This window comes from Mobula birostris, chromosome 1 (genome assembly GCF_030028105.1).
Source record: "Mobula birostris isolate sMobBir1 chromosome 1, sMobBir1.hap1, whole genome shotgun sequence".
Taxonomy (NCBI): Eukaryota; Metazoa; Chordata; class Chondrichthyes; order Myliobatiformes; family Myliobatidae; genus Mobula; species Mobula birostris.
The window spans coordinates 125254198-125394154 of NC_092370.1; the positions used below are offsets into that span (position 1 = coordinate 125254198).

Below are 139957 nucleotides of genomic sequence, written 5' to 3' on the forward strand. Positions count from 1 at the left end.
TAAAGAACCAGCAGAGATGGAAAACACTTTGGAGTCCAGTATTGCTATTAGCTAATAATATTTATTAGTAACTATGCAATACAGTAATATAAATGCAGATAAATCTAACAGGTTAGCAATGATTATATATAAGTAACTGTGGAAAACATATGAAAATCAAGCTTCTTCAAGTCTCGGGGTAAATATATACAGTCTTATGATGATGAGTAAAGTTCAATTCAGTTCATGGTATTGAGTTGAATAGTGATTGGGGGGGGGAGGGGAGACAGAGAGAGAGAGAGGGGGAGAGGGAGAGGGAGAGGGAGGGGGAGAGGGAGGGGGAGGGGGAGGGGGAGGGGGAGGGGGAGGGGGAGGGGGAGGGGGAGGGGGAGGGGGAGAGGGAGAGGGAGAGGGAGAGGGAGAGGGAGAGGGAGAGATTGAGATTTGAGTCTTCAGGTGAGTTGACGCCGTCGATCTTCCCATTGTCCTCCGAAATCCTTTAAAAGTCATCGACGGTGACCACGACACAGGGGACCATTCTTCTGTGGTGGAATCATCAACCCAGGCAAGGGGTGGACACATGGACAACTCCCCACCAGTCATTCCCTTTTCTCACTGCAAAAGCCACTGATCAATCTGCCCGATCGATCCTCCAAAAAACCACTTTTTCTGTGGGCACAACAAAGCTCATTCAGTGTCCAAAAACATGTGTTGCAGGTCTATCATCTGACCTCCTATTTATCTCACCATACGGAGTACCAACTGTCATTCAAATAACTCCTCCCTTCTCTGTCTGTGTAAGAATGCACTAGCAGACCATGTCCTTGGGAAGTATAAACACACTCCAGAGAAACCATAACATCGATTATCCATCAAATAACGCCGCCCTCGGTCACTATAGAAACCTCCGAGCTGCTCAGTGCCCTCTCCCTCTGAACTCAGCAGAAATCCAAAAGTTAGTCTCAGTTCTTCCTCGTGCCTTAAAGTGACAGTCCACAGGAAATATGAACCTTAGGGGGTTCATAACACCATCTCAAAGCAGTCAATTAGTCTCTTTCTGTCTCTGTCTCATAGGGGTAATTTAGGACCCCATCACAAGCGTGAGGTGTTGCACTTTGGAAGAATAAGCCAAGAGAGACCTTGCACAATAAGCAGTAGGGCACCGAGGAGTATGTTTGAACAGAGGGATCTGGTGAGTGGTGGAGCAAGCTGACAGGGGAAGTTGTGGATTGGTTTTGATTTCAACGTTTGATAGAAATTTGGATAGGTATGTGGATAGGAGGGGTATGGAGGGCTATGTTACAGGTGCAGGTCCATGATGAGGCAGCATAATAGTTCAGGATGCACTAAATGGGCTGAAGGGCCTATTTCTGTGCTGTAATGGTCTGTGATTGTGAGACTCATGGAATTGGCGACCCCCAATACATTACTACTGTTGGAGGTCGTAGTATGACATAGTACAGAAACAGATCTTCCTGCCCACGGAATTTGCATAAACAATCAAGCACCAATTTACATCAATATAGTTTTTTTTTGTCCTGTATTCCTATCAACTCTTCTAGACTCAGCCACTCACCTTCTTCTGGGGCAATTTACTGTCATCAACTAACCATACTCCCAATCATACTCCCAATGTTACTTGATGTTTAGAATGGCATAAAAATATAACTGAATCTGACGTTCATAAAACTGTTTGTTGACAAAGAACCCTCAATGACAATAGAAAGTGGAAGGCACCAAGATTGTGGTGATTCTTCTCCAGCAGAGATTAAGCAAACTCCTCCTAAGCGAAGCTGGAATAAGCCATTTAACTTTTATCATTCAATAAAATTATTTCACCTCAGCATTACTGTCTTAAACTAGCCCTTTGATTTTCTATCTTTAAACCCCAGAACTGTAGTCATACCTTGATGACATCATGCAGTAAAGTTGCCCTACTGAAAAGAAAAGCTGTATCATTGTGCAGTTATTTCCTTCTGTCTCATTCCCCCACTTTACAGTACTTCCTATGACCCACCTTTTGGTCTTCTTTGCCTTGGCCCAGATTGTGTCCACACAGCCCACCACTGCAGTTGCACTATCTCGGTGTTCTTCCTCTTTGCTGCAGCCAATATGCGAGCTGGAGCGTTCTGCAAGTGCCGATTAACCCCAAGCACAGCAAGTTAAAATTAAGATTCCTGCCCACAAGTCCTCTGATATCTTATGATTTCATGGTCTTTTCCCGTTTCTAAAGGGTTCTGATGATGGAAGTTCTTCAGATACAGTTTTGAAACATTTATATCATTATGGAGTTGATTAAAATTTAAAAATTCAGTCAAGCAAAACTTAAAAAGCAAACCACTTTCTTTCACTCATATTTTAAATAACAGTCAGAAACCTCATTCTCATATATTTTGATTAATGGATCTTCATGGCTGGTGTATGGGGGGGGGGTTGCGGGGGGGTGGTGCATCCAGCCCCTTAATTTGGTGCCTCTGTCTTATAGCGCTTCCCCAGAAATCATTGCTTCTCCAAGTCAAGAGGTGTTCTGACTGATAGGTCATTTGCAATCTCCAGTGCATGTCATGCAGTCTGTAGGCACAGGAATTCAAAATCCACTGATGAAAACATTGCAGCTATGGACAACCGTTCTCTCTCCCCCCCCCCCCCCCCCCGGTAACTGTCAATGAATTCTTGTTTAATATCACTTTACGAGGTTGCTTTAATAACCCGCTCTGAAGTGTCGAGATACATTTTACCATGCTACAACTGCTGGCTATCATTAGCTTTGAATAGGAGCCTCTGTCGAGGGAAAATAAACATAAAAAGAATGCATGTGGTGTACAGTACACAGCATCTCTCACTACGTGAGAATGGGGCAAGATGCTTTGTGGCCAAGTAAGTAGCTTGTTTTCAAGGTGTAGTTGAAATTATAATTATCTAGTGATTTCATATCTATAAATTCCATGACGCAATACTATAGCAAGGATAATCTCCATGTGGAAGAGGAAAGTATTGCCAAATGGACATTCACGTTGCAGTTTATTTTTAAAGGAAGGGATTTTTGGAGCTAGCGGGGAACACACAATTTAAAACTGAGGAATTTCTAACTGAATACTGTATTGGGAAGAAGCAAAGGTCTGTAGAGCAAGCCGTTATGTTGTTCGAGGTGTTGGGAATTGGTGATGGAAAGAGATGATCAGGGAAGTGTTGAAATATACAGATAAAAAGCAAGAGATCTGGGTGAACACAAATATTTTCATCAATTCTCATGTTTTATTCATTAAAATACTCCTTATCACTGACCTACTTTGCCTAGCTACTTCATTATTAGTTTCTTTCATCATGATAAATATTTGTTTCTGAAAATCAGATTGTGCTTTATGTGTTTAAAAATAATCAGTTACTTTTAAAGTAAAGACTAAACAATGTAATGTGGTAGATGCACATTATTGGTACGTCAGTGTTTTACTTGTCATGTAATATTTCTGAATACTTGAGAAATTAATCCACGTCCTAGTAAATCATGCAAATGATAAATACTGTAAGATCTTCTTTCTATTACAAAACTAATATGCCAACTTCGTTTGACCTTCAAAAAATTTATAAATTTTTTGTGAGGTTTTGTGGAAATAATTTTCAACATCTCCCTTTCCTCGCATCCACATGCCCCTCCACACAACAAAGTATTGGCAATCTGTTATAAATCAGAAGCCTAATCCACAAGTCGAAAATAGGCTGAAGATTAAAGTGTGAAACAAAGATTTTAGTTAACTACATTAAAAATGGAAAAGAAAACTGAATCAAGAACATGTCCATTTCCATTTTAATGTTGGCAGAAACTTCCAGGTGATCAGGACATGATCCAATGAGGATATTGGCTCATATTTTTCCTTGACTTTATATCTCATGGAGTATCTGGGAGCCTGATAACACTGAAAGCTGCTGGAATGAATTGTTTCACCTATTTCTTTGAAAGCAAGATTGTCTTTCTCAACCAACAGAGTTAACTTGCAATGCATTGCACAGATCGGCACTGTATCCCTTCTCACAAAGACACAAGTAGTCATTCAAGAATCCTTCCAGTGTGATAATTACACGTAGTAGCTTTGGTATTTGCTGTACTCAGCCTCCACTCTCCTAAGTTATCAGAGGTGCTGAAAATCAGGGGTGCAGAGGTTGAAATTTGAAGATTGAAACTTTTGGGGAGAGATTGAAGAGGAGGTAAGTGGGGAGGAAAAAGTTGACAGAGTCTGGACCTTGCATCCTGAAAGAGAGTTAGAAGCAGAAAACTTCATTATATTTAAATAGGACTTGGATATGTACTCTATATAGATATATGCATACTTGCACTGGGCTATGGACTTGTGGCTGGAATTTTAGTTATTTCTCTGTCTTTGATGTTGAGTCATAGAAAATTTACAAACTGAATGTTGGAGGCAAAATGCAACCGTTGAGAGCAATGCAGTGACAATATGGCATTAACTTATAGCTCCAGCAACCTGAGTTCAATCCTGAACTCCAGTATGGTGGGGTACAGTTTCCCTGTGTCCAATACAAGTTCCCTCCTGGTGTTCCTGTTTCCTTTCATATCCCAAAGACATGGTAGGTTCGTACGGTAATGGTAACCTATAACAATGTTTTAGGTACAGCTCCTTCGAAGCATGAACACTACTGTTCCTCTATTGATCTATGTGGTTACTTAAAGTATTGAATATCGGCATCGCAGCCTGGCATGGAAACACCAATGCCTTTGACAGAAAATCCTACAAAAGGTAGTGGATTTGGCCCGGTACATCACAGGTATATCCCTCTCAGCCACTGAGTACACCTAAATGAAATACTGTTGTAGGAAGGCAGCATCCATCGTCAGGGAGCCCCACCACCCAGCCCATGCTCTTTCTTGCAACTGGCATCAGGTAGGAGGTACAAGAACCTCAGGATTAACAACACCAGGTTCAAAAATAGTTACTACCCTCCACCATCAGGCTCTTGAATAAAAGGGATAACTACACTCCCTTTTCCATCCATTGAGATTATCTCACTTTAAGGAATCTTTGTTTTGTTATTTCATGTTCTCATTTTTTATTGCTATTTATTTATATTTGCATTTGCAGAGTTTGTTGTCTTCTGCACTCTCGTTGATCTTTCATTGATCCTGTTATAGTCACAAATCCTTAAAAATTTGATGCCGTGCCTTCTTTTAAATTTCTGCAACCAGCCTGCTGAATATTCACAATTACCTTCGATTTTTAGTTTGCCGTGATAGATTTTTGCTTGTTGCTTGTTTCACGATCAGCGTACCATTAGTGGCATATTTTCACTCTGATGCTGATAAATCCAGTCTTTCAATATGGATTCGAGACCTTCATTTTTCATGTCATGGAGTGATTTACTATTTTTCATTAACTTCTGAGCATTACATATGTGAGGTCATTTCTCAGAACTGTCCATGGTGCGCAGACACCTACACATTGTCTAGAACCTTGTGGAAGTTTCCATTTGTGAAATCATGTCAGCGCTCAAAAAAAAAATTCAGATTTCGGAGGCTTTCGGGTTTTGGAATTTTGAATAAAGGGTGCCCAACCTGTACTAAGATCTAATCAACTTCAATAAAAACAGAAAATGCTTCAATCACTCAGCAGCCAGCAGCTTTGATGGTAACTGACTTCCATCACACTTCCAGCTTTTTCTGTTCATTCTGAAGGTTCTTTAATTTATAATTTACTGCCCTTTCTCTAACTCACCAAGAATGCTGTTTCTGCACTCTATCTTCAGGCCTTTGATAACATCTGGTTTATTGACACATTATTGCAATCAAGATAAAGTAAGCCTTCTAAAATTGCAGAATTTTAAATGATTTAAGACTGATACAGCAACCTAATGGTAGTATGCTAATGATTATTGTTGCAATAAAAATCATTCACAAATATATAATATTTTATAACCTTGCATTTCATCCTATTTTTTAAAACACTAAGCTGAAATACATTGGATTCTACTCAATTGGTCCTTTGGTTAATAGGGCAGCCACTTACTTGGAACAGCTCTTCTAGAACAATAACTAATCAAGAAAATAGCGGGGATTCCCTTTGTTTATTTAGGACACTACGCTGCCTAATTGGGACTGGAGACTGTTGACAAACAATATCTAACTAGCGTCACTTACATGCATGTCTCGTGGCCATTAAACACTGCACTGTACTTAGAATGAACAGTTTTTTAATAATGTCACCTGTGTGTGTTTCTGTTCAAAAGCAGTGATTTTTATCACTGACAGTTGGCGATAAAAAAGCAGCAAGATAATTTCGAATTGCTTTGCTCACTGCGGTTTCAAGCATTCAGGCTTGGATATGCCTGAAACGACCGGAAGTGAAAATAAAGTGATTTCACTACTTCAACAAGTTAGGAACTATGAAGGATCATCTTGCAATATAAATGAAGGTCAAAAGCATTGCATGAAGAAAGCCCATTACCGGCACTAGTTGTCTGTGCTAATGTTGTTCATGTACAGACAATCAAAAGAACACGGCAGCATGCTGGTTGTCCGTCGTATCCAACAATGACGGTGACACCTGTGCGCAAGAGTTTTTAAATTTGAAAAAGCAATTACACTGAGACAGTTTCACTCTCTCGACCCTTGGAGTACTGGGTCCAGTGGGACGAGTGGTCATCACAAACCGAGTCTTCCTTGGTTGCAGTAGGTAACCATAACTTCTGTGCCTTGTCATTCCCTTCACTCTCCACAAAGCATTGCAGAACTGCCTTCCGGGCTATTGGCTCTCACTGTTGAACTCACCCGCCCAGTGTGCGGGAGCCGACTTTGCAGGCTAGGACCGGCATGTCTCTATCACACTGGGGTATGAGGCCCGCTGGCTACCCTTACCTGGTTTAGCCGCCTGTCGAAGAGGTGTACAGTGCGTGGCCGCTGTTGCATGCAAACAGCCTCTTGAAGCTACGGGTGAGAGCTGAATGTCTGGTGGGGACCAAAGGTAAGTGAGCTGTCCCAGAATGGACACAACAAGCCCCTTCACCAGAGGTGCTATCCCTCCATGGATCCCATACATGGCACTGTATACTGGACGGATTCCTCTATCGGTAACTATTTGAAGCTATTACACAGTTTTATAGTACTGAAGTAGCATTGGTAGTGTTCTGATTTGTTCTGTATTTCATTTAAATACATAGTTACTCAGTTAAATGGTAATTTGTCTTCTTTATACCTTTTTAACTATTTCCATGAAACTTCGGCTAATTAGGCCAAAACGAACTGGTCTTAATGTGTCCCAATTAATCAGAATACACTGTGCTTTCCTGGATTTACAGAAAAGTGGGTCATTGGTCAAATGTAGGAAACATGGGAGTTAGAAAGTTGTGTTGCAGCTATATAGGAGGTCGATATTGTATATAATCTAGTCATCCTGTTATAGGGTGTCTTGGAAAGGGTGAAGGAGAGGTTTACCAAGATGCTGCCTGGTTAGAGCATATCTGCTGTAGCAAAAGGATGGGCAAACTTTTTTATCTCTGGAGCACTGAAGGCTGAGGGGAGACCTGTTAGAAGTTTATAAAGATTATGAGAAGTACGGACAGGATGGATGTTTGGCATCTTTCGCCCAGGGTAGAAATGTCAGGTACTAGAGTACATGTACTTAAGGTGAGTGGAGTCAGGTTTAAAGACATGAACAGCAAGTTTGTACATTGGAAGTGATAGGCATCTGGAACAGGCTGCCAGTGGAAATGGTGGAAGCAGATACAATAGACGCATTTGAGAGATTGTTGGAAAGACAAATGGCTGGGAATAGAATGATACATATGGGAATGAATATGCAGGGAATAGAAGGATGATGTACAGACAGAAGAGAACTAATTTAATTTGGCATTGTGGGCTGAAGAGTCTGTTTATGTGCTGCTGTGTTCTATAGCCACATTGTATACAGCAAGCACTGGCCAACAGCTATGTAGTAATGACCAACTGATCTATTTAGAAGTGTTGAACAGAGGTGAATATTGTCCTGAACCAGAGATGAGATGCCTGCTCTTCTCTCTCATGAACGTAGGTGTTGCTCAATAAGCTGCCGGTGCCCCAATTTACTGTTGCACCTGAATGAATAAAAAACAGGCAACACAGAAGCAGATGAGGCTATTCATCTCCACATACCTCCTCTGCTATTTAATAAGATTGCAGCTAATCCTTGAGCTCAAAACCACCTTCCTGCATTAACCACGTCCCTCAGTATCTAAATATCTGTTGATTACTGTCTTAGTGATATAGTCAATACTATATACCAATTAATGTTATTTTAAATGTTGATTTTTATATATAGTCAACATATAATTTAGACTTTATATTTTATAATGTAATTATATAATTATACTCAATGACTAAACTTTGTAGCCCGATAAGACAATAAATTCCAAAGATTCATCACCCACTGTTCTAAATGCCACCTTGCTTATTTTAAGAATGCAAACCTAGCATTTCCACATCAACATTGTCAATCCCCTTAAGAATTTTGTACCTATTAAATAAGATAACCTCTCATTCTTCTAAAGTCTTTCCTGCTTAACGTGTCCTCACACAGCAAATGCAATTTCCCAGAAATCACTCCAGTGAGAACACATTCAGGCCAGACCTGTACACGATCTTCCAAATGTGGCCTCAGGAGAACTATGTTTAACTGGAGCAAGTTGCCTCTATTTTTACATTCAAATCCTCTTGCAATAAGACTGTCTTACTATTTGTTGCCTTAATTGTTTGCTGAACCTGCATATTAACAATATGATTGATGGTCAAGCACTCTTTGGTTCCTCTTTTGGGAACTGTCCTATAGTGGGCCCAGCACATTGATGCAATTTGATAAGGAAAGCACACCCATGCCTTTACTTTCTAGGGAAGTTAGGCTTGTCGCTAAACACTGTAACAAACTTCCAAAGATGTACTGTTGAATATGGTCTTCAGCAGAAGAATACTACGTACTGTCTGATCATGCATGGTACAGCAATTTGAATGTTCAAAATTCAAAGTCAATTTATTTTCATAGTACGTACATGTCACCATATGCAACCCTAAGATTCATTTTCTTGCGGGCATACTATTATTATCCATAATGGGTAATAACCATAATAGAGTCAATGAAAGATCATATCAACTTGGGTGCAAAACCAGTGTGCAGAAGACAACAGACTTTACAAATGCAAGAGAGAAAAAAATGATAAGCAATAAATATCAAGAACATGAAATGAAGAGTCTTGAAAGTGAGTCCAGAGGATGTGGGAACAGTTCATTGATAGGGCAAGTGGTGTGAACTTATCCCCACTGGATCAAAAGCCTGATGGTTTAGGGGTAATAATTGTTCCTGAGCACGGTTGCACGTGTCCTGAGGCTCCTGTACCACCTTCCTGATTGCATCAGTGTGAAAAGGCAGGGTTCCCTAATGATATATGTCGCTTTCCTGCAACGGAGCTCCTTGGTGGAGAGGGCTTTACCCATGATGGACTGGGCTGAATTCACTAGTTTTTGTAGGATTTCCTATCAAGGGCATTGGTGTTTCCATACCAGGATGTGATGCAGCCAGTCAATATACTCTCCACCACACATCTATAGAAGATTGTCAAACTATTAATTATTATGCCAAATCCTAACAAGGAATAGAGATGCTAATGTGCTTTCTTTGTAATTGCCTTTGTGTGCTGGGCCCTGGATGAAACCTCTGAAATGATAACTCCAAGGAATTTAAAGTTGCTGACCTTCTCCACCTTTGATTCACCTGATGAGGACTGGCTCCTGGACCTCCAGTTTCCTCCTCCTGAAGTTAATAATAATTTCCTTGGTCTTGCTGACACTGAGTGAGAGGTTGTTGTTGTGACACCACTCAGCCAGATTTTCAGTCTCCCTCCTGTATGTTGATTTGTCACCACCTTTGATTTGGCCAGTGACGGTGGTGTCATCAGCAGACTTGAATAAGGCATTGGAGCTGTGCTTAGCCACACAGTCATAAGTGTAAAGTGAGTAGAGCAGGGGACTAAGCACACAGTTTTGTGGTATACCTGTGCTGATGGAGATCGTGGAGATGATGTTTTGCCAATGTGAACTGATTGTGTTCTGTAATAAGGAAATTGAGGATTTTATATAATTATAAAAACTTTTACAATCTATTTTTATATGTTCTGCTAGTTTATTTTCATAATCTACCTTCCCTTTCTTCATTGCTCGCTCGGTGGTACTTTGTTTCCTTTTAAAGTTTTCCTGGTCTTCCAGTTTCCCACTACTCTTGGCAACTTTGTATGCATGAGCTTTTAATTTGATGCCTTCTTTTATTTCCTTAGTTATCCAAGGCTGTGTCACCCCACCCTTACCGTTCCTGCTTTTAACTGGAATATACTTTTGTTGAGTACCATGAAAAATCTTTGAAAGTCTTCCACTGTTCCTCAACTGTCCCACCATATGGCCAGTGTTCCCAGTCTACCCTATCCAACTCCTCCCTCATCCCGTTGTAGTCTCCCTTGTTTAGGCATAATGAGCTGGCTCTAGATCAAACTACTGTGCCCTTCATTTGTATCAGAAACCCAGTTATACTGTGATCACTCTTTCCAAGAGGATCCCTAACTAGAAGATTGCTAATCTTACCTGTCTCATTGCACAGGACCGGATCCAAGATAGCACACTCCCTTGTAGGTTCAGTAATGTGCTGTTCAGGAAAGTTATCACGTGTGCATTCTATGAAATCCTCCTCAAGAATGCCTTGACCAACTTGATTCACCCGATCTATGTGCAGATTAAAGTCCCCCATGATAACTGCTGTTCCATTCTTACATGCCTCAGATATTTCTATGTTTATTGCCTGTGCCACTGTAATGTTACTACTGTATTCGGTGGCCGATAGACAACTCCCACCAGTGATCTTTTCCCCTTTACTATTCCTCATCTCTACCCAGATGGATTCAACATTCTGCTCCTTAGATCTTATATCATCTCTCACTACTGTTCTGATCTCATTTTTAATTAAGAGCGCTACCCCATCTGGTTACCCAGTCCTGGGTGTGACTCTAAACTGCAACCAGTGATGAGGCTCTGAATGGGGACTTTCAGTGCTTTGGGGAAAGTGGAGTTACCCCTTAGTCATTTATTGCTCCCAGGGCTGCACTGACCCAGAACGGTAGCACCTGCAAGGGTTCCTGCTCAGGATACGAGCGAAGGCCAATGGCAAATCCGGCAGCTTCAGTAACTGAATTTATGACGGAGAAGGCAGATGAGCTACGACCTCAAATGTCAATGTATAGGCGGATGAACATTTGGCAGAGAAATGGTGATTACTTTAGTTCGCCCAACGGTAGGCAATAGCAAACCCCCATTGCTATTTACTAAGAAAACCATGGTCAAACTCACAAAATGTATCACACAACAACAGCGTCAAGAGGATCTTCAAGTCAATTCTGAAGATGCTTCGCTCGGTAGGGTTGATTCTGGTCAGCAGGGGATCCCTGACCGTAATCAAGCTACTGCTCATAAAATTCAAGTAACACAAAAGAAAATTATTGCCACTTGGAATGTAAGAACCCTATATCAAGCAGGAAGATTAGACAATGTGATAAATGAAATGGAAAGACTAAAGATTAACATCATGGGAATTAGCGAAATTCGTTGGATAGGTGCTGGAACATATCAGATTAGAAATAAAACACTAGTTTATTCTTGTGGAACATCCCATACTAATGGAGTAGGAATTCTTACGGATGAAAACATGGCAAAAAGTGTTTTAGGACATTGGGCAATATCAAAAAGAGTGCTCCTTGTTAGATTCAGAGGACAACCATTTGATTTAGCGATTATACAGGTATATGCACCAGCAACAGATGGAACAAATGAGGATATAGATAAATTGTATGAAGAGCTTGAACAAGCAAAGAATGGATGCAAATCTCAAGATATTGTTATTGTCATGGGAGATCTAAATGCTAAAGTAGGACAAGGTGCTGATGGAAATACCACAGGAAAATTTGGACTAGGGGAAAGAAATGAAAGAGGTGAGAAATGGGTAGAATGGTGCAAGATGAATAATCAGGTCATTATGAATACCTACTTTAAAAACCATCCAAGATGCTTGTGGACCTGGAGAAGTCCAGGTGATAACACTAGAAATCAAATTGACTTTATTACTATAAACCAAAGATTTAGAAACTCAGTGACTCAATGCAAAACATATCCAGGTGCAGACTGTAATAGTGACCATTACCCAGTAGTATGTCATGTAAAAGTAAAACTTAAAAAATTAAAGAAGCAAAAACCTGAACAATCCCTTGACTACTTGCAATTAACTAAAGAAGAAAACTTAAGACAAAAATTTACAATTGAAGTAAGGAATAGATTTCAAAGTCTACAAATAGAACCTGTTGAAGATGATAGCAATCATGTAGAAATGAAATTTAACTCTCTAACAGATGCCTTGGTAGAATCAGCAAAGTCAGTGATCCCTAAAAAAAGAAAAAAGCACAAAGAATAAATGGATGACAGATGAAATCAAAAATCTAATGGAAGAAAGGAGACAGATGAAAGCAAATCCTATAGAATATAAGTCCTTGGATAAAAAAGTTAAAAGCTTATGTCAAAAAGCCAAAGAAGAATGGTTAAACCAGGAATGTGAGCAAATAGAAAGAATCCCTATAACTGATCCAAAAAGGTACATCAACAAACCAAGAATATCACTGGTAAAAAGCTCCTCTGTTCTTCAGGTGGATGTTTGAAAGCAAAGGACGGTACCAATATCATGGAAGAAGATGAGATTATGAACAGATGGACTGAGTACATTCAGGAATTGTATGAAGACGATCGAGGCGAAAAACCAGAAATTAAGAAAAACATTGAAGGTCCAAGTATTTTAAAATCTGAAGTTCGTAATGCAATAAATAAGATGAAGAAAGGAAAGCTAGCAGGTCCTGATGAATTAGTAACAGAACAAATTATGGCTCTTGAAGATTATGGAATTGAAAAACTTACTGATTTAATCAATGACATTTATGAGACTGGAATAATAACAGAAGAGATGAAAAAAATCAGTATTTATCACTCTTCCTAAGAAACCTGGAGCGATAGAATGTGAATTACATAGGACCGTAAGTTTAATGAGTCATATCACCAAGATACTTCTAAGAATTTTGACGACAAGAGATAAAAGTAAGATACAAGTTGAAATAGGCAAAGAACGATGTGGTTTTGTGAAAGACAAAGGTACAAGAAATGCAATATTGATGTTAAGGATACTATCAGAACGAGCTATTCAAGTGCAAAAAGATTTGTTTGTTTGTTTTATCGACTACACAAAAGCATTTGATAAAGTGAAGCACAATAAGTTATTTGAAATATTACGGAAAACTCTAGATCTAGATTCGAAAGACCTCCACATAATCAGAAATCTGTACTGGGAACAAACTGCCACTGTAAGAATAGATAGAGAAGTGATTCAGTTTACGAAAATCAAGAGAGGCGTTAGACAAGGGTGTGTTTTCTCCCCTGATTTATTTAATGTGTACAGTGAAACAATGTTACAAAAAATAAGAGACATCTTGGGGATCAAAGTTGGTGGTGAAAACATCAATAATTTCAGATATGCAGATGACACTGTGTTAATTGCAAATACGGAGGAAGAACTAGAAAACTTAATTGATATAATTGTTGAAGAAAGTGCAAAAATGGGTCTATCTGTCAATTGCAAAAAGACAATGTATGGTGATACCCCAAAAAGAAGGAGAATCCTATCTGTGGGCTGAGAATAAATGGGGAAGACATAAAACAAGTATAGAACTTTTGCTGCTTAGGAAGCTGGTGACATCAGATGGCAGGTGTGACTTGGACATCAAAAGAAGAATAGGGATGGCAAAAGACACCTTTATGAGAATAAAGAGTATACTGACCAATACTAAACTAGGCTTGACAACCCACCTCAGAGTACTGAAATGTTACGTTTATCCAGTTATGTTATATGGCTCAGAATGTTGGACAATATCTAGTAACATGAGGAAACGAATTGTAGCAGCAGAGATGTGGTTTTTGAGGAGGATGCAAAGAATATCATGGAGGAAATGAACATCTAACAAGAATGTCATGAACAGAGCAAACACAAAAGGGGAAATAATGTATGAGATCATGAAAAGGCAACGTAACTTCATTGGACATGTGATTAGGAAAGAGGAGTTAGAATGCACAGTGATTATGGGAAAGATTGAAGGGAAGAAAGCAAGTGGAAGACAAAGACAAATGATGATGGAGACAGCAGCCAGAGAACTGGAAATGAATACCAATGAATTGATCCACCTGACCTGAAACAGGAGTGTGCGGGCCATGGCAGTCAAAGCTCAAACTGGGCATGGCACCTGATGATGATGACCCCACCTTACCTTTCTGCTTATCTTTCCATATTACTGATATCCTTGGATATTTCATTTCCAATCCTCTCCACTCTACAACCATGTTTCTGTAATGGCCACTAAATCATTCCCTTTTAAACTGATTTGTGCCACAAATTCACTGACCTTGCTTTGAATACAACAATGAACAAATTTCAAATGGCTCTACACTAAAAATCTTTTTAAAAAATTGCAATTAAAGTTTTTTTTTAACATATGAAGTTAACTTCTTCTCTACATTATTATGCAAGAGATCTTGGTTATGAAATTACAGTGGATGAAGCACCAATCATAGCACGTGTTCAGTAATTCCTGCTGAGATTAAGCAAAACACAGAAGCTGAATTTATGTGCAAGAGACCTTACCTAAAAGAAGTCATTTCATTTTAATAAAAAGCTCAATTATATTTAATTTACACCTAGCAAATATGGTCATCTCAAAGAAGCCATTACATAAATATATACACAGCAATAGCAAACAAAGGAAATCCAAAGAACTAATTATGAAGCACGAACAGTAAATCAGAAAATGTGTTCTTATCAGCTTCTGATGTATTTCAGTTAATCATCTTTCCTTTTTCACTCTTTGCCCTTCTTTTCCCTCTTGTTCATCAATCTGTTTTTTTTTCTCCCACACTTCAAACTTTTTCTTCCAGATTGGCAATATTGGATGGTGTCAATGGTGAGACAGAAAAGGAGCCACCAAGACACATGGGTTGCCATTAGCAACAGGCTTTCTCTGAGAAAATACAAACTTCAGTGTCCTCCTTCATCAAATCATTTAGGATTCCTTAGTTCCTGTTTTAACTTTGCATTGTTCCATCACTACACCAACCACTATCCCTGTCTCTTATCAATTTAACCCTTATATTCATCTACCACCGGAGCTTTACAGCTGCTCATTTCTTCATCCACACTCCTGACTTCCACTTGCATCTCTCATCTATGTGGAAAAAGGCCATAAAACCATCCTTTCATTCCCATCCGTTTCATTCTCCTTCATATTTCTCCCTTCTCCTCCACTTCCTTCCCTCACCAAGTATTCAATCCATTTCCCCTGGCACTAATCAAATTTCAGTGAGAAACTTTGCTTAGTTAGTTCTCTGTGTATCTTGCTCTCTAATTCTCACAAGTGTAGATGACTGGCATTGTTTCTAACAGGTGGGGAAGATCAATTGCAATTAAAATGCAATTGGCACTTTAGTTAATAGAGTAACATTAAACAAAGAGTGTATCACTTTCTTTCCTTCTCTCCCCTCCCCCTCCCTCTTTCATTGTCCATTTCCTCCCTCTTTGTCACTCTATTTCCCTCCCAGTCTGTTTACCTTTCTCCCACAGGCTTTCTTTGTTAAAAACATAGAGTTAATTTGGACACATCAGAACCAGTGCATTTTGCCCCATTTAAGTGGCTGCTCCAATTAGCCAAAGTCTGATGGAAATAGTTAAAAGGGTATAAAAGAGAAAAACTACCATTTAACTGAGTAACAAGTTATGTATTTAAATGAATTACAGAACAAATTAGAACACTACCAGAACTTCAGGAGGAGGAAACCAGAGGTCCATGAGCTTGTCCTTATCAGGAGATCAGAGGTGGAGAGGGTCAGCAACTTTAAATTCCTTGGTGTTATCATTTCAGAGGATCAGTCCTGGGTCCAGCACGTAAATGCCATTACAAAGAAAGCACAGCAGCACCTCTACTTTCTTAGAAGCTTGCAAAGATTCAGCATGACATCTAAAATTTGACAAACTTCTATAAAGGTGTGGTGGAGACGAATGGTCAAGGAAGATATTTGCAAATTATTGATGCTTAGTAAGTAACTCTGGCACCATCTGTAAGGAGTTTGTATATTCTCCCCATGAACATACGAGTTTCCTCCTATAGTCTAAAGATGTACTGGTTGGCAGGTTAATTGGTCATTGTAAATTGTCCTCTCCTTCACCCTTTCCAAGACACCCTATAACGGGATGGCTAGATGAGTGGATTGCTGGGCAGTGTGGCTTTTTTTATTTTATCTCTAAAATAAAAAAAATAAATTGCATATCTAATGACCACATTGTTACCCTCATTGGGCTAATGATTACACACTCTGCCAATCTGGTATGCTCAGGACTTCAGTGGTGCTGGCCTGAAAGACTATTCTCAATAGAACTCTAACATAGGTTTAATTCATTTTTCTCAGACATCACTCATTAGTGAAACACGTTTTTCTAATTCAACCTAATAAGTTGAAAGTGAGCTGAGGAAATGGAGTGCTGATGAGATGAATGGGAGCAGAAACAGAAAAAGAAAACCTTCAGCATAATACAGGCCCTTTGGCTCACAAAGCTGTGCCGAACATGTCCTTTACCTGAGAAATTACCTAGGGTTACCCATAGCCCTCTATTTTTCTAAGCTCCATGTACCTGTCCAGGAGTCTCTTAAAAGACCCTATTGTATCTGCCTCCGCCACCATTGCCAGCAGCCCATTCCACGCACTCACCACTCTCTCCATAAAAAAAACTTAACCCCTGACATCTGCTCTGTACCTACTTCCAAGCTCTTTAAAACTGTGCCTTCTCACGCTAGCCAGCCCTGGGGAAAAAGCTTCTGACTATCCACACAATCAATGCCTCTCATCATCTTATACACCCCTATCAGGTCACTCTCATCCTCTGTCGCTCCAAGGAGAAAAGGCCGAGTTCACTCAACCTATTCTCATAAGGCATGCTCCCCAATCCAGGCAACATCCTTGTAAATCTCCTCTGAACCCTGTCTATGGTTTCCACATCCTTCCTATAGTGAGGCGACCAGAACTGAACACAGTACTCCAAGTGGGGTCTGACCAGAGTTCTATATAGCTGCAACATTACCTCTCAGCTCCTAAACTCATTCCCACGAATGATGAAGGCCAATGCACTGTATGCTTTCTTAACCCACAGAGTCAACCTACTGAGCATTGGAAACATCATAGCTGGATGCTATACCATCGGGATTTGAAAATAATTGGATAATGGGAGTTTTACTGTAGATAAAACTTGTTTCTGCAAAATGATGCAGATTAGCAGAGTATAAAAATTACCTTCAGGGTTTGCTGTAGTTAGGAACGTACAGCATCTACCTGCAGACAATAGTAGAGATGCAAAGTTCTTTCTCCCACTTAAAATGAGTGGAAAACATTTTGAGAAGCAATGAGATGAGGAAATATAAAACTAAATGGAACATTTTTGGCAGGCAGGGAGGGGTAAGAATAGATAGACGGCTTGGAGGTTCTTGTGCATATGGCAAGAAAGGCTGCGAATCATGTATTCCCAGAATACTTGTGATCCATTCTTCAGACACAAAGTACTGTACAAAGAAATACATTGTGCACTGGGCTTCAGATGTCCAATTTTGAACATATTGTTGAAGGTGCAAAGGTCTTGGACAGGGTATAGGAAAGAACTAGAATGGTGCCTGGAAGAACCTTATTCATGCTTAAGTTTTGTTATATAGAGTGTTTTGCTTAGGTAGAGGTCAAGATATTTAATAGAGGTTTGCAAAATATGGAGCATCTCAGGATAACTGGCAAAACTGGAAAAATATATCAAAGTCAGAAAGAAAAACAATAATAGAGGCAATATAAATCTTCAACGGGAGATTGGATAAATGCTTGCCACGAGGAGATTTAACAAGAGAGTGGGACTAATTGATCGCTTTTTCAAAGAGCTAACTCTAAGCTGTATTCGCAGTGGAGAAATTATACTATCTATTCTGCTGTAGCTAACTGGAATGGACAACACCAATGTAGGCATGTGGATGGGGGTAACAGATTCATTAGGAACTAAGCAAAAAAAACAAGTCACAACAAATACATATTAGAGGAAAACAATTTTTGAATAGTAGATCAAATCAAATATTTACCAGTTAAGGAGTAATGACAAGTTTTAAAAGAATAAATAAGCATTTTTTTTGGTTTATTGTCTGTTAGTTTTATTTAATTGCAACATTGTTATATTACAGGATTTAAATATATTGATTTAATTTGATGGAAAAACTGGAAATATTGAAACCATATCTGGAGAATGTAGTAATTAGTTTTGGATTGTCCAGCTACATACCTTAGCTGGTACTATATTTAAATGAATTGGTATGTAGTGCTAACTATTTGATGTTTAGATCTGGCAATTACAAAATACTTAACCAAGTATCTTTTGTGCTATATCCGATTTTGACGCAAGCTTGGGTTTTGAATCTCATGTACACATAAACAATCACTTGGAACTGGAATTGGTTTATTATTATCATAAGTACTGATATAAAGTGTAAAACTTCATTACACAGTGAACTGAGGTAGTGCAAGACAAAAGATTAAAAGAATGCAGAATGGTACAGCTACAGAGATAGTACAGTGCATATGGACTGATTTGGGATAGTCTGCATGAATTTGTGTGTGGTTGGTCGTGTCTAACTAGTTTTAGAGTTTTTCAAGGAAGTTACCAGGAAAGTTGATGAAGGCAAGAGAGTGGATGTTGTACACATTGACTTTAGCAAGACATTTGACAAGGTCCTGCATGAGAGGTTGGTCAAGCAAGTCCAGTTGTTTGGCATTCAAGATGAGGTAGTAAATTGGATTAGACATTGGCTTTGTGGGAGAAGCCAGAGAGTGGTAGTAGATGGTTGACTCTCCGACTGGAGGCCTGTGACTAGTGGAGTACCTCAGGGATCGGTGCTGGGTCCATTGTTGTTTGTCATCTATATCAATGATCTGGATGAATGTGTGGTTAACTGGATTAGAAATTTGCAGATGATACCAAGATTGGGGGTGCAGTGGATAGCGAGGAAATCTATCAGAGCTTGCAGCTGGATCTGGACTGGCTGGGAAATGGGCTGAAAAATGATAAATGGAATTTAACGCAGACCAGTGAGAGGTGTTGCACTTTGGGAGGACCAACCACAGTGCATCTTACACAGTGAACAGTAGGGCACTGAAGAGTGAAGTGCAACAAAGGGGCCTGTGAATACAGTCCATAATGCAGTGAAAGTGGCATCACAGGTAGACAGGGCCGTAAAGAAAGCTTTTGGCACATTGGCCTTCTTAAATCAAAGTATTAATTACAGTAGATGGGATGTTATGTTGAAGTATTAGACATTGGTGAGATCTAATTTTAAGTACTGTGTCACCTACTTACAGGTGAACAAGGTTGAAAGAATACAGAGAAAATTTACAAGGATGTTGCTGGGAATGGAGGACATAAATTATAAGAAAAGATTGGATAAGTTTATTCCGAGGAATGTAGAAGATTGAGGGGAGGCTTGATAGAGTTATATAAAATTATGAGCGATATAGATGGGGTAAATGCAAGCAGGCTTTTTTCCACTTGAGGTTGGGTGGGACTACAACTACAGGTCATGGTTAAAGTGAAAAGTTTAAGGAGAACTTGAGGAGAAACTTCTTCACTCAGAGGATTTTGTGAGTGTGGAACAAGCAGCCAGTTTAAGTGATACATGTGAGCTCTATTTCAGCATCTGGATAGGTAAATGTATGGCAGGGATATGGAGGGCTATCATCCATGTGCAGATCGATGGGACTAGGCAATTTAAATGGTTCAGCATGGATTGGATGGGCCAAAGGGCCTGTTTCTGTGCTGTACTTTTCTATGATTCTATGGACAATAAAGTGCAAGTTCACAATGAGGTCGATTAGCCTGTTCAACCTGAGGTGACTACAGTCCCGCAACAAGACATTGGAGCAACTCATCCAAGAGCTATTCTTCATCAACGATGCTGCCCTTGTTGCCCACATGGAGACAGCCCTGCAGCGTATAACATCCTGCTTCGCAGAGGCTGCCGAGCTCTTCGGACTGGAAGTCAACTTGAAGAAGACAGAAGTTCTCCATCAGCCCGCACCTCAGGAAGATTACCACCATCCCCGCATCACCATCAGTGAGGTAGAGCTGAAGACAGTCCACCAGTTCAGCTACCTGGGGTGCACCATCTCGTCGGATGCCAAGATCAACAAAGAGATTGACAACAGACAGGCAAAGGCAAACAGCATATTCAACAGGCTGCACAAAAGAGTCTGGAACAACAAGCATTTGAAGAAAGGCACAAAGATCAGCGTGTACAGAGCCGTTGTACTGACCACCCTCCTGTACGGCTCCGAGTCGTGGGTCACCTACCATCACCACCTACGACTCCTTGAGCGTTTCCATTAGTGCTGCCTCCGCACCATCCTCAACATCCACTGGAGTGATTTCGTCACCTACATCAGTCCTTGAACAGGCGGAGGCCATGCTGTTGAAGATGCAGCTGCGCTGGGCAGGGCACGTCTCCAGGATGGAGGATCATCGCCTGCCCAAGGTTGTGCTGCATGGCGAACTCTCCACTGGCCAGCGTGACAGGGGGGCACTGAAGAGGTACAAGGGCTCTCTGAAGAAATCCCTTGGTACCTGTCACATTGACCATCGCCAGCGGTCTAATCTAGCCTCCGATCGCAAGGCTTGACGACACACCATTCACCAGTCTGTCTCCTCCTTCGAGAACGCACGCGGGGCTGGCATTGAGGACAAAAGGAGAAGGAGGAAGAACCGTGACACAGCAGCACCAAACCCAGAACAGAATTTCCCTTGCAGCCGCTTGTGGCCAGGCCTGCCTGTCCCGTATTGGCCTCGTCAGCCACCAGCGAGCCTGCAGCAGATGTGGGCAGCCCCCTTCCTAAATCTCTGCTCGCGAAGCCAAGCCATGAATGATGAGATTGTAAAGTCAACAGACCAGTTTATTATATTAGCAAACATTCAGTAGTCTTCTACCAGCAGGGTAGAAGCTGTCATTGAGCCTACTGGTACATGTTTTTAGCCTTTTGTATCCTCTGCTTGATGGGAGAGGAGAGAAGAGAAAATGTCTAGAGTGGGAGAGCACTTTGATTATGCTGGCTGCTTTACTGAGGCACTTCCATTGCCAACAAATGTATTGGTTCCACCTGCAACACACACAAAAAATGCTGGTGAACGCAGCAGGCCAGGCAGCATCTATAGGAAGAGGTACAGTCGGCATTTTGGGCTGGGACCCTTCGTCACGACTAACTGAAAGAAGAGCTAGTGAGAGATTTGAAAGTGGGGGGAGGGGGGGGATCCGAAATGATAGGAGAAGACAGGAGGGGAGGGGTGGATCTAAGAGCTGGAGAAGGGAGAGGATCATGGGACGGGAAGCCTGGGGAGAAAGAGAAGGGGGGAGGGGAGCCTGGAGGGTGGAGAGCAGGCAAGAAGTTATAGTGAGAGGGAGAGAGGGAGAAAAAGAGAGAGAGAAAAAAAAGGGGGGAAAATAAAAAAATATATTAAATAAGTAAATAAGGGATGGGGTGTGAAGGGGAGGAGGGGCATTAATGGAAGTTAGAGAAGTCAATATTCATGCCATCAGGTTGGAGGCTACCCAGACGGAATATAAGGTGTTGTTCCTCCAACCTGAGTGTGGCTTCATCTTGACAGTAGAGGAGGCCGTGGATAGACATCAGAATGGGAATGAGATGTGGAATTAAAATGTGTGGCGCTTAAATCCACCCCTCTCCTCCTGTCTTCTCCTATCATTTTGGATCTCCCCCTCCCACTTTCAAATCTCTTACCATTTCTTCTCTCAGTTAGTCCTGACGAAGGGTCCCGGACTGAAACATCGACTGTACCTCTTCCTATAGATGCTGCCTGGCCTGCTGTGTTCACCAGCACTTTTTGTGTGTGTTGTTTGAATTTCCAGCAGATTTCCTTGTGTCTGCCGTTCTAGCTGCAAATACTTTTCAGAAATAGATGCATTGATGTCTCCTGACTGGGATACCTCAGTCAGTCCAGATTGGAAGCAGCATCTCCAACACCATCACACTGAGCACGGGGGCCCCCCAGGGCTGTGTGCTCAGTCCACTGCCGTTCACTCTGCTGACCCACGACTGTGCAGCAATACACAGCTCAAACCACATCATCAAGTTCGCTGCTGACACGACCGAGGTGGATCTCATCAGCAAGAGCGAGGAGGTGCAGCGGCTAACAGACTGGTGCAGAGCCAAGAACCTGTCTCTGAATGTGAACAAAACAAAAGAGATGGTTGCTGACTTCAGGAGGACACGGAACGACCACTCTCCACTGAAAATTGGCGACTCCTCCATAGAGATCATTAAGAGCACCAAATTTCACCTGGCGGAGAATCTCACCTGGTCCCTCAACACCAGCTCCATAGCAAAGAAAACCCAGCAGCGTCTCTACTTTCTGTGAAGTCTGAGGAAAGTCCATCTCCTACCCCTCCCAATCCGCACCACGTTCTACAGAGGTTGTATTGAGAGCATCCTGAGCAGCTGCATCACTGCCTGGTTTGGAAATTGCACGATCTCAGATCGCAAGACCCTGCAGCGGATAGAGAGGTCAGCTGAGAAGATCATCGAGGTCTCTCTTCTCGCCATTACAGACATTCACATCACACGCTGCATCCATAAAGCAAACAGCATTATGAAGGACCCCATGCACCCCTCATACAAACTCTTCTTCCTCCTGCCATCTGGCAAAAGGTACTGAAGTATTCGGGCTCTCACGATCAGACTATGTAACAGTTTCTTCCCCCAAGTCATCAGACTCCTCAATACCCAGAGCCTGGACTGACACCAGCCTACTGCCCTCTACTGTGCCGATTGTCTTGTTTACTTTTTTATTGTAATGCCAGCACTGTTCTGTGCACTTTATGCAGTCCTGGGTAGGTCTGTAGTCTAGTGTAGTTTTGTTGTTTTTTACGTAGTTCAGTGTAGTTTTTGTATTGTTCATGTAGCACCATGGTCCTGAAAAACATTGTCTCGTTTTTACTGTGTACTGTACCAGCAGTTATGGTCAAAATGACAATAAAAACTGACTTGACTTGACTTGAAGCAGAAAAACAGACAATTTGAACATTTAACCCAACTCATGATTGCCTTACTTGGTGATTAAAAATCTGGGAAAATAGATTCTGACAATATAACATTTGGAAAGTGACAAGCAGATGTCAATGTCGAAGTGTGAGTGAAAACTACAACTGCATATTTCTTAAATAGACTAGGAAAGATTACAAAATGTGGATAGCATATTTGTATTTTAGATGCGAACCTACATTGAGGAAGTTAATTTGGGTGGGGGCGGGGAAGTGTTAGATTTTCAGTGAAAGATTTGCAACACAACTGTCTCATGTCAATTGGAATTCGTGAGGGATAAAGATAGCTTACTCAACCAGGAAAGCATTAAGGAGGACCTGGCCCTCCTTTGTGCAATGAGGTTTTCGATAACAGGTTGTGAGCAAGAGCAATGAGTATCATCAGACGAAGACTTGAAGAGTACTTACGACTGTGAGGTTATGCACAGTTCTGATGTCATGTTGAAGTTTGCAGATGAGACCACTGTTGTGGACCGTATCAGAATATAGGAGAAAGATTGAAAATCTGGGTGACTGTGCCGCATCTCATTCAGTGTCAGCAAAACCAAAGAGCTGATTATTGACTACAGGAGGAGGAAACCAGAGGTCCAAGAGCCAATCCTCATCAGCATATCAGAAGTAGACAGACTTTGCAAACTTTAAATTCTTTGGCATTACCCTTTCACCCTTGGTCCAAGGTGTATCTGCTATTACAAAGAAGGTATGAAAGCACTTCTACTTTCTTATAGCTTTGCACAGATTCAGTACCTCATCTAAAACTTTGACAAACTTCTCTGATGCTGTATACCGACAGGCTTGGTATGGGATCACTAATGCCTCTTAATAGGTAAAAAAACTACAAAAAGTAGTGGGTACAGCACAGTCCATCACAGGTAAAGCCGTCTCACCACTGAGCACATTTCTAAGGAATGCTACTGCAGGAAAGCAGCATCCATCATCAAAGATCCCCACCATCCAGACTATGCTCTCTGCTCATTACTGTCAACAGGAAGGTGGCACCAGAACCTCAAGCCCCACACCACTGGGTTCAGGAACAGTTATTACCCTTCAACCATCAGATTCTTGAACTAGAGGGGATAACTTCACTCACCTCATTACTGACCTGATTCCACAACCCATGGACTCACTTTCTAGTACTCTGCAAACTTGTATTCTTGAAGTTTATTGCTTATTTATTATCTTTTCTTGTTGTATTTGTTACCTTTTGTGTGTTTGTTGTTCATCAATTTGTTGTGATTCCATTGTTTCTATTTACTATGAATGCCCACAAGAAAATGTATCTCAGGGTAGTATCTGGTGACCTATATTCACTTCAATAATAAATATACTTTGAACCTTGACTTTTATTTCTAATAAATTCCTTTGCAATTACACCTTGGAACTACAAGGCTTAAATTCTAATTGTTAAGTTGACTTTACAGAAAGGTGGACCTATGAGGTGGAGGTTAGGATCAGATGAACTTAATTGAAGTATTTAACTTACTTTGAAATAATACCAAGAGGGACAAGCCCAAATCGGGTGTTAATCTTGCTTACCTTAAGATGGCTTATAATTGTTCTCCAGGATATGAGAGGTTCTTTCAGATTCAGCCTTTTGCATCTGCAAGGTATGACCAGACCTTCAGCCTTCCAAAGTAGGCACTCCACTAGCCGCAAGTCCAACCACATAGGTCACAGGCATCCAAGATTAATATGTCTGGTGGGGGATGCTCACTTTTTAGTTGCTTTAATGGGTTAACAAATGAGTCACTTAGTTTAAAAACAGTAAAATAGCTGGTATTTAGCATTTTAACTATTCAGAATCTTCAATTTTATTCGTACTTAGTCTGGATATTTATTAAGACACAGATTCTAAAACCTTTATACTCAAATATAATCAAAAGCTCCCAGAGCACTGGAAAATATCAAATAACAAGCACAACCTTTAAGGGAGTGTGGCAAATTGCTCTGTAGGAATCTGGACATCAAATGACACAGATATTTGCATGCAATTAACTCTAGTTGTTGCAGGCAGAGGCAAATTGAGCAAACCCCTTTGGAGTTTTATAGATTGAGGGCAAATTACGTCACATTTCCCAAAATATAACTACCTAATCTTGGCAGAAATTGCCTACGACTCTATTTTTTAAATTGGCTTTCAGCCACCGATTCAACTAGAGTTCTAAAAAATACTTCATGGTTATGGTTGTTTTCTGGAAGAATCAAAGTGATTTTTAAGACAATATTTATTTCACTGGGAGGCCTAGCTGTAAAAGATCAACAGAGCTGCTAACAGGCCAATGGTCTTCAGAATGCATAATTACCATTTAAATGTGAAGATGGATTCTACTTCCACCACCCTACGTGGCAGCAGGTTTCAGATCTGTACCACTCTGTGTGGGGGCGGGGGAGGGGGGGAGAATAACACCTCCACTTATTATCACCACTACTCCTTCTATCAACTACCTTCAACTTATGTCCCCTGGTTTCTGACACCTGAAAGTGAACTGGGATCTTTCCATTGTCTCTATCCACACTGTCCAATAAATATCCCTTCAGCTTCCTCTTGTTCTGAAGAAACCCCTACTTGAAACTCTCCTCACAGTTTACCTGCCTTTAATCTGATGACTGAGTCATTTTTTTTTAAAAAAAGAATGTAACCTCAAGTTACTCTATCTTTTAAAAGCACTTATTCTCAGTCAGGCTTTAAATTGTGTAATTTTTCCCCTACTACCTTTATCAAGACCAGTGCAACCTTAATTGGAAATTTAAAATGCTCATGAAACCTTTATTTCAACAATTCACAGGATGCTGGAAGAACTGAGCAAGTCATGCAGCATCTGTGGAGGGAAATGGACAGTCGACATTTTAGGTCAAGACTCTTCATCCCATCCAGATGAAGGGTCTTGACAAAAACAATAACTGTCCATTTCCCTCAACAGCTGCTGCTTGATTCACTGGGTTCCTTCAGCATCTTGTGTGTCACTCCAGATTTCAGTATCTGCAGTCCTGTGCCTTTAGCCATTGCTATTTGCAGGCTCTAATATGCTTTTAAATGAAATTTCAAGGAGGTGCTTTTGTTCAAACAAAAATCAATAACTTGCATTATTGTGTTAACTGAACAAACCAAAAATAACTCAATTGGTATCTAATCCAATTTTAGAGTACTTGCATTCAAGTGACTTCAATCAATTACAAAGGGTTTGCTTTGGGGATACAGTATTTAAAATGCCCTCACCCCCACAAAAAAAAGCTTAAACTTGCAGATTTGTAATCAGGATGCAATTTAAGATTTGAATGCAGCCAGTGTTACAAAGGGTTGGCAATTTAATGAATTAACTTCAGAATGCTCTGAGAAAACCAAATATGAAATCACATTTTTCACTTAAAAATTTCTTTGAAAAATAAAAAAAAACAGCAGTTCCTAAGTTTTCAAGCCTATATTTAGCACAACAAACAATTGCATGTCAAAGTTTGCATAAACAGAAGTTGCTCATTAGCAGAAGGTATGCATGTTGATTTGGGCATTTTCAAAGTATTGATGATTGTTTCCAGTTTGTCATTGTACAGTATCTTTCTTTATTCAAATTGTCACATTTTGGTTTGAGACAGAGTTCTGACTGGATATTTTAGGAAAAAGTGAATCAAGTCTGGACTTTCACAGAGAATGAAAAGTTAATGCACAAATTACCACATTCTCCTCCTTCTTATGTGGCTGAAGACTTCTAATGACATCTTCAAAAAGTATAGCACATTTACATCAGAGAACATATCCATAAAACTGTGCCACCATTAATCATCAAAATCTATGATTCATTGCTTGAGTAATCAGTCTGGACTGTCCTAGACTTGTTAACGGTAACAGACAAGAGCATCATCTGTAAGGCATACTCCTATGCAAGAGGAAAATCAAAATTAACATGTATTTTAATGCAACATATCCCATGAACAGAATCACTCTTGACAATATGGAAATTAATAGTAATATAGTATATATTTGTAATTTATATTTGTGGTTACTTACATGATAAATATAACATTAGAAATGTGTGCTCTAATCTATGATTTAATTGGAAGGACATAATTGCATTCATCACAATCTATTCTCAGTTCCAAATACTTTTATTTAAGTTTTAGTTTAATGCATGAATACAGAGTCTCTAATGAATGCACTTCAAGTTTTGTCATGTTTTCTCGTTTCATTCAGTAATCTTATATGTAATACATCAAAGCACCTACATACAATGCTGATCGGCAGCACAGGCTAAGGCTGGCTGTGTTGTGCAACATTCTTGTGCCAGTTCAGTCCAGTCCTTTCACCTGGTTCCTTTATACAATGAACAAATCTTTTACTTTTTTGGTAGATTTGACATAATACAAGATGTTAATTATTCAAATACTTATAAACACACATTAAATGCTAAAATGATGTAAACCTACTCAACGTAACCGGTAAGAACAAAAAATGAAAAAGTTTAAACATTTCATGACCAGTCAAGAAGTGCGAGATCCAAATGTACCCATTTGACTTATGCCCCACTGTAAATACTTTCCTACCGTTTAGCAGAAAACCAAATAGATAAGAAAACATTATGTAAACATAATTGAGATTATTGCACCTAATATCAGGAATCAAGTTTAGGAATACCTCTATTTTTCAACGTGCACTAGTAATGGTATTTCATACTCTAGGAATACAGATAGAGATTTTAAGATTCCCGCAAGCAAAGTATAAATCCCATTGTATGTATTTAATAAATATCAAAATATTAAGCAAGCTAATGATAAGATGGTGTGACTTTCCTTTGAGTTTGCAGAAGTTCACACTAAAATTATAAACAGGTATAGGAACTTGTCTAAAAGCTAGCAGTTACAATGGATGATGCCAGACAAGATCAGCCTCTTTTTTTTTGCTTGCTAATTGAGAACAGAAGGCTATATCTTGTACTGTGGCCATATGCTGGCTACAAACTGCACAAATGGCTGGATTAGGCCGGTGTAAGTGTTTACATGGTGACTGTAGAGTTTGGGTTATAAAGGTAGGCAAGGTTTACTCAGAACACCAGTATGAAAAACTGCGCAAACTGGTTTCAGCAGAATAAATGTTTTGTTACTAAATCTTTAGAGCAGCTAATAGAAGAACAAATATGGCACAAATATGGAACTGTTCTTGATTTTGAAAAGTATTTTAAGAAAATATTTTAGAAAATTTAAATATTTTATAACTAGATTAGAAAGGCCAGCATTTAGCAGGCCCCTAGGTTTTGAATATACATGCTGCAGTATGAACACAGACAACTTGGCTTAAAATGTTCCTCTTTAAATTTGTAAGGTCACTTAGGCCCAAAGCAAACAATGACAACCAGCAACCTGTTGTAGAGCAAATGTTATCCAGTGACAAAGTTTTAGCAGAAATTCAGTAAATAGCTCCCAAGCAAAATTAAGAAAGTGGATTGTAAATCTTATTACCATCACTGGGGGAAGTGGTAAAGGAGCCTAAAGACTCATACTCAACAATTCAGGAACACCTTCTCTTTCTCCAACAGCTTTCTAAACAGTCCATAAACTCATTAACACTACCTCTTTATCCCTTTTTTATATATACTAATTATTTTTGTAATTTTATAGCAATTTTGATTTTGCACTATACTGCAGCCACAAAAAAACAAATTTTATGTCATCTAAATCAGTGATAACCTGATTCTGAAATTGTTAAGAACCTTTCAAGGTACAACTCTCATTTGTTGCTCTACACAGCCAAAGGTAGGTCACCCAGTGGAACAGTTCTGTCACAGCTTTACTCACCTATTTACAAAACTAGGTGAAATTGCTTCCAGCCATTGTAAGTTAGCTGGTAACAGTTTAACTTCAGTCTGAGAGAATACAATTTCACAGACTGCTAGAATCCTGTGAATGCCAAATAACTAATTGTAACACTATTGCTCACACAAAAAAATGATCAGATCTCAGTTCAACAGTTTAAGAATATGACTGTAAGGACTGTAATATCATACTTCCATTAAGGGGTTGGAATTCATTGGTACCAAGTTCTTTAATGAAGTATTCTGCAAAGAAGATTTAATTTTATTCAGCTGTTAATGTAATCATACGAACTTTTCTTTGTAGGAAATGGATTGGATTAGTCAACTATATTAAAAGTGGTAAAACCTGGCCTCTGGCTCCAATGGCTGTCTCAGAGTGCTGAGTATGAAGGAATCACCATGGCGTGGGGAAAGCAGATGATAGTACCAGGACATTCCCCAAGTAGGAAGACAGAAAATATTGAGTTAGTCTTTTGATATGAAGAACAGCACAGGAAGCATCCAAAATGGATTATAGTTGAAATTCCTACATATAAATGCTTATTTATTTAAGCAAATCCACTGCAAAAAAACGTAGGCAGATTTAAGCACCAATGAGAGCATTGAGAAGTGGGGCAGATGAAAGGCAAACTAGATCTGTGTTTAAGAATGATTGCTACACCACCATGCAAAATTGATGCGTGAAGATAACATGCCAATAAATCTACAGGAAAGGGTAAAAATAGAGTCAGCATTTGGAGATCATTGAAAGAGTAAATGTCATCAATTTTGTTAAAAAGAACTCTCACTTCCATTACTATTTTTACCAAAGATGAAAAGTGACTACAATTAACTTACTTCATTGCTGAGTATGGAGTATATCTGACAAAATATTTTCTTTTACTTTTTGCTCTTCTCCTGTGATCGTCTATCATTCATGATAGAGCAAATATCTTAGTTTCTCTTGTCTTTAGCAAACGCTGTACCAACACTTTTCACTCTGAGAGGCCCTCAGAATTCGCCCTGGATAAGCATCTGGTGTGAAGTCTGGTGGGGATCCGAAGCACTAAATTAATGTCCAAACTTTCTCTTCCACTCCAGTGTGCCCAGTACCAACGGCAACATCACTGAGGCATCCAATCATCAACAAATTAAGTTGGCTCCCAGTTCCCCACGATACCTCTGAAAGCTGTTGCGGATCCAGTTTTAACTAGTTACTGATAAAATTACTCGGATCACTTGAACAAAGTAGTGTGGAAATGGATTCTGTGTCTTCCAAATATAAAACAGATTTCTTTTAAATTTGTCTCCTTGTGGCTTTTTGAGAAGAAAGTGGAAATGGTGGTCATAATAACATATAATAATGAATCAAGATTCATGTTTAAAAGTGGGTGCTTAGTGCAAAATTCTTTGGATATGTGTAAAGGATTTAACAAAAACTGTTTTTGTTAGATGATCAAAACACAATCACATTGCAAGATGTACGAAACACCAGTGGGGGGAGGGGGGGGGAATCCCAGAAAACAAAAATGTTCCAAAATGGTACATATGGTAAGGCAACACACATAAAAGTTGCTGGTGAACGCAGCAGGCCAGGCAGCATCTTTAGGAAGAGGTACAGTCGACGTTTTGGGCCAAGACCTCCCCCTCCCACTTTCAAATCTCTTACTAGCTCTTCTTTCAGTTAGTCCTGACGAAGGATCTCGGCTTGAAACGTCGAATGTACCTCTTCCTAAAGATGCTACCTGGCCTGCTGCATTCACCAGCAACTTTTATGTGTGTTGCCTGAAATTCCAGCATCTGCATATTTCCTCGTGTTTACATATGATAAGGCATTTAGATAAACCAAGTGAAAGACAATGGTGAATTAAACATAATAGAATATATAAATAATCAAAGACATACTGACAATAGTTTAACTGTGTAACTTTTTTTTCTTGAAAGAAACTTTGAGATCCTTCCAGAATCCTGAGAGCCAACATTATATTATTGGCACTGGTTCAATTTTGAGGGCTTTGCTGTCCCTTGCAGGACATGATCATTTGGTGTTCCTGTTGAATAACGTTGCAGCTAAAGTGCCTTAGTGCTCGTGGAAGGGACGGTGTGAGAAGATGGTTTCTGAGGGTAACGGTCATAGTAGTAAGCTTGAAAGAGGATAGTAATATCGACACAAACTTGGAGCAATCCACATATCCAGAACTGGAAAGGTGCCTGGTTCAGAATGAAGTAAGCAGTCTTGAAAGTGTCGCCACTTGTCCACATCAACACCATTGTGATACTTCATGGGGAGTAAGAACATTGAAAATTACTAATCATTCATTTACAAGACTTGGGTAAACTCAAATTTTTACAGGATAAACTGTATTGCTGTAAAATATATACACTGCCTGCTTCACTACCTGGAAGACTGATTAGTTGCTACCTGCTGGTTTTACCACCACAGAGCTCCGCAAAAGAAATAAGTGTTTGCATTTACCAGACCTTTTATTTCACTTACATTGACTAATTGAGTTCTGCTTAATACTTAAGAAGAATAAAAGTTAAAAGTTGGGAAGAACACATAATCTGCTGTGGCAATCTTGCCATTGGATTAAATCCCCTCCTGCACAGAGATCACACAAAATGTTCACCTTCCTGTAAAGGGAACCTTGTATAGTTAAAAGTGCTATCTTTTGGATAAAATATTAAAGCAAAATACTGCTTATGTTCTCAGGTGAATAGAAAAGAGCCTAGGGCAATATACTGAAGAGAAGCAGGGGAGGTATTTGTCATCGTTCAACTAAGATTATGAAAAGCAGACAGGTGGGACCTTATCTTAACAACTGTGGGAGCTTGCTGTGGAAAAATTTTCTACATTATAATAAGCAATTTGTTGGTGGGAAAATGTTTAGGAAAATGAAAGTCACTAAATAAATGTACATCTTTCCCCTTCCCTCAAACACAACAAACTAGGACAAGAACCATTTTACACTTGCATCATCCTGTCTCAGCCCAAACCTCACCTCAGCATTGTCCACAGCACTTCTTTGAATTTTTGGCTGAAGGCACCAAAAACAGTAGCAGCACTGGTCTCCCGGATGACTACATCTGCAGGAAGTGCACTCAACTTCAGCTCCTGACTGACAAGGTCAAGGAACTGGAGCTGGAGCTGGATGCACTCAGGATGGTCTGAGAGGCTGAAAATTTCACAGATGAGTCTTTTACTGAGGTGGTCACACCCAGACTGAAGGCTTCAGATAGTAGGTAGTTGAATATCAGGCGAAGGGGAGTAGGCAGTCGGTGCAGGGTTCCCCTGCAGACATTCCTCTCAGCAACAAGTATTCCCCTTTCAATACAGCTTTGGTGGGGGGGGGGGGGGGGTAGAAATGATCTATCAGGGCACAGCAACAGCAGCCAGGCCAGTACCACTGCGGCTGGCTCTGAGGCAAAGCAGGGAAGGGTAAAGTGAAGCTGAGTAGCAGTGATAGGAGACTTGCTAGTTAGGGGGATAGACAGGAGATTCTGTGGCCACAAAAGAGAACCCAGAATGGTGTGTTGTCTCACGGACGCTAGGGCCAGGATGTCTCAGAGCAGCAGCAGAAGATGATTCTCAAGAAGAAGGGTTAATAGCCAGAGGTTATGGTGCACATTGGTAGCAATGGCATCAGAATAAAGGGGAAAGAGGTCCTATGCAGTTAGTACAGGGAGTTAGGGAAAAGGCTGAAGAACAGGACCTCCAAAGTGGCAATCTCTGGATTACTCACAGTGCCATGTGCTAGTCAGGGCAGGAATATGATAATGGTACAGATGAAAGAGTAGGTAGAGGGGTTAGGGTAGCATTGATGGTAAAAAAAAAATGTAAACAGATAACATAGGATCGGAAGATGCAGAATCCTTCTGGTTAGTGTTAAGGAACTGCAAGGATAAAAAGACTCTGATGGGCCCTGAACAGTAGCCCAGATGTGGGATATAAATATCAACAAAAATAGAAAAGGCATACAATGAGGGCTATGTTACCATAGTCACGGGGAATTTCAATATGCAGGCATATTGGGAAAATCAATTTGGTGCTGGATCCCAAGACAGGGAAGTTGTAGAATGCCTATAATGTGGCTTGTTACAGCAGCTTGTGATTGAGCCCACTAAGGGAAAGGTAATTCTGGATTGGGTGTTGTGTAATGAACCAGATATGATTAGGGAGCTTAAGGTAAAGAACCCTTCTGAGGAAATGATCATAATATGATAGAATTCACTCTGCAGTTTGAGAGAGAGAAAAGATGTATCAGTATTGCAGAGTAAAGGGAATTACAGAGGCATGAGAGAGAAGCTGGCCAAATTTGATTGGAAGGGAACATTAGCAGGGATGACAGAGGAACAGCAACGGCTGGAGTTTCTGGTGGCATATTGGAAGGCGCAGGATAGATACATGCCAAACATGAAGTAGTATTCTGGAAGGAGGATGAGGTAACTGTGCATGACCTCAGAAGTCAGAGTCAGCATAAAAGCAAAAGAGAGAGCATATAATATAGTAAAAATCAGTGGGAAGTTAGAGGATTAGAAAACTTCTAAAAAGCAACTGAAGGCAAAGAAAAAACATAAGGAAAGAAAAGATGAAATACAAAGGTAAGCTAACCAAAAGCATCAAAAAGGATTCAAAGGTTCAAAGTGCATTTATTATCAATGTATAAATTATACAGCCTTGAGTATTGTTTACTTACAGGCAGTTGCAAAACAAGGAACCCAGAAGAACCCACTTAAAAAAACATAAGACCAACCCCCCGAGAAAGAGGGGGAAAAAAAACACAAAACAACTCATGCAAACAATTGAAGCGAGCAACAACAACAGCATTCCGAGCCAAACTGAGTCCTTCGATCCAAATCCCGCGAGCACCACAGAGTAGGCCTGCATTCATACGTATTAGCGGGACAAATCACCACAAAGTTCGCAGACGTGAAGCAGGGCAGCTGGGGGCACTCTCGCAGCCCTAGTGTCACGGAGAAAGGAGCCCTCAGACTATCCGGGCCGGTGCTTAAATTGTCTGAACCGCACACTAGGACCTGGCCTCACCATGGCAATTCACTTCGGGCCTCGATTTTGCTGCCATTACCAAAAGTTTTTTTTATCAGATATATAAAGAGGAAAAGAGGCGAGAGTGGATATTGGATCACTGGAAAATTATGCTAGGAAGGTAGTAATGGGGGGGACAAGGAAATGGTAGACGAACAGAGTAAGTATTTTGCATCAGGCTTCACTGTGGAAATTGGAATTATTTGAGAAAATGATAGAAAAGGTAGACAAAGAAAAATCAGCGGATTTTTTTAACTTGGATTTTCAAAAGGCCTTTGATAAGGTGCTGCACATGAGGCTAATAAACAACTTAGGACTCCATGGTATTACAGGAAAGATACTAGCATGAACCGAAGATAGGTGATACAGTGGCATAGTTTTAGCAGTGGATGCAACCCAGGTTCAATTCTCACAGCTGCCTACAAGGAGTTTGTACATTTTTCTCTTAACTGCATTGGTTTCCTATGGGTGCTTTGGTTTCCTCCCACATACCAAACATATACGGGTTCGTAGGCTAATTGGTCAAGCAGATATAATTGGGAAGCGCTGACTTGTTAGGCCCCAAGGGACTGTTGCTGTACCTCTAAACAAAAGTGAGAAAATGAGTAGATTGGCCAACTGCCAGAAGGCAGAGTGGGAATAAAGAGGATTTTTTCTGGTTGGCTGCTGCTAACTAGCGGTGTTGCACAGGGATCAGAGTTGGGTCTGCTACTGTTCAGGTTATATGTTAATAACCTGGATGAATGAACTGATGGATTTGTGACAGGTTTGTATATGGTACCAAGATCGGTGGAGGAGTAGGTAGTATTAAGGAAACAGGGAGACTGCAGAAGAACTTAAACAGATTAGGAGAATGGGCAAAGAAATGCCAGATGGAATAGGTTGTAGGGAAGTGTATGGTCATGCAATTTCATAAAAGCAACAAAGGCATGAACTATTTTCTAAATAGAGGAGCTATTTCAGAAATGGGAGGTGCAAAGGGGCTGGGGAGACCTCGTGCAGGATTCCTAAAGGTTAACTCGCAGGTGAAAAGTAATAATGAGGATTTATAAGGCATTGGTCTGGCCATCTTTGATATTTTGATGAGCAGTTTTGGGCCACAAATCTAAGGAAGTATGTGCTGGCATTGGAGAGGGTCCAGAGGAGGTTTCTGAGAATGATCTTAGATTCTGAAAGAATGAGTGGGGGGGGGGGGGCAGGTGCTCCTCAATGAAACCTATTGAATATTGAAAGGAGTAGATAAGAGTGGACGTGGAGAGGATATTTTGAGTACTGGGGGAACTTAGGACCAGACAGTACAGCCTCAGAACAGATGAATGTTCCTTTAGAACAGAGATGAGGAGGAATCTCTTTAGCCAAGAGGTAGTGAATTAGAATTAATGCTGATAAATGTGAGGTGCTACACTTTGGTAGGACTAATCAAAATAGGACATACATGGTAAATGGTAGGGCATTGAAGAATGCAGTAGAACAAAGGAATCTAGGAATAATGCTGCATTGTTCCCTGAAGATGGAATCTCATGTGGATAGGGTGGTGAAGAAAGCTTTTGGTATGCTGGCCTTTATAAATCAGAGCATTGAGTATAGGAGTTGGGATGCAATGTTGAAATTGTACAAGGCATTGGTGAGGCCAAATCTGGAGTATTGTGTACAGTTTTGGTCACCAAATTGTAGGAAAGATGTCAACAAAACAGAGAGAGTACAGAGAAGGCTTACTAGAATGTTACCTGGGTTTCATCACTTAAGTTACAGAGAAAGGTTGAACAAGTTGGGTCTTTATTCTCTGGAACGTAGAAGGTTGAGGGGGGACTTGATAAAGGTATTTAAGATTATGAGAGGGATAGATAGAGTTGACATGGATAGGCTTTTTCCATTGAGAGTGGGGGAGATTCAAACAAGAGGACATGAGTTGAGAGTTAAAGGGCAAAAGTTTAGGGGTAACATGAGGGGGAACTTCTTTACTCAGAGACTGGTGGCTGCGTGGAATGAGCTTCCAGTATTAGTGGTTGAGGCAGGTTCGATGTTGTCGTTTAAAGTTAAATTGGATAGATATATGGACAGGAAAGGAATGGAAGGTTATGGGCTGAGTGCAGGTCAGTGGGACTAAGTGAGAGTAAGAGTTCGGCACGGACTAGAGGGCCGAGATGGCCTGTTTCTGTGCTGTAATTGTTACATGGTTATATGGTTATAATTCATTGCCACAGAACTCTGTGGAGGCCAATTCATTGGCTATATTTAAAGCGGAGGTTGACACATTCTTGATTAGTAAGGGTATCATAGGTTACGGGAAGAAGACAGAAGTATGGGGATGAAAGGGAAAATAAATCAGCCAAGATCAAATGGTGGAGCAGACTTGATGAGCCGAATGTCATAATTCTGCTCTTATGGTCAGCTCTTAATGAGTCAAGAAATCAAATGATTCTTTCATGTTCCCAACTTCGTGTGCCTAAAAAGAAAAGCTTGGTTTAAGTTAATGAGAGATATTTCAAGTAAAAGAAAGATATTTTGAGGGATGCAGTCACTTGATCTATTAGCAGCCTTGGTTTTAGGATGCTGCATTATTTATTACATCTTTAAATTTGCTTCTGTATATTGAGATCTCACATTTGCCACCTGAAATACTCAACCTCTAGTCCAGGACCAAAGCCATACAAAGCAAATGTGAGGGAGGGCAGAGATTAGGATGGTGACTAACAGCAACTCCTTTGCTTGCATCTTTGGAAACAGCTCTATTTCCATCTTTAATATCTCATTTTTTCCTTTTCAGAGTTCTTTTGAAGACCCCGACCTAAAGTTACACGCTGACTTCAGAAATAGGACCCGTTCTCAAGGCCTCACGACTGGCCGCTTTTTGAAATGTCAAAGACGCCACCTGGAAGACTAACATGCCTTCAGGATGCTGGATTTTCGTGGCTCTGGAGCCGGGCGGATTTGAGGTCAGTGCTGCCGCCTGATGTGTCGTGGGAGTACACGGAAGATTGAAAGCAGCGAGCTGGCTGCTGGCTGCATGCCCAGAGACCTGAGTTCTTTGACCACAGAGCTCAGAAGAAGCAACGCAAACGACTTTTAATACCATAAATCAGCGAGTTGATTTGCTATATCTCACCTCCCACTGTGAGACAGGGACATCTCTTTCTCCATTATTAGGGAGAGAGAGAGAGAGAGAGAGAGAGAGAGAGAGCCTGTGGTATGTCAAATTACTAGGTGAATGAGTGGTCTTTGGGGTACTGCAAGTCTGTGTCTTTATTGATGCTTTGCTGCATGCTTGAGTGCTCAGTGGAGGGTGCAGATGCTTTTTTGCTGGTGGGGACGGGGGGGGTCATCACTTTGCTGTAGCTTATGTGTGGGAAGGGGGAGGTGGGGGGCTTTGGGGTTCTAACATTTAACTGTCATTCATTCTTTGGGGCACTTCTCTGTTTTTGTGGATGTTTGCAGAGAAAAAGAATTTCAGGATGTATATTGTATACATTTTCCTGACATTAAATGTACCTATTGAAACCTACAATGTAAGCTGCCATTTTAGTGTAGCACTAAGTGCTACAGCTTTAGAGATGAAATCTATCAGCTGTGGTGTTAAATCAAGGCTTCATAGTTCAGGAAGATGCAAAAGAACAGAGAAGTCTTCCTGTGGCTTGACCAACATTTGGCTATCCACTACCGTTGGCTTCAACTGTCCTTCAATACCAACTTGCTACAGCTTGAATATGATTATGCTTTCTAGTCCTCTCAAAATGGTAATCAACAGGTTAAACATACAATTAAATACCTTGTTCTTCCCACAAAAATATTATCAGTATTACACAGGCCTTCTTACCTCATTCCTTCTGTGGATTTGTTCTCATAGTTACGATACAGCTGCGGAGTACCCAGCATGGCTTCAGTGAAGACAGCAAAGAAACCAAGCGTTTCCACAAAGAGCGAAGAATCAATAAGGAGGTAGGTTATATATGCAGCTACAACAGTGAAAACCAATACGCATTGGATATAATCAATAAATCTGCTCCACATCCAGAAGTACTGTAGATCAAAGTCTAAAGCAGAAACAAAAATATTAAGAGAAGTTCCTGACAAATTTCTAGGCTTTTATTAGTCCTAGATTATATCACAATGAATTAAACATTATAACATGTCACATTCATTTGCTATATGAGAAGACAATAGATTTAAACTGTATATCCTACTATATTCATTTTCCTGTTTACTGGAATAGCATTATCTATGCAATGATAAATGTGCTCCTGTTTCCACTTTCATATTTCTTCCTTTAATCACAGTACATAGGACACTAACATTTCTATCGGAATTGATAGTTTTTTTTTGAAAGAATCAGAATCAGCTTAAATATCACTGGCACATGTTGTGAAATTTGTTATTTTCAACAAGAAGAAAAAATACAATAGCTTATAAAATATATACATATATATACACACACACACACACACACACACACACGATTCCAGTTAACTAGGAACCATCAGGACCAGTACATTTTGGCTCAGTTAAGCAGCTGCCCAAATTATACAAAGTTTCATGGAAATAGATAAAAAGGTATATTTAAAAAAAGGCAAACTTCCATTTAATTGAGTAACAAATTATGTACTTAAATGAAATACACAAATTAGAATACTATCAATATTACTACAGCACTATAAAACTGTATTCGTTCATAATGGGTTACCAACGGAAGAATTCATAGAGTGTACACTGGCATAGTACTCAATTAGTAAACTATCCATTCTTAACCCCTTAAAGCAGAGGTTTAACGCTTTTTTTCCCCCATCAGTTCCTGACATATTTGAACACACAGTTCTGTGATCCGTTGCTTTCTTTGCACTGCATAGCGTTATGTGTTTGTAGCCAAGGGCGCTGTTTGGCGTGGCATGATTTAAAAAAAAAAGCCTGTTTCATCAGCATTGCAAATATCATCTGTCCTAAATTCTTGCTGTATGCTTTCTTGAATTTAATGTGGTGCCTACAATTCCATCGAGACACCCAACCAGCTGTTGCTTTAAAATCTTCATGACCCAGCTTCTTAGCTAGTACCTCTGACTTCGTTTTTTTAAATATTGGTCCAATGGCACTCACATCTTGTCCAGTTACAATAAAAAAAAAACATTGATTGGGGACCTCTTCAACATCTGCATCCGTACCTTCATGCTTTCATTTTTGGGATGTTCCCTGTTGTTCCTCACATTACGCCCATTCTTCCCACAGTTTACCTTGTTGACATATCAAGCGCACAATTGTCGATTTTGGCACTCCAGCCATCTCTACCAGCTGTTGATGGGTGGTGTTAGGCAAATGGGTTTTAATTTGGTCCAGTAGAATAATATTTTTGGATAGTGTCAAATATTTTCATGGCAACGGTCTCAAAAATTCTACTTAAAATCATATACATATATAAAAAAAATCACTGCTTGTTGAATTGGCGACCAATGGCTCAAATGGATACATAACACAAGCGTATGCAACTGTTCACTCTAAACAGTGCTTAGAGTGGACTAGAGTTTCTAATGGCCGCACAGATTCATGGGACTGATGGTCTCCCATGCTAATTAGCAAGAGTCTCAAATAAACAGAGGGAATTCCAGCTATTTTCTTGATTTGTTTTGGTTCTTTAAGAATTATTCCAAATAAGTGACTGCCTTGAATAACCAATGGCCCAATTAACCGGAACCCATGTATATAAAATTTTTTAAATTAAATTAAACTAGATTTATTTTTAAAATTTCAATTACAAATCCCAATGCCACCAGACCTCCACAAGAGTTCTTAATCTGACACTACATTTGCATGCTCAGCCAGAGATTACTAATGTACAGTACCAGTAATGTAGAAACTGGTCAGGGGAGGTCAGGGGAGTAATGAATTAAAAGTATTGTATATGGATGCACGGAGTATAAGAAATAAAGTGGATGGGCTTGAGGCACAGTTGGAAATTGGTAAATATGATGTTGTGGGAATAACAGAGACATAGCTTCAAGTGGACAGGGCCTGGGAAATGAATATTCAAGGATATACGTCCTATCGAAAGGACAGACTGATGGGCAGAGGGGGTGGGGTGGCTCTGTTGGTGAGGAATGATATTCAGTCCCTTGCGAGGGATGACATAGAATCAGGAGACGTAGAGTCAGTATGGATAGAATTGAGAAATTCTAAGGGTAGAAAGACCCTAATGGGAGTTATCTACAGGCCCCCAAACAGTAGTCTGGATGTAGGGTGTAAGTTGAATCAAGAGTTAAAATTGGCATGTCGCAAAAGTAATGCTACAGTTGTTATGGGGGACTTCAACAAGCAGGTAGACTGGAGGAATCAGGTTGGTACTGGACCCCAAGAAAGGGAGTTTGTGGAGTCCCTCCGAGATGGATTCTTAGAACAGCTTGTACTGGAGCCTACCAGATTCTAGATTTAGTGTTGTGCAATGAACCGGATTTGATCAGGGTCCTTGAGGTAAAGGAGCCATTAGGAAGTAGTGACCATAATATGATAAGTTTTAATCTACAATTTGAGAGGGAGAAGGGAAACTCAGGTGTCAGTATTACAGTTGAACAAAGGGAACTATGGTGCTATGAGGGAGGAGCTGGCCAAAGTTCAATGGAACAATAACCTAGCAGGGATGACAGTGGAACAGCAATGGCAAGTGTTTCTGGGAATAATGCGGAAGGTGCAGGATCAGTTTGTTCCAAAGAGGAAGAAAGATCCTAAGGGGAGTAAGGGGAGGCCATGGCTGACAAGGGAAGTAATGGACAGCATAAAAATAAAAGAGAAGAAGTATAACATAGCAAAGACAAGTGGGAAGCTGGAGGATTGCGAAACTTTTAAAGAGCAACAGAAGGTAACTAAAAGGGCAATACGCGGAGAAAAAATGAGGTACGAAGGTAAACTAGCCAAGGATATAAAGGAGGATAGTAAAAGCTTCTTTAGGTATGTGAAAAGGAAAAAAATAGTTAAGACCAAAATTGGGCCCTTGAAGACAGAAGCGGGTGAATTTATAATGGGGAACAAGGAAATGGCAGACGAGTTGAACAGGTACTTTGGATCTGGCTTCACTAGGGAAGACATAAACAATCTCCCAGATGTTATAGTGGCCAAAAGACCTAGGGTAATGGATGAACTGAAGGAAATTTATATTAGGCAGGAAATGGTCTTGGATAGGCTGTTGGGTCTGAAGGTTGATAAGTCCCCGGGACCTGATGGTCTGCATCCCAGGGTACTTAAGGAGCTGGCTTTAGAAATCGTGGACGCATTGGTAATCATTTTCCAATGTCCTATAGATTCAGGATCAGTTCCTCTGGATTGTAGGGTGGCTAATGTTGTCCCTCTCTTCAAGAAGGGAGGAAGAGAGAAAACAGGGAATTATAGACCGGTTAGCCTGACGTCCGTGGTGGGAAAGATGCTGCAGTCAATTATAAAAGATGAAATTACGACACATCTGGATAGTAGTAACAGGATTGGTCTGAGTCAGCATGGATTTACAAAGGGGAAATCGTGCTTGACTAATCTTCTGGAATTTTTTGAGGATGTAATTATGAGAATGGACAAGGGAGAGCCAGTGGATGTAGTGTACCTGGACTTTCAGAAAGCCTTTGATAAAGTCCCACATAGGAGATTAGTGGGCAAAATCAGGGCACATGGTATTGGGGGCAGAGTACTGACATGGATTGAAAATTGGCTGGCTGACAGAAAACTAAGAGTAGCGATTAACGTGTGGGGTACCGCAGGGTTCAGTGCTTGGACCGCAGCTGTTTACAATATATATTAATGATTTAGATGAGGGAATTGAAAGTAACATTAGCAAATTTGCCGATGACACAAAGCTGGGTGGCAGTGTGAAATGTGAGGAGGATGTTATGAGAATGCAGGGTGACTTGGACAGGCTGGGTGAGTGGGCAGATGCATGGCAGATGCAGTTTAATGTGGATAAATGTGAGGTTATCCACTTTGGTGGTAAGAACGGGAAGGCAGATTATTATCCAAATGGAGTCAAGTTAGGAAAAGGGGAAGCACAACGAGATCTAGGTGTTCTTGTACATCTGTCACTGAAAGCAAGTATGCAAGTACAGCAGGCAGTGAAAAAAGCTAATGGCATGCTGGCCTTCATAACAAGGGGAATTGAGTATAAGAGCAAAGAGGTCCTTCTGCAGCTGTACAGGGCCCTGGTGAGACCACACCTGGAGTACTGTGTGCAGTTTTGGTCTCCAAATTTGAGGAAGGACATTCTTGCTATTGAGGGAGTGCAGAGTAGGTTCACAAGGTTAATTCCTGGGATGGCGGGACTGTCATATGTCGAAAGATTGGAGCGACTGGGCTTGCATACACTGGAATTTAGAAGGCTGAGAGGGGATCTTATTGAAACATATAAGATTATTAAGGGATTGAACACGCTGCAGGCAGGAAGCATGTTCCCGCTGATGGGTGAGTCCAGAACCAGAGGCCACAGTTTAAGAATTAGGGTTAGGCCATTTAGAACGGAGTTGAGGAAAAACTTCTTCACCCAGAGAGTGGTGGATATATGGAATGCTCTGCCCCAGAAGGCTGTGGAGGCCAAGTCTCTGGATGCTTTCAAAAAGAGATGGATAGAGCTCTTAAAGATAGCGGAATCAAAGGTTATGGGGATAAGGCAGGAACTGGATACTGACAGAGGATGATCAGCCATGATCACAGTGAATGGCGGTGCTGGCTCGAAGGGCCGAATGGCCTACTCCTGCACCTATTGTCTATTGTCTAAATGTTAAAGCACTTCACTGATTTGAACCTAAGGAGATGTTGGGAAGTTAATAGCCACCTTAATCAACCGGGGCAAGCTTTAAGCAGGGTTGAAGGATAGAGGTTTAGAGCGAAACTCAAAGGTTAGAATCTACGCAGCCGAATGTAAAACAGTGAATGACAGGTGGAAAGTGGAGATGCATAGGGAGCTATTTCAGGAAGATAGCAAGTTATATTAAAAAAAACTGCTTTTAGCATTGAAAAGATTACAGACATGGAGCGAATCTGCTATTTTAAGTTCTTAAGCCGTTTTGAGAAGTTTAGATCAGCAAATATAGTGGTGATGAGGAGTGGGGTGAAATGGTGCAAACAGGAGATAAGCTTTAGAATTTTTGCACAAAGTGAAATCAGAAACAAAAAGTAGCTGGTTCCGCTTTCTATGTCTGCTCTTCATTCTAATAAATCTGTACATTTGCTTCAGAATAATGATCTTTTGTTTATGCTCCTGATGCAAGAATACATGTCAGAATATATCTATCTGTATCTATCCCCAAAATATCCTTTACATCTTAAATAATACCCCGCACTTTCAAATTTCAGGGAAGTGCACACCAAGTGTATAAAACCTTTTATAGTTAATCCCATGTCTGTAACCTTTACAATACCCAAACGCATTAAAAATGTGCTCTTCATCCTAACTATCCAGAATCAGGATTACTATCACTCACATACGTTTTTCATGAAATGGGTTGTTTTGTGGCACTAGTACAATGCAAGACATAAAAACTACTGTAGGTTACTAAAATAACCACAAGGTAATTATATATTGTTTGGTGATGACAGGAATTCAATATGGAAAATTGCTCATCACTAACGAGAACCTCTACTGGCCCAGCTGCATAAATATATTGGCTACAACAGCAGATCAAAGGACAAGGTTGTGCGGTTACTAACCCACTTTATAAAACCCCACAATCTTTTTGCAAGGCACAAGTCAGGAGTGTTTGTATATTCTCCACATTCCTCAACAAGCCCAATGGTAACAATCAATAAAACTGATCAACATACAGAAACAAAACAGTCTGCCTCATAGGCATCCCATCCACTACCCTAAACATTCCAGCCCTTTGGTACTATCAACAAAATGAACCTGCCCTCTACCATCAATGACAAGAGCAGCAAACACACTTGCAGGTCATCTATGGCATAAGATATCTTAAACTTGGAAACATATCCTGAAAGTCATAACCCAAAAGCACTGGGGGAGAAAAATAAATAAATCACCTTCATAAGGAGTATAATGGTGACTCAAGATGTGAGCTTACCATCAGCTTCAAGAACTGTTGAGTAGGAAATAAAATGGCCTTGTATGCAAAGCCCACATCCTTTAAAATGAATTTGAAAATATCCACAACAGTTCTCTTGCATCTTGTCATGTGGAACTGAACATTGATAGGATCTGACCAAGACTGACAAATATACCTTTATCTTTTATTATTGTACTTCAACCTTCCCAGTTAAAAGGTTACGTTTCACCTTTCAGAGCAGTTTTTGTATCCATGCCCAAGTTTGCAGTCGGCACTGTGCACAAAAACATTGCTCTTGGCCCAGAAATGTGCGCATGCACTGGTCGTGCATGCAGCCTGGTACAGCCGTTCCGATCTATTCTTTTACTTTCTTCTTCCTACTTTTTAATTTACATTATTTTTTTGTATTTTTTTCTCACTGTAACACGTCGAAGCTGCACCCTCTCTAATATGCTGATAGAGAGTGTTTTATTTGGGTTTTCTTTAGCGCTGGAAATGGTTACTTCCCGACACGCGGGACAGAAACAAGGTCGCATTGTGTATTCCACGGACCAGCAAATTCCAGTCGGCTTAGCGAACGGAGCGGCAGACACCCCTGCTGAAATCTGGAGGAAAACACACAGAGAGGGATCACAAAGCCGAGGAAAAAGGACCGGGTCAAGACAACAGAGACTTTTGGAGAAGAGGAGTTGGGTGAGTAATACCGTTCTGCCTGACAGGAAGTGCACCGAGAGTGGTAAGCGGCATGAAGGTGTGGGGTGCTTACTGATCTGGCTAACAACGGATGGTGCAATCCGGGGTATATTATGATCGAGGAACGTGTTTGCAGACTGGATATTGAACTTTTTACTGTTGGACCGGCCATTTTCCATTGTGATACAACACTTGGCGGCACAGGAGGTCATTCCTGCCTGTGGCCATCGAACGTGCAGCTCCTCCCGTGGAGGGTCAGAGACCCTGAGCCAATAGACTGGTCCTGGACTTATTTTCCAGCTGGCATAATTTTGCATTTTGTTGTTTGATTGTTGGGGTTTTTTGTATTGCTATATTTACGCTCTATTCTTGGTTGGTGTGGCTGTAACAAAACCAAATTTCCCTAGGGATTAATAAAGTATATCTATCTATCTATCTAGAAATTCTGCTGTGCATTGCTACACAAAGGGAACCAGACTGACTTGCTTCATTGTTGCCAAGGCCAACATATGGACCCTCACACAGGAATGATCTTTTTAGATTTTGAACTTGCCCCTCACAGGCGCACACCTAACTCAAAGCATACCCCATGTGAATACCTTTCAAACTCAATACTGGACCCAAGGATGCTTGACATCTTCAAAGCCCTGACATCAGAGTTAGGCATCATGGAAAAAGGCCCATTGGACCAACTCGTCCATGCCAATAAAGGTACGTATCTGATCTAATCCCATATCCCATTTGCCTGCATTTGACCCATGTACTCGTGAAAATGTCTTTTAAAGGCAATTGTACCTGGCTCTACAGTTTTCACTGGAAGCTCATTCCATGTACCCAACGCCCTGTGTATAACCTACATGGTCATGTCACTGATTCCACATTCCTTCACAAATGCTCAAATGCAGCCATCATTATCTTAATCTAATGCCAACAAGATCTGAACTTCCCTTGGCTTCCCTCAGTCACACCACAACCCGACCTGTCATTATCCAGTTCTCTCTTGTTACTCATTTTAATTTCACATGATCCCTGGGTTTTATGTGCAATAGAATAATGCTGGGAGGTGAGGAGGGGGGGTTGCACATATAATGCACAAACCCTGATGTCTCACCAGTTCACTGTATTTTTTTGTGGCTCAGAAAAAATTCTGTGCCCTAGGTTACTGTCATTAAGACAATATCCCAAACTATTCTTCTCTGATCCAGAGTCTAGTGAACTATGAATGCCTTTGCCATTCCCAATTTTTAACCTTCCACCTTACCCACGCAACTTATTAGAACCAATTTAAAGAAATATAAGTATTATTAGAAATATCTCCCCAACCAAGTACAATGTTGATTTCATTTTCAAACTGCAAAAGGTATATTGTTTACAAGTGACCTGCTGCCCTAATGTTTAAGGATATTGATAAATATATATATTTTTAAAAGATATACACTCTTGCCCATAACCTCAGTGTTAAACAGCAACCTCATCAGGAAGAAACTAAAGTAGAGTCAAACACTTAACCACAGGGAAAAGAAGACAGCTCTTAAAAGAAAATTCTTCAACATTAAACCCTTGATGTTACAATGGTAGTTTATGTCTGGGTTTATTTTTTTCCCAGCTTAAACAACAAACTGACTCTAAATAGATTTGCTGACAATGCTTCTGATTCTTTTCCCCTCATTACATAATTTTGGGTTTTACATGACTATCTGGGTCTTATCTAGGCAAGTTAAAAGTTACTGAGCAATATCCTGTCAGAAGTTCTCATAAGCAAAACTAATTAGAGAACTCTTAGTTTCTCGGTCTCATGTGTACCAATTATTCTTGGTAGTTTGTGCTACAGGCCAGCACCTAAACTATATTTAAAGCCTATTCTTCCCTTGACAGGGATACACATTTTCACGTGTTTTAAATAATAATTTTTTTTTTAAATCTTTATATCTATAGAGAAAAGTATTCTCCTTGATTGGGTCCCCATTGCAATACAAAATTTGATGAGCCAAATGATGTCTGAGTGTAACGAAATCTTGGTTCCACTCTGTAATAATTCTATAAACAAATAAAAAACATTTATTCCAATAAAGCTGTGAAAGTTTACATTTATATGCCTTATGCAAAGTAACAAAGTATGGTACATATCCAACAACCTACATGCTGCAAGTTCATGGCCTTCTGCTGATATAGCCCATCAATTTCAAGGTTTGACGTGTTTGTGTTCAGAGATGCTCGTCTGCACACCACTGGTACAACGCGAGTTACTGTTGCCTTCCTGTCAGCTGGAACAGGTTTGGACAATATCCTCTGACCTCTCTCATTAACAAGGCATTTTTGTCCACAAAATTGCCACTCACTGGATGTTTCTTCTGTTTTTGCACCATTTTCTGTAGACTCTAGAGCAGGGGTTCCCAGACACCTTGCTTAATGGCACAAAAATGATTGGGAACCCCTGCTCTCGAGACTCATGAGTGGAAATCCCAAGAGGTCCATGGTTTCTGAAATACTCAAACCACCTCATCTGGCACCAACATCATTCCACGATCAAAGTCACTTAGATCACATTTCTTCCCATTTTGATGTTTGGTCTGAACAACAACTGAACCTCTTGACCTTGTCTGTATGCTCTTAAGCATGGAGTTGCTGCCACATGATTGTTTGATTAGATGTTTGCATTGATGAGCAGGTATATATGCATGTACCTACTAAACTGGCCACTGAGCATTATTTTCTTTGCTTGGAGAGTGAAGAGTGAACAGCAGATGGACTAAACAGCACTTACAAAATAAAAACAAATTACATGTTATTTTTACAAAAAAAATTAAAATATCAATTTTAGTGCTAAATGGACAAAGTGTTCATAGCATTGCTAAACAGAATGATTAAGGTTTTGCATGTTGGTTCAAAAATTGAATGGTTGAAAGCATATAGCTGTTCTTGAACCCGGTACTGTGGGACTTTCAGCTTCTGTACCTCATGCATGATGGTGGCTGTGAGAAGATGGCACGATGATGAACGTTGCCTTCACAAGGCAGTGGTTCCTGTAGAGTCTACAAATGGTTGCGAGGAATGTGTCGCTGATACATTAGGCAGAGTTACTCTCTGCAGCTTATTAATTTGTATTTGTATTTATTTTATTTCATGCATCCAAGGGAGTAGAAATCTTTATATTGTGTCTCTGTCACAATGCACAAACAATAAAAGGGGGTAAATGTGGGAGGATATTGCCCGAACACCATGTTGTATACATAATTGTTTTGTATACACATATGTACATCAGGTCCAGTTCTTGCACATTTAAATTGCCATTCTAGACCATGATGCAACCAGTCAGGATACTTCGATCAGTACATCTGCAGAAGTTTGTTCAAGTGTTTAGTGGCCTGCTTTCCTTCTGATTGCATCTATGTACTGGTCCAAGGACAGGTCAACTGATATTTCGACACCCAGAATTTTAATGCTGCTGACTCTCTCCACCACTGATTCACCAAATGTAGACTGGTGCATGTTTGACTTCCTTCCCCTTCCTGAAGTGAACAGTCTCGGGCTCCCAGCTGGGTACAGGTATTGACTATAACCGGTGTTTCAAAGACAAACTCTGCCAGCTTCTTCAAGGATGATGTCTGAAGAAGATGGCAGAGTTTGTCATCGAAAAGTTGGTCATAATCAATACCTGTACCCAGTAGGAAGTCTGAGAAGAGTTTATTTATCATATATGCCAGGAAAAAATTAGATTCTTTTTCAATCCGTTCTTTAGTTTTGCTAACATTGAGTGAGAGGTGGTTTTTGTGGCACTCCTCATCCAGGTGACCTACCTCAATCCAGTGTGCTGACTCACCACCACCTGTGATCCTAGGGAAATTTGAAGATGGCATAAGCGCTGTGCTTAGTCACACAGCTATATGGGTATAGAGATTTGAGAGATGACTAAACACACAGTCTCGAGGTGCACCTATGTTGATGGTCAGTAAGATGTTACTAATCCTCACTAACTGAGACCTGCTGATTAGGAAATTATGTAGCCATTTGTAGAGGGAGGTACAGAGGCCCAGGTCCTGAAGCTTGACACTGAGTTTGGATGGGACAACTGTTTTGAACGCTGAGCTGTAGTCAATGAACAGCAGTCTGACTTACAAGTTCATATTGTCCAGGTGGGCCAAAGCAGAGTGAAGACCCAGAGAAAATGCATGCGTGGTTGACAAATTGGAGTGGATCCAGGTCATCTGAGGCAGGAGTTGATATGCACCATAACCAATCATTGTGGTTGATGTGTTATTGGATGGTAGTAATTGAGGCAAGTCACCATGCTCTTCTTCAGACTGAAACATAGATTCCTTTTTTGAAGCAGGTGAGGACCTCAGCAAGTGAGGTTGAATACATCTGTACTGATCTTTAGTGCTCAGCCAGGTGTGCCATCTGGACCAGATGCCTTTTATGAATTCACTCTTTTAAAGAATGCCTGGATGTGAGCTTCAGAAAGTAAGGTTACAGGACCATCCAGTGATGTGGAGGCTTGTATGGGTATATCATATTTCTCCCTGTCAAAGTGTGCATAAAAGGCACTGAGCTCATCCAGAAGTGAAGGGTCACTGCCACTTCGCCAGCCGACCTTATAGGAAGTAATATTGTACAAGACAATGTTCAATGGGTGAGGGACACAAAAAGGAGGGAGAGAGAGAGAGAACAAAAACTGCTAAGTGGCCCTTGAAACTAAACTTCTGAACGAAGTGAAAAAACAATATCCCATTTTCCTAAGATGCAAAATTTGACAAATGTACTAAAGCTGCAAATTAGAGATAGAACAATAAAAATACAAGAGTCTGTTAAAAAGTTAGCATGTACTGCACTAAAATATGCCACTGGGCCCAACAACTTTCCCAATTTGTTTGAACATTTTGTAGGATACATATGGTTGGACAAATTAGATCTATATAATAAATGAAAGAGTGCAAAACCAGTCACTTGGTGATATTTGTTCATAAATATTTGAAAGTGCCAAATCAAGTTGACATACAATTAATCAAGCACGTTAAATTGCCGGTGACTTAAGATATAACAAGATATCTAAGCCAGGAAATTAAAATAAACCTATCCTCATTTTCCTGTCCAATTCCTACAGCCCTAGACTCCTTAGTTAAACAAAAACCATTTATCGTACTCTTGAATTGTGTTGGCGCGTGGCCAAGTGGTTAAGGCGTCGGTCTAGTGATCTGAAGGTCGCTAGTTCAAGCCTCAGCTGAGGCAGCGTGTTGTGTCCTTGAGCAAGGCACTTAACCACACACTGCTCTGCGACGACACCGGTGCCAAGCTGTATCAGCCCTAGTGCCCTTCCCTTGGACAACATTGGCGGCATGGAGAGGGGAGACTTGCAGCATGGGCAACTGCTGGTCTTCCATACAACCTTGCCCAGGCCTGCGTCCTGGAAACCTTTCAAGGCACAAATCCATCATCTCATGAAACTAACAGATGCTTATTATTATTATACCCTTGAATATATTCAATGACTCAAAGTTCAAAGTACAATGTATACAACCTCAAGATTAGTCTCCTTATAGGCAGCCACAAACCCAATAGAACCTATTTTTAAAAAACCATCAAATACCCAATCTGCAGGGGGGGAAAAAACACAATTGTGCAAATAATAAAAATAAACAAATAACATTCAGAATTGAAGTTCACAAAAGTGATTCCCCAGCCATGAAGCCAGTCATTGCTGCAGCCTATAGGGTGCAGATACACTTGCACTTTTGGATCATTATCCCAGAGGAGGTGTACTCCACAATACAGAACAATCAAATCTATTTGAAAAGCAGCTTTGGAGCTTACCACATTACACCCACATAGAACACTGCTATTGCAATCTGCAGAACTGCAGCATGTCGACTTCAGTTAGGCACAGTCAGCTGTGTAATTTTATTAATATTTTTATAGATTCTAATGTCAATATTTCCACAAATTGGATTTGATTTAGTTTTTTGTCTTTGAAATATTTTAGCTTCTATCTTAATCATACTTATTTTCCATCTGTTCACTGATTCTGTACATTAAACTAGTATTGAGTCTATAAAGCAAACTTAGTTTTTTTTTGGAAATCAAAAGCAAAGCTTGCACTCTCACTAGGAAGCAACACAAAATCTTTTATTTATTGCTCTGTGAAATAGATAATTTAATTAATAATTGCTTTATTTCTTTCTGGAACATTGAGAGAATTTGTCAATGGGATTGGCTGTTCCACCTATATGAAGTCATGACCGCTACTGCATGCCAACAGTCCCCTTGAATTGATTGTGCCTGACCACAACCTCAAATTGGAAAACAAGATTTTGCTACAGTGAACACTAGATTTTTGCAGGAAGCCAAGAATCCAGCAGTAACATCATTGCTTTGGTGCTAGGTGCACATTCAAGCCCAAAGCTTCTTGTACAAATTTCACTAATTTAACGTCTATTCTCTGCAACAACATTACCAAGATTAGCATCTGCTTTGACTGGCCCCAACCAGATCTCCCAGAGTTATAGGGATGACACTCCTTTCAAGCAGGTAACCATCTGAAGTACAAATCCTTCTACAGTCTCCAAATCATTGCCACACACCGACCAAATTTTGCTTTGTGCTTTTGATGACAATGAACCTGGAATCCAATTATGCAGTAATATCATAGGACACCTTCATTAATTCTCACTGAGATAAAGTTTGAATTAACACTATTGATGTTAATATGCTTAATCCTTACTGATTTCTTGTGCAAACTGTTTCTCTCTAATATATTTCTCTCCCTGTCTAGGCTAGTGATGCTAATTCAATTTTTTTTTAAATAATTGTGGGTTTTGGGTTTTTCTTTAAATTGATTTCCCTAGATCGGAGCATCACTGTTAAATGAAGGACATTGCTCATTGAACTTGAATGGAAATGGATTACCAGGCCACTTCCGAGTCAACCAGATAGATGTGACCTGTATATACACAGGTCCAACTGGCTAATGATGCTACATTCTCTTCCTGGAAGGACATTAATGAACCACATGTGTTTCAGACAGTCCAATAGTTCCGTCATTGTGACTATTGACTTTTATTGTAAGTATCATACACAATTCAAGCATTTTGTTATGACTGCTGTCATATTCCACTGTTTTCACTTTTACGTGCTCCACATGTGACTTCACTCTTCCCTTTCTTCTTCTCCTCCATTTCTATCTCAGGAGTTAGGGTAGGAGCGAATATGCATCAGAAGCCCAAAAACTCCCACGGGTACCTTGCCTCTACCTCCCCCCTATCCTGCTTCATTCCATTCTCTAAGGTTTTCCAGTTCTATTAAATAAGCATTTTTCACACCAATGCTTCTGAAATGTATTTCAATTTAAAGTTCAAGCCCAGGTTTAACTGTCATTTAGCCACACACATGAATAGACCCAAAACAAAACAGTGTTCCTCATGGGGCCAAGGCGCAAAATGTAGAACCACCAGCACATGTATCACATATCATTATGGAAGCAGAAAAACAGTTATAACAAAAAGAATAATAATATAGCCCAAGTCTGAGCTTCATGGCCTGTAGATTAATGATGCATATATATTGCCTTGGAGCCATGTTTCTGCAAGAACAGCCCACGGCAGTTCCTAATTTCACACAGTACAGCTGCAGATGAACGCAATCCAGCTCGTCTTCCATTGAGCGAACACTGCAGGTAGCACCGATGGTAACAGCCAGTCGCCAACCCGGCGTGGAACTCAGCGGCACATAGTCAACTCCTGTCTCCTACCTCAGCAACTGCAACAGGTGACCCTGAGGCACAAGGGCCTGGTCCACAATGCAACCAAAGCCGCCACTGGTGGCCCAATTGGTGAACACTGTGAACTGTGAACAATGAATTGGACTCGCAGTGTTCTACACTGCTAATGTCCAGCAGGGTCTTGCACTGTCCGTTAGATTGCGTACCGAGTTCCTGGTTGAAGCAGGCTGTAATATGGTGCACAAGTCCAGCTCCACTCCTATTCAGCGATTCACTAGTGGGGGAAGACCTGCAGTACTTGGTGTTCCTAATAACCAACAGTGTCTTGCGATCGTGAAAAAGATGCAAAGGACTAACAATTACACCTTTGGTTAGAGCCATAGGCACCGCTGCATTCAAGCGTGCTGCCACAATGGCCTCCTGTCCACTATGTATTTCTGTTCTCATCTCCTCTCCTCCCAGCAAGGATAAGGTTTGCACTTTCCACTGTCCATATGCAATGGATCATCCTCCATGATTTTTGCTGCCTTGAAATTAAATTCTTCCAACATACGCACCTTCTCCTCACCTGACCACAGCTACTCCAATGCCTTGGTTCATTCCTCCAACTACTCTTCTCACAGCACATTCCCATGCAACTCCTGCCCTTTCACCTCCTTCCCCAGCACCACTCGGCCACTCAGGAAGTTCTTCTCCGTGAAGTGACTATTATTATGGTGTTCTTCCAATTTAGCCTCTTGTACTCACAAAGTAGTCACCTCTAAAATAAAGGACACAGAACAGCTCCATCTGTCCAGCAGGGTAATCCCAGCTTCCAATCACTTTAATTTTCCACCCCGCTGCTCTCCATCTTGCGCATTCTACAATATTTCAATGAAACCTAATGAAAACTCAAGAAATAGTACTTCAGCTTGTCCAGCACACCATAGCAGTTGGGACTCAAAACTAAATTGAACATTTTCAGATAAAGAGAAAAAGCTGGATATGTCAGAACTGGTAAATTCTGAAGCAAGGTTGTTCTTCTGTAACCATTACATCAGCTTTTCCTCTCTTACCAATGTTACCAATCTAATTAGTACCTTCAGCATTCTTGTATATCTCATTTCCAACAACTGTCGAGTTCCAGCAAAATGTTTTTCTCTCATCATTCATCTCCCTCAGCTACGATTAAAATGCAGTAACTCTCTCTCTCTTAAGTGCATTTTTTATCACAAAGACAATATTAGTTTTGAAAGAATTTGATTTAGTATTCAATTTCAATGTGATAGCAGCCTTGCACCAAATCTTCTAGTGCATTAGTGATCTCAAGTAGGGAATGAAATGTCCATGACATGAAAATAGGTGGAAGGGCATATTGTGAATCACATTATGATTCTGCACTGGGATATAGAAAGACAGAGTTTTAGAGCGAAAGACTGAGCAATAGGGAATAAAACCTGATAAATAGAGTTTCATGTGGAAAAGTACATAGTCATCCACTTCAGCAAAAGGAATCAAAATGTGGATTATTATCTGAAGAGAGAGAGACTGCAATTGAGAAGCTGAGGGATTTAGGTGCCTGAGTGCATGAATCACAAAAAGTTATCAGGCAATTCCTACTAGTAGTTAGTGTGTTGGCTTTTACCAAGAGATCCGAGTTTAAGAACAAATAGGCTCTGTTATAGTTGTACCAGGGTGTTGTTGAGGTCACTCCTGGAATATTATGCACAATTTTGAACCTTGTACCTAAAAAGCAATATATTAGCATTGGAAGCAGTCCAAAGTGTTCCATATTTAATATTTCAGTAATATTTGAGTACTATTGTAAATATTGATTAGGCATTGTTTACATAATTATGTACTATTATATGTAAAAGTACGTGAATGGCACATGTCATTATGCTACCACATCATAAGTGCGTGCCTCACTAAAGTAAAGAATGAAGTGGACACACATCTCCTGGTTCCACATGTTTTTTCTTTCCATTAGTTTTACAAAACATAACACAAAGGAGGTGCAGAAGGCTAATTCCTGGAATGTGATGATTGCTTTCATAGTTCAACTAGACAGCTTGGTCCGTATTCTTTTGAGCTTAGAAGAATGAAAAGCGACTTTATTTAAGTAAGGGAGGGGGCTATAAAGGGTAGATGTTTTCGCTAGTGGGTGAGCCACAAACAAAGTGGCATAGCTACAAAGAATGGCACCAGTCATTTAAAACTGAGGTTCATATAGAGGACTTCTCGCAGGGGTAATGAACATCCAGAATTCTCAGCAACCTTCCCATCGCCTCCAACCAGGATGCTGGAGGCCATATCATAGGAAATATTTAAGATAGATAAATAGTTAAAAAAACATTCAAGGAATTGAGGTAAGTACAGATGAGCCATTATATTAAAATAGTGAGACAGTCTCAAGAGACCAAGTGAGATATTCTGCTCCCGTTTCTTGTGACTGAAGCAATAATCCATTGCAACCAGCTCTGAAATAGTCAGCTGGCTGAACCATCATATCTGAAACCAGAGGTTCAATTCAGTTTTTACATAGGTGCTCAAAACAGCACTCAAAAGTTTGTGGAAACATCATGGCAGATGTCATTCACCCATGTTTGGAGGCTCCCAATCACAGGGTGGCCTATGGTATCTACAGGTTAAGACAACACTTGCTTGTCAAATGGTACAGAGAGATATCTCTGTACCATTTGTGGTACCACTATATGTGGTACATATAGGTACCAATGACATAGGTAGGAAAAGGGGAGAGGTCCTGAAAGGAGAATATAGGGAGTTAGGAAGGGAGTTGAGAAAAAGGACCGCAAAGGTAGTAATCTCGGGATTACTGCCTATGCCACGCGACAGTGAGAGTAGGAATGCAATGAGGTGGAGGATAAAGCGTGGCTGAGGGATTGGAGCAGGAGGCAGGGATTCAAGTTTTTGGATCATTAGGACCTCTTTTGGCACAGGTGTGACCTGTACAAAAAGGATGGGTTGCACTTGAATCCTAGGTGGACCAACATCCTGGCGGGGAGATTTGCGAAGGCTACTGAGGCGACTTTAAACTAGAATGGTTGGGGGGGGGGGGGTGGGAATCAAATTGAAGAGACTAGGAGAGAGAAGGTTAGTTCACAAATAGGGAAAGCTAGTAGACAGTGTGTGAGGGAGGATAGGCAGGGGACAGAGATCAGGAGCACTCAGACCAAGGATGTAGGGGAGAAGGAAGAAAAAGATAACAAAGTTGTTTGCTCCATTAAGGATAAACAGACAGTAAGAGGTGGAGAGTTTTTTTAAGTGCATCTATTTTAATGCTAGGAGCACTGTAAGAAAGGTGGATGAGCTTAGAGCATGGATTGATACCTGGAAATATGATGTTGTAGCTATTAGTGAAACATGGTTGCAGGAGGGGTGTGATTGACAACTAAATATTCCAGGATTTCATTGCTTCAGGTGTGATAGAATAGGAGGGGCAAGAGGGGGAGGTGTTGCATTGCTTGTCAGAGAAAATATAACAGCAGTGCTCTGGCAGGATAGATTAGTGGACTCCTCTAGAGAGGCTATTTGGGTGGAACTGAGGAATGGGAAAGGTGTAGTGACGCTTATAGGGGTGTATTATAGACCACCTAATGGAGACTGAGAACTGGAGGAGCAAATTTATAAGGAGATAGCAGATACTTGTAGTAAGCACAAGGTTGTGATTGTGGGAGATTTTAACTTTCCACACACAGACTGGGAAGCCCATTCTGTAAAATGGATAGATGGTTTGGAGTTTGTCAAATGTGTGCAAGATAGTTTTTTGCAGCAATACATAGAGGTACCAACTAGAGAAGGGGTAGCGTTGGATCTCCTGTTAGGGAATGAGATAGGGCAGATGACAGAGGTATGTGTTGGGGAGCACTTCGGGTCCAGTGATCACAATACCATTAGTTTCAATATAATTATGGAGAAGGATAGGACTGGACCCAGGGTTGAGATTTTTGATTGGAGAAAGGCTAACTTTGAGGAGATGCGAAAGGATTTAGAAGGAGTGGATTGGGACAATTTGTTTTATGGGAAGGATGTAATAGAGAAATGGAGGTCATTTAAAGGTGAAATTTTGAGGGTACAGGATCTTTACGTTCCTGTTATGTTGAAAGGAAAGGTTAAAAGTTTGAGAGAGCCAGGGTTTTCAATGGATATTGGAAACTTGGTTCAGAAAAAGAGAGGGATTTACAATAAATATAGGCAGCTTGGAGTTAATGAGGTGCTCCAGGAATATAAAGAATGTAAAAAGAATCTTAAGAAAGAAATTAGAAAAGCTAAAAGAAGATATGAGGCTGCTTTGGCAAGTAAGGTGAAAATAAATCCAAAGGGTTTCTACAGTTATATTAATAGCAAAAGGATAGTGAGAGATAAAATTGGTCCCTTAGAGAATCAGAGTGGACAGCTATGCGCAGAGCCAAAAGAGATGACGGAATATTTTGAACAATTTCTTTTCTTCGGTATTCACTAAGGAGAAGGATATTGAATTGTGTAAGGTAAAGGAAACAAGAAGGGTAGTTATGGAAAGTATGATAATTAAAGAAGAGGAAGTACTGGCGCTTTAAGGAATACAAAAGTGGATAAGTCTCCGGGTCCGGACAAGATATTCCCTAGGACCTTGAGGGAAGTTAGTGTGGAAATAGCACGGGCTCAGACAGGAATATTTCAAATGTCATTAGAAACTGGGATGGTGCCGGAGGATTGGCATATTGCTCATGTGGTTCCATTGTTTAAACAGGGTTCTAAGAATAAACCTAGCAATTATCATCCTGTGAGTTTGACGTCAGTGGTGAGTAAATTAATGGAAACTATTCTTAGAGATGGTATATATAATTATCTGGATAGATAGGGTCTGATTAGGAACAGTCAACATGGATTTGTGCGTGGAAGGTCATGTTTGACAAATCTTATTGAATTTTTTGATGAGGTTATAGGAAAGTTGACAAGGGTAAAGCAGTGGATGTTGTCTATATGGACTTCAGTAAGGCCTTTGACAAGGTTCCACACAGAAGGTTAGTTAGGAAGGTTCAATCGTTAGGCATTAATATCGAAGTAGTAAAATGGATTCAGCAGTGGCTGGATGGGAGATGCCAGAGAGTAGTGGTGGATAACTGTGTGCCAGATTGGAGGACAGTGTCTAGCGGTGTGCCTCAGGGATCTGTACTGAGTCCAATGCTGTTTGTCATATATATTAATAATCTGGATGATGGGGTGGTAAATTGGATTAGTAAGCATGCAGATGATACTAAGAAAGGTGGTGTTGTGGATAATGAAGTAGGTTTTCAAAGCTTGGAGAGAGATTTAGGCCAGTTAGAAGAGTGGGCTGAAAGATGGCAGATGGAGTTTAATGCTGAAAAATGTGAGGTGCTACATTTTGGTAGGACTAATCAAAATAGGACGTACATGGTAAATGGTAGGGCATTAAAGAATGCAGTAGAACAGAGGGATCTAGGAATAATGTTGTATAGTTCCCTGAAGGTGGAATCTCATGTGGATAGGGTGGTGAAGAAAGCTTTTGGTATGCTGGCCTTTATAAATCAGAGCATTGAGTATAGGAGTTGGGATGTAATGTTGAAATTGTATAAGGCATTGGTGAGGCCAAATTTGGAGTATTGTGTACAGTTCTGGTCACCGAATTATAGGAAAGATGTCAATAAAATTGAGAGAGTACAGAGGAGATTTACTAAAAGGTTGCCTGGGTTTCATCTCCTAAGTTACAGAGAAAGGTTGAACAAGTTAGGTCTTTATTCCTTGGAGCATAGAAGGTTGAGGGGGGACTTGATAGAGGTATTTAAAATTATGAGGGGGATAGATAGAGTTGACATGGATAGGCTTTTTCCATTGAGAGTGGGGGAGATTCAAACAACAGGATATGAGTTGAGAGTTAAAAGGCAAAAGTTTAGGGGTAACACGAGGGGGAACTTCTTTACTCAGAGATTGGTAGCTGTGTGGAACGAGCTTCCAGCAGAAGTGGTTGAGGCAGGTTCAATGTTGTTGTTTAAAGTTAAATTGGATAGATATATGGACAGGAAAGAAATGAAAGGTTATGGGCTGAGTGCAGGTCGGTGGGATTAGATGAGAGTAAGAGTTCAGCACGGACTAGAAGGGCCGAGATGGCCTGTTTCCGTGCTGTAATTGTTATATGGTTATATGTTATATGATTATATGATATCCTGTACTGCAGAACTCAGACAAGTTTACCTGCAGCAATTTTTTTTATTATATGAAGTAATAATTACTTTCATTATTAGAAATTAAAGCATGGCCAATTCATCAAACATAATTCCAGAAATAAAACAAAGCACATTTATACATCCCACAGCAACAAATTAAAATTACATATTGGGCAAAATAGAACTTATATTAAAAATTAAATTTCTATCTATTCCTATAAAGTTTTAAACAGCTTCCCTTTTAATGCCTGGATTTTGACAGTTCAGTTTAGCGGGAATTATGATTAAACATCAGCAGAAATAACAATGTTCTCCTTATCACACTAAGTGAGTTTGATTAAGATGCCAATAATGACCATGTTCCAGTAAATGAAAGGCATATAGCTGTAAAGAGACTGGAAACTGATCTCTATAGAATTAGCCTATGTGAACCACAGATAAAACTACCACCAGCATTCTCCAGCCACAGAGTTAATTACGTGTCAGGCTTAATTATCCTTGTCACTAATAGAATGTTAGATATGCAAATGAATGTTTTAGTTGTAGTTTGCAGGCTTTTGAATATCGGGAATAGAAAATGGATGTTGGAAATTACCAACAGCATGGTCAGATTCTGCAGTCCATTCAATCTATCCTATGACACCTTCCCTTTTACCCTTTCCTCTTTCTAAATCTTCAAAATTCTTCAGTGTTTTTTTCATCAGTTCATCAACATTAAGTGTTAACTCTGATTCTCACTTCACAGGTGCTCACCAAACTTTTGTGTTTTCAGGCATTTCCTGTCTTGCTTCAGATTTTCAGAAGTTGCGATGCTCTGTTTTTGTCCCATTCTTAACTTTAATATGAAGGAACAGCCCTTTCTAGCTCCAACCTCTTTGTGGAGGTTGCATCTCTCCATGTTTGACTGCATGGTCTTCCTCCTACATTCCAAAACATGCAGACTGACGGGTTAACTGGTCACAGTAGATTACCAAGTGTATAGGTTAGTGGTACAAGCTGTGAGGAGCTGATGTGGATGCAGGGACAGTAGAAAATATGACTGCAGCTTCAGGGTTAAAGATGGCCAATGCAGAGAGCCAGATTTTGTACCAAACGACTCTAAATTTTTGATTAATATATGCAATACTATCATCCAACTGCATACTACTAAACTCTTTTTTCCTAAGCAGTGTTTATTACGTTATGACAAGGAGGATCTCAAGTGAAGGCCTTTTACTTTCATTTGAACAGGAGCCAATCCCTGCAGGTATAAGCAACTTACAGTGATGCTAGAAAGTTAGTCAACCCTGTAGAATTTTCTCTATTTCTGCATAAATATGACCTAAAATGTGATCAGATCTTCATGCAAGTCCTAAAAGTAGACAAAGAAAACCCAATTAAATAAATAATGCAAAACATTATACTTGTTCATTTATTTATTGAGAAAAATGATCCAATATTACATATATTTGTTGGAAAAGGTATATGAACCTCTGGGGTAATACCTTCTACAAAAGCTATTTAGAGTTGAGTGTTCCAATCAATGAGATGAGATTGGAGATGTGGGTTGTAGAGGTGCCTGCCCTATAAAAAAGACACACAAGTCAAGTTACTGACACAGCCTGCTCTTTTCAAGAAAGATCCATATGTGCACCATGTCTCAATCAAAATAACTTCAGAGGACCTTAGAAAAAGAATTGCATAAAGCTGGAAAAGGCTACAAAAACATTTCAAAAGACCTACAGAATTCTCAAAAACTTGCTAAAATCTCTGTTCTTGTATCCACTAAAAGAAAAATACTAAACAAGAATGGTGCTCATGGAAGGACACCACGGTTCTCCAAAAAAAAACAAACAACAAACAATTGCTGTACATCTCAAGTTTGCAAAAGACCATCTGGATGCTCTATAGCACTTCTGAGACAATGTTTTGTAGATAGATGAGCAAAAGTTGAACTTTTTGGAAGAAATGCACATTGCTACGTTTGGAGGGAAAAGGGCACTGCACATCAACACCAAAACCTCATCCTAACTATGAAGCGTGGTGGAAGGAACATTGTGGTTTGGGGCCACCTTGCTGCCTCAGGGCCTGGACAGCTTGCAATCAAGGAGGGAATAGTGAATTCAAAATTGTATCAAGACATTTTGCAAGAGAATGTCAGGGAAGCAGTCCAACACCTGAAGCTTAACAGAAGTTGGATAATGCAACAAGCCAATGATCCGGAAGACCAAAGTAAATCAACAATAGAATGGTTTAAAAAGAAGAAAATTAGTGTTTTGGAATGGCCCAGTCAAAGTCCTGACTGTAATCCTAGAGAAATGTTGTGAAAGGACCTGAAGCAAGCGGTTCGTGTCAGGAAGCTTACCAACATCCCAGAGTTGAAGCAGTTTTGTCAGGAGGAATCACCTAAAATTCTTCCAAGCTAATGTGCAGGACTGATCAACAGTTGCCGAAAACATTTGGTTGAAGTTACTGCTGTACAAGTGCGTCACAGCAGTTACTGAAAGCAAAGGGTCACATACTTTTTCCAACAGATACATGCAATATTAGATAATTTTTCTCAATAAACAAATAAACAAGTACAATGTTTTTGTGTTATTTATTTAATTGGGTTCTCTTTATCTAGTTTTAGGACTTGCATGAAGATCTGATCACATTTTAGGTCATAATTATGCAGAAATAAAGAATATTCTATAGGGATAATTAACTTTCTAGCACTCCTGTTTTTCTCTTTGCCCAAAATATGCCTGCTTCCTACCTGCCAATTTTCAGATCTTAGTAGTACCTGAAAGACACGAATCCTTAGAAATATATATATCAGCAAAATACTGCATGCTGCTTTTGACAGTTTACAGTCCAACTGGAACTCAAGAGGACAGCAAACAGGGTGGGGATTGCACTTAAGGTCTAAGATTTTGCATGGCAAAACTCCAGTAGTTGGGACTAACTTAAACATCTGCAAAGATTTTTTTTACTAGAAAAGTTATAAAAGTGAAAGCAGTATTTTACTTTGAAAGTTCTGTTCAGTTTAGTTTCTTCTCATTTCTTCTCTAAAGTTGTAAAAGAATGTGTCCCATGCTGCAAGGCCCAATATATAGAACTGCAAAAGCATGAAGTTACTAGCTGTATACCCATACCTAGGTCAGTGATCTTTGTCATTTGAGGCATTGTGTTTAGTTTTAAACTAAAAGCACTTTAACTGCAAGTAGTAATGCACATCTTTTCTGAAAAATTACTCAGAATAATGTTACATATTAATAAACTGATGAATTCTCATTACCAGTGTTCACATTTGCTGTACCTTTTTAAAAGTTATACATCTTACAACTTATTGTAATCACTATCAAACACTGACACCTACAGGACCAAAACCTCATTACCTCTTACTTTTAAAAAGCCATGATATCAGGCAAAAAACTAAATTACAATTTATCAAATAGAGTAAAATATCTATATTATATAACTACCCAGTTATATTTAAACTAGGCAAAACTAATAAGTATTTTACCTAACATGGCACAGAACACAAAACTTACACATCTGAAAGACAGTCCATTAATAATTCTTCCTAAACTCCTACAAGTGAGAATATACATTTGCTGAGCATTGTACCATGATTAAATCTTGTGCTTTTAAATAGTATAGATAATAAAGGAATTATATTCTTCAGATTAATCATTCCATTTATGTAAAATATCAGGATTGGATGTCGCCTGAAAGCACGAACCACCAGACTCAAACACAGCTTCTATTCCACTGTTATCAGACTCTTGAATCGACCTCTCATACACTTAAAAAAAATGAACTGAACTCCTACCTACTTCATTTTGAGCCTTGTACTTTATCTACCTGCACTGCATTTTCTCTCTAACTTCAACACTATATTCTGCATTGTTTTCTCTTTACTACCTCAACATATGACATGATCTGTCTGCTTGCATGCAGAACAAAAGCCTTTTACTGTATCTCAGTGCATGTTATAATAGTAATAATAATAATCTAATACTAACATCTTGGCTGAATTGATCACAAAATATGTTCTGAATAACCAGGTCTGGCAACTGTAAGAATCATGTAAAACCAGCCCAAGCACCAAGGCAGGATTAAACGCTAGGCAGACTCCACCTTTGTAAATGGTTACGATCAAAAGCAAAGGAACGAACCTACTTTCCTCACTAACTAAACATGAGCCTGCTTACACAGAATGGTTCACACACAGCCATGTGAATACTTCTTTGGAGCTGCAATTGTAAAAGTTTAAAGATTTCAAATATTAATTAGCCCTGCACAGCTGAGGTACTGTCACACTATTAGGAACTCTTATACTATGTTAATGTTAATTAAAAGACTTACTTGCTACTTATTCCCAGAAGTGAAAATAATTCAGCCTTTTATTCTCAACACACTTACCATTTTTGGCTGAGACTGTATGGATACAGTTATCTTGAAATGTGCAAATCTTTTATATATTAAAGTTGTACACATACATGTTCAATATTCCCTGATCAAGGTGATAAGCATATACAAGGATATGATATTTAATTACCCAATCTCTTCCAATTTATTTCAACATGTGCAAACACTCCTCCATTCCAATGAAAAGGCACTGCACACCACACCAAAACAAACATGCCTTGAATAGAAGAAAAAATTAATTGGAGAAAGGCAAGCAGCAGAGTGACACTATGGAAAGAATCTGAGATAATTGCATGCTACATACATGTATACATACCCAGAAAGAACTTCCTAGGAGTTCTGATTTCTTCATCTTTACAGTCTGACATGTTAGATCAATAGCCCAAAAGAAAAGAGAACAAGAAGCAAGTTGATTTTGATTCAGCCCAGCATTTTACAGTGACCAGTGCACAGTGCTACTTTGTTGGCAAAGCAGAGAGATTAGTAAAGAATGTTTGAGTGTTAATCTTTTCAGTCCCTGCTTTCTCGATCACCTACATCCCTCTTCAAGACTATGAGTTACTATTTATCCCCTCTTTAAATCTGTAATTGGCTTTAATAGTTGAGTTTTCATGATATGGCTCCTGTATTGTGTTATTTTACCAAACTGAAAACAGAGTAAGCAGCCAACATGTTTATCATTGCAGCATAGTGGTTAGTGTACAGCTTTACAGTGCTAGTGATCAGGGTTCTATTCATGCTGCTGTCTATAAGGAGTTCGTACATTCTCCTGTGACTACATGGGTTTCCACCAGGTGCTCCAGTTTCCTCCCAAGTTCCGAAGATGTATAGCTTAGTACGTTGTGGGCATGCTATGTTGCTGCTGTAAGCATGATACCACTTGTAGGATGCTCCTAACACATATTAAGACTGTTTTGGTCGTTGGTGCAAACAGCACACTTCATTGTATGCTGTTTCAATGTACATGTGACAAATAAAGTTAATCTTTAAGTAAAGCCAAATCTCAATCTTTAACAGTGTCAGGATAAAAATTAAAATTTTCTTTTAAGACAATGCACTCTTTCTTTAATCAAATCTAAAGTACAAAGCAGCACTGTACGAGACCATTAAGTATGGATATACAATTTTAGCAACTTGAATGGAGCCACCTCCATCTTGCACAAATTCAGACGCATCTTTGTTTAATATTAACAGACATCATTTTCTTGATTCATATAAAATACCCAAATGGCATTTAGCCAATTCAACAAATATAGGACATCCTCCAATCATTCTCAGGAAATACCCATTTAGAAAATCAACCCTGTATTTTCCTTGCACTATAAGCATTAATATTTAGATTTCCCTTCAAATCAATGTTTGAGGTACAATGCTCGGTTGTACAGGATAAGTTGGTTAGTCCAAAGCAAGTTAAACTCCACAGTGTCACAAGTGGCCTTAGACAGAATTTCTTCAGTAAGATTCAGAACAGACTCTTGATTATCATTAAACATCCCAAAAGCCCTTACATTCATTAAGAACAAAGACAGGCAAAATTATACTATTGCCCATTGGTAGAATAAAATATTTGAGGTACATAATGGGATGGAAGACTACAAAAACATTGTACACCACTGAGTCCCCAGAAGACAGAGCACCAGTGGAAAATATTAAATTAATTTAGATCATTTCATCCCCATTCTCCTCTTCTTGGATTCTACACATTAACATTCGAATTAGGATCAGTCTCATTTGATACACAGACTGTATTCCCAAGTCCTCCCTTTTAAAAATCTGTCTCATTACAAAAGTTGGAATATTGTCCAGATGTGATAACAAATAGAATTCAATCTGAGGAAATTAATTCCATTACTCAATGCCATTAAACAGAATGCTGACAGTCTTATATTTCTTTTTAGAAAGTTTTGTACCAAACAATTTTGGCACAGTAGTGTAGTGGGGCGGCACAACATTTTACAGTACAGGCGACCTGGGTTCAATTCCCGCTACTGCTTGTAAGGAGTTTGTATGCTCTCCCCCTGACTGTGTGGGTTTCCTCTGGGTGAGCCGGTTTCCTTCCACAGTCCAAATATGCACTGGTTGGTAGGCAAATTGGCCATTGTAAACTGTTTTGTGATGACTCAAGGGTTGTTGCACTGTGTGGCTCAAAGGGCCGGTAGCTCAATACGGAATCTCAATAATAAAACAATACTAATAATCTCCTGGGAAACAATTAGCAGTTAGGTGCAGTTTTATAAAAACTGGTGCAAAGCACATATTTATCTGTATCCAGAATTACTTTAAGTCAATTTTATTTCCGCCCAACACTTAAAGCTGTATACATCTGTAACAGCGAAGCACAAAGCATCAGAATAACTGATGATTTAGCGTAATTTCAATAGAATCAGGGACCTTATTCAACACAAGCAAAAATTGTAGAATGTCTAATTTGCACAAATTACCGTTGAGTGATACTAAACAAAAATCAACTCATTAACATTTAAAACTTACTAGTTGATGGAACACCCTTTTGTTAAAACAGCACATCTTTTGTTTAGGCTCAAATATCAGCAGCAACTTCCTCCTCCTTCCCCCAAATGACAACAAATTGGCTGCTTAGATTTAGAAGCTGAGAAGTTGGCAACATATTTACCTCATTAGCCATGTCAGGCTGAGTTTTCTCCTGTGACTTAGTTAAAACAGAATGCAATGCATATGGTCAATACTACAAATATATCTGATTAGATATAGAGGACAAGTTATAAAAGGGAGAGAATGGCTTCAAACAGTAAAGAGATGTGCTGGAAGGTAAAGTTAGTGATAAACACACAAATTACCAGAGGAACTCAGTTGGTCAGGCAACATCTATGGAGGGGATAAACAGTCAATGTTTCAGGCTCTGAACATTCATCAGGACTGGAAAGGGGTAGTATCCAGAATAAGCAGGTAGCCAGAGGGGGAGGAGAACAAGCTAACAAGTGAGATGGAACTTGGGCGGATGAGGGAGTGGGGATGAAGTATGAAGCTGGAAGGTGATAGGTGGAGGTAGAAAAGGGCTGAAGAAAGAGCAAACTAATTGGAAACTTCAGTGGACCATGGAAGAAAGGAAAGGAGGAGGGGGCACCGGAGGGAGGTGACAGGCAAGTAAGGAGAAAAGAAGGGGTGAGAGGGGAAATCAGAATGGGAAATGAAAAAGAGAGGAGGAGGGAAGGGGAAAGAAACAACCAGAAATTAGAGAAATTGATGTTCATGCCATCAGACTAGCCGGATTGAATATGAAGTGTTGCTCCTCCTACCTGTTTGGGCTTCTAATGCAGTAGAGACAGCCATGGAAAAACATGCCAAACTGGGAATGCGAAAAGGAATTGAAATGGTTAGCCACTGAGAATCTGCCTTTTGCTGCAGACAGAGCAAAGGTGCTTGACGAAGTGGTTTCCCCCAGTCAACATCTGGTCTCACCAATGTAGAAGAGAAGCATCTTGAATGGTAGTCAGGGAGGAGGTATCGGGGCAAGTGTTGCACTTGCTATGCTTGCAGGGATAAGTGCCAGAAGGGAGATCAGTGAGGAGCGATGAGTGGACAAGGGGATCACACAGAGTCACGTAGGCAGAATAGGGAAAGATGTGGTTAGTGGTAGGATCCCATTCGAGATGTCAGAAGTTACAGAGAATAATATGCTGGATACACCTCCTTCTTCACCACCGTTCAGGCCCTAAACAGTCATTACAGTAGAAGTGACAATTCACCAGCAAGTCTGTCAGGTCAGGTCATCTATTGTATTCAGTGAACCCTGTGCGGTCCCCTCTACATTGGCAAGGCCTAATGCAGATTCGGGGACTGCCCAGTCAAGCACCTTCACTCGTTCCACCACAAAAGGCAGGGTGCCCAGCGGCTACCCATTTTAATCCCAATTCCCATTCTGATATGCCTGTCCATGGCCTCCTCTACTGCTATAATGCAGCCAAACTCAAACTGAAAGAGCAACACTTAACATTCTGTCTGGTGAACCTCCAACCAGATGGTATGAACATCAATTTCTCTAAGCTTCAGTAATTTCTCCCCCCCACCCCCACTTTTCCATTTCCATTCAGGTTACCCTTTCATCCCTCACCTGGCCATCACCTCCCTCTAGTTCCCCTCCTCCTTCCCTTTCTTCCATGCTCCACTGTACTGTTAGATTCTTCCTTCAGCCGTTTACCTCTTCCACCTATCCCCTCCCAGCTTTTCACTTCATCCCATCTTCCCCACCCTTCCACCTCCCCGTCACTTGGTCTCACATACATTACCTGCCAGCTGTACTCCTTCCTCTCCCCCAGTCGTCTTATTCTTGCTTCAGCACCTTTCACATTTCCAGTCCTGTTGAAGGGAGTCAGCTCAAAACATCGACTGTGTATTTTCCTCAACAGATGCTGTCTGACTTGCTGAGTTCCTCCTGCATCTTGTGTGTATTGCTCAAGATTTCCAACATCTGTAAAACCTCTTGTGTTTAAGTTAATAACAAAGCTTCATACTTTTCATGTCTTGGTAGTTGATTTAAATTATTTGCCCAAATTACACATCCAATGACCTCACAGCAAGTGTGTTAACTACAAACACACAGATGGGCTAGATAAGGCAAGCATTTTATTCAAAATGAATTCCTCCCTACCCAATGTGTGATTAAATCATTATGGAATCAGGAACTAAAATTAAAACATTGTTAAAACTTAATAGAAGTATAAGTTTATTTAAATTGCTGCTTTCATTTAAATTTGTTACACAAAATATTTTTCATGATAAAACAAATACACTATCAAATGCAGTAATCATATACAACAGTTCATCTCTGTGCAACGGGAGAACACACATCATAGTACAATGATCTCCGTTTTATTATTTCCTACATTATTATTGCACATTGGTAAATTATTGTGCATTTTAATCTGTACTTTATTAGTTTATATTTATTATTAATTATTATTGCTAAGTGTTTTTAAATGATGATGCTGTAATTTCCCACTCGGGATCAATAAAGTACTTATATTATTATGACTACCACCATTTTATTACAGTAACACTAACCTGAAAAGGCACGGCGTCGTGTCGTGTGTTCATTGGTCATTCGGACAGCTGTACATAGCTTCAACATCACTAACATGGTAATGATCATGGTAATACTTTGTAACAAGAGGGGTGGCTCAAAGTACCTTCCAAACCTTAAGCAAAGAAAGCATTAGATTCACACTTCGAACTGTACAAACTATTTTCATCTCAAAAAAGAACAGGTAATTTTGGGCCTCCATTCCCCTCTGCCTCATGTACAATGTCTTCCCTCAAATGCGTTAATGTTGCCAACTTCAAACTATTATGCACCTTTCTATTTAACAGGATGCAAATATCAAAGTCATTAGTTATTGTCCATCCCCAGTTGCCTGAAAGAAAGAACTGCTGTAATCATTCTGGTAAAGATGCTCCCAACAAAATTGTTAAGCAGGCAGTTCAAGATTTAGAGTCAGCCACAAAGAAATGGTAATACACTACAGCCTCAACTCACATAGGGTTTAAAATCCAGAAATGGCTCCAAACTCAGTAACTAGGATTCCATTTTTAACTACTACCTACAGAATGTTTTTTAAAGTATAATAAATAATTTAACATTAATAAGCTTAATATTCACTAATAATATTACCACTATGAGCACTATTTGTGCTAGTTTGTTACTTCAGCAGTGGATGGTGAGAAAGTTCTTTGCCCCATTTAAACAACTTATTTAGTCTGGATAGTGCAAGGGACCCCGAAGTAATCAATCCCAATTACTCAAAGTACAGTAAACAACGTCTGTTGTTAATTTGCTCCTGTAATGTTGCCTTATGTTCCTAGGAATATTTATATCCACAGAGGGGTTGTTTGCGAGTTTACAAAACCATGCATATAAGTGACTGTAACGGTTGTTCCTGGTCAGATTGGTGTGGAACTTCGAGGCCAGCACCTAGCATTCCCATGAACCCAGTACACTTGACTTCTCAGGTGGTAGAATCACTGGTTAGGTCTTATTGGAGTAGTCTAGGCAACTAACTCAGGAAGATGGAAACACTGCAGCAATGTGTGCTGGACGTGATGGGAATGAATATTCAAGGTGGTGGATAAATTCCCAATCAAACAAGTGACTTCGTCTGAGTGGTATCACACTTCTCAATTGGTGATGGAGTTGCACTCTTCCAGATAACTGGTGAGCATTCCACCACACTGTTAACTTGTGGCTTGCTGATGGTGGAAAGGCTTCCAGGAGTCAGAAGGACAGTCACTTGTTACGGGGCACACAGTCTTTGATCTGCACTTGCAGTTACAGTACTGCCACAATGCTTGATTTTGAGTGAATCGTGACCTTCAAGAAGTTGAGGGTGGTGGACTCCGTGTTGGTAGTATTATTGAAAATCAAAAGGAAGTGGTTAGAAGTAGTCTCGCTGGACCCAATCCTTGCTTGGCATCAATAGGACAAAAACAAGTTAACTGTTATTTATTCACGCAGGTTTAATAGTGTCAATAGAAACATAGAAAATAGGTGCACGAGTAGGCCATTCAGCCCTTCGAGACTGCACTGCCATTCAGTATGCTCATGGCTGATCATCCAACTCAGAACCCTGTATCTGCCTTCTCCCTATACCCCCTGATCTCTTTAGCCACAAGGGCCATATCTAACTCCCTCTTAAATATAGCCAATGAACTGGCCTCAACTGTTTCCTGTGGCAGAGAATTCCACAGATTCACCACTCTAAGTGAAGAAGTTTTTTCTCACCTCGGACCTAAAAGTCTTCCCCTTTATCCTTAAACTGTGACCCCTCGTTCTGGACTTCCCCAACATCGGGAACAATCTTCCTGTATCTAGCCTGTCCAATCCATTTAGAATTTTATACGTTTCAGTAAGAACCCCACCTCAATCTTCTAAATTCCAGCGAGTATAAGCCTAGTCGATCCAGTCTTTCATCGTATGAAAGTCCTGCCATCCCAGGAATCAATCTGATGAACCTTCTTTGTACTCCCTCTATGGCAAGAATGTCTTTTCTCAGATTAGGGGACCAAAACTGCACACAATACTCCAGGTGTGGTCTCACCAAGGCCTTGTACAACTGCAGCAGTACCTCCCTGATCCTGTACTCGAATCCTCTTGCTATGAATGCCAGCATACCATTCGCCTTTTTCACCACCTGCTGTACCTGCATGCCCACTTTCAATGACTAGTATACAATGACACCCAAGTCTCGTTGCACCTCCCCTTTTCCTAATCGACCAGCATTCAGATAATAATCTGTTTTCCTGTTCTTGCCACCAAAGTGGATAACCTCACATTTATCCACACTAAATTGCATCGGCCATGAATTTGCCCACTCACCTAACCTATCCAAGTAACCCTGCATCCTCTTAGCATCCTCCTCACAGCTAATACTGCCGCCCAACTTCGTGTCATCCGCAAACTTGGAAATGCTGCATTTAATTCCCTCATCTAAGTTATTAATATATATTGTAAACAACTGGGGTCCCAGCACTGAGCCTTGCGGTACCCCACTAGTCACTGCCTGCCATTCTGAAAAGGTCCCGTTTATTCCCACTCTTTGCTTCCTGTCTGCCAACCAATTCTCTATCCACATCAATACCATACCCCCAATACCGTGTGCTTTAAGTTTGCACATTAATCTCCTATGTGGGACCTTGTCAAAAGCCTTCTGAAAATCCAAATATACCACATCCACTCATTCTCCCCTATCCACTCTACTAGTTACATCCTCAAAAAATTCTATGAGATTTGTCAGACATGATTTTCCTTTCACAGATCCATGCTGACTTTATCCAATGATTTCACCGCTTTCCAAATGTGCTGTTATCACATCTTTGATAACTGACTCTAGCATTTTCCCCACCACCGATGTCAGGCTTACCGGTCTACAATTCGCCGGTTTCTCTCTCCCTCCTTTTTTAAAAAGCAGGGTTACATTAGCCACCCTCCAGTCCTCAGGAATTAATCCAGAATCTGAAGAGTTTTGAAAAATTATCACTAGTGCATCCACTATTTCTTGGGCTACTTCCTTAGGCACTCTGGGATGCAGACCATCTGGTCCTGGGGACTTATCTGCCTTTAATCCCTTCAATTTACCTAACACCACTTCCCTACTAACATGCATTTCCCTCAGTTCCTCCATCTCACTGGACCCTCTGTCCCCTACTATTTCCAGAAGATTACTTATGTCCTCCTTAGTGAAGACAGAACCAAAGTAGTTATTCAATTGGTCTGCCATGTCCTTGTTCCCCATGATCAATTCACCTGTTTGACTGTAAGGGACCTACATTTGTCTTAACCAATCTTTTTCTTTTCACATAACTGTAAAAGCTTTTACAGTCAGTTTTTGTGTTCCCTACCAGCTTTCTCTCATAATCTTTTTTTCCCTTTCCTAATTAAGCCCTTTGTCCTCCTCTGCTGGACTCTGAATTTCTCCCAGTTCTCAGGTGTGCCACTTTTTCTGGCTAATTTGTATGTTTCTTCTTTGGAATTGATACTATCCCTAATTTCCCTTGTCAGCCATGGGTGCACTACCTTCCCTGGTTTATTCTTTTGCCGAACTGGGATGAACAATTGTTGTAGTTCATCCATGCGATCTTTAAGTGCTTGCCATTGCATATCCACCGTCAACCCTTTAAGTATCATTTGCCAGTCTATCTAATTCACGTCTCATACCTTCAAAGTTACCCTTCTTTAAGTTCAGAACCTTTGTTACTGAATTAACTATATCACTCTCCACCTTAATGAAGAATTCCACCATATTATGGTCACTCTTACCCAAGGGGCCTCGCGCGACAAGATTACTAACCAATCCTTCCTCATTGCTCAATACCCAGTCTAGAATGGCCTGTTCTGCTAATGTCTGCCAATGTCTGCTCTGTGCTTCATTTTCTGTGTTACTAATGAAATTGAACACTGACCAGTCATCAGAGATTATGTCCACTCTTATGATAGAAAACTATTGATGAAGAACAATGACTTATCGCTCCAGAATTAAAGTTTCATGCATTCTGATGCACAAGATCTGACAAAGGGTCTTCAACCCAAGACACCAACTCAGTTTCCCTTTCTATAGTGCTGTATTTTCCAGCATTTTCTGTTTTCATTTAGTATTTCCATCAGAAATTGGGTCAAAGTTTAGGTGCTACTGCTGAAGCTTACAACGGGCCTGTAATAATAGTGAAACAGACCACAGATTGACAGATCTGGGGGGTGGGAGGTTGTTGGTGCTAGGGAGGAATTAGCTTGGAGGTAACAGAAGTTCAGATTTATCACTGTGGACACTGAACTTGAGTAATGTTGGTGCTCCACAAAGAAATAACCCAATGGTTTCTCCAATATAAAGACCACAATATGAACACTGAATGCAGAACATCAGAACAAGTGAATTTCTGCTTCACCTAGAAGGACTTTTTGGGGTCCCTGGAAGGCAGGAAGTGAAAAGGTGAAAGGACGTTGTGTTGCATCTCTTGCAGATGCATAGGAAAGTGCTGTAATAAAGAACAGACTGGAGAGTCATGAACAGAATGGTCCCTTCAAAAGAGGAGGGGTGGGGATGATGTGCGTGGTGGTGCCACATGCCACTCTTTGAAAGCAGCAGAAACTGGGAAAGGCAACCTGTTCACTGCGAAGACTAGTGAACGGAAAGTGACGACAGGAGAATCCTTGTTCTGTCCAGGAGGCAAGGGTATGAAAGAAGACGTGCAGGAATAGATGAGACGTAGCTAAGGCTCCACTCACTATGGATGACAGCATTAACTGCTGTATGCCAGTCTCTCTCTACCGTACACAAACCACCCGCCAGCCTTCTTCACTTTATCCCACCAGCATTGACCACTACATTATTTGTAATCATTTTCTTCTTTGTTTTCCCAACTTCCCTAAATGGAAGTTACACCAACTTTACTTTTTTCCATATGGAAGTAAACTCCACACTCTAAATATTCTCTAAGTGAGGGAGTTTCTTCTTCATTTGTTAGGGTTAGGGATTCAAGCGGTAGTACGCTCTTTACATTCAGCTGATTAAATCCTTTTATAATTTTTTAAGAGCTCTCGCATGTCTCGTTCATTAAAATTCAGTGGTTATGCAAGATTTCTCAACCTCTCTGTGAATGACAGCAATTTGTCAGTGACATGTAGGATTGGTACCAGAAAGTTTCCCAGTTAATTCCCAAGTTGGTACATTTTAAATAAGGCATCAACTGCACTGGTTGCTGAGACACTAGACCCACAATATCTTAAACAATTAATTAAAATAAACAGCTTTAGAACATGGCATGTTCTGTTGAATAGTACTACATTTCCCATTATGAAATATTAAGTTAGCACACCAAGCATGGATGTATACTTTCTTCAGCCAATGACTGGTGTGTCAAGGCTGACCTGGATGGGAAAGGCAGTTTCCCGGAGCAAATAGCTTTCACCACATTGCGTCCAGATATAATCGTATGGTCTGACACCAGTAGGGAAGTGGTTATTGGTGAACTCACAGTCCCCTGGGAAGACAACATCGATGCAGCCCATGAGTGCAAGTTAACCAAGTATGCAGAATTAAGATCAGAGTGCAGAGACAGAGGGTGGAAGGTCTCATGCTATCCATTCGAAGTAGGCTGCCGTGGGTTTATTGCGTTCACTTTCCAGAAATAGCTGCGTGACCTTGGCTTCACTAGAAGAAAGATCAAGTCAACCAGCAGGGCAGCAGAGACAGGGTCATCATGGGTGTGGACCAAGTACATCCAGAGGGGCAGATAGTCAGACAGTGTATTCATCTTTTGCAAACTCTTCAGTAGGTGCATAGACACCTGAAGAGCAAACTATCTGTTGGATGGAAGTGACTGATAGAGGCAGATGCCAAGTTTTTGAGCTCATCAGTGGGAGGTGGTGCTTTAGCACTGCTGGCCCACTACCTCGAGGGAGTCTTGATCATAAGTGGGCCGAAACTCCTGGAGACAGATGGCAGATCAACTGATGATCCCACTGGTGATAGCACAGGACAGTTAACATCTTAGTCCATGTGTATTTTCAATTCTAATTCTGACAGGTCACATACAATTTAGGTTGCAACCCCTACCAATCAGATCCTTTATCAATTTAAAATTTGTATTGTTTCTGTACAACTCAAATTAAACTTGACCTTGAAATCCTATGCCAACCAAGGGGACTCACTGTGAGTTTTTGTAATAACATGGCAATATTACTAGCCCGCCATAATACTGGCAGGCTACTATTATGCACATTAGCATATGTGACTGTTCAGACATATTGAAGTGCGTAATGCTAGCTTGCCACAATTTAGCTTGCAACCCCTACCAATCAGATCCTTTATCAATTTAAAATTTGTATTGTTTCTGTACAACTCAAATTAAACTTGACCTTGAAATCCTATGCTAACCAAGGGGACTCACTGTGAGTTTTTGTAATAACATGGCAATATTACTAGCCCGCCATAATACTGGCAGGCTACTATTATGCACAAAGCATATGTGACTGTTCAGACATATTGAAGTGCGTAATGCTAGCTTGCCACTTCAAATCTGATGTTTCATTAATAGGGCATTCAGTAATTTTAGTTCGCCAGTAAATTCTGGATAATTAATGGCAAGTCAAAAGCACTTACTATCAATATAATGGAAAAAGATACCAACTCCTATGCTACAAATTGTATCAAACTGTATTGTCACATACTGCTAAACAATTTGAGCCAATTGACTGTTTACCTTGAGAAAATGTCCATGAAGAAACTGTTGTAATGTTGCAAAAACAAATTAAAATTGCTGTTTAGAGACAGGCCTGGCAATTAGTGTCAGAAAACTGGAGTTATTTCCAATGCTTTCCACTTCGCAAGTAGTCAGCATTCAAGCAAAAAAAAAGTTCCGTGACTCCCACAGAATAAACACAAGATTTACTGAACATTTTGTAATGATCTGTTTTCACTTTGACATACAAGTCTTTTTCTGTTGACCAGTGTCAAAAAAGCCAAATTAAATCCAGTTATTCAATGTTGTAAAACAATAAAACATGAAAACTTCTTGGGGGGGAGGGGAGGGAGAGGAAATACTTTTTATAGGCACGGTAGTATTGAAGACTTGCACTCAATAGCTAGCTATACCTCTAGATAAGCTCTACCTGACAATGGGGAAAGTTGCTCAGTTATATAACATGTAACACCATAATGAGCCATATGTCAAATAATACTGAGTCAGAGTGTTGGAAGGAGATAGAGCACCAGGTAACATGACGTCATGACAACACCTTGTCCTCAGTGTTAAAACAAAAGTTAATCATTGACCTTTGGGGGGAGAAAGAGGTTGGGCAGTGCACACGCTCATCCATATCAATGGTGCCAACGTTGAGAGCTTCAAGTTCCAGGGAATTTACATCACTAATAGCCTGTCTTGGTCCACCCATAGATACCACGGCCAAGAAGCCTCACCAATACCTCTACTTCCTCAGGAAGCTAAAGAAATTTGCCACATCCCTGTCAACCCTCACCAATTTTTAATTGATGTACCATAGGAAGCATCCTGTCTGGATGCATCATGACTTGGTATGGAAACTGTTTTGCCCGTGACGGGAGAGTTGTAGGTACAGCTCAGCACATCTCGGAAACCAGCCTTCTTCCATGGATACTGGTCATACTTCTTACTGACTCACCAATAAACTGCTTATTAACTTCAGACCTCACTACTTCTTTGATCCAAACATGAATTCTAGAGGTGAAGCAAGAGTGAGTAACCTTCAGTTAGCATTTGTCTGGCTGTGGCATCGAAGAACTACAAAACTTAAATCAATGGGAAAACAGCCCAGTGGATGAGGTCCAACAGCATCATAGGAATAACTTTAACCAGAAGGATTGCACAGTCCACTTCCACCTTTAAAAGGAAACTAGGGGTGGCCAGTCACATCCAGAACCAGGAAATATTTTTTTTTAAATCAGGTCATCAGCACTAAGAATTTCATATTTGCCTCATTTTACCTCAGATTTACTTCAATTTACCTCACATTTCACATGAAATAGGAGGGAGCTACTTGGCCTATCAAGTATACACTAGCTATCAGAGCGATCCCATTAAACACATTCACCCACTTGGTTCTCTGCAACCCACTTCCACTCATGTGTGGATCAATTCAACCTTAATTCTCCTTCCTACCTATACCAGGGGCAATTTATAGTGTTCAATTAACCTATTAACCAATGTGCCTTTGGATTGTGAGAGGAAACTGGACAGCCCAGGGGAAAACCACATGGTCACAGAGAGCATGTGCAAACTCCACACAGACAGAAGAGAATAGAATAGAATCTGGGTCACTGCAGGTGTGATGCAGTGGCTCTGTTTAACTTGTAAGTAACCTAAAAATCATCATTCTGATTCCAAGACTAACACATACTTCAATTTTCTAGTTTTGAATGTACCAGATACTTACTGCTTTTGAATTTCTCAAGCTACAAAAACTGTTAACTGTAAGTAGGGATCTTACGCATGTGTTCTGCGTAATGTCTGTGGCTATACATACTGCAAAAATTGCTGATTCTGCAACACTGGGCCTAGACCGTCAGTGCCAAGTGCCACCCCCTCAAGGAACATTCAGAAAATTCTGGGGCATTTTTAGCAGACTGATGAGAACCCATAGTGAAAAATTGACGAATAGAACAGCTTAAATTTAAGGTATTTATCAGCAAGATTATCATGGTAGTAAAATATTGGCCACTGATTTTATCATGTTCATTTTAAAGAAACAGGAAGAGCCTTTAACCCAAATCTGTTTTACCATTCAATCGCATCATGGGTAATCTGCGATCTAACTCATTTTACATGCTATTTAAGAAAATAAAGCCAAAGAGTTTACAGCACAGAAGCAGTCTCTTAGGCCCAACTCAGCTATGTCAACCAGTATGTCTTCCCGAACTAGTCCATTTGTCTACATTTTGCGCATTAACCAGTTGAGGTCAGCTTTGGCAGCACACACAAAAAATGCCAGTGAACACAGCAGGCCAGGAAGCATCTATAGGAGGAGGTACAGTCGACATTTCGGGCCAGGCAGGTGTGGATTGGGATAGGTCTTTTGTCAGGCAAAGCTTGGAAAATGAGTGGCCTTCAAAAGTGGGATTTTGATTTGTCTGCATGTTGCCGACAGAATAAAAGACAAGTCTCAAACAACAGGAATTCTGCAGGTTCTGGAAATTCAAGCAACACACATCGAAGTTGCTGGTGAACGCAGCAGGCCAGGCAGCATCTCTAGGAAGAGGTGCAGTCGACGTTTGGGTCTCGGCCTGAAATGTCGACTGCACCTCTTCCTACAGATGCTGCCTGGCCTGCTGCGTTCACCAGCAACTTCAATGTGCGTTGCTTAAAAGACAAGTCTAGCAGGTTTAGGGAACCTTGGATTTGAGGGATATTGAGGCCCTGGTTAAGAAGAGTTTAACAGAATCAGGTTTAATATCACGGGCATATGTCGTGAAATTTGTTAACTTAGCAGCAGCAGTACAATGCAATACATGATAAATATAGAAAAAAATTAAAATAAATATACAGTATACACATGTTAAATTAATAGTGCAAAAACAAATAAAAATGTGAATATAAAGTATAGGCAGCAAGGAACAAATGAGTACAAGAAATATAAGAAAACACTTAAGGAAAACAGGAGACTAAAAGGCATGAGGTTGCTCTGGTAGACAAAGTTAAAGAAGGATCCCAAGAGTTTCTACAGACATATAGAGAGCAAAAGAAAAGCAAAGATGAGGCAGTAAATTGGATTAGACATTGGCTTCACAGGAGGAGCCAGAGAATGATGGTAAATGGTAGCCTCTCTGACTGGTGGCCTGTGACTAGTCGTGTGCCACCGTGATTGATACTGGGTCCATTGTTGTTTGTCATCTATATCTGGATCATAATCTGGTACACTGGATCAGCAGATGACATCAAAGACAGCCGGTGTAGTGGACAGTGACAAAGTCTATCAGTGCAATCTGGACCAGCTGGAAAAATGGGCTGATAAATGGTTAGATGAAATTTAATGCAGACTTGTGTGAGGTGATGCACCTTGGGAGGACAAACTATGATAGTACTTACACAATGAATGGTAAAGCATTGAGGAGTGTGGTAGAACAAAAGGATCTGGGAATATGGATCCATAAATCCTTCAAAGCGGCGTTACAGGTAGATAGGGTTGTAAAGAGATTTTTTGGAATATTGCCCTTCATAATCAATGTATTAAGTACAGGAGATGGGACATTATATTGAACTTGTATAAGGTATTGGTGAGGACAAATCTGGAGTATTGTGTTGTATTCTGGTCATCTACCTACAGGAAAGGTATCAATAAGATTAAAAGCGGACAGAAAAAAATACAATGATGTTGAGGATATACTGTATGTTATAGGGGAAGGCCAAATAGGCAGGGAATCTCCCACCCCGACCCTGCAGCACAGGATTTGATAGAGGTATATATAATTATGAGCAGTACAGAGAGGGTTAATGAAAGGAGGCTTTTTTCATTGAGGTTGGGTGAAACTTGAACTAGAGGTCATAGGTTAAGGGTGAAATGTGGAATACTTGGGGAACCTCCCCACTCAGAGGGTGGTGCGAATGTGGAATAAGCTGCCGGTGGAAGTGGTTGATTGCAACATTTAACAGAAGTTTGGCTAAGTACATAGATGGGAGGGGTAAGGAGGGCTATGGTCCAGGTGTGGGTCAATGGGACTAGGCAAAATAGTTCAGCATGGTCTAGACGGGCCGAAGGGCCCTTTTCTGTACTGTGGTGCTGAATAACTCGTTATTACTTTGCACACCCACATCTATGAAACTACAATGTATAATCCAATTATGATCCATGTATAATCCAGACAAAATAATGTTCACACGTGTACAATAAATCACAATCCTCTTGGCCTAGGCGGCATTGTGAAACGTACACACTAACTTCCTGAAAGCACAGGTAAATTCTTTATCAATTAAAGTCACTAGAACATCACACTTCACGATTCTAAGGTTAAATTGCCGTATTCATCGGTATCCAAAACCACAGTCATCAAATTAAACATGCGCAGTGTTAGAGTAAAGGGTTAAAATAGGAGATTCGTGCGATTAACTCGAGTGTAAGAAAGTTTGGTAAAGTTTCGTGTACACTTACCAAAACAATATCCTTAATATATTAGCCACAAGTAACACCAGGCAAACGTAGATGGAGAATCCCTCTGAATTCTGGGTTCGTTTAATGTCCCTATATTGAGGAATGTAAGGCAACACACCGCCAAAAATCATTGCTACTGCCGCTATCCAAGAAGCCAGCTTGCTGACAGGTAGGGCGAACTGCTGTAGAGAGCCGAGATGCTCTTCCATTTTCTATTTCACACCCCAATTCCAAACAAACGTTCCGAGAGAGATAGTCGACCCCTTTCAGGCACCAAATCTCCAATCGTCAACCGGCTGGTGCATTGCGTTCCTCGCCTTGCAAAAGATCCCGCGGGCGTCTCGAAAGTGTAGGGTAATTGCAGTGTTGAAATGAGCGCCGCAGAGAGACCAACACGTCCTTAAAATTTCTCGCGATGTCATTTAAACATCCGGATTTCCTCAATGCCACGCCAACAACTGAAATAGTAAAAAGCGTGATTTTTGTTTCGAAAAAAAAAACCAATAAAAAAATCATTTTATTCCCACTGTAAGGAAAAGGATGAGTTAAAACAGATTACGTTTTATTGATTGTAAGCCATCCACGTGATGTCTCACTGGAAAGTACGTATTTCTAAGACACAGTCATACTTTATTGATCCCGCGGGATTTATTTATGGTTAAAACTTTCGATTGCATTTCGACACTGAGTTACGGGTTTGTGAAAGTTACGTTCCTCTTTTCCTAGATAAGCCTTAAAAGATCATTAAAATAAGCAAGATAGGAAACAATAAAACGTTGATACTAGAAGGAATGTTTGAGCAATAAGGTTCTTATCTCTCACTGATACAAAATGAAAACATTCGTCTTTTCAAGAAAGACTCGTCTCTCTTACACACTCATTGTTCTCCTGAATTAAGTCCCTATTCCCCCAATTAATAAGCGGCAGTGTATTGTTACAGCTGACGTTACCACCAGTAAACGACCTTGAAGTTTAAATTTATAACTGATTGTTTCAACAGGTTATCTCTCTATCCTCCCACTAACCAACGTTATAAAGACCTTACATTGTTCTAGGCAAAACTAATCAGAATGCATGTGCAATTATTGTTCCTGCCTTGAGATTTGCCACTTCATTATTCCTGCAGTCTAAGCATGTACTTTTTGTTATTTAGGGAAACAGCGTGGAATAGACCCTTCTTGGCCCTTCCAGCAACCCACCAGTTTAACCCCAGCCTGATCAATTCAGAACTTGGAAGTAGAACTCAGTACGATTTCTGATGGCCATACAATTTCCCTAGTGTAAGGCAATGCTATATCTCCAGGATCAGGAATGCAAAAATCAGTGACTTCTACTGAAAATGTGTGCTTGGTACACCTTGGTGAGGATGGACTACAAAGGCCAGAATAATGGTGCTTGCTGGTGATGAGGAAAGCTATCAAAGATCTAATGATGCAAGTCATGGAGTTGTCACCAGGCAGCCATTTTAAGGGATCTATGGCATCATCGAGAAGGTTGACGTGCAATCAACTACGAATGTTGAAGAATTATTAGGCAGTAAACCAGGAAGGATTTTAAGGGAATATTTCTAAATTATTGTTGCCATCAATTTCAGTGTAATGCAGCAGTTCCCAGCCTGGAGTCCACAAACCCCTCAGTTAATGATGGGGGTCCACAGCTGTAATGATAGTAGACTTTATTAGTTTCATTATCACGTGATTAGGTCCTGTACAGCCCAAAAATACACTGAAACTTGCAACAATTATATGCTCGAGGAAATTAATGTCAGGAGGGAAGGGGGAGTAAGAGAAAAATAAGGCAATTCTAGCTATAAATCTGAAAGAAAATGAATTTACAGGATTGTTAGTTTATTTATTTCCAATTGTGTGTTTGGCTTAAAGTAAAGCAGCTAATGTACCTAACACCTAATAGCACATCAGTGTCTTGTGCCCCATTTCCCCAGGGTCCATTTCTGTTTTAAAGCTATCTAGTGAGTTTGTCATTCACCTTGGCTACAAGTATGCAGAACAGAATCAACAATATAGTTTACATCAATGGCACAGAGCTCCTGGTTAATTACTAAGTTTCCCTGTAATCAAAGCCTGTCACAAGATAATCTTTGCCCTATTAGATACAATAGTACATCATTTGGCACAACATAATTCAAACCACGTAATTAACTATCGCATATGTACCATTTTACATTGGATATATCAGAGTAATTAAGACTTCAGTTACGATTACAGCCCTCCATGAAATTAATGGCGCTCAATATTAACACTGCACGGTACCTATAGCATGTTTTGCTTTCCATACAACCACACCAAATGTTCTTCACTTAAGAAAAATGAAAATGTGTAGCAGAACAAGTAGAAAGTCCAAAATTCAGAGCAGCCTTCTATAAAGTAATACATCTTCATATTTCCTTATGACACAGACCATTCAGCCCATCAAATCTATGCCAGCTCCCACAGCAATCCCATTTCCCCCTTATTTCTCTGTAATATTTTCTCTTCCATATGCCTATTAACATCCCCATGATTCTCCCAGTAGTCATCTACCCAAAGGACAATCAACAGAGACCAATTAGCCTAATAGCCATCTTGTCTTTGGGATGTGGCAGGGCATTGTGCTAACTGCATGTAGTTGAGATCAGAAATATACCTCTGTCTGTACACTACCCATAGCATGAGTGTGCCACCACTTTTCTCTACAGACTGCATCCTACCTCACATTCATTTATCACACTCATTGAAGGCCAAAGATCCAAACAGCAAAAACTGGGTTTTATTGATTGGCTGAATAGGCATGCTGAGCTGTAGAGTCTTCTCCTCCTCCTCCTGTTCTTATAAAATACTAGGAATGTAAAACTGTTAAGATCATTCCAAATCTCAGTCATCCCTAATTGTAACTTCCTCTAGACCAACACACACAAAATTCTGGAGGAAGCTGGTAAGTCAGGCTGCATCTGAATGGGAATAAACAATTGATGTTTCAGGCAGAGTCTCTTCACCAGGACTGGAAAGGAAGGGGGCAGAAGCTAGAATAAGGTGGTGGGGAAGAGGAAGGAGGTGCAGGGCTCTTCCAGTATTTGTGTGTGTTGCTCTAGATTTCCAGCATCTGTAGAATCTCGTGTTAACTTTCTCTAGCCCAGCAACACTTCAGAATGTCTACTCCTCCAGTTTTGAGCAATGGAACAAAGACTCGCACGCAACAATTCAGAAGCAGTTTCAGTGGTCCATGAACCCACAAGCTTCATTATTCTATTTTACAGCAGTTACTTTTGTAATTTGTATTAATTTTATGTCTCTGCTTTGTACTGATGCTACAAAACAAAAAAATTCATGAAAATAAATCTGATTATACATTTTCAATTTTCAGTGATTAAAGTCACAGCTTGTCTTCAGTTGCTTTCTTTTAATAAATTCATTCACCAGATGTGGGCATTGCAAATAATTATTGCACATGTTTAATTAACCTTGATAAGGTGGTGGTAAATTGCTAAGTCTGCACCCCATACGGATAGACTGTTCCAGCAGTTGAACACTAGAGTGAGAAAATGATCAGTGCCAGAATTTAAAGAGGAAATTGCTTGTGGTAGAGTTCTCATTCACCTCCTGCCCTGATCTTCCTGGGTGGTAGAAATTGAGGATTTGGGAAGCACTGAGACTGCTGTTGATAGTATTCACCAAACCCTCAGTGTGCCAAGAGGGAGGAAGTAGTGTTTAGTGTGAAGTAATGGCTGTCACTCAAGCAAGCCGTTTTCTCCCAAATGGTGTAGAGCTCTATGTTTGCTGCTGCTGCATTCATTCGAGAATGTCAAGAGTAGTCTCAACATACAGTATATTGCAGATAATGGAAAGACATTAGCACACCTGGAGAATAACCGCAATACACACAGCCTCTAACCTGGTTTAGTAGGCATAACCTTTATGACTATTCCAGTTAATCTTCTGCTCCTTCAGAATGTCAGATGGGAAGGGTTCAGCGTTAGTAATGCCACTGAACATTATTGGAATTATTAACTGCTTGAGTCTCATCTAGATTTTACTGCATGCAGGTATAGACTATGTCATTACCTACAATTGTGAAGTGAAATTGAACATTGGTAAAATCAAAAACACATCCTCACTTCTGACCTTTTAATGGAGAGGTCAGTGATGATGCCGAAGGTCTAAATGTCTATACTACTGTACCATCCTTGATAAGTAATTATTTCAGCCATGGATCAATGAAAAGTCTTCCCCCCCCCCCACACACACACACACAATGTACTGTGTAAACGCTGTCATTCTTAATACTGTGATGCCATTTTCTGTTTTTCTATTTAATAGATACAAATAAAACATATCCCTACATACTACCTGAACCATATTCGAAAAAATTACAGTCGGTATGAAAGTATTTCAAATTTTCGCTGAAGGTCTCTCCTGAGTTGTCGCGTTTTGTAATGAAGTTCTTAATAGTTGCTGGTGCGTCAGCAGCCTCTAATAATCTGTCACAAGTGGGTCACGAGATGGAACCACGGTGTGGGGTCCAGATGTCCCGTGTGGACCTGCAAGTTGACACATGAACATGTATTTTCTCAAAGAAATCTTAAAATCAATTAGAGGTGCATTCTAATGGCACAAATCCCCACTCCTTTCCTTCTCCCACCCAACCTGCTTTCCACCATACTCGCACCTTTTTTCTTATTCTCCCCACCCCTCACATCCTCCAAATACACCCGCTTTCTTCACTACCCTACCAAACCTCTAACCTCGCCTCCTCAGTCTGCAGTCCTCACATTTCCCCCGACCCCTGCCTCACTCCGTCTTTCCTCAGCCCACCAACTTTGCTATAGTCACCCCGCCCCACGGATTTAACTGCCCCCAGACCCTCCTACCATCCCTCCCCTCCCTACTTAACCGGGCCCATTTCCTACCGCCCGCGTTCATCTGCCAGGCAGCCAGCAGATCTCCCTACTGCGCATGCGACCCTACAGCGGCTGCTCCGCTGGGTCCCAGCGCCGTCGGATTCCCCGCCTTCTTGTTGCTTATCATCATCAGACCAGCTGACGAGGCGCATCCACAAAACGTTGGAGGAACTCAGCAGGCCAGGCAGCATCTATGGAAAAGAGAAAACTCTCGACGTTTCGGGCCGAAACCCTTCTTCAAGCAGGACCCCATCTGCTGAGTTCCTCCAGCATTTTGTGTGCGTTTTCTGCAGATTTTCTAGTGTTTTTGAAAAGTGCATTACCGCCACCTACTGAACGGAAGTGTGAGGAGGATTCAGGAGAGTGGCCGTAACGCCTACCACCAACACCACCCCCAAGAAGAAATGACACCATTAATAAGGATAAGACTTATAAATATAAACCCCAATGCTATTGACTTAAATTGTATAAAACTACCCAACAAGTTTTACAGATTTATATACTTGCTCATACTTCTCTCGTGCCATAAACCCACCAAGCTATCCAAAGTAACAATATTGTTTCCCAGGTGTGCTTTCTCTCCCACTCACATGCCCTACATTCCAATAATACATATGGGACTTTCTCTGAAAGTTGACACTGTCTACTTTCACCTGAACTATGTTGACCAAGTCTGAACCTTATGGCATTTAAACCAGTATGGTCCAGTAGTTCTCATTACTTCCCTTCTGGGTCTTCCTCTCCTCCAAAGTGGAGTAACCTTTTCCTGTATTCCACTTAACCGTTTCCCCTTCAATTGTGTATCCCACAGTCCCTGCCAGATTGAGAGAACATGGTCCTTAGTTAAAACCTTTGCCTCCCCCTTACTTAGTGGAATATCGGTATCAACAGCACTTGCCTTCATAGATTGTTGAGCCAGCCTTTTGACTACTTCATTTTCTTCCACCCCTGCATGAGCAGGGATCCACAAAAAGCAGACATACGCTCCTAGATACTGCAGCTGTAATAATGCTTGTCTAACTTTCCACAAAATGTCTGGACGATTACAGGACACACCCACCTTAAGATACACAATACAGAGAAAGAATCAGAACAGACAACACGGTTAGGCTGTACATCCCCTATCCATGGCAATGCAAGAAGGATTGCCACCATTTCAATAGTATAAACTGAAAGTTTATTAGATAACCTTTTTCTAATTGACACCTGAAGCTCTGGGTCATAGACTGCTACACTGGCATTATGAGACATTGGGTCTTTAGAACCATCTGTAAATGCTGGAACCATTCCATGATATTGATGATGCATAATAGAGTCACCACTACCTCTGGGCATGTTCGACCGAAGAGTCAAATCTACCCTAGGTAAAGGAAAGTACTCTTGATGTTCCAACAATCTTTCAATATATTCTTAGTTGGATAATTATCCTCATGACCACAGAGGTGTGCCCAACCATTCATAGCCATCTGCAGTCTTTGCAAATACAATGGCACCTGATCCATTTCCACCTGCAGAACAGAAACCGGAGAAGACCCAACAACACTATGACACAGATGTAAAACCTAGGCTTGAATAACATCCAACAATATCAAAAGTGAGGGGGCAGCAGACCCATTTGCAACACAGCCATAATCTAAGACTGCTCCAATCAATGCATAGTACAAAGTAATCATAGGTACCCTATTAGCCCCTCAATCTTATCCCACCGAACACAGAAGCACATTAAGTCAGCTTGACACCTTCCAAGTATTTTATTGACATGGTGCTTCCATATAAGTTTCACATCCAACCACATACCGAGGAACCTAATCACTGACACCAATTCCAACATCTGTCCATACAGTCTAAGGTCAACAATGGGCCTATTGGTCCTTTTATTAAAACAAATAACCTGTGTTTTTGCTACTGAAAACTTAACCCTCCATCCCCGTTGCTCACCCCATTTCTCCACTTCATGTACAGCAGCCTGAACCTTATTAACGACATATTTTAGATTCCTCTTTTCCATACAGCCCCATCATCAGCATATAAGGACTTAGAAATGTCTGGATCAACTTTAGAAAAAATATAATTTATCATAATATTGAACAGGACGGGACTACAAACTCTCCCTTGTGGAGTGCCATAACCGAAAGGATAAACCTCAGAATGCTCCTTACTTACCCTGACGTGTGTTGGATTCCTCAAACCCTCCAGTACCAGTAGATGTTCATGCCTTTCCATCTATTGTATGTACACAAAGTTACCTTAAAGCAAATGATGAAGTGTTCATTCTAAATTAATTTTTATAGCTTTAGCAAAGGGTTTTTTTCACAAAACAGGTTAATTGTTAATTTAATTTCTAAGGTATAACTGGATGTGAAGAAAAAGCTTGTATTTTAGTCAGGACATGAAATAGCCACAGGGCCTCTGACTCTGGTATGTAACTGACACTTCAGTCGGGAAATACGAGGCATCTTCAGTGCATGTGTTAAAATTTTCTAGATTTCTGTCACTATGGTACTTCTGGCCTCATCCTGCACTGCAGGACTCTACCCTTGGTCAGGACTACTTCCACAGGTTGAGGCACTGAGGCATTTCTGACTCCTCAACTTTAAGCTAATAACAGCTGGTGCATCTTGTGCAGTCGTATTTAAATGAATGGAATTAACAACTTTTAGTAAAAAGAAAAGAGAATGTAAACAATTTTTAAAAATTTTAATTTCAAAATATTTTATATAAGTTTTATATGTCTTTAAATGAAAAACTGGAGTGCATAGTGTTAGCGACAATACACTGGTATGAATAAAGGTTGCTTATGGGACAGTAAACAGAGAGAAGAATTATCCAGTTGAAAGACCTCAACCTGACGCACCCATTTCCATTCGTAGATATTGCCAACTGCTGAGCTACTGTCATTACAGGTGTTGCAATAGGAATAAATAATTCATGTTTGGATTGAGATCCTATGAATAACAGTGCTAACGGAGCCAAGTTATTGATGGTCAGATGTTCACAATCTATATCAAAGTTCTGTATTAAGGATCAAGTGTAATTTATCTAAGTTTGTTTATGAAACAAAATTAGATGGTAAGGTAGGTTATACGGAGGATGCAGAGAGGCTGAAGCGAGATATAGAGAAGCTAAGTGAATTGGCAAGGACAGGCAGATGGAGTATAATGTGAAAATATAAATTAATCAATTTTGGAGAATAAATACAAAAGGTTGGAGTATTTTTTGAAGAGTGAATGATCGAAAAGTACACGTATTGGTGTTCAGAGGGGTCTGAGTATTCTTATACATGAAACACAGAAAGTTAACATGAAAATAACTGGGAAGGCAAACCGTACATATTTCTTTATTTCAATATTTGAGCTCAAGCGTGTCTTGCTACAATTATGTAGAGATTATATCCGGAATACTATGTACAGGTCAGGTCTCCCCACTCTAGAAGCAACATTGAAGGAAGCAGTGCAGCGAAGGTTCACAGATTCCTTCGATTATAGAAGGAGAGATGATCTTATTGAAACAGAACCTAACAAGATAAATTGGAGTTGATTTTCCCTCAGACTGAGTTCTAGAACCAAGGGTAATGGCCTCAAAAGGCTGGATATTAAGGTCAGAGTTGAGATGAAATTCCTTCACCCACAGTGGTTGTAGAGGGTTGCCTCTCTGACAGGAGGCCTGTGACTGATGGTGTGCCGCAGGGATCGGTGCTGGGTCCTTTTTTGTTTGTCATCTATATCAATTATATAGATGATAATGTGGTTAACCGGATCAGCAAATTTGCTGGAAACACCAAAACAGGGGGTTTAATGGTCAGTGAGGAAGGCTACCATGGCTTGCAAAGGGATCTGCATCATCTGGAAAATGGGCTGAAAACAGCAGATGGAATTTAATGCAGACAAGTGTAAGGTTTTGCACTTCAGCAGGAGCAACCAGGGTAGGTCTTACACAGTGAACAGGGCACTGATGAGTGTGGCAGAGCAAAGGGATCTGGGAACACAGGTACATAATTTGCCGAAAGTGGCATCATAGTTAGATAGGGAAGCAAAGAAAGCTTTTGGCACATTGGCCTTCATAAATCCATGTATTGAATACAGAAGATGGGATGTCACGTTGAAGTTGGTGAGTCCTAATTTGAAGTACTGTATTGTGTGCAGTTTTGGTCACCTACCTATAGGAAAGATGAAAACGAGGTTGAAAAAGTGCAGAGAAAATTCACGAGTATGTTACTGGGTCTGGAGGATCTGAATTAAGATAGAATAGGTTAGGACCGTATTCTTTAGAACATAGAAGATTGAGAGAAGATTTGAAAAATGTATACAACATTTTGAGGGGTATAGATATGGTAAATGCAAGCAGGCTTTTTCTACTGAGCTGGATGAGACCACAACCTGAGGTCATGGTTTAAGGGTGAAAGGTGAGGTTTAAGGGGAACATGAGGGGAAACTTCTTTACTCAGAGGGTCATGAGAGTGTGGAATGAGCTGCCAGCACAAGTGATCTATGCGAGCTCAATTTCAACATTTAAGAGAATTCTGGATAGGTAAGTGGGTAGTAGGGATATAGAGGACTATGGTTCCAGTGCAGGTTGTTGGCAGTACGCAGTTTAAATGGCTTTCAGCATGGACTAGATGGGCTGAAGGGCCTCTTTCTGTGCTGTACGTGAGCTCCAGAGGCTCAGTCATTGAGTAAGTTTAACACACACAGACCAGCAGATTTTTAGATATCTGGATAATCAAGAGATAATGATACCAAATTTAAATATCAGCCCTGATCTTAAAGAAAGGTGGAACAAGCACAAAGGGACAAATGGCCTATTTTTGATTGTTATAGGGGAAAGTATAGTGAGGACTAATAACTAGTAAATAGTGAAGTGGGTTGTGCTAATAAGGTAACATCGGATTGCAAACAAAAATAGAAATGTGGAATGCAGCAGCAACGACAGCCAAGTTTCAAGAACTTCCCTAATTACGTTATAGAGTGTATCCATTGTTGTTGTAATAGAAAACTGGATTTACTGTTAGATCTTAAGGATCACTTAAAGGATTGACGGTGGATATGCAATGGCAAGCATTTAAAGGTTGCATGGATGAACTACAACAATTGTTCATCCCAGTTTGGCAAAAGAATAAATCAAGGAAGGTAGTGCACCCGTGGCTGACAAGAGAAATTAGGGATAGTATCAATTCCAAAGAAGAAGCATACAAATTAGCCAGAGAAAGTGGCTCACCTGAGGACTGGGAGAAATTCAGAGTTCAGCAGAGGAGGACAAAGGGCTTAATTAGGAAGGGGAAAAAAGATTATGAGAGAAAACTGGCAGGGAACATAAAAACGGACTGTAAAAGCTTTTATAGATATGTAAAAAGGAAAAGACTGGTAAAGACAAATGTAGGTCCCCTGCAGACAGAAACAGGTGAATTGATTATGGGGAGCAAGGACATTGGCAGACCAATTGAATAATTACTTTGGTTCTGTCTTCACTAAGGAGGACATAAATAATCTTCCAGAAATAGTAGGGGACAGAGGGTCCAGTGAGATGGAGGAACTGAGCGAAATACATGTTAGTAGGGAAGTGGTGTTAGGTAAATTGAAAGGATTGAAGGCAGATAAATCCCCAGGGCCAGATGGTCTGCATCCCAGAGTGCTTAAGGAAGTAGCCCAAGAAATAGTGGATGCATTAGTGATAATTTTTCAAAACTCGTTAGATTCTGGACTAGTTCCTGAGGATTGGAGGGTGGCTAATGTAACTCCACTTTTTAAAAAAGGAGGGAGAGAGAAACCGGGGAATTATAGACCGGTTAGCCTAACGTCGGTGGTGGGGAAACTGCTGGAGTCAGTTATCAAGGATGTGATAACAGCACATTTGGAAAGCGGTGAAATGATCGGACAAAGTCAGCATGGATTTGTGAAAGGAAAATCATGTCTGACGAATCTCATAGGATTTTTTGAGGTTGTAACTAGTAGAGCGGATAGAGGAGAACCAGTGGATGTGGTATATTTGGATTTTCAGAAGGCTTTTGACAAGGTCCCACACAGGAGATTAGTGTGCAAACTTAAAGCACATGGTACTGGGGGTAAGGTATTGGTGTGGGTGGAGAGTTGGTTAGCAGACAGGAAGCAAAGAGTGGGAATAAACGGGACCTTTTCAGAATGGCAGGCGGTGACTAGTGGGGTACCGCAAGGCTCAGTGCTGGGACCCCAGTTGTTTACAATATATATTAATGACTTAGATGAGGGAATTAAATGCAGCATTTCCAAGTTTGCGGATGACACGAAGCTGGGTGGCAGTGTTAGCTGTGAGGAGGATGCAGGGTGACTTGGATAGGTTGGGTGAGTGGGCAAATTCATGGCAGATGCAATTTAATGTGGATAAATGTGAAGTTAACCACTTTGGTGGCAAAAATAGGCAAACAGATGATTATCTGAATGGTGGCCGATTAGGAAAAGGGGAGGTGCAACGAGACCTGGGTGTCATTATACACCAGTCATTGAAAGTGGGCATGCAGGTACAGCAGGCGATGAAAAAGGCGAATGGTATGCTGGCATTTATAGCAAGAGGATTTGAGTACAGGAGCAGGGAGGTACTACTGCAGTTGTACAAGGCCTTGGTGAGACCACACCTGGAGTATTGTGTGCAGTTTTGGTCCCCTAATCTGAGGAAAGACATCCTTGCCATAGAGGGAGTACAAAGAAGGTTCACCAGATTGATTCCTGGGATGGCAGGACTTTCATATGAAGAAAGACTGGATGAACTGGGCTTGTACTCGTTGGAATTTAGAAGATTGAGGGGGGATCTGATTGAAACATATAAGATCCTAAAGGGATTGGACAGGCTAGATGCAGGAAGATTATTCCTGATGCTGGGGAAGTCCAGAACGAGGGGCCACAGTTTGAGGATAGAGGGGAAGCCTTTTAGGACCGAGATTAGGAAAAACTTTTTCACACAGAGAGTGGTGAATCTGTGGAATTCTCTGCCACAGGAAACAGTTGAGGCCAGTTCATCGGCTATATTTAAGAGGGAGTTAGATATGGCCCTTGTGGCTACGGGGGTCAGGGGGTATGGAGGGGTCTGCTGGGGCGGGGTTCTGAGTTGGATGATCAGCCATGATCATAATAAATGGCGGTGCAGGCTCGAAGGGCCGAATGGCCTACTCCTGCACCTATTTTCTATGTTTCTATGTTTCTATCTGTGGATAATCTTTTTATTCTGTAATCAGGACCGAGTCCGTTCCTTAATTAAGTCTTTCTGCAGCCACCATTTTGCTATCAAAATGCAGTTTTACAGCTGATCTTGTCAACTGAGAATGTGAAAGCTCTACCATATTCACGCTCAGGTAAATCGGTTTGACAGGTCTCCTTGTGCGCACCAGTTTTAAATAAATCGCCTATTATTTCAAGTGCCCATCCCACCTGCCATTTCATTTTGCTCCCTACAATATAATTAAACATTTTTTTGTTATGAATCTTGAATTTTTCATCAATTTTTAACATATCTAACTATTATTATTCCAACCATCTCTGAGATATATAAAAACTGGAAAAGCCATTTGCTGACAGATGATCAGATAGTCCATGGGCAAGGCTGATGTCTCTGCTGCCCACAGTTTAGTATCACGTGTGTGGATCACTCCACTTTGCAGGACATCAGCAGATGCTGGGTCAGCAAGATAATGGAAGGCAGGTGGTTACGTGGACATGGAACCCACAGTTCCTCCAACTGATTGTTTGTTGCTCCAGATTCTAGCATCTGTAGTCTTTTGGTTAAAACTTATTGAAGTTTGGAATTTTGTTTTTGGTTAAAACTCATGGCTTTATTCAAATATTGCATAAAATAATTGGAGCTGAGAATACATTTTCGATAATGAAATTGCAATAACTGATTGACACATGTGTGGCAGGAATGTCTATCTTAGAAAAACAGCTGACTTTTCTTTAAGTAATGGTGTAGATTGTCTAGGTCAGGCAGGGATTCCCAATCTGGGGTCTACAGATCCCTCAATTGATCCTATGTCCATGGCATAAAACAGGTTGGGAACCCCTTGACTAGGTAATCCTGATTAATTCCAGATATAGGCAGGATTACATAAAAAATAGTACACATGTAGGAGTTCCTTTTTCTTTAGGGCAGAGTAAAAATGCATTAACTCTGGAGTGGCAAAATCCTTTATTGTATTGCACAGTTCTTTACAAGGGTGGTTATTTATTTCCAAATGGACTCAAAGTTGGTCTTTACTGTTTTTTATCTGTACAGGTTCAAAGACTATTAAATTTTTTTGCAGAATTTGTTGGTGATCAGAAATGACCAGATAATTTCATCTTGGATAATTTTGTTCTCAAGTGAGTACTTCAACAGGGTTTATTATATTCTTAAAATCTCAAATTAACCAGGAGATTGTATTGAGGAACAATTTGGGAAAACATGAATTGAATCAGACTGCCAACATTTTATGGATGCTCTCTATTTTCAGAATGAGAGGGAAAATGTTTTCCAATTATTTGGAACTTAGTAAAATCAATAATCTAGGAGAATATTTAAAAATAAATATTAAAGCATTTGTTTTGTGATTTGATGTTTTATATTCTGCGTTTTTCACTCATTTTTTGCCGTTTGTGCTATTTGTTCTTTTTTCACATTGCTGGTTTGATAGTTTTTTTTAAAACAGGTTCCATGGTTTTCTTTATTTTGTGGCTGGCTGTGGGAAGACGAATCTTGGAGTTGTTAACTGCATACATACTTTAATAATAAATGTACTTTGAATTTTTGAAAACAAATTGAAGTGCTCAAGATTCTGGAGTAGGTCTTGAACTTACAACCTACCAACTCTGAGTGCTCCCAGTTAGTTATCACTGAACCAAAGTGAACACAAAATTTCAGCCGTCACAGCTGGAACACAAAAAAAAGATACATTTCACAGTGAACACCATCACTAACAGTCCATATAAGTATTGTCAAACCACAACAAAATGTGCTTCAACAAACCAATGTGCAGTTCTTAAATCTGTGTTTAATGCATCGAACATAAAGCAGGGATTAGGCTAGTCATGTGCCTGTCAATAAAATAAAACAATGAGACATATTTTTAACCAGTCTCTCTAATAAGCTCAAGAGCATTGATAGCCTCAGCAGTTGTATTTTTTTAACCCTTCCTCTTTGCTTAAAGGTGGCAACTCATGCCAAGGTATTAGTTTGGAGATACCTTGCCTCAAAGCCTTATGCTGCAGGAAATTTTATATATTGAAAGTTACATTGCTTTGTCATTACTTTATAGAAAATATGGTCATTAAATGAAAATATAATACTGAGCTATTAGGATTTTTAACTGTATCTTGACCAAATTCTGTCCTGCATTCATTCAGTACATTTTGCATTTTCCATCAAAAGCAGTTACAGAAGCTTTATATCTCACATTAGAGGGGGTCGTCTGCTCTTCCTTGAACCAGTTCCCTTCCACAAACACATCAATTTAGCCGTGCTGACGATGTTCTTTCATTGAACAACTTCAGCACTATCTTCAGCTCAAAGGTGTGGCTTTGAAACTTGAAGCTATGCATGTCTGTGGATATATGAAACAATGTTTGTTTCAGTCCTGTTCAGGTCCCCTTGATATTTTTTTCCTCTGTGGTACATTGATGACGATACTTTTGCTGCAAGAACTTGAAACTTTCAGTCTATCTGACGCTTTCCTTCCACTTGTCTTCATCTGAAAGAGAGGCTTCAATGTTTCCAAGTACATTTATTCAAAGAATGTATAAATTATACAACCTTGAGATTTGTTTGCTTACAAACAGTTGCAAAGCAAGGAACCTGAAAGAACCCAATTTAAAAAAAATAAGACCAACCACCCCCTGCCCCTGTGCCCACAGATAAAGAAAAAAAAAACCCATAAAACAAATCATATAAACAATCAAAGCAAGCAACAACAACAGCATTCCGATCCAAATTGAGTTATTAGATCCAAATCCCTGGAGCAGCCCAGAATAGGTCCGGAGCCTCGAAATTCAGTTCATCATATTAGTAGGGCAAATCTCTGCAAAGTTTGCAGACACGAAGCACAGCAGTCAGCGGCAATTTCACAGGTTAGGCTGGCCCCCAAGATCCATTACTAACCACAGACAACTATCTTGACTGCTTCTTTGAAGGATTCCACACTTTTCCCCAATTTCTCTACCTCCATCATATTTGCTCCGAGATAATGGAATCACGGACAGGCACAGCACCGAAAGAGATCCTTCATCCCATCGAGTATGTGCTGACCATCCAGCACCCAATTTCACACTGATTCTATTCTCACTCATTTTATTCTCCTCACATTCCTTTCTTTTCTTCTTTGTTCTCTAGTACAGCTTTTCCTTTCCTACAGTTGACAAAGTCCTCAACTACATTTCAGATATTTCTCACATATCTCCCCCCTTACCCCCAACTGGCAAGGACAAGTGACAGAACTAGACGCTGGTCAAGCAACATAGGTAACAACAGGGCTTCACTTCTGCTGTGTTCTGTTGTGACAGTGCAGAGCACACCAGGATGCCAGCATGCAGGATACTCAACTGAACTTTACTGATAACTCTGCTTGTACAGTATGTGAACTCCTCCCATGTTGTACTGGCTAACTGAGTGGTACCGGACTCACACTATTAACTACATCTCCCTGCTTGAACAAAAAGGAAAAACTAGATATGTATTTCTTGCCCATATACCTGTCTTTCTCTTTGTTTTAATGCTCTCCCTCTCTCCCACCCTCCCTCCTTTTCTTCACCAATTCCTTTTTTTTTAAGAACAGTCTCACTTTGCAAAATGTTTTCAACATTCGAACTCTTTTTTAAAAAAACACTAAATCCAGTGGAGGTCATGGTAGACTGCCTGAACACTCCAGCAAAGTGAAGGGATTATTCTGCCTCTTTAGTCATTTGCCCTAAGTTGTTCTGCTATGGAGTATATCTTTGTGGTGGGATAGATAATTGGCCCAATCTAGTATAGGTTCCTGGAAGTGTTGGAGTGGATGAGATTCTTGAACAGGTACATATGTCCACATCGGGTAAGTGGTCCTCGTCATAAGGATCAGGCCACTCTCTTTCTTTCTCTACTTTTCATGGACTTTGAAGGTGCACCAGCACATCCATGTTCCACCTGATTTCACCTTGAGATGTTCTGATCACAAACGATCATGTTGCATGCTGCTGGACTATCGTTCCTGTGGTGAATTGGTTAAAAACCCAAACAGAAGAACAAACGGGCGGGCTTGTTCTCGGTCTCCGGCTCATTGACATCTCTGATGGACTGTAGCCATTCGCATGAGGCATGGAATGATAAACCAGCAGTGATAAGCCAGGGAATTCCTCCGTCTTCACTGCATCTGCTCTCAGGATGAGGCTTTTCATTCCAGAACTAAGGAGATCTCCTCCTTCTTCAAAGATAGGGGCTTCCGTTCCTCCACTATTAACACCGTCCTCAAACACACCTCTTCCATTAAGCACACGTCTGCCCACTCCCCATCGTCCTGCCATCCCACCAGGGATAGGGTTCCTCTTGTCCTCACCCACCACCCCACCAGCCTCTGTGTCTAACACATAACCTCCGGAGCTTCTGCCAGCTCCAGTGGTTTCCCACCAACAAGCACATCTTTCCCTCCCCCCACCCCCCCCAACTTTCTGCTTTCTGCAGGGATCACTCCCTATGCAACTCCCTTGTCCATTCGTCCCTCCCCACTAATCTCCCTCCTGGCACTTACCCTTACAAGTGGAACAAGTGCTACACCTGCCCCTACACTTCCTCTCTCACTACTATTCAGAGCCCCAAACAGTCCTTCCAGATGAGTCTGTTAGGGTCATCTACTGTATCCAGTGCTCCCGGTGTGGCCTCCTGTATATCAGTGAGGTCTGATACAGATTGGGAGACCGCTTTGACAAACACCTACGCTCCATCCACCAGAAAAAGCAGGATCTCCCAGTAGCCACCCATTTTAATTCCGTTTCCCATTCCCATTCCGACATGTCAGTCCATGGCTTCCTCTACTGTTGCGATGAGGCCACACTCAGGTTGGAGGAGCAAAACCTTGTATTCCGTCTGGGTAGCCTCCAACCTGATGGCGTGAACATCTGTTTTCTCAAACTTTCAGTAATGTTGCCCCCGCTGACCATTCCCCATTCCCATTTCTCTCTCTCTCACCTTATCTCTTTACCTGCCCATCACCTCCCTCTGGTACTCCTCTGCCTTTTCTTTCTTCCATGGCCTTCTGTCCTCTCCTTTCAGATTTCCCCTTCTCCAGCCCTGTATCTCTTTCACCAATGAGCCCGAAATGTCAATTGTACTTTTTTCCATAGATGCTGTTTGGCCTGCTGATTTCCTCCAGCATTTTGTGTGTAGTTGTTTGTAGAGTACTTTTGCTTTTAGTAGGAGACTCTTAGCAATTTGCACTGCTCTTACCACTTCTCTGCTTGCCTGTGGGTTCTGTGTGAGTGCTTGTGTTTCAGCTCATTGTCCCTAGCAAAGGCTTTAAATTCAGAGCAGCTGAATTCTGGACCGTTGCCTATCACAAGTGTCTCTAGTATTCCATGGTGAGTGAACACAGCTTTCTGGTGCTGTATAACAGCTGCTAAGGATGTAGAAGACAGCTTGGACACCTCAACATTCTGTGAGTAGTATTCTACAGTGAGAGTTTATAATGTCTCTTTTTAGCTCGAAGACACCTGTTCCTGCAACTTGCCGTGGAAAGTCTGGGATTTCTGTGGGATAGAGAGGTTCAGCATGATTTTTGTGCAGTTTTCTGCATGCTTCACATTACTTTACATGATCTCCCAACTGCGTGCTCAACAGAGGGCAAAATAAACTTCTTCTGCCTCACTGCACCATCTGGCTTGGGAAGAGGAACAATGCCCGCACACCAGTCAGTAGGTGCATTCTCTCTAGTTATGATGTTCAGTACCACCGCTCCCTCAAGTTCAGCTTTGACTTTGTCCATCAATGCCACTGATATGTACTTCAATGTGGTCAGAGAGTAGAACGTCGCACCTGGCCTCAGTTGGGTAAAGTACTCTTCTTTCAGTATCCCCAGGCCTGTGCAAACACTCTGGGTACTTCTCCTGCCACTGAACATTGTTCAGACAATCCAGCCTAGCAATGAGGTTCAGCTTCTCAACGGCATGTCATCCCAGAAGTGGTCAGAAGAGATTCTGAACAACGTAGACATCCTCTTTCAACTGTTGCTCATTTTTACGGGTGAAAGTAGCAAACATTCCTTTCACACTGAGCTAATGGTTCCCTGGCCGCATGGGCACTTTCTTTGTTGGGTTTGGTGTAATGCCTGTTTACTGCAAATAGACATTGAGGGATGGCTGTGACATCTGCCCCAGTGTCTATTCTGAACCTTACTGCCTCACTTTACAACTGAACCATTGTTTATTTGAATCTAGATCCTCAGCATCATTTTCATGCCAGAGTTCTGCCTGTTGCTGATGAACACTCTCCCTCTGCCTGACCAGAGTAATAGCTTTCACGAGTGTAAGATTTGTCTACAACTGGAGTCTCTCTGATAGTTTGCTGTCTGGTAGCCCGGCAACAATCCTGTCTCTAATGAGCTCACCTCTCAGATTTCCATATGCACAGTTGTCTGATGGGGTACACAATGCTGTGATGAAGCCATTTATGAGGGGTGATTGATAGGTTCGTGGCCTATGGTAGAAGGAGATGAGTTATACAGCTCTCATTACATGCATGTTCAGTTCAACTCTTTGAGTGATTATGCAGAAAGCTTGAAGTTAATAATTCATCTTCTTCTGCCAGCATGCAGGATACGCAACCGAACTTTATCAATAATATCATAGGAATAACCTATTAACTACCACAACATCGTTATTCTGGCTCTTTGCAAAATCCACATAGAGTTAAAGTGCTCGCTTTGACCATCAAAACATGGGGGAACCATCACAGTCTCCCACAGTACCCAATGAGCCTGTGGTTTCAGTCTCTAAGACCAAAGTGGGAGCAGCCATCAGGAGGGTGAATCCACATAAAGCATCCAGCCCATACGGGGTACCTGGCCAAGTACTAAACCTGACTGGAGTGTTCACTGATATCTTTAAACTCTTGCTTTGGCAGTCTGGGGTACCCATCTGCTTCAAGCTTCACCTATACCAGTGCCCAAGAAGAACGTGGTAACCAGCCTCAATGACTGTCATCCAATCGCATTTACATCCACAGTGATGAAGTGTTTTGAAAAGTTGGTAGTGAAACACATCAACTTCCACTTGAGAAGTAACTTGAATCTGCTCCAATTTGCCTACCAAAACAACAGATCCAGAGCAGATGCCATCTTCACTCAACATCTGGACAGCAAAGATGCATACACCAGGATGCTCTCTATCAACTACAGCTTTGTATTCAATAGCATCATCCCCTCAAAACTAATCAATAAACTTTAAGACTTTGGTCTTAATACCTCCTTGTGGTATTGGATACTTGATTTCCTCACTTGCAGACCCCAGTCAGTTTAGATTGGTAACAACATCTCCTCCACAATCTCCATCAGCACAGGTGTGTCACAAGGCTGTGCATTTAACCCCTGCTCTATTCACTTTACGCTTATGACTGTCTGGCTAAGCACAGCTCCTGTGCCATATTCAAGATTTTTGATGACTCCACTGTCTTAGACCAAAAGAAGGGGGGCGCAAATTAGCATATTGGAGGGATACTGAAAATCTGGCTGAGAGGTTGACCAAGGAGCTGATTTTTGACTTCACGATGAGGAAGCCAGAGGTCATGAGCCAGTCCTCATCAGGGGAATAGAGGTGGAGAGGGTGAGCAACTTTAAATTCCACTGTGTTATCATTTTGGAGGACCAGCCTTGGGCCCAGCAATGACAAAGGAAACAGCCAGTGCCTCCACTTCCTTAGGAGCTAGTGAAAATTCGGCATGCCATCTAAAACTTTGACAAACTTCTATAGCTGTGTAGTGGAGAGTATATTAACTGCTTGCATTACAGCCTGGTATGGAAACACCAATGCCCTTGAATGGAAAATCCTACAAGAAGTAGTGGATAAGGCCCAGTCCGTCATGGGTAAAGTCTACCCCACCGTTGAGCACACCTACAGGGATCATTGTCATAGGAAAGCATCTATCATCAGGGACCCATCACCCAGGTTAAAATCACTTCTCACTGCTGCCATCAGGAAGAAAGTACAGGAGCTTCAGAATCCACACCACCAGGTTCAGGAACAGTTATTAACCCTCAACCGTAAGGTTTTTGAACTAGTGAGGATAACTTTACTCAACTTCTCTGCACCATCAATAAAATGTTCCCACAACCTGTGGACTTACCATCTCATGTTCTTGATAATTATTGCCTATGTATTTATTACTATTATTATTTCTTTCTTTTTGTATTTGCACAGTCTGTTGCCTTTTGCACGATGGTTGAGTGCCCAAGTTGGTGCGGTTTTTCACCGATTCTATTATGGATTTATTAAGTACGTCCGCAAGAAATTGTATCTTGGCGTTGTATATGGTGACATTTAAGTACTTTGATAATAACTTTCCTTTGAACTTTGGTCAGCATGATATCAGCAGTGAGCAAATTATTGGAAGGAGTTTGAAGGGGCAGGATCTAGCAGTGTTTGGATAGACAGAATCTGATTTGGAGGAATCAGCATGGGTTTGTGCATAATGAAATGCTTAGTTTTTTGAAGAGGCAACTATAAAGAAAGATGATGTCAGTGGGCAGTAGAAGGTTAGGTCCCGTGAAATCCAGGGAACAAGTTAGGTTGATTCAAAATTGGCTCAGATGTAAGAAGCAGAGGATGATATCTAATAGTTGTTTCTTGGAATGAAGGCTTGTGACCAGTAGTCTGCTGCAGGGATTATTCATTACTTATATAAATGATATGAACGCAATCACACGAGGCTCAATCAGTAAATTTACAGATGACACAGATTGGGAGGTGTTTTTGATCGTGAAAATGGTATTATAGATTACAGGGGGAACTTGATTAATTAGAGAAGTGGGCTGAGGAGTGGCAAATAGATTTCAACTTAGTTAAGTATGGCATGATGGAATTTGGAAAGTCAAATCAGTGTTGGACTTATACTATAAATAGTAAGGCACTAGGTAGCGTAATGGAACAGGGGAACCTAGAAACACAAGTGCATAGTTCATTAAAAGAGATGTTATAGGTAGACAGTGTGGTGTAAAGGTGCCGAGCACACTGGCCTTCCTCAGTGAGGGTCCTGAATAAAGGAACGGTCTTTTACAAAAAAGATAGAGTCATGTTAAGTGTAAGGACAAAGATCTAACAAGTAGAATATAATATGGGAAAACATCTACCTATCTTTTTTGGCAGGGCATTTAAAAAAGACAATATCTAAATGAGTATTTTCAGAGCTCTGAGGTATCTTACAAGTGCCTGATGTGGGTACAGTATGTGGGTTTAGTGAGTGATTAAGGGAGCTAACAATATTGTTAATTGCTATGAAATTATGTGTATTCAGTTATGTACAGCATTGGCAAGACCACAGTTGGAATACTTTATATACAATAGTGGTCTACTTATTCAAGGAAGGATGTTAATTTGTTTGAAATGGATCTGCAAAAATCCACTAGTCTAATCCTCAGATTTTGACAGATTTCACCCAATCTACATTTGGTGACTCTAATGAAGAAGGGAACCTTGTGTTTTACTTTTGGTGCTCACAAAATGTTTTAAGAAATGAATGATTCACCTAGAAGGACTCTTGGAACCCTGGTTGGTGAAAATGGATGAGGTGGAAGAATAATTGTCGCATCCCTTGTGGTTTCATGAGGAATTGCCTAGAGAAGGGATTGGCTGGTGGAGATGTACAATTGAAGCAGGGAGTGGAGAAAGAAGGAGAAGGTGTGATAGAAATTTGTTAAAGATGCTGAAAATTGCAAAGAATGGTGTATAGAATGAAGAGGCTGGTGGGATGAAAGGTGAGTAGCAGGGGGATAATATCTGTGGGCATCATGGTAGCGCGGTGGCTTGCAAAAAACTTTTACAGCTCAGAGTGTCAGAGTTTGGAGTTCAAGCCAGGCATCCTCTGTAAGGAGAGTGTACGTCCTCCCCATGGAGTGCGTGGGTTTTCCCTGGGTGATTTTGTTTCCTTCCACAGTCCAGGGACGTTATTGGGTAGGTTAGTTGATCATTGTAAACAGCAGAGTAGTGGACTCAGACTAATACATCATTGACACGTACTTCCCCACCATCAATAGTACCCATTGACTAAAGAAGGAAATATGCATCAAAGATCCTCACCATTTCAGGCCATGCAGCTATCATCAGGCAAGAGATACAAACCCTGAAGTCCCACACCACTGGGTATAAGAACAGGTACATCTCATCAGCATTTGGTTCTTGAACCAACCCGCACAACCCTAATTACTACAGTTTAGCAACACTATAACCGCTTTGATCAATTTGCATTAAAGTTGACTTTTCTTTTGTTTTAACTCTTTGTTTCTTGTAAAGGTTGTGTTTTATTTTATCCCATGATTTGGTTGCCTGTCGTGTCTGACAATGATGTTTCTCTGTGCAGCTCGTCAATTGTGCATTCTGAGGTGGCTCTGCAGTCTGACTCTAGAAAGGCATGAATGTTGACAGTAGGGGCAGGTAAACCGTCCAGGCACTGTAGGTGCAGCTGATGTGGCCATTTTCCTCCTCTCTCGATCAGTGCCCAAATCTGCAAGGCGACTATTCTCAAAGTTGTTGGAGGCTCACCATCCAGTTCAGTCCTGAGCACTCTGCCCAAGCTGCTTAGACGCAATGTCCGCATGCACGAGGACGGCTTTCACACAGTTCCTGATCCTCTTACGAGGTCACCACCTGCCCCTTCTTCCTTGCGACAGTTCCCCGTATAGCAATTGCTTGGGTATTCTGGAATCCTCCATGCATCTAGCATGCCATGTCCAGCAAAGCTGAGCTTGCAGGATCAATGCTTCTGTACTTGCTCTGCTCTTTCAAGGACTTCCAGTTGGTGACATGGTCCTGCCAACAGATGCCCAGGATTGATCTCAGGCTTCTTGTATGGAAGGGTTACAGCATTTTAAGGTGGCTTCTGTATATGGTCCAGATTTCACAGCTGTATGATAGACTACTAAGGATGACCGCTTTGTACACCTTGAGTTTCGTGGCTTTTTGATTGTTATGCTGGTTCAGGACATGTGAATACAAGTGCCCGAGGACTTGACTGGCCTTGCAAATCATAGCACTGATTTCTTTGTCTAGGGAGCCATCACTAGAAATAACACTTCCGAGCTATTTGAATTCTCCCACTGTTGTAAGCTGTGTACCTTCGATGCAGATGGATGGGGTGGATGCAGCAGATGTTGGGCTGGGTTGGAACAGGACTTTCATCTTTTGCAGGCTGATGGTGAGGCCAAACAGACAAGTGGCTTCCACAAACCTGTTGACAAACAGCTGAAGATTGGCCTCTGTGTGAGCCATGGGGATACAGTAATCAGTGTATAGGTCTTCTTGAATTGGATTACTGATTGTTTTTGTACGGGCTCTCAAGCGACACAGGTCAAAAAGTGATCCATCCATCCTGCACACCCACGTTGCATGGTGCCGAATATGTGGTGTAGTATGTACATGAGGACCAGATTAAACTATACAGGCGCCTGTATGCACCTTTGCCTGAAAACATGCCTGAGGACTTAAGGGACGCCATAATTATTACACTGTTCAAAGGTAGCAGAGCTCACTGTGGCAACTAACAGGGCATATCTCTCCTGTCTGTCAGGGGGAAAATCTTAGCTCACATTATCCTCAACTGCTTGATTGCCAACATATCAGAGGTGAACCTTCCTAAGGCACGATGTGGCTTTTGCCCAGGCCATAGTACTGTCGACATGGTTTTCACCGTTCGTCAGATTCAAGAAAAGTACTGAACAGAATTTGCAACTACTTGCTGTCTTCATAGATCTAACCAAAGCCTTCGATATGGTTGACAGGAGACCCTATGGTGAGTGCTGTTAAAACTTGGGTTCCCGCACAGATTCGTCAATCTCGTTCATCTCTTCCACAATGACATGAGTGGCCTTGTTCTGTTGAATGGGGAGACTTTGATGCCATTCAGTATCTCAAGTGGCATGAACATCTTGTAGTTTTTATCTGTCCCACGTGAATGCTGTTCATATGCCTGTGATCTTGCTGTGGATAAGATTTTCATTGTATCTGTGCATGCATGTACTTATGCATTTGAAAATAAACTTGACTTTTGACTTATATCCTCACCACTTACTGTACTGCCTATCTCTATGTCAGCAACAAAGTTAATAACTATACCGTCACCCAAGATACTAATAAAGTTGTTCAGCATCAATGCTATGACATATCACTCTTTACAATTTTACCAACCAAAACACCATTTATGCCTGACATCTGATTAGCCAATTTGCTGTCTACTCTTAAAGCAATTGATGTCTTTAGCTTTAAACGTTGGGCATTGTTCTTCCTGAATAAGGCTGATAAAAACTAACACCCAATTCAAGGCTGTATCTGCGAACAGCAGTCATCTACATTTACTGTAGCTACTCATTTTTCCTTTGTACGAAATCAATTGCAAACCTTTTGTGGATACAAATCTGCATTAACCAAGATGATTCTGGCATTTTTGGATCTGAAGAGCATTAAACTGCATGTTTGTCCATAAAATCCTGTTTAGTTCAATTTTTTTTCAAAACTGAGTTACAGAAATTCATTCCCTTGAATTTCTGTGTAGGCCAAATTGATACCCAGGGAAAATGCAAGTGTGTAAACTGTCAAATGAGTAATTATAATCTGAAATGACAACATACTTTCATAAGCCAAGTATTCACAGGGAACCAATTTTTAAAAATTGATATTCTTAACAGTTTAACTCAATTAAGTCTAATAGTGCTAGCATTTTAAAGGATTTTGAGCAATGATAGTCACACTTTATGACAAAGAAAGTAAGAATTTAAAAAAATTTATTGATTGAAGTGATAAGCAGATTTATCATGAAGTACTTACTGCCAGTCTTAATGCACACTTCGAGTCCACAAGTTTTACTTGTTTACATTAGCTTGTCTCTTTTTGGAATTCAATCCAATTTTCCAAATTTAATTATTAAAATCACTTCCTTTTGATAGCAGCTATATACTTTGATGATATAATACCAGGAAACAATGTTTGAATCAATACATTTCATCAGAGAAGTAATAAAGTGGTATTGACTCATTGTATGCTGTTCAATTCTTTCTGCTTTTAAACTGTTCAATATCCTTGCTCCTGTCAATGTGAAGGGATTTTTTACTGTGTGAAAGGTAGTATGTAATTGCATGTTATTCTATTCCATTTTCAGCACTGCATCGTCCAGAAGCCCATCACTGACCTGCACACATTTGTTCTGGAGGAAAGTAATATTATGAAGACTTTGGATGGCTGCTAATCTGCAAATAATTTATTTTAAAAACTATTGCCTAAAGTACAATGTAGTATAGGTCAGTGTAAATAATATTTCAGTACTACTTACTATGATCAGAAAAACCAGTAACTGGAATGATTATTGCAGTGGACATTCTGGAGATATGTCCTGCATGCATGGGTAACTGACAGTCTCATACAGGCCAGATAATGACAAGGTCTGTACCCAGGAACTGTTTGTAACCCTAAATCAGAAATGAACTAAAACAGTATGCGGGAGAGGATCACAAGAAACAGTTATGATAGGAGAACAGACACGGGAAAAGAAGCCACCGGGGACCTCACTGAGTGAGTAAGTCTCCTTAGGGCTCCCAGATCTGCTTGGCTTAACTCTGCCTGATTGTTACAGTTCAGTGAGAGGGTGGGAAATCTTGTGGAGAGAAAGTACATTATAACCTGACAGGAGATGCTCAACAAATAAAATCCCAAACAATTATTCGTATTTACAGGGTGCCAATGCCGGGTGTTCATAACTTGGGGAACCTGTATGTGACTATATAAATGAATATCAGTTCCAACAATCCAAAGAAACACTTACTTTTATGAGAGAACAGGCAAACAAATTGATCCAACAGGTGATTAAAAGAGTCACACAATTTAACAAAAAAATCACTGCTTTTGATTCCTAAATAATCAAGATTAGTTCCTACTGATGTATACATCTGTGTGTAAAGTGACAATATTGCTCACTACTTTTATACTGACACTTGAGAGTTTTGACCTTCAGAGAAAAATGCTATTATTTTGATCAAGCCTGAACATTTAGTTGCCAAAATCATGCAGTTGAAAGAGTGTGGTAAAGAGATAAAATACTGCAGATGATGGAAATCTGAAAATCTCAATCAGCATCTGTGGAGAATTGACATTTCAATGTGATGACCTTAGCTAGCAATTTAGCAAAAGGTAATTGACCTGAAACATTAACTGTTTTATTTGGCCAAAGTAACTATCAAACCATGTTATCTTCAGGATCATATTCTAGTAGTTTGTTGAGCTTTCAGGGTACAGAAAGTACCATATAACATTAGAGCAGAATTAGGTCATTCAGCCCAGAGTCTCCTGCAACATTTGATCACGGCTGATTTATTTTTTCCCTCTCAACCCCATTCTCCTGCCTTCTCCCCATAACTTTTGATGCTGTTAGTAATCAAGAACCCATCAACCTCTGCTTTAAATATACCCAATGACTTGGTCTTCACAGACATCTGTGACAATGAATTCCAGATTCAGTACACTCTGGCTTAAGAAATTCCTCTTCATATCTCATCTAAAGGTATGTCCTTGTATTCTGAGGCTGTGTTCTCTAGTTCTTGACTCTCCTGAATTAGAAACATCTCTATCTAAGCCTTTCAATATTTGGTAGATTCCAAGGAGAACCCCATCAGTCTTCTAAACTCCAGCAAGTACAGGCCCAGAGCCACCAAATGGGCCTATATGTTAACCCTTTCATTCCCAGGATCATTCTCATAAACTTCCTCTGGACCTTCTCCAATGCCAGCACATCCTTCCTTAGATGTGCTCACAATATTCAAAATATGGTCTGACCAACAGGTTATAAAGCTTCAGCATTACATCCTTTCTTTTATATTGCAGTCCTCTTGAATGCTAACATTGCATTTGCCTCAATTCTAATCAGTTTTTATACCACTTTCATTTTTAAAAGAAAGACACTGAATTTGACAACGTTGTGATTGTTTGCAATTAGCTATTTCATAAGTGCAGACATGACCAATATTACTAGGTAATTTTCTCTTTCCAGTAAGATTCCTTCATTACAGAAAATATATTCTGAGATTGTTAGGGCCATTGTGTAATTCTACAATGGTATGAACCAGCATTACATCTCTCTAGAAATATCCATTGCAGAAAAAAATGTTCAGCATGCAGTTTTAATAGGAAAACCAACATTATATATTCTAAGCTTGGGCATATTCCTAAAACTAAACGATGCAATTTTAAAAATATGATTACATGTCAACATTTATAATAACTACACTTCAAATTTTTCCTAAGCCCACCATAACTTTTTGGTGAGATTACCTCTTGGCAATATAAACAACAGGCATCCAGAGCAAATGATACAAATAATAACATTTTTTATTCAGAAGTAGTTTATAATTTATATCTTCAGAAAGTCAGCTACCATGTGGCAGATAACCAAAAAATCTTGTCTTGTAAACACAAATAACACAACTGCTATTCCAAAAAGATGTTGACTTATGCCTTTCCAATCTTGCTAAGACAGCAACATAATAAACAACCTCCCATTAGTCATGAGCTGTTCTATTTTTACTTGGATGTCAAAAAGGCACAAACTGTAATGATTCAAATTTTCTAAATTAAAAATATAATTTATTACCACACAGTTGGGTCACATATATGTAAAAGTTAGGATGGCAAATATTCCAAACTTTCTTTTAAGGACAGCAGAAAACAACCACAATTTTCCATTCATTTACAGTACACGTTTTGCATTATATAATATAAAATAATGACGGTATTCAGTGCAAATGTTTAAACGGAAATAAAGTTGAAAGGCTGGTATTTTATTTACAATGGTAGTAATCCAGGATGAAGCATATGGCAAAATGTTCATTTGTACTTGCACAATACTTCAATATCTGTATTTTGTGGAGTAGTCTTTTGGCGATACCACAAGACCCCGTCCCTTGCGAGCTCCTCTGTAAACTGTTTCAACGATATCAATCATCTCCTGCTTGTCTTCCATTGGCCAATTAATTTTGTTGTTGTTGCCAGTACCCAAGTCAATCATGATGTGCTTATTTCTGAAAAGAGCAAAAAATAGATAAAAAGTTAAAAAGCTTTTTGCTGAGGCAAGTTTGTGACAGAAAAGCAAATTGCTACTTTACTTCATTTAAATTCCCCAGTTACTAAAATGAGCTACAAGTGCTCAGACAATCCACTAAGAAGGCATGGAGCACATAATTCACATTTGAATCACAAAGTATAGAGTCTGAAAATCTCAGCTCAGGTAATGCACAAAGCACTGTTTTCTTACTTACCAGCCAAGGGAGAAACAACTGAGATTCCACTTGTCCATTTAGCGTACTGGAAATGCACACATTACTATAGGATAAGCATCAAGTTTGACTGCAATAAAGCTTCCAGAAGTCACGAGCAAACTATTAGTACAAATTAGTAAGCAGAGTCAAAGGATTTAAAGGTTGCAGAAGGGAAATGATAAAAAATGAAGTAAAGTTTTATTTTAGTACCCATGTATTATAATTAACATTAAAAATGCCAAAGCATCATTGAATTGCTCAATATTTCAAAACAGAGATAACAATTGTGCTCTGACATAGCATAGCACAGAAGTGAATGGACGAAAAAGTTTATAGTTAACACACACAAAATCTGGAACTCAGCAGGCCAGGCAGCATCTATGGAAAAGAGTAAACAGTCGACATTTTGGCCAAGACTCTGCCAGGAATGGAGAAAAAAAAATGATGAGGTCAGAGTAAGAATGTGGGGAAGGGGTGGAATACAAGGTGGTAGGTGATAGGTGAAACCGGGAAAGAGGGAAGGGTGAAGTAAAAAGCCGGGAAGTCGAGTGGTGAAAGAGATAAAGGGCTAAAGAAGGAGGAATCTGATTGGACAGGACCGAAGGCCATGGAAGAAAGGGAAGGGGAAGGAACACAAGAGGGAGGTGATGGGCAGGTAAGTTTATAGTTAGTTATTTCTCAACATCTTCAACTTATCTGATTTTCAGTCGCATGTTACAAAGGTTGTAGATAGTACTTTCCTTGTAGATTGTGTGTACAGTATTATTAACCAGAAAGGTGTTGCACTGGTGATTGAAAGCCACGAGAATGCATTAAAAACAGAGGACCAGTAATCATAGACTGCTCTCAAACAAGATATAAAGCAGGATTGCCAGGCAAATGGAACTTGTGCCAAGTCTGCCCTCTACTGGATCAGTGCCTTAACTAACATGGCAGGACAATATGAAAAGTAATTCCAAATTTTGAAGGCAAATGTCAACAGTTGTGTGTCTTATAGCCAAGATTTCCCTCCACTCACAACTTCATGGTCAACATGTGAACAAGAAAGTTCTTAAATTATAGTGAACCATTTGTTGATGATTTTTCCTTTGAGTTATAAGGAGAACCTGGATAGACTGGGATGGTTTTCCTTAAGACAAAGAAGGCCGGGGGTGGGGGAGCCTTATTGGTGCTTAGAAAAACATGATAAGCATAGATAAAGTGAATAGTCTTATTGGTGCTTAGAAAAACATGATAAGCATAGATAAAGTGAATAGTCACAGCCTTTTAATCCAGGACAGGGGTGATTAAAACTAGAGGGAAAACGCTCAAGGGGAAAGATTGAAAGGGGACTTAAGGGGTGAGTTGGAAATGACACTAGAGAAGTAGTGACGGGAACAAAGAAATAGCGGATGAACTAAGTAAGTATTTTGAATCAGTCTTCACTGTGGAAGATACTAGGAGCATACCAAAAATTCGACAGTGTCAGGTTGCAGAGGTGAGTATAATCGCTATTACTAAGGAAAGGGTGCTTGGGAAACTGAAAGGCCTTAAGGTAGAAAGGTTACCTGGACCAGATGGACTGTACCCCAGGATTCTGAAAGAGGTAGCTGAAGAGACTGTGGAGACACAAGCAGTGATCTTTCAAGTATCACTAGATTCTGGAATGGTTCGGGAGGACAAGAAATCATCCCCACAGGGAAATCATGCCTGACAAAATCTGCTGAAATTCTTTGAATGAATAACAGGTAGACAAAGCAGACTCAGTGGATGTTGTTTATTAGAATTTTCAGAAGGCCTTTGACAAGGTGCCTTATAAGAAAAGAACCTATAGTATTACAGAAAATGTTACTAGCATGGACAGAGGATTGGCTCACTGGGAGGAGGCAAAGAGTGGGAATAAAGGGTGCCATTTTGAATGGCTGCCAGTCTATTTGTCATTCTATATGTTAATGATCTGGATGATCAAATTAATAGCTTTGTGACCAAATTTCCAGATGATGCAAAGATTGGTGGAGGGGCAAATAGTGTTGAGGAAGTAGGAAGAATGCAAAATATCTTAGATAGAATCGGAAAATGGGTAAAGAAATAGCAGATGGAATACAGTGTAAGGAAGTGTATGGTCATACATTTTGGTAAAAGAATAAAGGTATAGATTCTTTTCCAAACAGGGAGCAAATTAGGAAATGGAAGGGGCTATAGGACTTGGGAGTCCTAGTGAAGGATTCCCTAAAGGTCAACTTGCAGGTTGAATTGGTATTAAGGAAGACAAATACGTCAGCATTCATTTCCAGAGTGCGAGAATATAAAAGCAAGCATGAAACACTGAGGAAATATCAAATCACACTTTGGAGTATTGTGAGCAGCTTTGGACCCTATATCTATGAAAAGATGTGCTGGGATTGGACAGGGTCCAGAGGAGATCCACAAAAATGGTCCTGGAAATTAAAGGGTTTGATGGCTCTTGGCCTGTTCTCACTGAAGTTTAGTAGAATGGAGGTGGAGAGAATCCCACTTGAAACCTACCGAGTGATGAAAGGTCTAGATAGAGTGGTCATGGAAAGAATGTTTCCCATGGTGGGAGAGTCTAGGACCGTAGTGTGCAGCCTCTGAATATGTCACCCCTTTAGAACAGAGATGAGGAGGAAGTTCTTCAGCCAGAGGTGGTGAATCTGTTGAATTTACTGCCACAAAGGGCTGTGAAGGCCAAATCATTGGGTATATTTAAAGTGGAGGATGATGGGTTCATAATTAGTAAGGGGGTCAAAAGTTACTGGGAGAAGGCAGGAGAAAGAGGTTGAGAAGGAAAATCAGCCATGACTGAATAGCAGAGGAGACTTGACAACCAAACTGCCCAATTCTGCCCCTATTTCTTATGGTCTGTTTTTCTCACTGGTGGGTGCATGGAAGTAGCTGCCAGAGGAAATGGAGAAGGTAGGTACAATTAAAAATTTAAAAGATACGTGGGCAGGAAGTAATGGGTCAAATGCAGGTAAATGGGACTGGCTCAGGAAGGCGCCTTGGTTGGCATGGACAAATTTGAGCCAAGAGCTGTTTCCATGCTGTATAGTTCTCTCAATCTACTATTCCAACACTGGAGTCTTGGTAGAAAGAGTAACTTGGATCTACTGTTCTACACTTACAGTATGAACTCTCCTTGAGGTTTGCCTCAAAGGAAGGAGATTAACACATTAGGTAATTAGATCTTTTAGAACTACTTGGATTTAAAGGTTTGATATATTCATTACTTATGAACGTTTTTACTAGTTTAAATAGTTTTTTAAAAATCTTTGTGAATGCCAGCCAGCTAAGTCAAGGGCCATAGCTCCACTGGTTAAAATATGTGTCCAGCATTTTTCTTAAGGTGTTCACATTACCACCATCTGATCCCGGCATGGCAGAGAAGACACCGCTTGACAAATGGCCGTGCAAAAATGGATTCAATCAGCATCACCCTCAAGTTCCTGCTATGGGATATACATGTGTATGTACTTCCTTGGAAGGCAGGAGTGAATGCAGGCATCTTACCTCAAACCCTGGCCCTTATTTCTTCAGAAATAGATCAGAATATATAGCACATTCACAAATTTAGGTGATGACTGGGAGAGCTGGAAGTCCAGCCTTTTTCGATTCATGCAGCACAGAAACAGCCCCTCAAGTACCCATCTATACAATCCCATTCACTGGCACTTGGACCAGATACTTCTATGCCTTGGCAATTCAATTTCTCATCCACATACCTGTAATTCATGTCAAATGCTATCATGTAATGCAACACCATAATCATATTATTTGCTGATTTTGCTAATTGTTGTTCCTGACTTATGATGTTTTCCTTTGAGCAACCTGAGTAACTTATTTGTCATACTGGTGCACTCCAGAAAGTATCTGTGCTAACTGACCTTTAAATGTAGTGCAGAGGTTTTGGTACAGTGCTGCCCATTGTAGGAGAATTGGCCAATGCAGCAGACAATTTCAATTACAGTCAAAAATAAATGGCAAGCAAGCAATTTTATTATTCATCTAAAAATAGTTGAGATGAAACACAAATATCTGGGGAAAATCTTAAGATAAATTATTTCTGCTGATAGTAAAACCATGAATCTACATGAAGCAGGGTGTTAGTGAGGATACTGATAATTACTCATCAGTCAACACTAGTATTTGATAATAACCCACCTTTTTACATCATTTGTTCAAAAATAAATGTTTGGCCTGCTACTGCAAATCTCCTTTAGTATTAAAACCAGATGGTACAATATTCTGTTTCAGTGGTTTATTTGCCAATGCTATTCCTTTTGTTTCTGTCCATGTGCCTAACTTAGCATGAACTCAGGTATGTTCACGAAAAACTAAAGGATATTGGCACTTTTGTTAACAGTTCTAGTGAATAGATTGCAATTAATCTGAATGCCTAGTACAAGTCTGCTAGTCAGCTTCTGATCTTACAGAATTTTCTTCCATCTGTGGAAGTCAAATTTATGGCAAGAAATTCCCTAAACTGTCATCGAGTCCCTTTTAGAAGTCAAATTTCAAATTAGTAAAAACAATTTCAGGCCACCCTTGGGTAAAAAAATGGGTTGTGTTTATACAGATGTCCATGTCAATTTTGTCAAAAATCTACAAATCAATTATGTCAAAAGTTGAAAAGTCAGAAGACACAAAAATCACTTGATATGATCAGGCATACCTTCACAGTATTGTAATGAATGGTATCAAAAACACATAAGACTGATAAGAAACAACACTGGAGAGAGTAGTAAATATTTCTGCATTTGTAGGAACAAATGTGTGTACTATGTTTGATTTCTGTATTTAATATTATGAAGGAAGTTTGTTCTTATCCAAAAGTTGGGTGTTTGTAACACTATATATGGTAGCCACAGTATCATGAATTAACAGAAGCTAGCAGTGCAGAAGTACAAATTATGCATTAACTTGTTGGAAGAAAATGCTGAGTGCATAAATCCCTCCCAAGGAACTATCGGCTAAGATTAAAAACAATTGGGACAGTCCATTTGGAACTGAAATGAGGAAAAACCTCACAAATATCTTCAGAAAACTCTTCCCCCATGGGCTGCAGAGCTTCAGCATTAATTGTATTCAAAAAAGACTCATAAATGTCTGGATATTAAAGGAGGTATGGGGAAAGTAATGATTAAAGTAGCAGTCAGACTCTCAATGAGTGGTGCAGTAAATTAAAGGGGGTGGGGGGGGTCACATGGCCTATTCCCACAGCCATTTCTTATGGTGCCTTGAGGTAACAGAAATATGGGGCAAAACATCTGCGCAGTAAGGTTGCTGATGGCAACCAATCAGATCACTGGTATTTTATCAGGAATAATGGAAAGTAATATCAATGCCTACTATAAGACCAATTATTGGAAAAAGGTATTTAAAGATAAAAAGGCAAAAAGGTATTCAGTAAATTGCGATGGAAAGGAGCAACAAGTAAAATAGTAGAAGAGGTCAGCAGGTCAGTTAGCAGAAGGAACAGAAACCCTTTAATGACACAGCTGAAGGTATACGTTAATCAGGGATGAAACATTTCTTCAGTGTGGAGGACAACCAAGTTATCTGTTTTACCTAAGGCTGTAATGTTCTTACAATAGTGATCTGCTACAGACTGCACTTATAAACAATCCAGCCTGGCTATGAATGCAAAAGTTAAGTTAAAAAACAATAAATACATAAGGGGAAGAACACCATAATCTGAATAAGCAACCTAATATGCAGTTTTCTAGACTCAGAAAGCACAACAATGCACCAGAATACCAGCGGCAGAACGAAGATAATGTGAGCAGCTTCACTTAGGGATTTTCTACCTTCTGCAAAATTTAGGAAGTTGCATTGTAATCACAAACTAGACTAGTGAAGCACCAGACTTGATGATGTTTGATGACAACAGCATTACTCTTCTTTACAAAATGCAGAACTTACTCTAATCAATTACCAAACTACAAATCTTATAAAAGGTAGTTGAAAGGTTGTGACAATTTGTGCTACTCTGACTTAGAACTATGATTTTACATACCGGAAGAAAAACATAACAGTGCATGGATCATATAACTCGTACATCTTGTTGAAGTCTGGTACCTCGGTGATATCCACAAGGTAAATAACAGCAAAATTTTTCACCTAAAAACAACATTGATTACAACATTTATATGATATCAAAAAATATTTTACAAGAATCAATTATTGTTTTTCTTAAGAGTTAATACACAAAACAGAAATGAAAAATGGTGATTTCAATTTTATTATAGCTTATAACAAAGATATAACTTATACACTTGATACCATCTCCAAGTAGCAATTATGTTTTGCATGATTTTTTTTGCTGAAACTTATTCAATATTTAAAGTTAGGATTGTAAAGCATAGCATAATGCTGATTTCAACTGAAGCAGGGTGCAATGGCTGTACACGCAATGACGTTTACTGCACAGCGCTTCAAAGTGGGAGACCATAAATGGAGACCAGAGCATTTTCCTGATGGATTGAGGAAAAAAAAATGAGATGGAGCTGTAAAATATGATTGACCATGACTTCAAGTCAGTGTGGAAAATTAGTAAGACTGTTTCTGGCTGTTCTTTGCAAATCCAGGAAAAATGAGGATTGGATCTTTACATAAGTTCAAAAACAGTAAATTCAAGACAAAAGGACATAGATTTTTATTTGTAAACAACAATATTCCACAAAGAACACTAATATTTACAATCTGCTTGTAGTTGTATCAGACATTTCAGAAGAGTTTTACAAATCAAGCACATTGGTGGATCTCCAGTTACAAGTCGACCAAGGAGAGTAAAAATGATGGATTTCCTTTACTCAGAGAGATTAACAAAATCAAAGGATTTTTTTAAGCTGTCTCCGCAGTTTCATTGCAATCATTGATCAGATAATTATTAGACATGAAATGGTGGAATCTAGAGTTAAAAAAAAACTGCTGGAGGAATTCAACAGATCAGGCTGCACCTGTAGAGGAAAATGGACGGTTAACATTTCAGGTTGAGACCTTCATTTCCTTCTACAGATGCAGCTTGATCTACTGATTTCCTCCAGCAGTTTTCCTTTGCTTGCGGATTTTTATTGCCAGTTTACCTAATTATCTGAATTTAAGTCGCCAGCTGTCTTAGCGAGATTTCAACTAATGTCTCCAGGTCAACAATCTAATCTTTGGACACTGGTCAAGTATTTTCACCCCTATGTTGCCATACTTTGATTAAATGTAGCCTTGGCTGATCATTTTTCTGGTATTCTATTTAAATAATATTAATACAAAATTTTGCTGCATCCCATGATACTTTCAAATACTCACCTTTTCAGCAATACTGTACAACACTTCATCCATCTTCATGCAAGTTGGATCCCAGTCATGACCAAAACGAATGACAACAACACGATCTTCCTCTGACAGAATGGCCTGGTCAACTTGCCAACCATTGTGAAGATGGGGTAACATATATGACATGTTGGCAGAGTTGCACAAACTTCCAATACGAATAAAAAGAGCTCCAAGTTATTGTACAAACAAATGAGAGTTTCAAGTACTCCTAAACCAGGCAGTTCAACTAATGAGTAGAAGTTCAGTATGGCTGAAGTGGTCTTCAAAAATTGGAAAGATTGAGATGACCTGTTATATATAAGTGGCAAAGATATTAGTTTAAATAAAATATTTAAAAAATGACAACACAGCTGTAATAAACACAATTCCAGTAAATGAAAATACTGCACAGAAATTTCATCTCCTGTTTACTCTGCATAATGTCCCACTTGTACTAGTTCATTTATTTAGAGTGCACCATTTGAGCTCTTGGTCACAGAGTACCATACCACACAAACAGACCCTTCTAGACCATGCCAAACTATTTTAATATTAATACATGGAATAAACAAAAGAACAGCATGTTTCAATTTAAAGGAACATCAACAATTTAAATATCCAGTTTTAAATTATTTTTCCGGCTGATCTCTAATGGATCTGTGAAACCAACAGTTTACAAAGGGAAAGTCCATGTGCAAGGCATACACATTCCCACTTTTACCTACTTAATTTTAAACATAAAAATGCAACTTCAAGCACAGCAATGATGAGATCATAAGACCATAAGGTATAGGAGCAGAATTAGGCCATCTGGCCTATGAGGTTACTGGCAAGTACCCGTGGCTCAATAATGCTGCTAACTACACGCTCTTTCACTTTGCTAAAGATCAGCAACTGGCTGACTTGGAATTTGTGTAGAGAACCGTGAGGTCTAACACAATCAACATAAACAAAACTCAGGGACTTAGTCCTTTGATATCAAACTGAAGCCAACACATGATTGGGTCATGTTAGACTCAGATCACGTTGCTAGGTTCCGTAGTGAAACAAGAACAACTTCCCATGCCAATTGCATGTTCCCAAAAACAAGGTCAATTGTTTACTATATTGTTTACCTGTGCTGCAAACTACATGCACTTTGAATCATATTTTATTAACAGGTGCACCATGGTCTGGAGAAACGTTCTTTCACTTGGTTGTGTATATGTACAGTCAGATGACAATAAAATGAATTAGCTCTTATGATATCTCAGAGTAGTGAACTTCGTGAAGTGCCATCTTGGTCCAGCCCAAGCCGAGCTAAAGGACTGATAATACTAGGACTGATTCCAGTTTTGAACCCAACATTTAGAGTTAGGTCCCAGGGCTTGGCTTGGGCAGGCTGGTTGCATACAAGACAGTTGTATGAGCTAGTTGGAGAGATGCCAGTACCTTCTCAGGAGCACCTCTGCCAGGTTTACAGACGAACAAAATTAACTGACTGTTGAACTATTCAGGATCTCCACTGTCTTTGGACCAAGAGAAGTCAAGAGAATCATAGGAAGATACATCACAGAAACAGGCTCCATCAAATCTGCACCATCAAGCACATGTTTACATTAATCCTGTGTGTTTTTTTTTAAATCTTCTCCACATCCTCATCAACTCTTGTCAGAGTCTATCATTCACCTAAACACTAGATATTTTTAGTGAGCCTCCACTTCCTCAGGAGTTTGTGGAGATTCGGCGTGTCATCCAAAACCTTGGCAAACTTCTATAGATGTGTGGTGGAAAGTGTGCTGACTGTCTGCATTACAGCCTAGCGTGGGAACACCGATGTCTGAGTGGGAAATCCTACAAAAAGTAGTGGATTTGGCCCAGTACATATTGGGTAAAGCCCTCCCAACCACTGATCTGAAACACTGCCATCGTCAAAGATCCTCATCACCCAGGCTATGTCTTTTCTCGCTGCTGACATTAAGTAGAAGGTACAGGTGCCTCAGGACTCGCACCACCAAGTTCAAGAATAGTTGCTCCCCCTTAACCATCAGGCTCTTGAACAAAAGGGGATAACTACACTCATTCTATTTCGGATGTTCCCACAACCGACCGTCTCAGTTTAAGGCTCTTTATCTTGATATTTCATGCTCGTTATTTACATTTGCACTTGCACAGTTGGTTGTTACTGCTCTATAAATTTGCTGAGTATGGTCATAGGAAAAAGTATCTCTCGGTCGTATGCACGCATTCTGATAAATGTTCCTTTGACTTTGGGGTCTGGGAGGAAACGCAAGCAGTCACGGGGAAAATAAGCAAACTACACTCAGGCAGCAAAAGAGTAAGCATTGAACCAAGATCTCTGCGCATATTCAGGATTACTGAGAACATAAGCGGTCACTCTACTTTTAACACAGGCCTTTTCTTAGTGACACACCTGAAAAATTATGCTCCGTAACAGTGGAGGGAAAGAGGGATGACGGAGGAGGGAGGGGAGGAAGGAGTAAGCGGGGGAGTGGGAAGGAGATTAGAGGAAGAGTGTGTGTGTGGGGGGGGGGGAGATGATGGGAAAATTAGGGCTGGTTCACAACCCCAAATCCAGTCACCGACAACCACACACTCACCTCGGACTCCCCCGCCGCCGGGACTCCCAGCACATGCGCGGAATCAGCCGGGAAACATCGCGAGATCGGAGTCTGCGCAGGACGACGACCCGTAATAACGGAGACCGATAACGAACCCGCAAACGCAGAGTGAACTGGAGGTCTTTTCCTTTCCTCTCCCATCACAATCCACCTCAGCTTTCACTGTCCCCTTTCAACGTCATTACTCTGAGCTAAGTGATGGTAACACTGAATGGGTTGTGCAGCATCTGCAGAAAGAGAAGTACCGATAGGCCAAAAACTTGAATTGTTTATCTTTTTCTCTACCTCCACTGATATGGTCTGACTTAACTGTACATTTGCTGATTTTACTTTGAGATTTAAGTAAATTTTGCTTGGGATTTGGGCTTAACTTTGGAGGAAGTTTGTCCAATATTTCATCATTCTCGCTCTCTCAGTTTAACTCTTGTCATTTTATCTCCATGCGTGATTTTATCCAATTTAGGCACTGGAATTCTTGCAGAACTTCAAATGTTACATTTTGCACCCATATGTCATCCATTTCTTCTTGTCCGAAGCAGCACCACTCACCCTCAGAGATTTAGAATAACTACACCATAGAAAGAGGAAATTTACCTATTGTTCCTGTATTGGTCAGTTGAAAGATTTATCTAATTTGGCACAATCCACGTTGTCTTGCAAGCCTCTCCTTTTTAGGTATATTATGTAATCCTCTTAAGAATTGTTTTTGAATTTACTTCAAATGCTTTTTCAGGTAATGTTTTCACACAAATTGTTGTCTAAAAGCAAATTCTCATTTCAGAACATCAGCATCACTAACTACCCAACCCATAACCGAGCTGTGTGCAGATATGCCAAGAATTCTCCTGCAGATTACAATGTCTCACTCTTCCAAGTTCTGTATTCATTCTGTGGAATTATTGCATCAGTGAAATTACAATCATTAATCCTTTTCTCCAAATTAGTATGACGATTCTAACACACACAAAATTTATTTGATGAAATATTTAGTGAGATCATTAGATGGCGCTATGAACCAATAGATGAGACTATCTGCTATATTTTCGGCAAGAATTTGTTAATGCAAGGATACTGAACACTGCTGATCAGTAATCAGAAAATTTTATAACTCCATACCACACTGAAGTCCAATTATAAACAAGATCTGTTTGCAGATTATTTGTCAGAATTGGAGACAAACATTCAATTGTATGTTTTTCAACAGATTCTTTTGGGAAGATGTTTTTTGGAAGGGAGGTGGTTCACGAGTGGAATGAACATCATTGGGTACCTCACAGTCTCATCAACCCACCATTAAATTACTTTATTAAATCTACCACTCGATTGTAAGAGCGGTTTCTTAAGGTTGTCATAGCTCGGGGGTTAGTGGGGATAAGCATCCTCTACCTATTAAATGTTGCCAATGGTGTGCATCTCTGTCAAACAAGTCCATCTCCTGGCCTTCACATGTAGCTTAGTTACTAAGCCTGGTGGAACCATTTCTACTGACAGCAGAAGGTGCAAAGGTCCCTCAAAACCAGTCACTTTGGGCAGATAAGGCTAATCAGCCTTGATTGGCACCTCATCTAGGAGAAGGAAAAGTCAGATCTCAAACTTCTGCTGCCTTGCGGCTGTACCTACTCATGGGGATGGTTTTGGGGGTAAGCCCTGAGGAAAAACCTAGAGCTGGAATCCCTAGGGCAGTCCTAACGTGAGATCAAAGCTGACTGGCAACTCCTACAACACTGCTGGTGCCAAACTATCGGTCTTTGTCGTCCCTTTGGATTCATCAGCTGTGTGGAGAGGGAGAGCCTTCTGCGTGGGCAACAGTCCTGTCTTGAGTATCAACTTCAGCAGCTAGGATACAACATCCATGGATGAACTCCACCAATGGAGCCATCATTGTAAGAGTTAGACATATTGATGATGACCAACAACTTACGTTTTCAGTATAAAATAGTATAGAACACAGGAGAACCCAGAAATAGGTACACATAATTAAAATTGGAAGGGATGTTTTTAAGAGTTGACAGGAATATGATCGATGTCGATCTCAAGCTGGGCTTGGATTAGGATTAGTTTCAGGGTATAGAGTGATACTTCATGCTGTGAAGAGTCTGTAGAAATGCAATTCTTTCAAGTTTTTCTCATTACCACTTCAGTGAATCTTGTTCACTTTATTATAACTCCAGCTTATTTGGTAACACAACTGCTTTCGTGTTGGAAAACAGTGGGTAAGTTTCACTCCAGAGATTTCAAAGTAAAAAGCTAGGCCAACAAAGTGATATAACATGATGAGGTCAGTCTTGTTTAACTGGGACCTAACATTCATTCACACATGGCTGCCATAAAGAATCCTCTATGTCTATTTGGAAGAAGAACCAAAGAGTAATCCCGGGTGTCTGGGCTCTTCCCTCAAAATCAGAATGGCTCAGAATATAAAAGGTCCATGCTCACTGCTTACTTACAATACATGGTAACCACACTTCTAACTCTTACAGATTCCCCTATTATCAATTTGCATCTAGGTACCAGTCTATTCCTTGGTGGAAACTCCCTATGCAGTGCAATGCAATCCTCCCATGTAAAACAGCAGCTGAAATCTTTGATGGGAGAAGAAAGGAAAGGAAGCAACCAGTGGTTTACTTTGCATTTGCAGCTCTGTTACAAGTTTTCTGAGATGCTTCTGTTATTGTTGCCGTTGTCTTGCGCAGACTTGGATCTTGCGATATTTCCCAATGGATTCTGCGCATGCGTCGGACAAGCTGGAGGTGAGTGCCTGCTTGTTGTTGACTGGATAAGGAAATCCATGCTCACTGGTTCAGCTCGCTGTCAATATTCAGAGATATTTAAAACTAATAAAACATACTGAAACAATTTTTTAAAAATCAAGATCAATTCAGTAGGAACTAACAAAGTTTACCTTACCAATTACTTGCCCTACCTGTATATTAATTTTCAGTCATTCAGGAAGGACATGTAGGACTGTCTGAGCACCAACATCATTCACTGTCAGCATTGGTCTTTTTCTACCTCCCACTAAGTGGATGACCGCACATTTTCCACATTGTATTCTATCTGCCATATCCTTTTAAATTCACTTACCTTGTTAATAATTCATTGAAGACTATATGTTCTCCTTAATATCAGGAACAAACTCAGATTTATTAAACTTAGTTCCCTTGTCCAAATAATTGATAAAGATTGAACTGCTAGAGCCCCAGCACCGATCCATTTGGCAACCTCTAATCACAGTATTTAAACCTGAAAATGATCTCTTTATTCTTATTCCTTGTTCTTTGCCCAATAGCCAATTCTCAGTCCATACCAAGATACTGTATTACAATCACATGTGCTCTAATCTTTTTAATAACATCTTGCAAGGCACTTCATCAAAGGCTTTTATAAAGTCCAAATGCACCATATGCACTGATTGTCATCATCTCAAGAAAACAACAGATTTGTCAAACACTATTCTCTTTTCATAAATACATGTTCACTCTGTCCAATCCTACTATTATTTTGTAATTACTATACAACCATGAGTTTCAAGCATTTTCCCTACTACTGATGTCAGACTCCATTACCCTGTCGCTTTTTCTTCATTTCATTTGTTCACCAGTTTTTATGGGTCCACCATAGACAGCATCCTATCCAGATGCATCACTGCTCTGGCAACCATAGCAACTGCTCTGTCCAAGACAGCAAGAAATGCAGAGATTATGAAAACAGCTCAGACCACCATGAAAACCAGCCTACCTTACATTGACTTTGTATACACTTCCTACTGAATCGGGAAAGCAGCTAACATAATCAAAGATCCCTCCCATCTCAATCATTCTCTCTTCTATTGAGTGTAAGATACCAAATCTTGAAAGCATGCACCATCATGCTCAAGGACAGTTTCTATCCTGCTGTTATAGAACTCTTGAATGGACCTCTTGTATGATTAAGATGAACTTCTGGTCTTTCAATCTTCCTTGGTGTGGCCTTTGCACTATTGTCTACCTGCATCCACTGCCTCTGGAACTGTAATATTGTATTCAACATTCTGTTACTGCTTTTGCCTTTGCACTACCTCAATGCATTTTGATTTTTTTCCTGCTTCGATCGCATGCAAAGCAAATGTTTTCACTGTATCCCGGCACATTTGACGATAATAAACCAATTACCAATTAAGAAGTGAGATAGATTGGCTGGTTGAATGGTGTTGCAACAATGGTCTCACACTCAACATCAGCAAGATCAAGGAACTGATTGTGGACTTCAAGAAGGAAGTTAAGAGAACAGGCACCAGTAATCACTGAAAGGGATTGGAAAGGATGAGCAGCTTCAAGTTCCTGAATGTTAACATCTTCGAGGATCTATCCTGGGCCCAACCCATTGATGCAATCAGAAAGAAGACACAACAGTGGCTATGCCTCGTTAGAAGTTTGAAGAGATTTTGTTTGTCATTAAAGATACTTGGAAATTCTATAGGTGCATGGTGGAGAGCTTTCTGACAGAATGCGTCATAGACTGGTATGCAGGCTCTAATGCACAGGATCGCAAGAGGCTGCAGAGGGTTGTAGATTTAGCCAGCTCTGTCACAGGCACAAAATTCCTCACCATCGAATACATGTTCAAAAAAGCAGCATCCATCACTTAGGACTCTCACCATCTGGGACATACCCTCTCCTCATTACTACCATCAGGGTGGAAGTACAGGAGCCTGATGACCTACACTTAATAATTCAGAAATAGCTTCTGCCCACTGCCATCAGATTTCGGAATGATCCATGAACAACATTCTGTTATTCCTTTCCTTGCACAATTTATTTTTATAATTTATAGCAATTTTATGTCTTTGCATTACACTCCTGCCGCAAAACAAACTCAAACCATATTAGATAATAATAATAAAACTGATTCTAATGTCTTTAAATCATTTATTCCTTAATGATATCTCTAATTTTAGACCTTAAGAGCCTCACATAAACTTCTAATTATTGTTTCCTTTTACAGTCTGCATTAAAAAAAATTCTCACAAGAGAACTTGCAGTCTGCCTTCCATTTCCTCATCAATTTGTTGGTCCTCCTTTACTGTATTCTGAAATTTCCCCCAATTCAAAATCGTGCTGTGTTTTATTAGCAGCTTTTCAATCTTTTTCCTTTGACCTAAAACTATCTTTAACTTCTCTATTAGACATGATTTGACTACCTGTTTGGCATGCTTGAGATGGATGTACTGTATATTTGCAATAAACTATGTATTAATTCTTCATTATTAAAATATATTTATGTATTCAGAAAGATTAAAGATCTTAAAGATTTTATTTTAAAGATTATTTTTATTTGTCACATGTATATCCAAACATACAGTGAAAAACATTATTTGCATCAAATCAAATCAGCAAGAGTTGTGCTAGGCAGCCTGCAATTGTCCGCAGTCTTCCAGCACCAATATAACATCCCCACGGTTTACTAATCCTAACCCATATATCTTTGAGAGGAAACTGGAGCACCCAGAGGAAGCCCACACAGACATGGGGAGAATGTACAAACTCCTTACAGGCAGTAGTGGGAATCAAACTCTGATCTTACAGCCGGTATTGTAAAGCAACTTGTTAACAACTATGCTACCATGCTGCCATCTATGCATTCTGTGCATTCATCAACTTTTTGATAATATGATGTTACACCTGTTAATGCAGCTTTTCACAACTCTTGCCTTAAAGGTTTGTAAGTATCAATCAATGAGGTCTTGGATCTTGCACCAATTCCTTTAGGGTACAAGAGGAGGCTTTCCCAGAGTAGTTCCCTACGATGAATCCAGCAAAAGAGCAGCTGACAGGTTCAATTCTTCAAATTTATCAATGAGCCTTTGTGTCAAATCTCTGTCTCTAACAGTGCACGTGTGGATGGAAGTCTCAGATGTACTTCCTTCTCAATGACTGCATGCAAGCAAACCTAATAGGCTCCTCATTAATAGACTCAACAAATAACATGCAATGTGCAAAATTCTCATGAGATGGTGCTGTTTACCAAGAAATAGATATAAAGCAGGATAGACAAAGGAGAGTCAGTGGATGTTGTTTATTTGGATTTTCAGAATGCATTTGACAAAGTGCTGCACATGAGGTTACTTAACAAGATAAGAGCTCACTGTATTACAGGAAAGGTACTAGCATGGATAGAAGATTGGTTGACTGACAAGAGGCAAATTGTGGGAATAAAGGGGATTTTTCTAGTTGGCTGCAAGTGACTAGTGGTGTGCTGCAGGGGTCGGTGTTGAGGCCACTTCTTTTCATGTTATATGTCAATGATTTGGACAGGGAATTGATGGCCAAGTCTGTGGACAATATGAAGATAAGCAGGTAGTGTTGAGAAAGCAGGGTGTCAGCAGGACTTGGGGGAATGGGCAAAAAAATGGCAGGTAGAATATAGTGTAAGAAAATGCACAGACATGCATTTTGGCAGAAGGAATAAAGGTATGGACTATTTTCTAAATGTAGCGAAAATTCAAAAATCAGAGGTGCAGAAGGACCTGTGAGTCCTTGTGCAGAATTCCCTAAAGTATAGCTAAATGCAATGTTAGCATTTATTTCAAGAGGACTAGAATGCAAAAGCAAGGATGTAATGCTGAGGCTTTCTAAGGCATTGATCAGAGTGCACATGGAATATTATGAGTACTTTTGGGCCTCTTATCTCAGAAAAGATGTGCTGACATTGGAGAGGATCCAGAGGAAGTTCACAAGAATGATCCCAGGAATGGACGGGTTGACATATGAGGAGTGTTTGATGGCTCTGAGCCTGTGCTTGCTGGAGTTTAGAAGATTGAGAGGATCTCATTGAAACATATTGAATATTGAAAGGCCTAGATAGAGTGGATGTGGAGAGAATGTTTCTTATAGTGAGGGAGTCTAGGACCAGAAGGCACACCCTCACAATTGAGACATGTCCATTTAGAACAGAGATGAGAAAAACCTTCTTTAGCCAGAAGGTAGTGAATCTGTGAAATTTTTTGCCACAGACAGCTGTGTAGGTCAAGTCATTGGGTATATACAAAGCGGAGGTTGATAGGTTATTCATTAATCATGGTCTCAAAGGTTACAGGGAGAATGAGATTGAGAGGGATAATAAATCATCCATGAAAGAATGATAAAATGGCCGAGCAGACTGAATGGACTGAATGGCCTAGTTCTGCTCCTATGTCTTATAGTCTAATGGTCTAAATTGTACTGATAAACCCTAATGTTTGCTTAGCATAGGTAAGTCAGTTTAACATTTTTCTAACTAATTTCAAATGCATCCTGCATTAAATCAGAATGAAATAGAGGGTAATAATATTGCACATGCAATATACTATAACCCCCTTATTTAACCACCTCCATATTTGTTATAATGTTGTGATGATTTGAAAGAAAAAGGAGTCCAATCATAATAAGGATTTATGTAATGAAGCTCACCTGAACAATGGTGTCATTTGCGGTTTGCCATTCCTGTATCCTCATGAGTTTGAGTCTTTTCGTAACGTATCTCACAACTTGAATGTCCTACTTCTTTTGAGAAGGGTTTCCAAAATATACGGTAAAGAATGTGAAGTGAGCCACAGTTTAGATAATTGAGTAGTGAAGGCTGGAAGACTGTGTTCATGAGGTACTGCAGATTACAGCTGCAGCATTGATCATAAATCATGGTGTACAAGGAATGTTTTAACTTACCATCCAGTTGTGGATGAATATTTGCTATGGTCCAGTGGTGAAGGGATTAATCTATCTGTTACTGTGCTCACCTTTATAATGACAGATTAAGTGTCTGAAAACTTGAGAACATTTGTTAGATTATACTGTGTGTGTGCTTCTTAAAATCTGTTCATATACCATATCACCACACAGGACAATATTTGCAGTTGATGCCTAATTATTCTTTAGCAGAATGGTTGTGGTTGAAAGCAGCAGGTGCTACTTCAATGAGTGAAATAGAACAGCTACAGTGTTTAGATAGCAAGAAAATCTACAGAGACACAAGAATCTCAACCCAAAACATCAGCTGTCCATTTCTCTCTACAGATACTACCAGATACACTGAATTCCTCCAGCATCTTGTGAGTTGCAAAAGCATTTACAGTATTGCTGGTAAAGAAACTTTACTTCAAATCAGATCCTTTAAATTTTAAATCTAAAACCATATAAAACTTCAAGCCCATCAAAAAGCACCTTGCAAGAACAATTGTCTGAAACCAATGATTTCTATCAGTAAATGTCTTGCATTCCACTGTTTGAAATTGTAATGCTGTTTAATGTTACACAGACACTGATAAGGGATCACAAGTAGCCCACCTCTCTCCCTTAAACCCTCTGTTATGCTTATTCTGCTAATTTAGACTGTAGAGCAGAAATTATTAAGTAGGACTTTTGAAATGCAAATACCTGCATTAGATGCAGTGTGGCATTCATGAGAAAGGTAATGAAAACATTCCTAAGGCTGAATTTCCAAGTGAACTAGCTTTTGTAGACTTGTTTGTGATGCAATTTTTAAAACAACTAAGCCTTTACATTGAATCACCTTGCAATGGTTTATAAATCTGCTTTTTAAAGAGACCTGGCTGATTTTTACCAACTTTTCGGTAGTTTTCAAATGAACCTTGATGAACCTACCAAGTTGCGGAATGGAATTTTTTCAGCATACAGATGCAGACCAGGTACAGCACAGTTTACGTGTAGACGAACTCCATCTCATTATTATTTCAATTCACAAGCTTGATTTTTAAATACTAAAAAATATTTTAAAAATAAGCAGTGCAAAACTGTTTTATGGTTGATGCTGAACATTCCATAATGTTAACATTTTTAAAACCATAGCAACGTTGCTGCTCAGGTGGCACCCTGGTGTGATACAGCTTTTCAGTGTTTGAGAGACTACCCCACCCAGCTCCATCCCTTCATGGCCATTAGTTAGTGGAAAGGTCATAAAATGTTGTCCTCTCTCACAGAGTTTTTGCACTGATTGCACCAAACGTCAATGCATCCCTCAGCGTGTACTCCTTCTGCCTGGAATGTGCAAGTTGGCAGCATTCCCTTACGGACGTGTCATGTGCTGGAAGACCAACAAGTTTTAAGACCAAAAAGTGTATTTCACTGAGTTGATGATCTTCCAACAGCACTTGATGCCTGTCTTGGGTGTGTGTCCCAGGAACACTCCATGATCAGAGAGTTCTCTGCTACACAGCTGCTGAGACAAAGACCCTTGCATCCTCCTCCACACCCTCTTAGCAAATCTACAGGCAGCAAAGATGTAGTCTTTCTTAGCCATGTTGCCTCATTTAACAGCTTTTCCTGCTTGCAATTTTCTGGCTATATGTACTTACATTACAACTATACCAATATATTAATAAAATAGTTGGCTGGTTGTAGGTTGATATTTTGACATTCTATTTGTAATTCAGCTGCTGATTATTTATTTGTCATAACATCTTAAACTGCTTTACAGAGGTGCAGTCTCAAAAATTATAAAGGCTGATCCTTCAGAAAAAATAATGATTAGAGATTAAAGTCAAAGACTTGCTCAAAGAGGTTACACTTTCTTTATGACCACTGAAGAAAGTGCATTTACAAAATATTAATGCCTATGTACTATATAACACAAATAATAAGATATTTCCCAATAATTGTATAAGTTGCAACAGAGATATGTATTTGCATAGGTCATATCTTACAGGAAACTCAACCAGTTTTTAGTTTCATTACTATAAGCTGCCGGATCTGTGGTAACACAATGTAATCAGAAATGAAATAAGCACATTAAAAGTAAATTTAATCACTCAATTATCCCTATCTTTTTCCCTGCATAAATGAAGAGGAATCAAAATAATTTTAGAATTGACCGACTGGTTGGTAAATTGGTAATACTACTTAAAAGAACCACAGCCTTAATGACTAAATATTTTGCATACCTTTTTCACATATAGATAGATTAAGAATAATGGATGATTTTCATAAATTACATTTTTCACTGATGACATAGCAATAATTATATATCGCTCTTATTGTACAATATTGTTACCTTCATTGTGTTTTTCATCAAAGGACATTATGGAGGTGCAGACAATCCTCCAAGAAATCCGTTGTCTCACAGTTTCAGTGATCTGAATTTAATTCTGAACTTTAGTGCTGTCTGTGTGGAGTTTGTTAGTTCTCCCTATGACTGTGTGGGTATCCTTCAGGTGCTCCTGCATCCCAAGTGAATGTGTATTATTGTCACATGCATTGAGATAGAGTGAAAGGCTTTTATTTTGTGTGCCATATAGTCAGATAATTCCATACTGTACATAATTATATTAAGATAGCAAAAAGAAAATAGTGTGCAGAATCTAGTACAGCTGCTATAGAGAAAGGGCAGTGAAGGCAGACAAATGAAGTGCAAAGGCCATGATGAGGTAAACTAGGAAATTAAGGCTTCAAAAATTGAGCTTTTAGTGCTTAAGAGGTTCAGCTTGATGAACTTAACAGGTTCCTTGAGTTGGGTGGTTCAGCTTTTCGTCCTTGAGTCTAGTGATACAAGATCTCAGGAGTTTGTTTCTTCAATACCATTTTGTATGGTCCCTAGTGTGGGTGCAAAATGTGGACGAGTTCTGGGAATGGGGAGAATAAAATTAGGATAGCAGTATGATTAGGGTAAATGGGTATTGGATGGCCAACATAACCAAAGGACCCATTTCAGTTTTGGATGACCTCCAAAAGAGGCTAACTTACTGGAAAGTAATTTGGTTCAGAATCAAAGAAACAATACCTCTTACCACTGACCTTAAAGAAAGTGATCTCTGTTGTGTTGACTTCCGCTTTTCTGATGCTTTATGCTCTCAGATCATTTTGCTTATGTCAATCGGTTGAGATGTTGCTAAGTTTACAGTGCAGCCAGTCATGTAGAACAAACCAGGGTACACAGGGCACAATCTGTAATGTAATGTAAATGTTGTTCAGAGTTGAAACATAATTATAAAATTAGAAGGAAGGTGAAAGAAGCTTCCTTAGTGCCAATTACAGTTTTGCATGAAATATACAACTCACTTAAAATTCATGTAACAAAGTATAAGGTTTTCAGGCAATGTTCATAAGTAACTTAATTCCTGCCAGTTCAAAATATTTTTCTTAACTATGATCAAAAATGTTGTCAACAAATGTGGAAGAGCACTAAAAATGCCAACAGAAACTGTGGGATTTCTGCAGTTAATTGTATTCTGGAAATAATTCAGTAGACATATATTTCACAAAATCATCATATTTGCTCTTTAGATTGTCATTCTCAATTTTATTAGATATTGGCTAAGAAGCAAATAATAAATACAATTTGAAAGAATTTTAATGTCAAATGGAATTTAAATCTCTTTTAGGACTGTTCTGAATTTTAGGAAAAAAAGGGCTGCATGTCTAAGACTTCTTCTTTGCAACCATTCATTTGCCATTAATTTGAATTTCTTCCACACTACCTGTGCCACCATCATTGGGCAGCACTGCAGTGTAGCAGTTAGCTTAATGCTTTATGGTGCCAATGACCTGGTTTCAATTACCGCAGCTGTCTGTAAGGAGTTTTCCCTGTGACCATACGTGTTTCCTCTGGGTGCTCCAGTTTGCTCCCACATCCCAAAGGCGCATACATGGTTAATTAGTTCCTTGTTGTATTTGGGCAGTGTGGGATTGTTTAGCTAGAAGGGCCTGTTACTGTACTGCATTTCTAATTAAAAATTAAAATATAACTAAAATAATTACTGTGTTGGTAATCTGTTGATTTACATTTAACAAGCCTGAAAATTACAGATTACTGACTCAATAGTTAGAAGAAAAATCTATAAGATGCTGGTCTAGATAGTTTTACAGTGTTACCTGAGACAGTTGAAATGGCCATATGTATGAACGTCTTTATCTTCATGCAATGTGGTAAGTTTAAGATATATTTAACATAGTATGTCAGAATCAATTCTAATATTTCTCAATTGGCCATTTCTTAGTATAGCACACTATCCCTCTAATCTATGGCAGCACTAATTGGATTACTTTCGTGCTAATGTACACCATTCAGAAGCTACCTATTGGTCAATGGCAGGAGTAGCAACAATATTGTCAAGAATTATTCCTACTCTTGCCACCACAGCAAGTGCAATTGCACCCATGATAAATTCATTATTTTCTCCCTCAGAATAAGTCAATTTGAAAGGAATGCAAAGATACTTTACTAAGATATAATTTTAAGGTTTGGTGACACTGATAATGTTGGACCATTGATAAACATGAAGCAGTTCTCAACAATAATAATGTTCTGTCTCCCTCCAGTCTAGGCAACACAATGGCCCAGCAATTGCAATTGGGATTTGGTTCATTCTTGTCACCCATACTAAGGAATAGTAAAAAACTTTGTTTTGCATGCTATCCACACAGATCATTTCACCACATCAGTAAACTGAGGTAGTACAAGGGAAAAGCACTAACAAAATGGTGAGACAATGGTGATGGTCAATCTGCTTACCGTCAAGCTAAACTCTAATCAGGAAATTCTGGTACCTGTTGTCAGTTGAATTCTGCTCCCCACACGAAGCATTACCGGGGGCGGGAGGGGGATTTGAAGGAGATGGGAGATGAAAAATGAGATTCATGTAGATAGGTATTTTATGGGAGATGAAAAATGAGATTCATGTAGATAGGTATTTTATGCTAGGCATGGACTAGGTGGGTCAAAGGGCCTTTTTCCATACTAAGACCTTGTATCAAAAAAGTCCTTGTATCAGTTACTTGATGTAATGTCAACTTTTTTAATCTGGTATTTTTGCTGTATAAACATTATGAAGTCTTGTTAAATGAGGTGTAACCAAGCATTATAAAGCATAATTACTCCTAAAGAATTTCTCTGAAGAACTAATTTAATACCTGAGGGTTGTCATACCTTTGAAAATATTTGATAATTCCATCATTTTTAACACAGCAATGTATTTTCATGATATTTTAGCCTCCACAATATTCCAATTTTTGTTTCTCATTTGTTATTTCACTTACTATTGCATTTATAAAAAAATTATAAAAATATAAACTTTTTCATCCTTGTTTATTGTCTGAGAGTGAAGAATTGTCATCAGTTGCTTTGCCAGCTTGATGGCACACTGTTGTTGGATGCCAGGGAATCCCTCTGTAGCCTTTGCCTGAATGGTAATCATGTCAGGCACAGCAAAATCACTGCTGGCGAGCCTTCTTAATTTTTGCAGTGAGGTTTCATTGACACAGCATTACCCAAGCACTGGGTCAAACTGAGATTAAGAAGTGCATAGGGAGTTCAATGAACCTCCTGGGTCTTCGCCAACTTGAAACAGAGTTTATACAAATGCTTTGGGAAGAAGGCCTGGCTTCTCATATGTAATACATTGCAAATTTACTGCATGAAAACAGAGCTCTTTGGCTGTGAGAATTGGATTTATAGCCAGGCATTATAAATAAAAGGCTGCTGGTTGAAAATTGATACTGTAACTACTGACATCAGTAGCTACTGTATAATAGTAGCCCCAGGGTTTCTGACATCACCAAGTCCTTATGATTGAGTTACAGTGTTTTAATAAATACAAGTTACTTTATCTCTTTGCATTTCTGAAAACTATATCCCTATAATCCATGCAGTCATTGGGCACATCATATAAATACAGTTCTCTGTAAATTTCCCTTCTCTGACATTAGATACCTATCATCCTCTTACACCTGTGCCAGCACACACCCATTTCCAGTCACTGTCTGATATGATGATTAAATTTCCTCAAAGAAAATGGGAAAATGTTGGGTGGATGGGTTCACAGCTACTCAAAGTGGAGAAGGAGCATTCGCAATGGTGTTTGAGAACCTCCGGCTGGTGCAGAAACTTAGCGTAAGTAGCACAGGGAGAGCACTATCTCACAAATGTTCATCACATCCACCCCATCAGCCATCTCCTCTACGCCCTGTGGCGAAGAGCCTACAGTTCCCACATTGTGCTCATGAACTCAAGAAACCTACAGAGACAGAATGGAAAGAGTTATTCTCGGGCGCAAGCGACTTCCTAAGAAGCAGAGAAAAGATTTTTTTCCTTCTTTGCATTATTGGCATTTTTTATCTTTTATTTTACTCAAACCAAAACTCTTAAGCTTCTATATAAAGTGTTCCTGGCATGTCTGGCGAGAGGGGTGAAAGTCTAAAGATGTTTTCCACAATGGGAGTGCCTGGAATGGGGCTGCTAGAGGTAGCGTTAGAGCGGATAGGGTAGTGTAGTGATATTTAAGAGGCTTTTGGATAGACACATGAGCACACAGGGAATGGGGGTAATATGGACAATGTTCAGGCAGGTAGATTTGATTTAATTTGGCATCGTGGGCCGAAGGGGCTGTTCCTGAGCAGTACTGTTCAATGTTCTATAATTAGCTGCAAGATCACTGGTTGTATAAGGCTCTTTGTCTGAACTATTCTTAATCCTGAATGACGCTTGCCACCACGCTGTGTTGCGCTTCGTTTTTTTAAAAAAATCTCTTAGCATTGCTCATCCCTGCTTGATTGTCTTTTGCTCCCTCGTTTATCCTTACTGTGTTAAAACATAAATCTCCAATTTCGGTGGATCGCCTTTCCCCCTTAACTCTCGTCCTTTGTTCTACATGAACCTCTCCCGGTTCCTTTTCCAGTTAACTGTGAGTTTTCCCCATACTATCTCTCTCATATACTGCGAGGACATCTTATCTGTCAGCATCAGCGCTTGTCCAATGTTCTGGAGCATTTGCTCCGTGGGCACGCACACCTGTTGCGCTCCACGTGGATTTCACTGGGTTGCAATGAAAACTCTTCCAAGTTCCCAGCACATCGACACATACTCTGCAAAAGCGATCCACCCTCTGACTGCATCTCACACCCTGCGCACATCCTTGCCCTTGTGCACGACTGTTTCTCAGCCTCGACCTTTCCCATAGGGTAAGACTCCGCCATTTCCGAGGGTACCCTCGGCAGGTTCAGAGTTCAGCGGGAGTTGGTGACCGTCTCTTTTCATTTAAAAGTCGGTCTTTTAAATGATCACGAAATAGTCCATCTACGCCAAAAGAGAAACAGGAGACTGTTCTCAAGTTTTTACGCCGCGTCCACCCGCTCTATACTTAATAATTGGATTTCCATTGTTTTCAATATCCCCTAAAATGTAGTTAAGCACGCAGTTCTGATTGTCAGCATTTTTCTGTTGTGAATTGGTGTTTGGTGCGCTTTCTACATTGCAACATTGAATTCGCTGAAACATTACCTTATTGGCGACAAAGTGCTAAAGAAATGCAAGTTTATATCTTTGAGATGCGATCGCATTGATCGCTCGCTGTGCCGGATTATAATCAGTTTCCAGGTTGTTATCACTAGAGGGCACAGTGTGCTTAAGAAAAATGCGCTCCGCTTGCATCCGGCCGTAGTCAGCAGAAGCTGTTACGTGCCTGTCTGAGAACGCTAGCGAATGGAAATAGATACTTCATCATTTGAAGTGGTTTTCAATCCACAGTGCCTTCCCGCCGCCGAGAAAAAATAGCAGAACTCAAAATAAATTTGACACATCCTTTGTTATCTGTCAGTCCCAGCGTCCTTGCTGAAGAAACCCTATCTTTTATTTCTCTCTCAGAAAAGAGCCCCCTGGGACTGTCGACTTATGAATGTCGCTATCTTCAGATGACGTGCATATTTTTGCAAGAGGCAGCTACTGTAAGTGTTTATCATCGGGGCAGACGTGTGGCAGAAAAGCTGGTCAATCTTTGCGGGAAGTCTTCCATCCTCCACCCCTTCACCTCCACGCACAATTCTTCACAAGATCATCCATTCTTCCAGGAATGATACGACAGACTCCATGTTAATAGGTTCTCTGTCACCTCCCTTTATGCCGTATGCTTACCTGTATGTAAATATACACCTGCGTTCAAAAACAGTGGTGAATACGTGAAGGGTATAGGCGGCAGTGTACCGACTATATTTTTAACCTGGCAAACCGATGATGAGTATGTACATATTTACTTAATGAACAGAGAGATATTTGCACGTTAGACACATATGAGCGAAGCTTACTCACAAGGCATACGCCAACACGCATAGACATATTTAGATCTGTCCTTTCCCACAAAATATGGAAATGTGCTTGTTTTATATGGATTTAAAAGTCGCCCATACTCTCATCACTCGAAGCACATCTGAGAGGTTAAGATGTTGCCACAGAAAAGCACTCAATGCGCTCGGCGGCTCATTGCTAATACCGTGCACGAGCTTTCGCTATTTTACTAGAGAATGGCTTGAATATATGTATTGATGAAGATTCACTGTATTAAATAAATTCGGACAATTATGAGCGGTGGGAAAACGCATAATGCCGGTCTCCCCTCCCCTCCATCCCCAAGACCGTCTCATCTGTAAAACCGGATGTTACAACTGGGAAAGGCATTGCAGGCGCTATTAAAGTGATTCATTAATGCTTCTTGAAGTACGCATCCAATTCAAAAATATTATTCTAAAACGATTCTTAATAGATCTCGCACCGTGGGGGCGCGTTCCACTGTACTTATTTTTCCTAAATAACATATACAGTGACAAACATTTGAGAACGTTTGCCGTTTGGTTATACAGTATTTTGGCCACTGGCTTCACACACAACACTTCAAATTGGTGTTCTGACAACATGACGAATCCTTGGCACAGCGAATAGCGGGCGCCCGGTTGCTAATGTATATATTCGATATGTCCAAGAAAGAGATCTACTGGAATTACTGTTTCTTTATCTCTTTTTCAGGGATTATATTGAGCTGGACACATATTTTGTATTCGTTCGCCGTTTAAAGACCCCAAAAATATATCCCCTAACAATGTTTGAAGTAGCAACTCGCTCGAAGTCTCGATGGAATTTAATCCTCGGTAAGCTAACTTTGTTACAGAAATATCGAAGTGCTTAACTTCTAATCGGCGTTGATACACTCATTTAAGTAACTTCAGAGCATTTCGGGGTATCATTCACGAGACAGCGATTCAAAAGGGATAACGTAGAACTCAACTGCGTAAACGAATGCGTTGCTTTCCGGACGAATTGCAGTCAACGTGATACTCTACGGAGAAAAACACCTCGATTTTCTACGAATTCGCATCGACAAAATTGGAAACGGAGCAAAGAGACAGCGAAAGAGAAATGTTTCATCAAAATAAAATCCTTAATTATCTGGTTGCGTATTAAAGTGAATAGTTTTGGAAGACGCATCCAAATTGACAGTGCCAATCTGATTTTGAAGTTGAACAGTATCATTATCAAAAATATGTTATTTATTGCTGCGTATTTGCAGTTCATAATTATTATTTGCTATTTGATGGTGCAAAGCCATATCACTTAATATCCCGTAAGAATCCACAGTGCTGACTAAAGATGGTTTGAGCGTTTCGTTCCAGAATAAATTCAATTGAGGTATTTATTCGTGAATAAAATGCGCTCAAGCTTGTTTTCCTAGTTTACATTTAAATCCTATAATTGCACTATTGAAGGAAAACTGAGAAATAAATGTTTTCTTTATTTAATTTTTTTGTTTAGAAAATGAAATCTACTGTGCTCTAACGAAGTTTAATCCAGAATTCAACAAAAAAAAACTTGCAATAAAGAAATACGGGGGAAAAAACTTACATTTTCAGAATTGTTCAATTTGTTTTCATTGGATTGAAAACCTCACGTTGATGTTTACTTTTTGTTTAGGCAATTGCCAGATTTTGGATAGTGCTTTTTAACATTTCTTGAAAAGTCAACGGTAATTCTGAGCAGCGATAATTTTCTATCTTCATCCCTCATCCTGGCTTGCCGATACAAAGGAACGCTGTATCAGTAAAAATGCACCATGTAACTGAAGGTTATAGCTCAAAACATTGTTCAGTTATTGTGACTATGTGTAATTAAACGAGGTGGCATACCTTTACGCACCAATATAACTCAGAATAATTAAAATACTTTAAGCAAATAGTTGGTGTGACAATTTGGGCCAGATCCACTAGCTGTCAATGTTCTGCATTACTTCAGAAAGTTTCTTGTTTGATCACAAACTTTGAACACACTGCCTAGAATCTACACGAGAACATGGGAAAACCAATGGTAATAAAATGTAAACAACGATTCGCTTCCCTGGTTCTTTTTCTTCCTCTCTAAACGCTAACAGAATAAATTGATGCCAGCATAGTAATTAATTTGTGAGCTGTACTAATTCTGGTAACTTGAACCGGCCAGTATAATCTTTCTAAGTGCTGGCAGCTCCGGTGGGGATTCGCACATTTCATGCTTCATTACTTAAGTCAAGCGCCTCCTCTCAGCATATAACCTGCGAGCACGCTGTCCCCTGAAGTTAGAAGTGAAGTATAAAACTACTATATACAAAACGTAACTTTTTAATTCCTAGATTTTTAGAAAATAAATACGATTTAATTCTTTCCAGCTCCCGAGAACTCTTTAACTTTATATATCATCAACACAATGATATTCCGTGTTGCAATTTTACTGTTTCAATAGCCATGTATATTGATCAACATTTACTTGCACAACCAACGTCTATTATAGACAGAATTACATCAGTTGTTGCCAGTGAATATTTCTTATTCCATTAACTAAAGTCAGTTCAAATACTGGCTGGTCAGTTGTATTAAACTATCTGAAAAAGAATGGAAGACAAATCCATCTAATCCATTGTTAATAGTTTCGAAGTGAAAAATAATTTTGAAAATGTTGAAAATTCAGGAAATGGGGTACAGTGACATTTTACATTAGAAATATACACTAAAAAGTTTGAGTCAAAAGTTATAAATGGCACTATGATATTTCTGTATTTAATGGTTCTACGCACTTAACCAGGACATACTTTAAGCTGAGTTAAACATAGGCTGAAATGGGTACACATAGTTAATCTATTTTGTTATGTGAAAAGATTTTCCGCTGATCTACACGTGTAATTTATAAGCACCTGTAGACAATGTACCACTGATGTATTTGATCTCGAAAATGCATACATTTTAAATAAAATGAATGACCAATAGAAATATAAGGCTTAATGATGACATACACTGTATTTTAAAAAAAACCTACCATGGAAGATAGTGGTTATGTAGTGAAAAGAGGCCATCCGTATATTGTAACTACTATGAAGGGGTGTCTGTTTCCGTACACAGAAAGCTATATCTAATACATTCACAAAAGAATAAATGCCAACGATATACACAAATATGTTGTGTGACCTTTTGCATGGCTGTTAAAGGCATGGGCCTGATACCATGCGATGAGTTGTAACTGATACTGAAGGGAAACTTTAGAGGAGCTAATAGAATTTTTAAAAGTTGTATCAAGTCAGTCACCCAACATAAGAAAGCTTTGGAATAAGAATGCCCGTATTATGAGGACAATTTAAGGAATTTCCTTCAAAACGTTAGAAAATAACAAACAAAACAAAAAAAAAAGTGGAGTAACAAATGCGCCCACTAGTCCTAACTAGATTAAGTGATTAAGGAATGGCTTCATTCTAATATCCATGGAATCAAGGTATGACACCCAACCATCAATGTATATGTTTTTGTAAGGCGGCCACCGATGTACAGAGAAGTGGACTTATTTTATTCTTAAAGAAAAATTAGTACTAGAGCAACATGAGATTGGTGCAGAACAGTTGTAAAGCTAATGTGAAACACCTGCCACGTGCATTATCGCTTTCATTTAGTTAAAAATTATTAGCAAGGTGGAAGATTAATTTAATTATATTGTAAATGAATACAATTTCTTCTATAGTCATATGACTAATGTGCATAATATGAGAAAAATATCGTGTTTTCATTTAAAACTGATAGTTTCAATGTCTTTATTCGATTGGCTACTCTGCGCTCCAAATCGCGCCTCTGGACTTCTATATATGCAATTGTGTCCCACAGTGTAACCTTCCTAATTGTTTAAATGCTAATAACATTTTGCCGAGGCAGATTTAAAAAGAAACAAGATGGCAGAAGCAAATCCAGGCTCAAAATTGACGAGCAGCAGTAATTCATACAAAATAAAGAACAACCTGCAAATTCTGACGCAACGACCAGACACAAAGAAGATGCACACTAGTTCGATTGTAGAGAGGACGCTGAGGTCGAAGTGGATCTCAATAGGTTCCTTTTGTTATATTCGTATAACAACGGAGTTAACGTAGGAACGAAAAAGGGTCAAAGAGAGAACGAAAAATAAAAATAGTTTTAACCACTTGTTGAAGTCGATTCCTTCCCCTCTGAGATTTATGTTCATTTGTGGCAATCTCGGCATCTTTTATACAAGATTTGACACTCTTCTACCTGACCTGCCTTTCCCTCCCCCTTCACCTGAAAGGCTTCACAACACTCCGAGTAATTGCAGAAGCCTTTTGTAGGGAACAATAAACTCCCCCAAATTCATTGCAGTAGAGTTCCAGTAGTCACGAATAGCTCCGTGTGTGTCCGTGTGTGTGCGTGTGCGTGTGTGTGTGTGTGTGTGTGTGTGTGTGTGTGTGTGTGTGTGTGTGTGTGTGTGTTGGTCAAGATGAGAATTGGTGGTTGATGGAATCTCTCTACGTAGAGGTACATGCTTGTTATAAATCCATCAATGCTGAGGCAGGCTGTTAGATTCTGACATACCTGATGATTGCGCAGGCGCGGACAGGTGGCACCCAGCATTTTATGACCAGGTGAGATGATTCTGTGGAGGTAAAAGGAGAAATTACTCTAGAGTTCGCAGATCCTTTGACGACACCACGGACCTCTCCAGGCAATATGTCGATACTGGGCAAAATGGGCGACTGGCAGGTATGTGGAGAATCTTATAAACGACACCACTTGAAAATTGCAACTTATGTTTCATTATCTGCTGAAAGTTGCTCTCTAAGAAGTACCTTAGTTGTGCGTTCACATATCATTAATAAATCCAAGCACTTGGGGCCGAAGAGCTGGGTGTACTTGATGTCCTTAAGTCCAAATTTTCTACCAGTCCTTATATTTATGGTTGACGTAGGTGAAATAAACTTAATAAGCAGTTTGCGGTTGAATAAGAGGAGGATTTAATTATTCTGAATAGCTTTAATTATTCAGATTTTTAAAATCCAAGTTTCAGATTCATGAGCAGTTTATGTTCTGCTATAGGCTCTACACATGTTTACTTTAGCACTGTGTCCTAAACCCTTTTGTCTTTGCCTTCTGTGGTTTTGAATTGAATTTGTAGTCAGGTTGTTACGTACCCAGCTTTCTAGGTTTGTAGAAAACACAACATTATAGCCAGAGGTCAAATTACAGTGAAATTAAAAACAAGAACTATTAGGGTCGATTTTAACACTTTATCTCAATTCTTGTTTACATTAAAAAGGCAAATGCTTGACACGTTGAATAAAATAGAAGTACCATGTTCCTTTTGAATTCTTATTCGCAATGAAAGTACCTAATTTTCAAAATTGATATACATTTCAGAGTAATTGCAAAATATAAAATTAATTTTTAATTTATGAAAAACCTACCTGGCAACCGATTATATTTATAGGGACATAAAGCATTAAATGTTAGTATTTATGCCAAAAATTTGAAACTTTTTAAAACTCTCGTGAAACATAATCATAGATAAATGCAATTTTGTAAAACATAGTCACACTTTACTCTCTACAAGTGCACTTAATAGTTGTGCATTTCGAAATTTGCCCAGATTTTACAAGGTTGGGATGCAATAGTACGTCGCTGATTCCTGTCTTAAATTGAAAAGTTCCATTCAATTTACACTTGTAAACTATCCAAACTCTGACTGCTTAACAGTTGGAATAATAAGATTTAAACTTCGTAATAATGTAATCATTTATAATTTCTATGGTGGGACGGGATGGGAGGTAGAGGTGAGAGTTTATAGCATACTGGCGTGTAACTTGTGGAAGTTCTTAAGAAGTTGTGGGGGGGAGGGGGTAGATTCTATCACCTGAAGCGAGGTTACTGCCATTTAAAATGTTTGAGGGATGCTGATTATTAACAATGGAACTAATAACATGGAAATCAATTGAAATCTGTTTTTCCATTGAGCAAACGTATAAGGAGTTTTATTTTGTTTTCAAAGAAGAGTATTTCAATGTTATAATCTATCTAGCAATTGTTTATTTAATGTTTTTTCATACTGGGAAACGAAAACTTCTCAAAATTACCGAAGCACATCCTCTTCTTAGACCCTATGCTTGTAACACGTTAAAAGAGTCACAGGCCAACTAAGCTTCCAAAATTCCCTCTTTCCCGTGCGCTTTTCAACTATGTGCTCTAATATCACATATTTAAAGCATTCGTGGAACAGCCAGTGTGAATGCAATAGATGCGCGGAGCAATCAGAATGAATTTAAAACTAGTAAGAAAAAGGTTTCATTGAATATGACCTCAATTCAGAACAGTAAAAACGTTTGACTGTATAATCCAATACGCTCCTCTTTTCCTTCCACACCGAAAATCGACGGTCTTTATTTTAACAAGG

The 139957-nt window shown here is 39.9% G+C and overlaps 2 protein-coding genes and 1 long non-coding RNA gene across 11 annotated transcripts; 1 reads left to right on the forward strand and 2 right to left on the reverse strand.

The window, feature by feature from the left end:
- Nucleotides 1-361: 361 nt before the first annotated feature.
- On the reverse strand, nucleotides 362-84192 carry LOC140199502 (solute carrier family 66 member 2). 8 transcript variants are annotated; one of them, XR_011886434.1, is made up of 11 exons: nucleotides 84104-84192; nucleotides 83544-83734; nucleotides 79201-79658; nucleotides 68097-68230; nucleotides 63373-63417; nucleotides 63187-63273; nucleotides 37895-38111; nucleotides 29892-31311; nucleotides 24790-24949; nucleotides 1997-2108; nucleotides 362-648 (listed from the first exon to the last, which is right to left on the reverse strand). XR_011886434.1 is itself a non-coding variant. In XM_072261700.1 (8 exons), exons 3-8 carry the CDS (start codon nucleotides 79407-79409, stop codon nucleotides 31104-31106), a joined length of 900 nt encoding a protein of 299 aa, XP_072117801.1. In that variant the 5' UTR covers nucleotides 79410-79658; nucleotides 83544-83734; nucleotides 84104-84192; the 3' UTR covers nucleotides 26565-31103. The 8 variants fall into 8 exon arrangements, 6 of the variants coding, with proteins under 6 accessions (XP_072117801.1, XP_072117824.1, XP_072117809.1 ...); XR_011886435.1 differs by lacking the exons at nucleotides 362-648; nucleotides 1997-2108; nucleotides 24790-24949 and adding an exon at nucleotides 26269-27125; XM_072261700.1 differs by lacking the exons at nucleotides 362-648; nucleotides 1997-2108; nucleotides 24790-24949 and having other exon boundaries at nucleotides 26565-31311.
- Nucleotides 84193-106551: 22359 nt separating this feature from the next.
- txnl4a (thioredoxin-like 4A) lies at nucleotides 106552-117502 on the reverse strand. Of its 2 annotated transcripts, none has more exons than XM_072261765.1 (4): nucleotides 117461-117502; nucleotides 114855-115169; nucleotides 113569-113672; nucleotides 106552-107318 (listed from the first exon to the last, which is right to left on the reverse strand). In XM_072261765.1, exons 2-4 carry the CDS (start codon nucleotides 115005-115007, stop codon nucleotides 107147-107149), a joined length of 429 nt encoding a protein of 142 aa, XP_072117866.1. In that variant the 5' UTR covers nucleotides 115008-115169; nucleotides 117461-117502; the 3' UTR covers nucleotides 106552-107146. The 2 variants fall into 2 exon arrangements, with proteins under 2 accessions (XP_072117866.1, XP_072117876.1); XM_072261775.1 differs by lacking the exon at nucleotides 117461-117502 and adding an exon at nucleotides 117274-117429.
- A 2438-nt stretch (nucleotides 117503-119940) lies between these two features.
- Nucleotides 119941-134970, forward strand: LOC140204714 (uncharacterized). Its single transcript, XR_011887696.1, has 3 exons — nucleotides 119941-120231; nucleotides 133088-133167; nucleotides 134240-134970. It is a non-coding gene; the product is annotated as an uncharacterized lncRNA (long non-coding RNA).
- The last annotated feature ends 4987 nt before the right edge of the window (nucleotides 134971-139957 follow it).

Excerpts from the sequence above, each read along its gene's own strand:
- LOC140199502 (XM_072261700.1), bottom strand. The coding sequence starts at position 79,409 with ATGGAAGAGCATCTCGGCTCTCTACAGCAGTTCGCCCTACCTGTCAGC. Across the intron at positions 68,231-79,200 it reads ATATTAAGGATATTGTTTTG|GTTTGGAAGGTACTTTGAGC; the intron begins GTAAGTGTACAC and ends TCTTTGCTTAAG. Across the intron at positions 31,312-37,894 it reads AAATCCACAGAAGGAATGAG|TATCACAATGGTGTTGATGT; the intron begins GTAAGAAGGCCT and ends CTCCCCATGAAG.
- txnl4a (XM_072261765.1), bottom strand. The coding sequence starts at position 115,007 with ATGTCATATATGTTACCCCATCTTCACAATGGTTGGCAAGTTGACCAG. Across the intron at positions 113,673-114,854 it reads TGTACAGTATTGCTGAAAAG|GTGAAAAATTTTGCTGTTAT; the intron begins GTGAGTATTTGA and ends TGTTGTTTTTAG. Across the intron at positions 107,319-113,568 it reads ACTGTTATGTTTTTCTTCCG|AAATAAGCACATCATGATTG; the intron begins GTATGTAAAATC and ends TGCTCTTTTCAG.